This window comes from Triticum urartu, chromosome 4A, assembly GCF_056163025.1.
Source record: "Triticum urartu cultivar PI428250 chromosome 4A, HENAU_Tu73, whole genome shotgun sequence".
Classification (NCBI taxonomy): Eukaryota; Viridiplantae; Streptophyta; class Magnoliopsida; order Poales; family Poaceae; genus Triticum; species Triticum urartu.
The window spans coordinates 546427563-546569369 of record NC_141876.1 but is presented as its reverse complement, the minus strand read 5'-3'; the positions used below and the strand labels follow the sequence as shown (position 1 = coordinate 546569369).

The following is a 141807-nucleotide window of genomic DNA, read 5'->3' as shown; positions in this document are numbered from 1 at the left end:
TCCAACCACTCAAGGTCAAGGTTGCGCTCGACGGCCTCCAGCGTCAGCACCTCCTCGCGCTTCAGAAGCTCCACCCGGTCGACAGAGGCCGCCCCTATCGACTCAAGGGCCGCCTGGCGCAATTCCACTTGCTGCTCCAGGGAGTTGCTCCAGGCTTGGAGCTCCCGTGCACGCTCCTCCGCATCCTTGCGTCGCCGGTCTGCCTCCCGAGCCTCCTCAACGGCCAGGGAGCAGGCCTCCCGTGAAGCTGCCAGCGACGCCTCAGCCTTCGCGTTGTCAAGATCACGTTGATGACGCACGAGGGCTACGGCAACCTTTAGTTTGCACTTCTCCTCAACAAGGCACAAACCTTCGGCCTCAAGGCGTGCATCCTCGTCAGCAAGCTCTGCCCCGATTCGGCTCACCGCATCCGCCGCCCCCTGGAGGAACTCTTCACGAAGGGCACGACGCTCCCGAGCATGCCTGAGCACCTCTTCGCCGTCACCCTCTTCCGCTAGAGCATGCAGAGGGCCCCGGGATGGTAAGCCCCCTCCAGGCATGGGGCAGGGGGCTGCCGCCCCAGCCGTCGCCGGATGGACCGCCCTGAGAGTCCGGGCCGGCATCGATCCGCCCACGGAGGAGGAGCCAAGGACGGACCTCAGCCATTCGCCTTCTATGACTAGAGAAGGGGCACGGGGCAAGCCTGACGCGCCCCAAGAAGACAAGCGAAGAAAGGGCATCGGGCGAGCAAGCTCGAGGTGCCCTATGGAGCAGATCACTCCACCAACTGGTCCAGCGGCGAGGGCGCCACCTGAGCTCGGCGGACCCGGAGCCAGCAAAGGGGGCGAAGCTGCTGGGGCTGGCTCCTGGGTCGACTCGACGGACTCAGCAAGGCGGGACCTGAAGGGCCACGATCAGCCACAAGGATAACAGAGCAAGTGAGCAGGAAAAGAAGAAGGCTTACTTGTCCATGGCAAAGTACTTCCTGCGCTTCAACAAGTGCCAAGGGAGGTTGCTGCCGCCTGAGGCCTCCTTCCTCTTGCGAAGGGCCTCGAAGTCTACACGAAACCGACCCAAGCGCCTGGGGCGGGGGTCGGCCTGGGGCGCAGAAGCAGCCTCAGGATTGTCAGCGCCGAAGGAGTCAGCTTTGGGGGCACCATCGGGCGTCGCCTCGCGAAGAACGGCTGGGGGCTCGGGAGCCCCGGCCTCAGGAGCCGAAGGCCAAAACCCTGCATCAACCACCGCACCAGGGCGAGCCTCGGGGGATGCCGCCTTTGAGGCTTCACGCGGCGCCACCACCTCAACATCAGCCACCTCGGCCCCCGCCGGCTCTCTTCCCGCTCTGCCACCCGGGGAGGGACCGCTGTGGGCGGCGGGGGCAGCAACCACGACAACTGGGTTCTCGCGTGGCCCCGTGAGGCCAGCCGGGCGCAGCCCCCACTTGTCGAAGCTAGGCATCTGCTTCACGAAATCGGCCCTGCCGGAACAAAGGTACAGAAGGACGCCACCGCTCTGTAGGCTGCCTGGGGAAGGATCACCAGTCAAGACCCAAAGCACCGTCCGCAGCACTTCGGGCGCCAAATCCTCCTCCTAAAGCCGCATGCGGTCTCCGCGCCCCGCCAAGTCCCACATCCGGCGAGAGTGGCGCTGGAGAGGAGAAATGCGACAAAGAAGGAACTCCCTCACCACCTTGGGTGCTGTCACATTGTGCGCCCTCAAACTTTCGAAGCGGCGCCAGACGAAAGCGAGCCGGGGGCTCGCGAGCGGTTCATGACCCCAGCCTGGGTTGGGAACAACAGGCAAGGTCGGGTGCGAGAGCAAGGGGCTAGGCACCCCGACGTCCACGTACATCCACCGCTCTCTGAATCTGGCCTGAGAAGGCGGAAGGCCAAAGTCAATCCCTGAAGCAGCCGTCTCGGGCACAGCGAAGAAGTTTACACACCCCGAGCACTGAGTGGGATCGCTCAGGTGCAAAGAGAAGAAGTGTCGCAATAGAGCAGCAGAAGGAGGGATGCCTATCATTGCCTCGCACACGAAAGCAAAGACGGCCAAGAGGGTAATGGACAACGGCCCGAGGTGCATCATGTGGATCTGATAATGGGAGAGCACAACATTGAAGAAAGCAGAAAAGGGGGGAACCAGACCCGCCATAAGGCATCAACGAAGAATCGGACCTCCGTGACGGTCCTAGCCAGAAAGGCGCGGGATGCGGGCCAAACTGTGGTCCGGCCGCACTCGTTGAAGATGGAAGCGAGGGCGGAGTGGACCTTGTCCAAGGCTTCCGGATTGAGTATGATTGACCGATCGACGGCGGGGGCCGCCGCTGGAGGTGCGCAGGACGAAGGCGCGGGCTTCTTCCCCCTTCCTTTCTTTGTCGGCGCCATGGCGTTGGGGAAGGGGAAGAGCTCGGGCCGGATTGGCGGCGGAGGTTGGAGCTCGGAGAAGAGGAAAGGTAGGAGGCCAGTGGGCAGCCAAAGGAGGAACAACTGTGTGCAACTACGGGTCCGCTTAGCTTGGCGCGCAGCAAGGCGTCGTGGGAAGTGCAGACGCCCACGCCCAATCAACCGCCACGCGGCGCCCAAGGCCGCAGGCTGTTAGCGCCCGTGGCGCTTCGTGCTTGCCCCTTCGCTTCTCTGCTAAGCCAAGCCCGCGCGCGCCTTGGGCCCGGGGCTACTGTCGGCGTTCTGGGAATGGGGGTCCCCAGACTTGCCTGCCTACGGCCTGCGGCATGGCTCAAGCGGGGGCCCAGCGCGGCCCATCTTCATCAGCTCAAGCTCAAAGACCCTCGCGAGGGGCCAAGCCTCGCGGGGCGGACGACAGGAAGCTTCCTCAGAGGCAGCCTCATCAGGCAGGCTTGCGAGGAGGCGGAGAGATCAAGGCAGGGGTACCTCGCGAGGAACCCGTGATGCAAGCCATGACGATCGAGACCAGGCGGGCGCCAGGCGGGTGCCGGCCTGCGCAGTGTCCTTGTTTCCCCTTTGGTGCAAAGGGGGCAAGCACAGGCCAAGGCATCAGGCAAAGGTTACCATTCCGGTGCAACGAGACCAAGACTAGCCGGACGACAGGATGGAGGTCACAATGGAGCCCAAGACGGCGTCATCGCCAGTGCTTTTGGCAGCCGAAGACCACCTTTGGTCAGGATAACTTGTACTAGATGTTCCCCTTCGAAATGGCCAATTGTTGGCGCCCTTCCCGCTCATTATTTTGGGAGAGGCCCAGGGCCTCTATAAATATAGCTAGCCACCACAGAGTAGGGAGAGACCCCCCGGAGAGATCTGGTAGAACCCCAGCAGAGAGAGAGAGGCGACTGAACTCACCCTAGCAGTTCATCGCACCAACTCAAGAACACGTCTCGCGAGGCTGTTCTTCCCTTGTACTGTCCATCATCAACTCCAGAGGCAATCCACCACACCACACACTGGAGTAGGGTATTACACCACAACGGTGGCCCGAACCAGTATAAACATCGTGTCTCTTGTGTTGTTCATCATTTTCATCTTAGTTCGCACGAGAGGATGGGACGTAGATCGGTAGGGGAGAGATCTCCGCGCGCACCCAGTGTTCGAACCTCAAGGGTCTGCCGGAACCCAAAACCCGACAGCCGCCGAAGCTGAGCACGACGAAGGAGATGCAGGGGCGGAGGCCTCCTGCCCGCGCCCCCCACCATGTCTGGTCGCCAAGGGAGAGTCAGGGGAGGAGGCCTCTTGCCCTCGCCCCCACCTAGTCTGACTGCCCCGCTGGCCCGCGGCACGGCCTCCTCGGCAGCAGTCCTAACTGGGCTCCTCGCCCGCGGAGAAGCACCACCCAGGTCAGACGCTACTGGTGCTGTCGGTACAATCTCCACCAAGGGTAACACAGCAACAAACTCAGCATCCACAGGAGCATCAGCATAAACAAAATCCAAGGTAGGAAGCGATCGCTCAAACACGTCATCACGCCCCACCCGATCACTCCACAATCTCGAAGGAGCGGATGCAGGCTTGAACGAACCAAATCTCAAGGTGCTCATGGGTGCAGTCGTGGACTGGTGAAGTCCCTTTCCCGGATGCCATCGCGTCAGATCCCTGGATGTTAGACGCGTCGTGTCCACGGTCATCCTGTCGCACCTCCTTGTTACCCGAGCCATCATCCTTATCCAGCATGTCAACATCATTCGCTGCCAAAGCCTCAAAGAAAAGATCGGTGTCCTCGAAATCAATCTCGAGGTTATAAATCATGCCTCTATGGGTACACTTAACGACATCTGGCACGTACTCAATATCAAGGATGCTAACAAGCAATCTGCCCACCCCATGAGCATGGGTAAAGGCCATATCCACCCTCTCGGTTTTTCCAACCAACGCCCCCAAGCTAGCCGCAACTCGAACATCATTCAACGGCTTGGACGGTGCCCCTGAGAAACGAAGCCAAACTTGAGTGAGTGGTTTACCTTTGGGCTCAACCTTTTTCCACTCATGAAACTCGAGGATGCACTCAGTGCCTGGAACTTTGCACAACCCGAAACTCAGTTGTCGCTCCAAATCCTCAGTCGAGGGAAAGTCCACCTTGTACATATTATCCTCGAGTCTGATAAGTTCCCACTGATGGTTACCCGGTGCCAACTCATTCAGCCTGTGCAAGATCTGTGCATCGGTCAAATCACCCTTGGTAACTTTCACCACCCCTGTGGTTGCACTCTGAGGCACATCAGGTATCTCCGTAGCACTAGGAGACCCGAAAAACATCAACTCAGTGCAGCACACACCATAGATCATAACACCCGGCATGGGCTCACGCAAAAGCGGGCACTCTCCTGAAGCATGCATTGGTTTGGAACAAGTATCACAAAGCTCAGCGGTACATTCAGCAATGAAGTGCCCCTGTTCACCACAGCGATAGCAAAGCATTTTCTCTTTCTTGCGGGCCCATTTGCTAGCTTTCTCACCACCCGCCCTGTCAGGCACTCCAACAGAGCCTGCTACTATCGTCTCGTTCGCGGGCTCCGCCGCAGTAGCCAAATCTGACACCGCAGCTAGGACCTGGCTAAACAATGTGGGCGTCTGCTGAACAACCACCTCTGAAGACACCGTCGGCTCAGCAACGTCGGTGACGTAGTGGCAGGCGGTGGAGGCTGAGGGTAACGGTTCTTGCCACCGCGGCCATTCCGAGATCCTCTAAACCCACCTCTCTGTCTGTAGTCCGGGCCGGATGCCCCCTCAACAAAACCTCCCAAAGGGCCGAGAAACGGACGCTCCACCATCCCATCGCTCTGCCAGGCATAACCATGCCTTTCCGCCGGAGGATGACGAGCCGCGATGTTGACCTTCACCATACACATCATCACCGTCGTCCCCCATTAACCTCGGTGATGTCCGTGATCATCGAAGGCTCTGCCACGAAAAGCCGGAAAACAATGTCCCGAGCCACCGTCGCCGCCACCATGGCGCGTCGGCGGTCCATGATGATCCGCGGCATGCTGGTGCCCCCCGGCAGCCCCGTGCACCGGATCCATCCGAGTTGCTTGCGGATGCGCAACCACGTGGATGGCGGTGCTCGCGCAGGAGCCGACGCTGCTACCTCTTGAGCATGCGTTGGTTTTCCCTTGAAGAGGAAAGGGTGATGCAGCAAAGCAGCGTAAGTATTTCCCTCAGTTTTTGAGAACCAAGGTATCAATCTAGTAGGAGACCACGCGCGAGTCACCTCGTACCTACACAAACAAATAAGAACCTCGCAACCAACGCGACAAAGGGGTTGTTAATCCCTTCACGACCACTTGCAAGAGTGAGATCTGATAGAGATAATGATAATAAGATAATTATTTTTGGTATTTTTATGATACAGATTGAAAGTAAAGATTGCAAAATAAAATAGATTGGAAACTTGTATGATGGAAAATAGACCCGGGGGCCATAGGTTTCACTAGTGGCTTCTCTCAAGATAGCATAAGTATTACGGTGGGTGAACAAATTGATGTCGAGCAATTGATAGAAAAACGAATAATTATGAGAATATCTAGGCATGATCATGTATATAGGCATCACGTCCGTGACAAGTAGACCGACTCCTGCCTGCATCTACTACTATTACTCCACACATCGACCGCTATCCAGCATGCATCTAGAGTATTAAGTTCATAAGAACAGAGTAACACTTTAAGCAAGATGACATGATGTAGATGTTGGGTTTCGTAGTAATTTCAAAAAAATTCCTACGCACACGCAAGATCATGGTGATGCATAACAACGAGAGGGGAGAGTGTGATCTACGTACCCTTGTAGATCGACAACGGAAGCGTTTGGTTGATGTAGTCGTACGTCTCCACGGCCCGACCGATCAAGCACCGAAACTACGACACCTCCGAGTTCTAGCACACATTCAGCTCGATGACGATCCCAGGACTCCGATTCAGCAAAGTGTCGAGGAAGAGTTTTGTCAGCACGACGGCGTGGTGACGATCTTGATGCACTACCGTCGCAGGGCTTCGCCTAAGCACCGCTACAATATTGTCGAGGACTATGGTGGAAGGGGGCACCGCACACGGCTAAGAATATGATCACGTGGATCAACTTGTGTGTCTAGGGGTGCCCCCTGCCCCCGTATATAAAGGAGCAAGGGGAGGAGGCCGGCCGACCCTATAGGCGCGCCAAGGAGGAGTCCTCCTCCTAGTAGGAGTAGGACTCCTACTAGGAGAGGGAAAGAAGTGGGGAGGGAGAGGGAAAGGGGGGGGCGCCGCCCCCCTCTCCTAGTCCAATTCGAACCAGGGGGAGGAGGCACGCAACCCACCTTTGGCTGCCCCTCTCTCTCTCCACTAAGGCCCATATGGCCCATTACTTCTCCCGGGGGGGTTCCGGTAACCCTCCGGCTCTCCGGTTTTCTCCGAAATCACCCGGAACACTTTCGGTGTCTGAATATGGCCGTCCAATATATCAATCTTTATGTATCGACCATTTAGAGACTCCTTGTTATGTCCGTGATCACATCCGGGACTCCGAACTAACTTCGGTACATCAAAACTCATAAACTCATAATATAACTATCATCGAAACCTTAAGCGTGCGGACCCTACGGGTTCGAGAACAATGTAGACATGACCGAGACATGTCTCTGGTCAATAACCAATAGCGGAACCTGGATGCTCATATTGGCTCCTACATATTCTACGAAGATCTTTATCGGTCAGACCGCATAACAACATACGTTGTTCCCTTTGTCATCGGTATGTTACTTGCCCGAGATTCGATCGTCGGTATCCCATACCTAGTTCAATCTCGTTACCAGCAAGTCTCTTTACTCGTTCCGTAATACATCATCTCACAACTAACTCATTAGTTGCAATGCTTGCAAGGCTTATGTGATGTGTATTACCGAGAGGGCCCAGAGATACCTCTCCGACAATCGGAGTGACAAATCCTAATCTCGAAATACGCCAACCCAACATGTACCTTTGGAGACACCTGTAGAGCACCTTTATAATCACCCATTTACGTTGTGACGTTTGGTAGCACACAAAGTGTTCCTCCGGCAAACGGGAGTTGCATAATCTCATAGTCATAGGAACATGTATAAGTCATGAAGAAAGCAATAGCAACATACTAAACGATCGGGTGCTAAGCTAATGGAATGGGTCATGTCAATCAGATCATTCACCTAATGATGTGATCCCGTTAATCAAATAACAACTCTTTGTTCATGGTTAGGAAACATAACCATCTTTGATTAACGAGCTAGTCAAGTAGAGGCATACTAGTGACACTCTGTTTATCTATGTATTCACACATGTATTATGTTTTCGGTTAATACAATTCTAGCATGAATAATAAACATTTATCATGATATAAGGAAATAAATAATAACTTTATTATTGCCTCTAGGGCATATTTCCTTCAGTCTCCCACTTGCACTAGAGTCAATAATCCAGATTACACAGTAATGATTCTAACACCCATGGAGCTTTGGTGCTGATCATGTTTTGCTCGTGGAAGAGGCTTAGTCAATGGGTCTGCAACATTCAGATCCGTATGTATCTTGCAAATCTCTATGTCTCCCACCTGGACTAGATCCCGGATGGAATTGAAGCGTCTCTTAATGTGCTTGGTTCTCTTGTGAAATCTGGATTCCTTTGCCAAGGCAATTGCACCAGTATTGTCACAAAAGATTTTCATTGGACCCGATGCACTAGGTATGACACCTAGATCGGATATGAATTCCTTCATCCAGACTCCTTCATTTGCTGCTTCCGAAGCAGCTATGTACTCCGCTTCACATGTAGATCCCGCTACGACGCTTTGTTTAGAACTGCACCAACTGACAGCTCCACCGTTTAATGTAAACACGTATCCGCTTTGCGATTTAGAAACGTCCGGATCAGTGTCAAAGCTTGCATCAACGTAACCTTTTACGATGAGCTCTTTGTCACCTCCATATATGAGAAACATATCCTTAGTCCTTTTCAGGTATTTCAGGATGTTCTTGACCGCTGTCCAGTGATCCACTCCTAGATCACTTTGGTACCTCCCTGCTAGACTTATGGCAAGGCACACATCAGGTCTGGTACACAACATTGCATACATGATAGAGCCTATGGCTGAAGCATAGGGAACATCTTTCATTTTCTCTCTATCTTCTGTAGTGGTCGGGCATTGAGTCTTACTCAATTTCACACCTTGTAACACAGGCAAGAACCCTTTCTTTGCTTGATCCATTTTGAACTTCTTCAAAACTTTGTCAAGGTATGTGCTTTGTGAAAGTCCAATTAAGCATCTTGATCTATCTCTATAGATCTTAATGCCTAATATGTAAGCAGCTTCACCGAGGTCTTTCATTGAAAAACTCTTATTCAAGTATCCCTTTATGCTATCCAGAAATTCTTTATCATTTCCAATTAGTAATATGTCATCCACATATAATATCAGAAATGCTACAGAGCTCCCACTAACTTTCTTGTAAATATAGGCTTCTCCAAAAGTCTGTATAAAACCAAATGCTTTGATCACACTATCAAAGTGTTTATTCCAACTCCGAGAGGCTTGCACCAGTCCATAAATGGATCGCTGGAGCTTGCACACTTTGTTAGCTCCCTTTGGATCGACAAAACCTTCTGGTTGCATCATATACAACTCTTCTTCTAGAAATCCATTCAGGAATGCAGTTTTGACATCCATCTGCCAAATTTCATAATCATAAAATGCGGCAATTGCTAACATGATTCGGACAGACTTAAGCATCGCTACGGGTGAGAAGGTCTCATCGTAGTCAATCCCTTGAACTTGCCGAAAACCTTTTGCGACAAGTCGAGCTTTGTAGACAGTAATATTACCGTCAGCGTCAGTCTTCTTCTTGAAGATCCATTTATTCTCAATTGCTTGCCGATCATCGGGCAAGTCAACCAAAGTCCATACTTTGTTCTCATACATGGATCCCATCTCAGATTTCATGGCTTCAAGCCATTTTGCGGAATCTGGGCTCACCATCGCTTCTTCATAGTTCGTAGGTTCATCATGATCTAGTAGCATGACTTCCAGAACAGGATTACCGTACCACTCTGGCGCGGATCTCACTCTGGTTGATCTACGAGGTTCAGTAGTATCTTGTTCTGAAGTTTCATGATCATCATCATTAGCTTCCTCACTAACTGGTGTAGGTGTCACTGAAACAGTTTTCTGTGATGCACTACTTTCCAATAAGGGAGCAGGTACAGTTACCTCGTCAAGTTCTACTTTCCTCCCACTCACTTCTTTCGAGAGAAACTCCTTCTCCAGAAAGTTTCCGAATTTAGCAACAAAAGTCTTGCCTTCGGATCTGTGATAGAAGGTCTATCCAATAGTTTCCTTTGGATATCCTATGAAGACACATTTCTCCGATTTGGATTCGAGTTTATCAGGTTGAAGCTTTTTCACATAAGCATCGCAGCCCCAAACTTTCAGAAATGACAACTTTGGTTTCTTGCCAAACCACAGTTCATAAGGCGTCGTCTCAACGGATTTTGATGGTGCCCTATTTAATGTGAATGCGGCCGTCTCTAGAGCGTATCCCCAAAACGATAGCGGTAAATTAGTAAGAGACATCATAGATTGCACCATATCTAGTAAAGTACGATTACGACGTTCGGACACACAATTACGCTGTGGTGTTCCGGGTGGCGTGAGTTTCGAAACTATTCCACAATTTTTCAAATGTACACCAAACTCGTAATTCAAATATTCTCCTCCACGATCAGATCGTAGGAATTTTATTTTCTTGTTACGATGATTTTCTACTTCACTCTAAATTCTTTGAACTTTTCAAATGTTTCAAACTTGTGTTTCATTAAGTAGATATACCCATATCTGCTTAAGTCATCTGTGAAGGTGAGAAAATAACGATATCCGCCACGAGCCTCAATATTCATCGGACCACATACATCTGTATGTATGATTTCCAACAAATCTGTTGCTCTCTCCATAGTACCGGAGAACAGTGTTTTAGTCATCTTGCCCATGAGGCATGGTTCGCAAGTACCAAGTGATTCATAATCAAGTGGTTCCAAAAGTCCACCAGTATGGAGTTTCTTCATGCGCTTTACACCGATATGACCTAAACGGCAGTGCCACAAATAAGTTGCACTATCATTATCCACTCTGCATCTTTTGGCTTCAACACTATGAATATGTGTGTCACTACTATCGAGATTCAATAAAAATAGACCACTCTTTAAGGGTGCATGACCATAAAAGATATTACTCATATAAATAGAACAACCATTATTCTCAGATTTAAATGAATAACCGTCTCGCATCAAACAAGATCCAGATATAATGTTCATGCTGAACGCTGGCACCAAATAACAATTATTTAGGTCTAATATTAATCCCGAAGGTAGATGTAGAGGTAGCGTGCCGACTGCGATCACATCGACTTTGGAACCGTTTCCCACGCGCATCGTCACCTCGTCCTTAGCCAATCTTCGCTTAACCCGTAGTCCCTGTTTCGAGTTGCAAATATTAGCAACAGAACTAGTATCAAATACCCAGGTGCTACTGCGAGCATTAGTAAGGTACACATCAATAACATGTATATCACATATACCTTTGTTCACGTTGCCAGCCTTCTTATCCTTCAAATACTTGGGGCAGTTCCGCTTCCAGTGACCAGTCTGCTTGCAGTAGAAGCACTCAGTTTCAGGCTTAGGTCCAGGTTTGGGCTTCTTATCTTGAGTAGCAACTTGCTTGCCGTTCTTTTTGAAGTTCCCCTTCTTCTTCCCTTTGCCCTTTTTCTTGAAACTAGTGGTCTTGTTGACCATCAACACTTGATGCTCCTTCTTGATTTCTACCTCCGCAGCTTTCAGCATTGCGAAGAGCTCGGGAATAGTCTTATTCATCCCTTGCATATTATAGTTCATCACGAAGCTCTTGTAGCTTGGTGGCAGTGATTGGAGAATTCTGTCAATGACGCAATCATCTAGAAGATTAACTCCCAATTGAATCAAGTGATTATTATGCCCAGACATTTTGAGTATATGTTCACTGACAGAACTGTTCTCCTCCATCTTGCAGCTATAGAACTTATTGGAGACTTCATATCTCTCAATCCGGGCATTTGCTTGAAATATTAACTTCAACTCCTGGAACATCTCATATGCTCCATGACGTTCAAAACGTCGTTGAAGTCCCGATTCTAAGCCGTAAAGCATGGCACACTGAACTATCGAGTAGTCATCAGCTTTGCTCTACCAGACGTTCATAACATCTGGTGTTGCTCCAGCAGCAGGCCTGGCACCCAGCGGTGCTTCTAGGACGTAATTCTTCTGTGCAGCAATGAGGATAATCCTCAAGTTACGGACCCAGTCCATGTAATTGCTACCATCATCTTTCAACTTTGCTTTCTCAAGGAACGCATTAAAATTCAACGGAACAACAGCACGAGCCATCTATCTACAATCAAGCATAAACAAGCAAGATACTATCAGGTACTAAGTTTCATGATAAATTTAGGTTCAATTTACTTAAAGAACTCCCACTTAGATAGACATCCCTCTAATCCTCTAAGTGATTACGTGATCCAAATCAACTAAACCATGTCCGATCATCACGTGAGATGGAGTAGTTTCATTGGTGAACATCACTATGTTGATCATATCTACTATATGATTCACGCTCGACCTTTCGGTATCCGTGTTCCGAGGCCATATCTGTATATGGTTGGCTAGTCAAGTATAACCTGAGTATTCCGTGTGTGCAACTGTTTTGCACCCGTTGTATTTGAACGTAGAGCCTATCACACCCGATCATCACGTGGTGTCTCAGCACGAAGAACTTTCGCAACGGTGCATACTCAGGGAGAACACTTCTTGATAATTAGTGAGAGATCATCTTATAATGCTACCGTCAATCAAAGCAAGATAAGATGCATAAAAGATAAACATCACATGCAATCAATATAAGTGATATGATATGGCCATCATCATCTTGTGCTTGTGATCTCCATCTTCGAAGCACCGTCGTGATCACCATCGTCACCAGCGCGACACCTTGATCTCCATCGTAGCATCGTTGTCGTCTCGCCAATCTTATGCTTCCACGACTATCGCTACCGCTTAGTGATAAAGTAAAGCATTACAGCGCGATTGCATTGCATACAATAAAGCGACAACCATATGGCTCCTGCCAGTTGCCGATAACTCGGTTACAAAACATGATCATCTCATACAATAAAATTTAGCATCATGTCTTGACCATATCACATCACAACATGCCCTGCAAAAACAAGTTAGACGTCCTCTACTTTGTTGTTGCAAGTTTTACGTGGCTGCTACGGGCTTAAGCAAGAACCAATCTTACCTACGCATCAAAACCACAACGATAGTTTGTCAAGTTGGTGCTGTTTTAACCTTCGCAAGGACCGGGCGTAGCCACACTCGGTTCAACTAAAGTTGGAGAAACTGTCACCCGCAAGCCACCTATGTGCAAAGCATGTCGGGAGAACCGGTCTCGCGTAAGCGTACGCGTAATGTCGGTCCGGGCCGCTTCGTCCAACAATACCGCCAAACCAAAGTATGACATGCTGGTAAGCAGTATGACTTATATCGCCCACAACTCACTTGTGTTCTACTCGTGCATATAACATCAACATATAAAACCTAGGCTCGGATGCCACTGTTGGGTTTCGTAGTAATTTCAAAAAATTTCCTACGCACACGCAAGATCATGGTGATGCATAGCAACGAGAGGGGAGAGTGTGATCTACGTGCCCTTGTAGATCGACAAAGGAAGCGTTTGGTTGATGTAGTCGTACGTCTCCACGGCCCGACCGATCAAGCACTGAAACTACGGCACCTCCGAGTTCTAGCACACGTTCAGCTTGATGACGATCCCCGGACTCCGATCCAGCAAAGTGTCGGGGAAGAGTTCCGTCAGCACGACGGCGTGGTGACGATCTTGATGCACTACCGTCGCAGGGCTTCGCCTAAGCACCGCTACAATATTGTCGAGGACTATGGTGGAAGGGGGCACCGCACACGGCTAAGATTATGATCACGTGGATCAACTTGTGTGTCTAGGGGTGCCCCCTGCCCCCGTATATAAAGGAGCAAGGGGAGGAGGCCGGCCGGCCCTATAGGCGCGCCAAGGAGGAGTCCTCCTCCTAGTAGGAGTAGGACTCCTACTAGGAGGGGGAAAGAAGTGGGGAGGGAGAGGGAAAGGGGGGGCGCCGCCCCCCTCTCCTAGTCCAATTAGGACCAGGGGGGAGGAGGCGCGCGGCCCACCTTTGTATGCCCCTCTCTCTCTCTCCACTAAGGCCCATATGGCCCATTACGTCTCCCGGGGGGGTTCCGGCAACCCTCCGGCTCTCCGGTTTTCTCCGAAATCACCCAGAACACTTCCGGTGTCCGAATATAGCCGTCCAATATATCAATCTTTATGTCTCGACCATTTCGAGACTCCTCGTCATGTCCGTGATCACATCCGGGACTCCGAACTAACTTCGGTACATCAAAACTCATAAACTCATAATATAACTATCATCGAAACCTTAAGCGTGCGGACCCTACGGGTTCGAGAACAATGTAGACATGACCGAGACATGTCTCTGGTCAATAACCAATAGCGGAACCTGGATTCTCATATTGGCTCCTACATATTCTACGAAGATCTTTATCGGTCAGACCGCATAACAACATACGTTGTTCCCTTTGTCATCGGTATGTTACTTGCCCGAGATTCGATCGTCGGTATCCCATACCTAGTTCAATCTCGTTACCAGCAAGTCTCTTTACTCGTTCCGTAATACATCATCTCACAACTAACTCATTAGTTGCAATGCTTGCAAGGCTTATGTGATGTGTATTACCGAGAGGGCCCAGAGATACCTCTCCGACAATCGGAGTGACAAATCCTAATCTCGAAATACGCCAACCCAACATGTACCTTTGGAGACACCTGTAGAGCACCTTTATAATCACCCATTTACGTTGTGACGTTTGGTAGCACACAAAGAGTTTCCTCCGGCAAACGGGAGTTGCATAATCTCATAGTCATAGGAACATGTATAAGTCATGAAGAAAGCAATAGCAACATACTAAACGATCGGGTGCTAAGCTAATGGAATGGGTCATGTCAATCAGATCATTCACCTAATGATGTGATCCCGTTAATCAAATAACAACTCTTTGTTCATGGTTAGGAAACATAACCATCTTTGATTAACGAGCTAGTCAAGTAGAGGCATACTAGTGACACTCTGTTTGTCTATGTATTCACACATGTATTATGTTTCCGGTTAATACAATTCTAGCATGAATAATAAACATTTATCATGATATAAGGAAATAAATAATAACTTTATTATTGCCTCTAGGGCATATTTCCTTCAGTAGAGGGATAAACTCATGCAATATGATATAAACCCCATCTTTTTATCCTCGATGGCAACAATACAATACGTGTCGTTTCCCTTTCTGTCACTGGGATCGAGCACCGCAAGATTGAACCCAAAGCTAAGCACTTCTCCCATTGCAAGAAAGATCAATCTAGTAGGCCAAACCAAACTGATAATTCGAAGAGACTTGCAAAGATAACCAATCATACGTAAAAGAATTCAGAGAAGATTCAAATATTGTTCATAGATAGACTTGATCATAAACCCACAATTCATCGGATCTCGACAAACACACCGCAAAAGAATATTACATCGAATAGATCTCCAAGAGAATCGAGGAGAACTTTGTATTGAGATCCAAAGAGAGAGAAGAAGTCATCTAGCTACTAGCTATGGACCCGAAGGTCTGAGGTAAACTACTCACACATCATCGAACGGGCCATGGATTTGATGTAGAGGCCCTCCATGATCAATGCCCCCTCTGGCGGAGCTCCGAAAAAGGCCCCTAGATGGGATCTCTTGGGTACAGAAAGTTGCGGCGGTGGAAATAGGGTTTCATGGTCCTCCTGGATGTTTTCGGGGTATATGAATATATATAGGAGGAAGAAGTAGGTCGGTGGAGCAACGAGGGGCCCACGAGGGTGGAGGGTGCGCCCAGGGGGATAGGCGCGCCCCCTTGCCTCGTGGCCTCCTCGATTGTTTCTTGACGTCCACTCCAAGTCCTCTGGATCACGTTTGTTCCAAAAATCATGCTCCCAAAGGTTCCATTCCGTTTGGACTCCGTTTGATATTCTTTTTCTGCGAAACACTGAAATAGGCAAAAAAACAGCAATTTGGGTTGGGCCTCCGGTTAATAGGTTAGTCCCAAAAATAATATAAAAAGTGTAAAATAAAGCCCATTAACATCCAAAACAGACAATATAATAGTATGGAACAATAAAATATTATAGATACGTTGGAGACGTATCAGGCGCCAGCGGAGCTCCTCCCGCTCGGAGCTGCTGGGTTGAGGCCCCCGAACGAGGAGGGGGCTGCTGCTGTTGCTGGGCCGGCAGTCGAGGCGCTGCATCCACCGCCCCGGGCACCATCGGCTTAGGCCCCGGTGGCCGAGCCCCACCGCGACCCGCCATGCACACCGCAAGGGGGGATGCGCGCCGCTCGTCCTGTCATGCACGAGAGGAAGCCGGGGACAGCGTAGCGACGAGCCCTTGGCGGCGGCTGATGAACACGACGCAGGGTTTCGCTCGTGCATGCAGGTTATACGTCGCGAGGAATAGGAACCGGTTTTGCCTGGGCCACAAACCCAGCTAGTCCCGACCCATCCTCGAATAGCTCACACTAGACCGACAGCCCATGCGCATGCCCGCCCACACAGCGCTCAGCCGCGGCCAGTCCCTCGGGGCCCAACAGACGATTCAAACGCGCGATCCACGCCGCCCGGATCACGCCTGCTTGGTTGACCGCCGGCGGCAGCGCCTGCGCCGGAGGCGGCGGCCGTTTCTTCTTCCTTGTCACAACCTTCCACGTATCTTCCGTAATGAAATCTGACAAAATCGGTTTCGATATACTAACCTTGGGTAGTGGCCCCTTCCAAGGCCGGATCGTCGTGGCCGCCGTTCATAGATGAACAATGCGTCAGACGATCTCGATCTTGTCTTCCGCCCGCAGACCTAGCCTCGCCGGATTGTCGGAAGGAATCGCCTGATCCACAAGAAGAGCCACCTCATCCTCAGAATACCCCACCCTAAGGGCTTCGCAAATCGCGTCGGAGGGGGTGGTAGACGGCACACCCGCCGGCCTGTCGTCCGAGTCGCCATCATCGTCGTCAGAGTCGCCGGCGCCTTCATCGGCCAAGGCCCAGAACCGGCTGCCCACACGCCTCCTCCCGCCGGTAGGGGTGGCGGACGGCCCCAGTGCCGCCCCCCGAGTCGCCCCCCAAGTCGCCATTCCCCTCGTACTACAATCAGTCTCTTTGTTGCATCTTCTCTGAAAAGTCGAAAGTCCTTTTAAAAATGGGGTAGAATTTCACTTCCCCGGCCTCTGCACCAACTAGGGATGCATATGGCCATTTTAGTATGAGTACCAAGATAAACATGGTCCTCAGATTTTTTTAATGAGTATGAAGATATTTTTTGATGAGTGGTTTCACCACACACCAAACTTGATCCTCAATAAATGAGGGAAAACCCCTGTACATCACCTGTCAATTCTAGGAATTGAACTCGGGTTGTTAGGCTGCTCAACCACTGAGGCGAGGTCTCATGAAAAGTGGCATCATGCCATGCTCAAGGATATGGTGTGCATCGAGGAGAAACATGGACTGATATCCCCGCAGGGCACTATTTGATAGGACTCGACTAGATGTTCAAGGTAAAAAAGGACGATGTTGGCATCGTGATGAAGCATAAGCATGACTCGTCGCAAAAGGGCTACCCCAACGCAAGGGCACCAACTTCAACGAGGTCTTTGCTCCCAGGGCGAAGCTGGAATCGGTGCGTCTTCTCGTCACCGTTGCTGCAAAACTCGAGTGAAAGGTGCACCACTCTACATCAAATTCACTTTCCTCAATAGAGAGCTCACAAAGGAGGTGTATGTTGCATAGCCTCATGGGTTCACGTGTGAAGAGTATGGAGCACAAGGCCTTACGCATGAAGGAGTTGAACAGGCTATGTCAAGCTCCCGTGCATGGAACCTGAAGCTCGACACCACGCTCGCGTCACTTGGTTTCTCCTGCAACCTGTTAGAGCATTTTGTAGACATTCGTGGTGCGACAAGCGACTCCTACTATCTTCACAGGTGTAGACGCCGACAAGGTGGAGCGAGCCCTTCAAGTAGGAGAAGAATGAAAAGTTCTAGATGAGTGACCGCGGCCTTCTCAGATACTACCTCGGCATCGAGGTGAAGCAAATATAGTTTGGCACATCCTGTCCCAGAGCTCGTACACTGACAGGCTTCTCGCCAAGGCCAGCATGGAGGGGTGTAATTAGTATAGTTCATGTCTCGGTGGACCCTCCCATAAAATTGAGGAAGGCAAGCTCAAACCCACCGACAGACGCCACAATCTACTGTTGCATCGTCGGAAATCTCCGCTAGCTCGCCCACACCCAATCGAACATAGCGTACACCGCCAGGTATGTCAATCGCTTCATGGAGGTGCCAAGGACTGAGCACCTCACCTCTGTCAAGCATCTCCTCCACTGCATCGCCAGCACAAGGAACATTGGGTGTAGATGCACCGCGCGAGAAGATTTGCACCTGCTCAGGTATAGCAAATCAGACATGTCAAGCGACATCGACGGTGGGAAAGGAACCACCTACGTACTATCACTCTCGACGGCAACCCGATCACCTGGAAATCTCGGAACCAATAGGTGGTGGCCTTGTCATTGTTGGAGGCAGGGTACACATCACTGCCATGTCCGCGACGTTTTGGGGAGTGTGGTTGAATCGCCTGCTACTCGATCTTCTCGAGACTAGAGATAACATTGCCACCATTCATGTGGACAACAAGTTTGCAATTTAACTTTGCAAGAACCCGATTTTCCATGACCAGAGCAAGCACATTGAGGTGTGTTGCTTCATCCGCGAATGCATCGACGCCGGCAAGATCGATGTCAAGCATGTTAAGATCGACAAGCAGCCCATGAACGTCCTCACCAAGCCTCTCGGCTGCACCAAGTTCTAGGAGCTATGCGACTGCATCAACATGGTTGAGGTCGAGTTGAAGGGCACAACTTTCTTGGGGGAGTATTTTGAGAAGACTTCGAGAGTGTAATTGGGTGTTTTTTCCTACCATAGTAGTAATGGGGTGAAAACGATTGCCATGGCAACACTTCCTGTCTATTTTCCGTTAGCTGTTTTTGTGCTTTGACTAGAGCGAGAGGACGAGGTATGTGCGGTCCCTGGAGAGATTGTAGGTAGCCTGAGAAAAAGGATTTCCCCTCGCTTTAGATTATAAAGCAACCATCCGATACAACGAGCTTGCTGGGTCGTAGCACAAACAAGTCCAAAAGAAAAAAGAGAGAGAAAGAAAGAGAAATAAAAGCCAACAACGGCAGATCGACAAAACAAAGATGGCCGGCAACCGCTGCACCCTCCGGAGAAGTACCACTGCGCTTCTAGCACTCCGAGGCGTCGCGTGCCGGGCAGCACCTTCAGGAAGGAATGCGATGATGACGCCACTGCTGCCCGGACAAGTCCAAGGATTTTCCCTGGTACACAGAGGGCAGTGGGGAAGGGGTATATCTGATGCCCTTCAGGAAGGTATGGCGGCGCCCGCAGGCGTTACCGCGTCGATGACGGACGAGCCACCAGGGATTTCTCCCACCCAAACGACCACCACCACCCCGGACGATCAGAAGTGCACCACCAGAATTGCTGCCCACCAACATGTGCCACCACGACTACCGAACCATCAAAGCCGTCTCTCTGAGCCACCGACACGAGACCTGGGGAAGGGACGAAGAGCCAACGGGCTCAGGGGCATCCGCCACTCAGCCGACGGGTGGGGACTACCACCACCTTGCCGTGAAGCCGACCAGACGGGACGACAGGAGATTACCAGGCCCACACAGGCCCGGCCGGACCTCGAAGGATCTGGACAACCCCTGCCGCCACGCTACAGCACATCGGCCGACGAGGCCGCCACCGCCCGCAACCCCCGACGCCGCGCCATCTCCACCAGGAAGTCGCGCCACCGCGTGCCGGAGTGCCGGCCCGCCCCAACCTAGATGAGGCCCAGAGGGGCCCAGATATGGGCGGAGCAGAAGCCGACGGCCAGCCGCACCACCACGCGCCCCGCGGCCAACGTCCGCGCCGCCGCATCAGGAACGCCCGCGACCCGCGGGAACGCCGCCAAGCCGCACCATCGGAGGCCGAGGAGCACCGCCGCCAGCCACCGACGCCCGAGCAGGGATGGCCACACGCGGGGACAGGCAGACCCGCCGCCGCCGGCACCACGCGGGCAAGGCCCGGCGGCGCGCGCTGGCAGCTGCAGGAGGAGGAAGGAGCGGTGGGGGAACGCTGGGAGGAGCCAGGAAGGGGCCCCTGGTCGCCTCGCTCGAGGAGGCGACGCGGGGGTACGAGGGAGGGGGAAGGGGGAGGGGAGGGCCTAGGGGAGAGGAAGGGCTACCGGCGGCGGCACGGGTGGAACCCTAGGGAGGGGGAGCGCTCGGGGGGGGGGGGGGGAGGGGTTATCTCAATGGTAGGGCCACTCCGTGAGACACCCTCGCGTGGTGCACACTCGGATCATAGGATGGCACGATCGGTCATCGGGCAAGCTCCACGACATGATTTCCCTTTCATCGGTTAATAAAAGGAGAAGAGCAATGCGCAAAAACATTGTTTTCTATCTGTCTCCATTGGTCTTTAGTTCAAGTGTGTGTGTATGTGTGTGTGAGAGAGAGAGAGGTAGAGAGAGAAGGTTGTACTAACAAACTCTGGCTTGAAAGTCTTGTTCAGGTTCGATGATAGAAAAGCACTGAAGATGTTGCGTGGGAAGCGCCTGACGTTGGAGACTTGGAGGGGGACTCTATTGGAAGGAACTAGTGGGAATCCATCATGCGCTTGCTGAGAGGGGCGGTCTCGGATCCAACGAGGATTCATCAAGTAGGTGGCCATAGGTTTACCAAGAAGAGAGGACATTACAATTTCAGGTTTTTGGTTCGTATCACCTATCCCTCTATTTCTTATAAGAGGTGTTTTTTTAGAAAAGGAGGATGTACCCCTGGCCTCTGCATCTGGACGATGTATGTAGTCATATTATTAATTATTCACAAAGACCATACAAGGTGATACGTCAATAAGGCTGAAGCCACCATCTTGGCAACACCGTTGCTACTCCTATCCCCTTGATGAAGGCGTGCCGAATGTCCGGGCCTAATTTTTTTGGAAATGGAGGCATATCTCCAGCCTCTGCATCATAATGATGCATGCAACCATATTATTTAGAAGTCGCAAAGTATCACAAAGTCATCTTACAGCTCGCAAGTGGAGCGAAAAATAAAAAGTAAAGCAAAGTTCGTGCTAACAATCTCAACCGGAATGGCAATAAGAAGGATAAGCTCCCTAGACTCCTATCCTGTTATGCGACCGTCATCCGAACCGGTTGAATATAGCCCGTGCGACCATCTCCCACTGGTTGCACCCAGTAACCAAAGGCTCTCTGGATTTCATCGGAGTGAGTAAGGACCACGTACGGATCCAAGCGGTAGCTCTGAAGATAACCTGCAAGAAAGCTAAATTGTGTTGTCTATTAAAAATCAAATCATTCCTGGAATTCCATATAGCCCACAATAGCGCACAAATTCCAATCCGAATACGTGTCGCCGTAGTATGTTCGACCCCAGTTAACCACATTCCAAACAACGATGCAATGTCAACTGGAGGAGTAATGTTGAAGGCTATATGAATCGTTCTCCAAAGCAATTTCGCCAATGAGCATTCAAGAAATAAATGTTGTATTGTTTCATCATGATCACAAAAGCAACATCGTGGACAACCTACCCATCACCTCTTGATTAAGTTGTCCTTTGTAAGAATGACTTGTTTGTGGACAAACCACATAAAGATTTTAATGCGCAAAGGAACCTTAATCTTTCAAATATGCAATGATCTCGGGACTGGGTCAGAATTAATCAAATCCATATAGAAAGTTTTTACCGTAAAAATCCCATTCTTAGCTAGCTTCCATTGCATGGAGCCCGGTTGATCAGAGAGTTGAACATCCATCAATCTCCGAACCAGGTGCATCCATGCATTCCATCGCTCACCAACTAGTGCTCGTCTGAATTGAATATTTAAGGGGATCGTATGTCAAACTGTGCCTACGTAATCCTCCTTCCATTGCACAATGTTATACAGGGTAGGATATTGTACGGCCAGGGGCGTCTCTCCTAACCACGTATCCTCCCAAAACCTTGTTGACATCCCATTGCCAACCAGGAATTTGACCTTCTGAAAGAACAGGTCCTTTACCCGCATAAGACCTTTCCAGAATGGCGAGTCTGTTGGTCTCATGGTAACATGAGCGAGTGTTTTGGACTGGAGGTATTTATTACGCAAAATTTGTGCCCACATGCCCTCCGACACTGTCTCTAACCTGTAGAGCCATTTGCTCATGAGGCACTTGTTCTTGATTTCTAAGTTCTCAATACCGAGACCGCCCTGGTATTTTGGTCGACAAAGAATGTCCCAACGCGCAAGACGGTATTTCCTCTTGGCCTCATATGACTGCCAGAAGAACCGAGATCTAAAGAAATTAAGTCGTTTCCGTACCCCTTTCGGAATTTCGAAGAACGATAGTAGGAACATCGGCATACTAGTCAGTACTGAGTTAATCAACACTACCCGACCTCCATAAGACATTAGCTTACCCTTCCAGCAACTAAGCTTTTTTTTTCTATTCGATCTTCGATGCATTTCCATTCTTTATTGGATAACTTACGGTGATGAATCGGTATACCCAAATAAGTGAATGGTAAAGAACCCAATTCACACCCGAACAATTGTATATATGTGTTTTGTTCGTCTTTGGCCTTCCCAAAATAGAACAACTCACTTTTGTGAAAGTTTATCTTTAAACCAGACAATTGTTCGAAAAGACATAGAATAAGTTTCATATTACGTGCCATAGCGATGTCATGTTCCATGAATAGGATAGTGTCGTCAGCATATTGTAAGATGGATACTCCCCCATCAACCAGATGAGGGACTAACCCCTCCACTTGGCCATGCTGCTTGGCCCTGCCAATAAGAATGGCTAACATATCGGCCACTATATTAAACAAAAGAGGAGACGTGGAATCTCCATGTCTCAAACCCTTGTGTGTCTGAAAATAATGACCGATATCATCATTAACCTTGATTCTGACACTACCCTTCTGGACTTGAGAACCCACTTGGTTCCGTCAGACCTCACTAAAACCTTTCATGCGCATTGCCTGTTGTAGGAAAGGCCACTTAACATTATCATACGCCTTCTCAAAATCCACTTTGAAGATAACCCCATCTAGCTTCTTTGAATGAATTTCATGTAGCGTTTCATGCAAAATGACCACCCCCTCAAGTATATGTCGTCCTGGCATGAATGTTGTTTGGCTCGGTTGTACCACTGAATGGGCGATCTGTGTCGGTCTATTAGTACCCACTTTTGTGAAGATTTTGAAACTCACATTGAGAAGACAGATTGGCCTGAATTGTTCAATTCGAACTGCCTCTTATTTCTTTGGCAATAGCGTAATCATGCCAAAGTTAAGATGAAACGGCTCTAATTGACCACTAAAGAAATCATGAAACATAGGCATAAGATCACCCTTAATAATATGCCAACATTTCTTATAGAAATCAGCTGGAAACCCATCTGGTCCCGGTGCTTTATTCGATTTCATTTGTGAGATTTCATCTAGAACCTCTTTCTCAGTAAACGGTGCAGCCAAAATATTGTTCTCTTCTACCTGTAGCTGCGGAATATCACCAATTATAGACTCGTCTAGGGACACCGTACTTACTTCCGAATGTCCAAAGAGTTGTTTATAATAATTAGAGATATATGCCTTCAGGTTCTCATGCCCTATAATTGTCCCCTCGTCCTGTTCCGGCTGAATAATTTTCTTCTCCCTATGTTTGCCATTCGCAATCATATGGAAAAATTGTGTATTGTCATCCCCTTGGACAACCTTAAGCACTTTGGCGCGCAGTGCAATTTGGGCTCCTCTTCTCTAAGAAGCGCTCGAAGGCTTAGCTCAGCTTCGGACTTAGAACTTTGCTCATTCACCATAAGCAGGGTACTTTCTGCTTTTAAATCTAAAGCTTCAATTAAACTAGTAAGTCTATCTTTTTCTTGTTTGTAAATCCCACTTTCGTTTCTGGCCCAACCTCGCAAAAATTGTCTCAAATGATGTATCTTATTTTGCCATCTCTCAATACTAGTGTTTCCACTAACCGGAATGGCCCATTCACGTGTGATGATCTCCAAGAAGTTTTCTTTCTCGAACCAACTAAGTTCGAAAGAGAAAGCATTCTTATTCGCCACGTGAGTGGACTCACCCAAGTCTACAAGCAATGGTGTATGATCTGAGATCGCTCTTTGCATCGCATGAATCGACACCAAAGGATATTTTTGTTCCCATTCCACACTAGTAAGTACCCTATCGAACTTCTTTTTTTCTATACGTTGGAATGGGCAATGAATTGGCCCAAGTAAACTGTCTACCGGTGAGTTCAATTTCTATCAAATTCAGACTCTCGATAATCATATTAAACATCATAGCCCACCTACTAACAAAATTGTCATTGTTCTTTTCATCTCTCCTCCGAATTATATTGAATTCACCACCGACAAGGATCGGTAGAGTCTCATCTCCACAAATCCGCACCAAGTCGGCTAAGAAATCTGGTTTACGTTCAGGTTGTGCTGCACCATACACCGCTACAAGAGACCATCGGAACCCATCCAATTTTGATCTCACCCGAAACTTAACCGCAAAATCACCCCGAACCACGTTAAGGACCTCAAGAGTTTCACATTGAACACCTAGTAAGATCCCACCAGATCTTCCTCTAGGAGGTAAGATGTGCCTATCAAAATCAATTCCTCCGGCCAAAGTTGCAAGGAATTGTGAGGTAAAATTATCACGTCGTGTTTCTAAAAGTGCAATAAAATCTAAATGTTGCTCCACTGTTGTTTCTGCCAAGAACCTTCGTTTAGCCAAGTCAGTGATTCGTCTCCAACGTATCTATAATTTTTGATTGCTCCATGATGTATTATCTACTGTTTTGGGCAATACTGGGCTTTATATTCCACTTTTATATTATTTTTGGGACTAACCTATTAACCGGAGGCCCAGCCCAGATTTGCTGTTTTATGCCTATTTTAGTGTTTTGAAGAAAAGGAATATCAGACGGAGTCGAAACGGAACGAAATCAACTGGAGAAGTTATTTTTGGAAGGAAACACACCCGATGGACTTGGACCCTACGTCAAGGAAGGAACAAGGTGGTCACGAGGGTGGGGGGCGCCCCCCCTAGGGCGCGCCCCCCTGTCTCGTGGGACCCTTGTGGCTCCCCTGACGTACCTCCTGCACCCATATATACCCACGTGACCTAAAACTTCTAGAACACAACATAGATCGGGAGTTCCGCTGCCAGAAGCCTCCGTAGCCACCAAAAGTCAATCGGGACCCTGTTCCGGCACCCTGCCGGAGGGGGGAACCCTCACCGATGGCCATCTTCATCATCCCGGCGCTCTCCATGACGAGGAGGGAGTAGTTCTCCCTCGGGGCTGAGGGTCTGTACCAGTAGCTATGTGTTTGATCTCTCTCTCTCTCTCTCTCGTGTTCTTGATTTGGCACGATCTTGATGTATCGCGAGCTTTGCTATTATAGTTGGATCTTATATTTCTCCTCCCCCTCTTCTCTCTTGTAATGAATTGAGTTTCCCCTTTGAAGTAATCTTATCGGATTGAGTCTTTAAAGATTTGAGAACACTTGATGTATGTCTTGCCGTGGATATCTGTGGTGACAATGGGATACCACGTGCCACTTGATGTATGTTTTGGTGACCAACTTGTGGGTTCCGCCCATGAACCTATGCATAGGGGTTGGCACACGTTTTCGTCGTGATTCTCCGGTAGAACTTTGGGGCACTCTTTGAGGTCCTTTGTGTTGGTTGAATAGATGAATCTGAGATTGTGTGACGCATATCGTATAATAATACCCATGGATACTTGAGGTGACATTGGAGTATCTAGGTGACATTAGGGTTTTGATTGATTTGTGTCTTAAGGTGTTATTCTAGTACGAACTCTAGGGCTGTTTGTGACACTTATAGGAATAGCCCAACGGATTGATTGGAAAGAATAACTTTGAGGTGGTTTCGTACCCTACCATAATCTCTTCGTTCGTTCTCCGCTATTAGTGACTTTGGAGTGACTCTTTGTTGCATGTTGAGGGATAGTTATGTGATCCAATTATGTTAGTATTGTTGAGGGAACTTACACTAGCGAAAGTATGAACCCTAGGCCTTGTTTCCACACATTGCAATACCGTTTACGCTCACTTTTATCATTAGTTACCTTGCTGTTTTTATAATTTCAGATTACAAAAACTATTATCTACCATCCATATACCACTTGTATCACCATCTCTTCGCCGAACTAGTGCACCTATGCAATCTACCATTGTATTGGGTGTGTTGGGGACACAAGAGACTCTTTGTTATTTGGTTGCATGGTTGCTTGAGAGAGACCATCTTCATCTTACGCCTCCTACGGATTGATAAACCTTAGGTCATCCACTTGAGGGAAATTTGCTACTGTCCTACAAACGTCTGCACTTGGAGGCCCAACAACGTCTACAAGAAGAAGGTTGTGTAGTAGACATCAAGCTCTTTTCTGGCGTCGTTGCCGGGGAGGTGAGTGCTTGAAGGTATATCTTTAGATCTTGCAATCGAGTCTTTTAGTTTCTTGTTTTATCACTAGTTTAGTTTATAAAAGAAAACTACAAAAAATGGAATTGAGTTTATCTCATACGCTTCATCTTTTTAATATCTTTCGTGAGTATGATGGAAGGGATAATTGTGCTCAAGTGCTAGAAGAAGAAATCTATAAAATGTTTGGCACTAAATATTTGAATGATGAGCATGATTGCAATGTTGTTAGTATGAATTCCTTGAATATCCATGATGCTAATAATATGCAAAGCCACAAGCTTGGGGAAGCTATGTTTGATGAAGATGATATTTTTTGTTCCCCAAGTTTTGATGAGCAAATTTATTATGATGAGAGCATGCCTCCTATCTATGATGATTATTGTGATGACACATATGCTTTAAAGAATAATGATAACCATGAAACTTGTCATCTTGATCTTAATTTTCAATCACATGATAGTTATTTTGTTGAGTTTGCTCCCACTATTATTCATGAGAAGAATTTTGCTTGTGTGGAGAGTAGTAAATTTTCTATGCTTGTAGATCATGAAAATAATGCTTTAGGTGCTGGTTATATTGTTGAATTCATTCATCATGCTACTGAAAATTATTATGAGGGAGGAATATATGCTTGTAGGAATTGCAATAATATCAAGTTTCCTCTCTATGTGCTTAAAATTTTGAAGTTATGCTTGTTTTGTCTTCCTATGCTAGTTGATTATAGCTCCCATAAGTTGTTTGCTCACAAAATCCCTATGCATAGGAAGTGGGTTAGGCTTAAATGTTCTAGTCATATTCTTCATGATGCTCTCTTTATGTTTCAATTCTTATCCTTTATGTGAGCATCATTGAAATTATCATGCCTAGCTAGGGGCATTAAACGATAGCGCTTGTTGGGAGGCAACCCAATTTTATTTTTGTTCCTTGCTGTTTGTTCCTGTTTAGTAATAAATAATTCATCTAGCCTCTGTTTAGATGTGGTTTTGTGCTTTTAATTAGTGTTTGTGCCAAGTAGAACCTTTGGGAAGACTTGGGGAAAGTCTTGTTGATCATGCTGTAAAAAACAGAAACTTTAGCGCTCACGAGAATTGCTGCCATTTTTTTATTGGGAGAGTGCTATTTAGTTAATTCTTTTTGCAGATTATTAATAGATAAATTCCTTAGGTCCAGCAATTTATTTGAGAATTTTATGAGTTCCAGAAGTATACGTTTGATCCAGATTGCTACAGACTGTTCTGTTTTTGACAGATTCTGTTTTTCGTGTGTTGTTTGCTTATTTTGATGAATCTATGAGTAGTATCGGAGGGTATGAACCATAGAGAAGTTGGAATACAGTAGATATTACACCAATATAAATAAATAATGAGTTCATTACAGTACCTTGAAGTGGTGATTTATTTTCTTATACTAACGGAGCTTACGAGTTTTCTGTTAAATTTTGTGTTGTGAAGTTTTCAAGTTTTGGGTAAGGATTCGATGGACTATGGAATAAGGAGTGGCAAGAGCCTAATCTTGGGGATGCCCAAGGCACCCCAAGGTAATATTCAAGGATAGCCAAGAGCCTAAGCTTGGGGATGCCCCGGAAGGCATCCCCTCTTTCGTCTTCGTTCATCGGTAACTTTACTTGGAGCTATATTTTTATTCGCCACATGATATGTGTTTTGCTTGGAGCGTCAATTTATTTTGTTAGGATTTGCTTTCTGTTATTTATAACAATGTTTTGCATCTTTTATTTCAATAAAAGTGGCATTGATAGCCTTTACTATGCCTATGTTACAAGTATACATGTCGCTGTTTGAAAACAGAAAGTTTACCCATGTTGCAATAATTCCCTAGAAAAGTCAGAATGTGATAAAATGTTGAAACCTTTTGCATATTAAGCTCTGATAAATCTACTACAGTGGGAATTTTATTTCATAATTTTTGGAGCTAGGGAAGTATGGATGTTGCAGCATTCTTTACAGACTATCCTGTTTAGGCAGATTGCTGTTATGTTTGCATTGTTTGCATATGGTTGCTTCTTTAATGATTCTATTTGAGGATAGGAATATTAAATATGCAGAGGTATTTAGTATGAAATGTTGAATAATAATTTTAGTGATTTGCTACAGTAGAGTATGATAAGGTTTTTGCAATGGTTTATACTAACTTATCTCACGAGTCCTTGTTGAGTTTTGTGTGGATGAAGCTTTTGAGATTTAGGGAGACCGTGATATAAGAGGAATTAAGGAGACACAAAAGCTCAAGCTTGGGGATGCCCAAGGCACCCCAAGATAATATTTCAAGAAGTCTCAAGCATCTCAGCTTGGGGATGCCCCGGTTGGCATCCCACCTTTCTTCTTCAACAATTATCGGTTAGTATCGGTTGATCCTAAGTTTTTGCTTCTTCACATGATGCTTGCTATTCTTAGATGTCATTTTATTTTGCTTTGCTTTCTGTTTGAATAGAGTACCAAGATCTGAAATTATTAAATGTTAGAGAGTCTTCACATAGTTGCATAATTATTCGACTACTCATTGATCTTCACTTATATCTTTCGGAGTAGTTTGTCATTTGCTCTAGTGCTTCACTTATATCTTTTAGAGCATGGTGGTAGTTTTATTTTGAAGAAATAGATGAACTCTCATGCTTCAATTATATTATTTTGAGAGTCTTAAATAGCATGGTAATTTGCTTAAAATCCTAATATGCTAGGTATTCAAGAATAATAAAATTATCTTATGAGTGTGTTGAATACTAAGAGAAGTTTGATACTTGATGATTGTTTTGAGATATGAGGATGGTAATATTAGAGTCATGCTAGTTGAGTAGTTGTGAATTTGAGAAATACTTGTGTTGAAGTTTGTGATTCCTGTAGCATGCACGTATGGTGAACCGTTATGTGATGAAGTCGGAGCATGATTTATTTATTGATTGTCTTCCTTATGAGTGGCGGTCGGGGACGAGCAATGGTCTTTTCCTACCAATCTATCCCCCTTGGAGCATGCGCGTAATACTTTGCTTTGATAACTTCTAGATTTTTGCAATAAGTATGTGAGTTCTTTATTACTAATGTTGAGTCCATGGATTATACGCACTCTCACCCTTCCACCATTGCTAGCCTCTCTAGTACCGCGCAACTTTCGCCGGTACCATAAACCCACCATATACCTTCCTCAAAACAGCCACCATACCTACCTATTATGGCATTTCCATAAACATTCCGAGATATATTGCCATGCAACTTTCCACCGTTCCGTTTATTATGACACGCTTCATCATTGTCATATTGCTTAGCATGATCATGTAGTTGACATTGTATCTGTGGCAAAGCCACCGTTCACAATTCTTTCATACATGTCACTCATGCATCATTGCACATCCTGGTACACCGCCGGAGGCATTCATATAGAGTCATACTTTGTTCTAGTATTGAGTTGTATCATTGAGTTGTAAATAAATAGAAGTGTGATGATCATCATTCAATAGAGCATTGTCCCCCCCCCAAAAAAGAAAGGCCAAATAAAAAAAGAAAGGCCAAATAAAAAAAGAAAGGCCAAATAAATAAAATAAATAAATAAATAAAAAGGGGCAATGCTACTATCCTTTTTTCCACACTTGTGCTTCAAAGTAGCACCATGATATAGCGAGTCTCATATATTGGGCTTCAAAGTAGCACCATGTTCTTCATATAGAGAGTCTCATATGTTGTCACTTTCATATACTAGTGGGAATTTTACATTATAGAACTTGGCTTGTATATTCCAATGATGGGCTTCCTCAAAAATGTCCTAGGTCTTCATGAGCAAGCGAGTTGGATGCACACCCACTAGTTTCTTTTGTTGAGCTTTCATACATTTAAAGCTCTAGTGCATCCGTTGCATGGAAATCCCTACTCACTCACATTGATATCTATTGATGGGCATCTCCATAGCCCGTTGATACGCCTAGTTGATGTGATACTATCTTCTCCCTTTTTGTCTTCTCCACAACCACCATTCTATTCCACCAATAGTGCTATATCCATGGCTCACGCTCATGTATTGCGTGAAGATTGAAAAAGTTTGAGAACATCAAAAGTATGAAACAATTGCTTGGCTTGTCATCGGGGTTGTGCATGATTTAAATATTTTGTGTGGTGAAGATGGAGCATAGCCAGACTATATGATTTTGTAGGGATAACTTTCTTTGGCCATGTTATTTGGAGAAGACATGATTGCTTAGTTAGTATGTTTGAAGTATTATCATTCTTATGTCAATATTATGAAGGAAATATGCCCTAGAGGAAATAATAAAGTTATTATTTATTTCCTTATATCATGATAAATATTTATTATTCATGCTAGAATTGTATTAACTGGAAACATGATACATGTGTGAATACATAGACAAACAGAGTGTCACTAGTATGCCTCTACTTGACTAGCTCGTTAATCGAAGATGGTTGTGTTTCCTAACCATGAACAAAAGAGTTGTTATTTGATTAACGGGATCACATCATTAGAAGAATGATGTGATTGACATGACCCATTCCATTAGCTTAGCACCCGATCGTTTAGTATGTTGCTATTGCTTTCTTCATGACTTATACATGTTCCTATGACTATGAGATTATGCAACTCCCGTTTGCCGGAGGAACACTTTGTGTGCTACCAAATGTCACAATGTAACTGGGTGATTATAAAGGAGCTCTACAGGTGTCTCCAAAGGTACATGTTGGGTTGGCGTATTTCGAGATTAGGATTTGTCACTCCGATTGTCGAAGAGGTATCTCTGGGCCCTCTCGGTAATGCACATCACATAAGCCTTGCAAGCATTGCAACTAATGAGTTAGTTGTGAGATGATGTATTACGGAACGAGTAAAGAGACTTGCTGGTAACGAGATTGAACTAGGTATTAAGATACCGACGATCGAATCTCGGGCAAGTAACATACCGATGACAAAGGGAACACCGTATGTTGTTATGCGGTCAGACCGATAAAGATCTTCATAGAATATGTGGGAGCCAATATGAGCATCCAGGTTCCGCTATTGGTTATTGACCGGAGACATGTCTCGGTCCTGTCTACATTGTTCTCGAACCCGTAGGGTCCGCACGCTTAAGGTTTCGATGATAGTTATATTATGAGTTTATAAGTTTTGATGTACCGAAGGAGTTAGGAGTCCCGGATGAGATCGGGGACATGACGAGGAGTCTCGAAATGGTCGAGATGTAAAGATCGATATATTGGACGACTATATTCGGACATCGGAAAGGTTCTGAGTGATTCGGGTATTTTTGGAGGTACCGGGGAGTTACGGGAATACGAGGAAGAAGGAATGGGCCTTAATGGGCCTTAGTGGGAAGGACCAGGAGGTGGCGTGCGCCCCTCCCAAGCCCAGTCCAAATTGGACAAGGGGTTTGGGGCGCGGCCCCTCTCTCCCTTCCTTCCCCTCTTCCCCCCTTTCCCCCCTTCTCCTAGTTGGACTAGGAAAGGAGGAAACCTACTCCAACTAGGAGTAGAAATCCTACTCCCCTGGCGCGCCTCTCCTAGGGCCGGCCTCCTCCCCCCTTGCTCCTTTATATACGGGGGCAGGGGGCACCTCTAGACATACAAGTTGATCTTCATGATCGTTCTCTTAGCCGTGTGCAGTGCCCCCCTCCACCATAATCCTCGATAATATTGTAGCGGTGCTTAGGCGAAGCCCTGCGATAGTAGAACATCAAGATCGTCACCACACCGTCGTGCTGACGGAACTCTTCCCCGATACTTTGCTGGATCGGAGTCTGGGGATCGTCATCGAGCTGAACGTGTGCTAGAGCTCGGAGGTGCCGTAGTTTCGGTACTTGATCGGTCGGGCCGTGAAGACGTACGACTACATCAACCGCGTTGTCATAACGCTTCCGCTGTCAGTCTACAAGGGTATGTAGACAACACTCTCCCCTCTCGTTGCTATGCATCACCATGATCTTGCGTGTGCGTAGGAAATTTTTTGAAATTACTACGTTCCCCAACAGTGGTATCAGAGCCTAGGTTTTATGTGTTGATGTTATATGCACGAGTAGAACACAAGTGAGTTGTGGGCGATATAAGTCATACTGCTTACCAGCATGTCATACTTTGGTTCGGCGGTATTGTTGGATGAAGCGGCCCGGACCGACATTACGCGTACGCTTACGCGAGACTGGTTCTACCGGCGTGCTTTGCACACAGGTGGCTGGCGGGTGTCAGTTTCTCCAACTTTAGTTGAATTGAGTGTGGATACGCCCGGTCCTTGCGAAGGTTAAAACAGCACCAACTTGACAAACTATCGTTGTGGTTTTGATGCGTAGGTAAGATTGGTTCTTGCTTAAGCCCGTAGCAGCCACGTAAAACTTGCAACGAACAAAGTAGAGGACGTCTAACTTGTTTTTGCAGGGCATGTTGTGATGTGATATGGTCAAGACATGATGCTAAATTTTATTGTATGAGATGATCATGTTTTGTAACCGAGTTATCGGCAACTGGCAGGAGCCATATGGTTGTCGCTTTATTGTATGCAATGCAATTGCACTGTAATGCTTTACTTTATCACTAAGCGGTAGCGATAGTCGTGGAAGCATAACATTGGCGAGACGACAACGATGCTACGATGATGATCAAGGTATCGCGCCGGTAACGATGGTGATCATGACGGTGCTTCAAAGATGGAGATCACAAGCACAAGATGATGATGGCCATATCATATCACTTATATTGATTGCATGTGATGTTTATCTTTTATGCATCTTATCTTGCTTTGATTGACGGCAGCATTTTAAGATGATCTCTCACTAATTATCAAGAAGTGTTCTCCCTGAGTATGCACCGTTGCGAAAGTTCTTCATGCTGAGACACCACGTGATGATCGGGTGTGATAGGCTCTACGTTCAAATACAACGGGTGTAGAATAGTTGCACACACAGAATACTCAGGTTATACTTGACGAGCCAAGCATATATAGATATGGCCTCGGAACACGGAGACCGAAAGGTCGAGCGTGAATCATATAGTAGATATGATCAACATAGTGATGTTCACCAATGAAACTACTCCATCTCACATGATGATCGGACATGGTTTAGTTGATTTGGATCACGTGATCACTTAGAGGATTAGAGAGATGTCTGTCTAAGTGGGAGTTCTTAAGTAATATGATTAATTGAACTTTAATTTATCATGAACTTAGTCCTGGTAGTATTTTGCAAATCATGTTGTAGATCAATAGCTCGTGATGTTACTTCCCTGTGTTTATTTTGATATGTTCCTAGAGAAAATTGTGTTGAAAGATGTTAGTAGCAATGATGCGGATTGGATCCGTGATCTGAGGTTTATCCTCATTGCTGCACAGAAGAATTATGTCCTTGATGCACCGCTAGGTGACAGACCTATTGCAGGAGCAGATGCAGACGTTATGAACGTTTGGCTAGCTCAATATGATGACTACTTGATAGTTTAGTGCACCATGCTTAACGATTTGGAATCGGGACTTCAAAGACGTTTTGAACATCATGGACCATATGAGATGTTCCAGGAGTTGAAGTTAATATTTCAAGCAAATACCTGAGTTGAGAGATATGAAGTCTCCAACAAGTTCTATAGCTAAAAGATGGAGGAGAATCGCTCAACTAGTGAGCATGTGCTCAGATTGTCTGGGTACTACAATCGCTTGAATCAAGTGGGAGTTAATCTTCCAGATAACATAGTGATTGACAGAATTCTCTAGTCACCATCACCAAGTTAGTAGAACTTCGTGATGAACTATAGTAAGCAAGGGATGACGAAAACGACTCTCGAGCTTTTCATGATGATGAAATCGATGAAGGTAGAAATCGAGAAAAACATCAAGTGTTGATGGTTGACAAGATCACTAGTTTCAAGAAAAGGGCAAAGGGCAAAAGGGGAACTTCAAGAAAAACAGCAAGCAAGTTGCTACTCAAGTGAAGAAGCCCAAGTCTGGTCCTAAGCCTGAGACTAAGTGCTTCTACTGCAAAGGGACTGGTCACTGGAAGCGGAACTACCCCAAGTGATTGGCAGATAAGAAGGATGGCAAAGTGAACATGAGTATATTTGATATACATGTTATTGATGTGTACTTTACTAGTGTTTATAGCAACCCCTCAGTATTTGATACTAGTTCAGTTGCTAAGATTAGTAACTCGAAACGGGAGTTGCAGAATAAACAGAGACTAGTTAAGGGTGAAGTGATGATGTGTGTTGGAAGTGGTTCCAAGATTGATATGATTATCATCGCACACTCCCTATACTTTCGGTATTAGTGTTGAACCTAAATAAGTGGTATTTGGTGTTTGTGTTGAGCATGAATATGATTTGATCATGTTTATTGTAATACGGTTATTCATTTAAGTAAGAGAATAAATTGTTGTTCTGTTTACATGAATAAAACCTTATATGGTTACACACCCAATGAAAATAGTTCATTGGATCTCGATCGTAGTGATACACATATTCATAATATTGAAACCAAAAGATGCGAAGTTAATAATGATAGTGCAACTTATTTGTGGCACTGCCATTTAGGTCATATTGGTGTAAAGAACATGAAGAAACTCCATGCTAATGGAATTTTGGAATCACTTGATTATGAATCACTTGGTGCTTACGAAACATGCCTTATGGGCAAGATGACTAAAGACTCCGTTCTCCGGAACAATGGAGCGAGCAACTGACTTATTGGAAATAATACATACTGATGCATGCGATCCGATGAGTGTTGAAGCTCGCGGCGGGTTTCGTTATTTTCTGACCTTCACATATGATTTGAGCAGATATGGGTATATCTACTTGATGAAACATAAGTCTGAAACATTTGAAAAGTTCAAAGAATTTCAAAGTGAAGTGGAAAATCATCGTAAAAAGAAAAATATGGTTTCTACGATCTGATCGCAGAGACAAATATTTGAGTTATGAGTTTGGTCTTCAATTAAAACTATGTGGAATAGTTTCACAAATTCGTGCCACCTGGAACACCACAGCATAATGGTGTGTCCGAACGTCATAACCGTACTTTATTGAATATAGTGCGATCTATGATGTTTCTTACAGATTTACCAACATCGTTTTGGGGTTATGCATCAAAGACAGCTGCATTCACGTTTAAAAGGGCACCATCTAAGTCACCATCTAAGTCCATTGAGACGACACAATCTGAACTGTGGTTTGGCAAGAAACCAAAGTTGTCGTTTCTTAAAGTTTGGGGTTGTGATGCTTATATGAAAAAGTTTCATCCTGATAAGCTCAAACCCAAATCAGAGAAATATGTCTTCATAGGATACCCAAAGGAGACTGTTGGGTACACCTTCTATCACAGATTCGAAGGCAAGTTATTCATTGCTGAGAATGGATCCTTTCTAGAGAAGGAGTTTCTCTCGAAAGAAGTGAGTGGGAGGAAAGTAGAACTTGATGAGGTAACTGTACCTGCTCCCTTATTGGAAAGTAGTTCATCATAGAAATCTGTTCCTGTGACTACTAGACCGATTAGTGAGGAAGCTAATGATGATGATCATGTAACTTTAGATCAAGTTACTACCAAACCTCGTAGGTAAACCAGAGTGAGATCCGCACCAGAGTGGTACGGTAATCCAGTTCTGGAGGTCATGATACTTGACCATGACGAGCCTACGAACTATGAGGAAGCGATGATGAGCCCAGATTCCGCGAAATGGCTTGAGGCCATGAAATCTGAGATGAGATCCATGTATGAGAACAAAGTATGGACTTTGATTGACTTGCCCAATGATCGGCGAGCCATTGAGATTAAATGGATCTTCAAGAGGAAGACGGACGCTGATAGTAGTGTTACTATCTACAAAGCTAGAATTGTCGCAAAAAGGTTTTCGACAAGTTCAAGGTGTTGACTACGATGAGAGTTTCTCACTCGTATCTATGCTTAAGTCTGTCCGAATCATGTTAGCAATTGCCGCATTTTATGAAATCCGGCAAATGGATAAACAAAACTACATTCCTTAATGGATTTATTAAAGAAGAGTTGTATATGATGCAACCAGAAGGTTTTGTCAATCCTAAAGGTGCTAACAAAATGTGCAAGCTCCAGCGATCCATCTATGGACTGGTGCAAGCATCTCGGAGTTGGAATATGCGCTTTGATGAGATGATCAAAGCATATAGTTTTATACAGACTTGCGGTGAAGCCTGTATTTACAAGAAAGTGAGTGGGAGCACTACAACATTTCTGATAAGTATATGTGAATGACATATTGTTGATCAGAAATAATGTAGAATTATTCTGCAAAGCATAAAGGAGTGTTTTGAAAGAAGTTTTCAAAGAAAGACCTCGGTGAAGCTGCTTACATATTAAGCATCAAGATCTATAGAGATAGATCAAGACGCTTGATAAGTTTTTTCAATGAGTACATACCTTGACAATATTTTGAAGTAGTTCAAAAATGGAACAGTCAAAGAAAGAGTTCTCGGCTGTGTTACAAGGTGTGAAATTGAGTAAGACTCAAAGCCCGACCACGGCAGAAGATAGAAAGAGAATGAAAGTCATTCCCTATGCCTCAGCCATAGGTTCTATAAAGTATGCCATGCTGTGTACCAAATCTATTGTATACCCTACACTGTGTTAAGCAAGGGAGTACAATAGTGATCTAAGAGTAGATCACTGGACAGCGGTCAAAATTATCCTTAGTGGAATAAGGAAATATTTCTCAATTATGGAGGTGACAAAAGGTTCGTCGTAAAAAGTTACGTCGATGCAAGTTTTGACACAGATCTGGATAACTCTAAGTCTCGATCTAGATACATATTGAAAGTGGGAGCAATTAGCTAGAGTAGCTCCGTGCAGAGCATTGTAGACTTAGAATTCGCAAAATACTTACGGATCTGTATGTGACAGACCCATTGACTAAAATAATCTCACAAGCAAAACATGATCACACCTTAGTACTCTTTGGGTGTTAATCACATAAATGATGTGAACTAGATTACTGACTCTAGTAAACCCTTTGGGTTTAGGTCACATGACAATGTGAACTATGGGTGTTAATCACATGGTGATGTGAACTAGATTATTGACTCTAGTGCAAGTGGGAGACTGAAGGAAATATGCCCTAGAGGCAATAATAAAGTTATTATTTATTTCCTTATATCATGATAAATGTTTATTTTTCATGCTAGAATTGTATTAACTGGAAACATGATACATGTGTGAATACATAGACAAACAGAGTGTCACTAGTATGCCTCTACTTGACTAGCTCGTTAATCGAAGATGGTTGTGTTTCCTAACCATGAACAAAAGAGTTGTTATTTGATTAACGGGATCACATCATTAGAAGAATGATGTGATTGACATGACCCATTCCATTAGCTTAGCACTCGATCGTTTAGTATGTTGCTATTGCTTTCTTCATGACTTATACATGTTCCTATGACTATGAGATTATGCAACTCCCGTTTGCCGGAGGAACACTTTGTGTGCTACCAAACGTCACAACGTAACTGGGTGATTATAAAGGAGCTCTAGAGGTGTCTCCAAAGGTACATGTTGGGTTGGCATATTTCGAGATTAGGATTTGTCACTCCGATTGTCGGAGAGGTATCCCGGGCCCTCTCGGTAATGCACATCACATAAGCCTTGCAAGCATTGCAACTAATGAGTTAGTTGTGAGATGATGTATTACGGAACGAGTAAAGAGACTTGCCGGTAACGAGATTGAACTAGGTATTAAGATACCGACGATCGAATCTCGGGCAAGTAACATACTGTCGGTGTCGAAACTGGCGGATCTCGGGTAGGGGGTCCCGAACTGTGCGTCTAGGCCGGATGGTAACAGGAGGCAAGGGACACGAAGTTTTACCCAGGTTCGGGCCCTCTTGATGGAGGTAAAACCCTACGTCCTGCTTGATTAATATTGATGATATGGGTAGTACAAGAGTAGATCTACCACGAGATCAGAGAAGCTGAACCCTAAAAGCTAGCCTATGGTATGATTGTTGTTCTGTATGTTGTCCTGCGGACTAAAACCCTCCGGTTTATATAAACACCAGAGAGGGTTAGGGTTACACAAAGTCGGTTACAATGGTAGGAGATCTACATATCCGTATCGCCAAGCTTGCCTTCCACGCCAAGGAAAGTCCCTTCTGGACACGGGATGAAGTCTTCAATCTTGTATCTTCATAGTCCAGGAGTCCGGCTGAAGGTATAGTCTGGTCATCCGGACACCCCCTAATCCAGGACTCCCTCACATACCAATGACAAAGGGAACACCGTATGTTGTTATGCAGTCAGACCGATAAAGATCTTCATAGAATATGTGGGAGCCAATATGAGCATCCAGGTTCCGCTATTGGTTATTGACCGGAGACATGTCTCGGTCATGTCTACATTGTTCTCGAACCCATAGGGTCCGCACGCTTAAGGTTTCGATGATAGTTATATTATGAGTTTATAAGTTTTGATGTACCGAAGGAGTTCGGAGTCCCGGATGAGATCGGGGACATGACGAGGAGTCTCGACATGGTCGAGACGTAAAGATCGATATATTGGACGACTATATTCGGACATCGGAAAGGTTCCGAGTGATTCGGGTATTTTCGGAGGTACCGGGGAGTTACGGGAATACGAGGAAGAAGCAGTGGGCCTTAATGGGCCTTAGTGGGAAGGACCAGGAGGTGGCGCGCGCCCCTCCCAAGCCCAGTCCGAATTGGACAAGGGGTTTGGGGCGCGGCCCCTCTCTCCCTTCCTTCCCCTCTTCCCCCCTCTTCCCCCCTTCTCCTAGTTGGACTAGGAAAGGAGGAAACCTACTCCAACTAGGAGTAGAAATCCTACTCCCCTGGCGCGCCTCTCCTAGGGCCGGCCTCCTCCCCCTTGCTCCTTTATATACGGGGGCAGGGGGGCACCTCTAGACACACAAGTTGGTCTTCATGATCGTTCTCTTAGCCGTGTGCGGTGCCCCCCTCCACCATAATCCTTGATAATATTGTAGCAGTGCTTAGGCGAAGCCCTGCGACAGTAGAACATCAAGATCGTCACCACACCGTCGGTGCTGACGGAACTCTGCCCTGATACTTTGCTGGATCGGAGTCCGGGGATCGTCATCGAGCTAAACGTGTGCTAGAACTCGGAGGTGCCGTAGTTTTGGTACTTGATCGGTCGGGCCGTGAAGACGTACGACTACATCAACCGCGTTGTCATAACGCTTCCGCTGTCGGTCTACAAGGGTACGTAGACAACACGCTCCCCTCTCGTTGCTATGCATCACCATGATCTTGCGTGTGCGTAGGAAATTTTTTGAAATTACTATGTTCCCCAACATATTAAACTTTTGTCTTGAATCTTTTGGATCCGAATATTCATATCACAATTAAGAAGAATTACATTGAAATTATGCCAACTAGCATTCCACATCAAAAATTATATTTTTATCATTTACCTACTCGAGGACGAGCAGGAATTAAGCTTGGGGATGCTTGATACGTCTCCAACGTATCTATAATTTTTGATTGCTCCATGCTGTATTATACTGTTTTGGGCAATATTGGGCTTTATTTTCCACTTTTATATTATTTTTGGGACTAACCTATTAACCGGAGGCCCAACCCAGATTTGCAGTTTTATGCCTATTTCAGTGTTTTGAAGAAAAGGAATATCAGAAGGAGTCAAAACGGAACGAAATCAACTGGAGAAGTTATTTTTGGAAGGAAACACACCCGATGGGCTTGGACCCTACGTCAAGGAAGGAACGAGGTGCTCACGAGGGTGGGGGCGCCCCCCTAGGGCGCGCCCCCCTGTCTTGTGGGACCCTTGTGGCTCCCCTGGCGTACCTCCTACACCCATATATACCCACGTGACCTAAAACTTCCAGAACGCAACATAGATCGGGAGTTCCGCCGCCAGAAGCCTCCGTAGCCACCAAAAGTCAATCGGGACCCTGTTACGGCACCCTGCCGGAGGGGGGAACCCTCACCGGTGGCCATCTTCATCATCCCGGCGCTCTCCATGACGAGGAGGGAGTAGTTCTCCCTCGGGGCTGAGGGTCTGTACCAGTAGCTATGTGTTTGATCTCTCTCTCTCTCGTGTTCTTGATTTGGCACGATGTTGATGTATCGCGATCTTTGCTATTATAGTTGGATCTTATGTTTCTCCTCCCCCTCTTCTCTCTTGTAATGAATTGAGTTTCCCCTTTGAAGTAATCTTATCGGATTGAGTCTTCAAAGATTTGAGAACACTTGATGTATGTCTTGCCGTGGATACCTGTGGTGACAATGGGATACCACGTGCCACTTGATGTATGTTTTGGTGACCAACTTGCGGGTTCCGCCCATGAACCTATGCATAGGGGTTGGCACACGTTTTCGTCGTGATTCTCCAGTAGAACTTTGGGGCACTCTTTGAGGTCCTTTGTGTTGGTTGAATAGATGAATCTGAGATTGTGTGATGCATATCGTATAATCATACCCATGAATACTTGAGGTGACATTGGAGTATCTAGGTGACATTAGGGTTTTGATTGATTTGTGTCTTAAGGTGTTATTCTAGTACGAACTCTAGGGCTGTTTGTGACACTTATAGGAATAGCCCAACGGATTGATTGGAAAGAATAACTTTGAGGTGGTTTCGTACCCTACCATAATCTCTTCGTTCGTTCTCCGCTATTAGTGACTTTGGAGTGACTCTTTGTTGCATGTTGCGGGATAGTTATGTGATCCAATTATGTTAGTATTGTTGAGGGAACTTACACTAGCGAAAGTATGAACCCTAGGCCTTGTTTCCACACATTGCAATACCGTTTACGCTCACTTTTATCATTAGTTACCTTGCTGTTTTTATAATTTCAGATTACAAAAACTATTATCTACCATCCATATACCACTTGTATCACCATCTCTTCGCCGAACTAGTGCACCTATACAATTTACCATTGTATTGGGTGTGTTGGGGACACAAGAGACTCTTTGTTATTTGGTTGCAGGGTTGCTTGAGAGAGACCATCTTCATCCTACGCCTCCTACGGATTGATAAACCTTAGGTCATCCACTTGAGGGAAATTTGCTACTGTCCTACAAACCTCTGCACTTGGAGGCCCAATAACGTCTACAAGAAGAAGGTTGTGTAGTAGACATCAGTCAGCTAGACCTCTGCTATTCCAAAAGATTCCTTTCATATGTCATCATGGAATTTTTTTTCTTAAGCTTAACTCTAGCGCTTCTACGAACTGCGGAGGTAGGATAAATCTTTCGTTCCAGGGTCGCTTAGGCTTCTCCCCAGCACCCTCCGTACACGTATGTTCAACATAACACAAAACAGTGCCCTCCGTGACTAGAGGCTCTACCGTGTCCATACTCTCCGACCCCTCCTCATCCTCGGCATCATCACTTGGCAAAAGAATATTGCAAATGTTTTCTAGGGCTACAATTCCTAGATTATTCATGTCATCCTCATTCGTGGGTTTAACTGATGCAAGGTTCCTAATTATTTCAGAGGCCCGTTCTGCTTCTAAATCCAAAAGATCATTAACAGATTTCGCTACCTCTTTTTCATTGAACCCAAAGTAATTCCTAAGTTGTTTGCCTTATCCATAATTTCATGTTCAAAAAAATGCATAATTGAACAACTTCTATCAAAAGACATACATGTAGTTGCCTCGACATCTCGAAGCATGGCTGCCTTCTTGGCGTGCGCTAACTGCGGGTCATCAGCATCAGGTTGTTCCTGGATCCGGTTGCTGACACGCCTGCCAGACGTAACCGGATCCGGGATCCCACCGAAGGTGACGAGCTCCTCCATAGTCCTCTCCGGAGGTGAGTGCTCCCCACTCGGACGCCCATCCCTAAAGGCTGGTGAAGAAGGGATAGGCACGGCCGAGCGAGCAACCACAGCCGCAATGGTGGGAGCCGCAACCATGGAGCCACCTGCTCCACCGTCCCGCTCCCCCCAATCCGGCATCGTGGCGCGGAGACGACGACGACGAGTTGTGGGTCTCCTGCCTGCACCCCGCTCCAAGATGTCCAGGACTGCCCCGTGGTGAGAGAGCAGGGCGGGCCTCCTGCCCGCGCCCCTCCCCCAACTGGCCAGGTATAGTCGAAATTGGGCTGGGGATGCGAGCCTCCTGCCCATCATCCCCCCAATCGCTATCGGTATATCGGTTCCCTGCAAGTCCTGAACCTCGGAATCAACCCTCTGGGACAAAAGCACATTAGGAGAACCAACAGAAGGGAGCAACACCGGTGGTAACTCGAGCTCCTCAGGGTCGTCCGCCTCCACCCGGTTGCTCCATAACCGACTAGGTGCAGACCAAGCACCAAAAGAACCAAACCTAAGCGTGTTAATTGGTGTCGTGGAAGACGGTCCCTTGGTCGTAGCCGCCTTATCTGTCTGCGACTCTGGCCCCTTGGACGACTCTTGTGGATTACTCTCAGGACCCTTATTCCTGATTCCCGGGGCTCCATCTACCTCAGTCATATCCATGTCCTGAAGATCATCTCCCTCCTGTGGTACCGACGTATCCTCAATGTCAAGCTCGAGCACATATGTAGCCCCGCCATGTGTCCACTTGACCACATCTGGCATGTGCTGCAAACTGAGCACACTCACAAGAAGCCTCGCAGCTTCGTGAGCTCGAGTAAACGGCATGTCAACCTGCTTCGTCTTACCAATGAGTAAACGGCATGTCAACCCAAGCTCCAAGAAACCAGAAAATGATTAATATATTTGCGCGGTGCCCCAAAGAAACGAACCCACACCTTCTCTAATGGTGTACCCTCGGGCTCCTTCTCTGTCCACTCATCAAATGCAATGGCAATATTCATGCTCTGAACTCTACACAAGCCATATTTGAGAGCATGGAATTGATCCTCCTTAGTGGGGAAGTCCACCTTGTAAGTCTGATCCTCCAACTTGACAAGGTCCCACTGATAATCGCCTGGTACAAGATCCCTCAACTGCCGCACAATCTGTGCCTCTGTCAAAATCCCATTAGTAACCTTGACTACTGCAGGGAAGCTACTCTCAGGCCCGGACATTCCAGGGCCTAATACCAAACAGACATCGCACCAAAGCCTAACATCTAAAGCCGGGTGTCCCATCCAAGCCACTACCTGGATTGGGTCCCACACCGATCTGGCACACTCCCAGTGAGCACCGCACGCTGCAAGGGCCGTCACCTCCATTATCCCTCGGTCCATCCTCAGAGCAGAACTGAAGCACCGACCTTGCCAGGCCTCTCTGCCATCAACGCTACCATGACGCCAGACAGCTTCCTCCTCCTGCGCGAGTCCATCTTCGCGCATCAGACGCCGAATCTCCACAGCGCCACGCCGCCGAGATCCGCCACCATCGATGTGTAAGATGAAGCACCGCTCCGCCAAAGACGCCGTCCTCTGGTCCCTCGAGCCCATGTGCACCTCCAAAAATGACGCCCCCAAGGGGGAAACGACACCAGAGAGCCGCAATCATCCGATCTACTGATTTAGGGTTTCCCCCGGAGGTAGCAGAGAGTGGCCTTGAACTTCTCCTCGGCGATGCCTTCAGGAAGGGAACGACGTGGACATCGTCACCATCGTCGGCCTTGGCAATAGCCAATAGCAGGTTTTCACCCAGATTTGATCGAAGACCTCCATCTCTCGTGCACGGGCCGCTGCCATCCTTGCTGGGATCTGGATGATCCAGGCCGCCACCGCCAGATCTCAGCAAGGAGAAGTCCCCCCACCAAGACCCGCCGGCCGAGCAGGGGAGGCCGAGACCGCGCCCGCAGGACCAGATCCATGATGGATTCGTGACCGCGCCGTCGCCCCGAAGCCAACCCCTCGCGCAGCCGCCACGGCCTGGCCACCCGCTCGCGCCGCCGTCTGGCCACCGCGCCACACGACGCGCCCTCGCCGCATCAGTCAAGACTCCGCCGTGCCGCCGCATCTCGCGTTACAGCCGCACGCCAGAAGGAGAAGAAGGGCCCCGCCGCCGCCGACGCGCACCGGGCTTTGCCCGACGGCGCCTTCTGGCGGCGGCGAGGGGAGGGGATGGTGTAGGAGGCGGGTGCGGGGTGGGGGCTAGGGTTCCCCTGCCGCCGCCCGCGAGAGCGACGCGAGGGACGAGGGTTGGGGAGGTACGCCTCGTGAGATCCCCTTATAAGGGGTGTGCTTCACTACATCCCCTTTTACAAAAGTCATTAGGAGTTCACATGCAGATTAGTGGTTGAGATTAAGATGTTCTTTTGTTGCAAAGGGTATTATAGTCTAGTTTTTACGTGGGCCTCCTTAAGTCAGTCCTTTTAAAACAATATTAGTCATTCATTTCAATGTAAAATAAAATTTATTTGATTCATGCATGTAGGACTACAACTGTAGTGTCGAGTACCATATGGCTCATTTCCTGGTGAGCGAAGGCAACACAGAGACGTTGCAGATTGATACAATTGCTCGGAGCTCAACGAAATGGATAGGTGCCGATGTGCTTGTGTTCAACACTGGTCATTGGTGGTCTCATCGCAAAACCAAAGCTGGGTGAGATAATGTTTTTAACAAATGTTCGATAAGATATTTGATATTGCCAAGTTCACACACACACACACCAGTGGGAATGAACTTTATGCACCTGGGGTTCACGTGAACACAAAAGATTTAATAGAAAAACTAAGCTTTCAAGTATATGTTTCATAACTACCAAGATTAGAGAACTCGATTATTTTTCATGTCGCGAAGGGTGTTTTAGCACGCTGCAAATGCGTAAATTGTGTACACATTGATATTATCTTGCGGTGATCCTAGCTTCATGTGTGTATTTGAAGGGGATACTTTTCTCATATTACAAATGTGTTTTCGTGTTGTTGTGTACGCTTTGTCTAAACCTCGCTTACTACGCAACAACCCATTTTAACTAGTTGCTGCAATGGATGACTTTCTTTTGCATGCCTTGATTTTGTTGCTTCATGGACATGTTCAAAATGTTGCAACATCATTGCATGCTTTTCTACGGATCGTATGTGCAAGTGTTGCAACGATGTTGCTGAAGGAAATATGCCCTAGAGGCAATAATAAAGTTATTATTTATTTCCTTATATCATGATAAATGTTTATTATTCATGCTAGAATTGTATTAACCGGAAACATAATACATGTGTGAATACATAGACAAACAGAGTGTCACTAGTATGCCTCTACTTGACTAGCTCGTTAATCAAAGATGGTTATGTTTCCTAACCATGAACAAAGAGTTGTTATTTGATTAACGGGATCACATCATTAGGTGAATGATCTGATTGACATGACCCATTCCATTAGCTTAGCACCCGATCGTTTAGTATGTTGCTATTGCTTTCTTCATGACTTATACATGTTCCTATGACTATGAGATTATGCAACTCCCGTTTGCCGGAGGAACACTTTGTGTGCTACCAAACGTCACAACATAAATGGGTGATTATAAAGGTGCTCTACAGGTGTCTCCAAAGGTACATGTTGGGTTGGCGTATTTCGAGATTAGGATTTGTCACTCCGATTGTCGGAGAGGTATCTCTGGGCCCTCTCGGTAATACACATCACATAAGCCTTGCAAGCATTGCAACTAATGAGTTAGTTGTGAGATGATGTATTACGGAACGAGTAAAGAGACTTGCCGGTAACGAGATTGAACTAGGTATGGGATACCGACGATCGAATCTCGGGCAAGTAACATACCGATGACAAAGGGAACAACGTATGTTGTTATGCGGTCTGACCGATAAAGATCTTCGTAGAATATGTAGGAGCCAATATGAGCATCCAGGTTCCGCTATTGGTTATTGACCGAAGACGTGTCTCGGTCATGTCTACATTGTTCTCGAACCCGTAGGGTCCGCACGCTTAAGGTTTCGATGACAATTATATTATGAGTTTATGAGTTTTGATGTACCGAAGTTAGTTCGGAGTCCCGGATGTGATCACGGACATGACGAGGAGTCTCGAAATGGTTGAGACATAAAGATTGATATATTGGACGGCTATATTCAGACACCGGAAGTGTTCCGGATGATTTCGGAGAAAACCAAAGAGCCGGAGGGTTACCCGGAACCCCCCCCCCCCGGGAGAAGTAATGGGCCATATGGGCCTTAGTGGAGAGAGAGAGGGGCAGCCAAAGGTGGGCCGCGCGCCTCCTCCCCCCTGGTCCGAATTGGACTAGGAGAGGGGGGGCTTTCCCTCTCCCTCTCCACTTCTTTCCCCCTCCTAGTAGGAGTCCTACTCCTATTAGGAGGAGGACTCCTCCTTGGCGCGCCTATAGGGCCGGCCGGCCTCCTCCCCTTGCTCCTTTATATACGGGGGCAGGGGGCACCCCTAGACACACAAGTTGATCCACGTGATCATATTCATAGCCGTGTGCGGTGCCCCCTTCCACCATAGTCCTCAAAAATATTGTAGTGGTGCTTAGGCGAAGCCCTGCGACGGTAGTGCATCAAGATCGTCACCACGCCGTCGAGCTGACGGAACTCTTCCCCGACACTTTGCTGGATCGGAGTCCGGGGATCGTCATCGAGCTGAACGTGTGCTAGAACTCGGATGTGCCGTAGTTTCGGTGCTTGATCGGTCGGGTTGTGGAGACGTACGACTACATCAACCAAACGCTTCCATTGTCGATCTACAAGGGTACGTAGATCACACTCTCCCCTCTCGTTGCTATGCATCACCATGATCTTGCGTGTGCGTAGGAAATTTTCTGAAATTACTACGAAACCCAACAGTTGCGTGGATGTTGCGCGGGGGGATTTAGTGTTGGAATGATTGGATGTTCCAACTCTCACATTTTAGTTAGATTTTCTTTGGCCCTGCCCACTAATTAACGATTGCATTTGCTTTGCTTGCAGGGTGAACTATTACCAAGAAGGAGATGTCGTCCATCCGTACCTGGAAACGAACACTGCTTATCACAGGGCCCTAACCACATGGGCGTCGTGGATTGGCCACCACATCGATCCACTGCGAACGCAAGTTTTCTTCCGGACATCAGCCCCAACACATTACAGGTTAGCAAGCTTGCCACCTCAGATCACAATCTATCAACCGTGGCATGTGTCAGAGCAAAACTAACACAATATGTTGTTGGTTCTAGAGGCGGAGAGTGGAATTCAGGGGGAACTGTAGAGAAAGCACGATATGTCGTGGTTCTAACTCTGACAGTGATGTAGGGGGGTGAGTATGGAGAGGCTAGATCCTAGCTATTGGGAAGTTGTTACACGCGAGGTTTACGAGTTCAGGCCCTTCTCGGAGGAAGTAATAGCCCTACGTCTCGGAGCCCGGAGGCGGTCGACTGGATTATGCGTGTATAGATTACAGGGGTGCGAACCCTGCTTACTGAGGAGGGGGGTGGCTTATATAGAGTTCGCCGGCTCCCTCCTGCCCCCAGTAATGCAGGGTTTAAGGTACATTTAAGGTCGGGCATTACTGGTAACGCCCCTAATAAAGAGCTATAATGACCATAAAGACTACTTAACAGCTGACCGTTTGCCTTCGGGGTGACTATAGATCTCCCAGCGGTCGAGTGGTTGGCTTCATGGTCGAGTGGTAGCTTCTTGGTCGAGTGTCTTGAACCTGTCGAGTGGGATGCCTTCAAGTCGATTGAAAGGTGATTTCTCCCAGGGGTGTCCTAGAGTAGGACTCTTCGGTCAGGTCCGTGTCCCTACCCTAGGTACATGTCTTCATCATTAGCCCCCGAATGGATCGAGGTTAGAGTGGGGAAAGAGTTGGAGATCTTTCCGACTGGTTCTTCGGGCTATGTGAGCGCCTCGTTTCGGGACAATCGTCACGGATGACGTTGCCAACCTTTTTCAGTCGCCTTGATCCATTCCAGGCCTTCCGTCGAGTGAATTTCTTTGTTTGTGCCATACCGAGTGCCGGCGCGATCGGGGTCTTCTGTTTTTTAGCAAGTTGTTCTGTGGCCCGCGGATGTCGCGGGATTTGGATTTTGGGAAGCGCGCGGGACGGGAGCAGCCGCAGTAATCAGAAGCGATAAAGCGGAAGTTCCTCGATCTCCGCGTCACCTTTTTCGCCACGTACTGCGCGCGCGTCTGTTGCGGGATTTGACTGGATGGCCTGGGCCTACCGGTCAGCCACTCGGGAGCGGCCCCTTATAAGTTGCCGGCTCGGGGTTTCCAAGCCGTGCGCTCTCTTCTCCTTCCTTCTTCCTCTCTCCCTTTGCCAGTCTCTCTGCTACCTCCGCTCTCACCCTAACGCCGCGAGCCCGTGCAAGATCTCTCCGGCGATGATGGTGAAGGGCAAGACCACCGCTTTGGAGCACGCGAAGAAGGCGGTGGCGGCGGGGAAAGGGAAGAGATCTGCTCGGGGCGGATCCTCCTCCAGGACCGCTCTGCCCAAAGGTTGGATCCAGGGCGACTGGATGCCCTCGGTGCTCCGGCAAGAGGATCTTGACGACATGGTCGAGGGGGGAGCCATTCCCCACGAAGCTGCGCGTCTTCCGGAGGGAGAGATCGAACCTCAACCCCGTGACGGTGAGTGCGTGCTCCTAGCCACCCACATCGACCGAGGGTTTTCTCTGCCGCCCCATCCTTTCTTCCGGAGTTTCTTGAATTTCTTCAGAGCGCAGCTCCATCACTTTACCCCCAACTCCATAGTCTATCTTGCCGCGTTCATTTCCATGTGCGAGGCCTTCCTGGGTTGCCGTCCGCATTGGGGGCTTTTCAAGCATATTTTCACTTGCCACTCTCAGTCGGTTAAAAAGGCCAAGTCGAGTGATGAAAAGACGCAGGTGATCCAGCTGTGCGGGGGCCTGGCGATCCAGACGAGGGGGAAGAGCTGTTTTCCCTCTATCACCTTCCCGGAGTCGGTCCGCGGCTGGCAGTCGACCTGGTTCTACTGCCAGGACCAGGCGACCCCCGGACAGTCGACTGGTCTTCCTCCTTTTTCCCTCGACCGAGCCGAGAAGCCTGTCTCTCTGAAAGTCACGCCGGAGGAAAGGGCCCAGGTCAAGGTGTTGGCGGGTCGAGTGGTTGAGCTTGTCCGTGAGGGGGTGACTGGGATGGACCTGTTAGAGGTCTTTCTCCAGAGGCGCATTCAACCGCTCCAGGCACGAGACCACCCGATGTGGCTGTATTCTGGCCTTGACGACACCACTCGGATCCACCCGGAGGAGGTCACCGATGAGATGCTGGAGGGGTGGCTGTCAAGCATCACGGGGAACAAAGACAACCCCCGAGGAGCCAGAAGGGTGATTCCACTCGACAACTCATATGAAGTGGATCAGGTATGTCTTTGTGTCGGATATCTGGCCTTCTGTATTAGTCTTCTTTGTGTAAGTCGACTGACTTTCGTCCTGTCCGTTGTCCTCCAGGCTACCACTGAGATGTACTCGACGCCCAGCGGGGCACAAGGGCCGACCGAGGAAGGTGAGGGGAGCGGAGGCGAGAGCGGGGACGACCAGGTCGAGTGGGAGTCCGACGGTGAGGGAGAGGAGGGCGACGACATCTTCTCCAGTGAGGAGGAGGAGGAGGAGGCTGAACCCTCCCGCCCGGAGGATGGTCCAAGCTCGCCCACGATCCAGCGCGGGAACGTGGCAAGGCGCCGCTCCTATTGGGCAGTCGTCGAAACGCCCTCGGACTTCTTCTCCTCCGCTGACCGGGAAGGGTCCTAAGCACCCACGAGTGACGCCATCCAAGCCGCCCAAGGCCTTGCCCAAGATGAAGATAGCTGTTCCCACCATTTCTGGGTAACAACAACACTTGCTTTCCTTTGTCGACTGTGGACGGATCCTTGGTCGATTCACTGAGCCAATTGACCAACTTTCGAGATTTGCAGTGGTGCAACTTCTGAGGTCTCCGCCAGGAATGACGACCACGAGATGGAGGACGCTGTCACCTCCAACCCTGGTACGATCACTGACGTTCCTGCTTTTGAGTCGACTGAAACTTTATTGCGATTGAATGTTTTCCTTGCAGCTCCTCCTCATGTTATTGACCTCCCGGACGACGACGACGATGGACCACTGAGGGTGAAGAGGAAGAAGAAGGCGTTGGCTGGCAAGACTCCGCAATCCACTCCGGCGCCTGAGGCCGCAGTTCGAGACGATGGCGAACCCACTCGGGCTTCCGTGACTTTCGCTGTTCCTCTGACGAGTGTGCGGCCTTCAGCGTCGACTGCGGATCCGTCTTCGCTTTTTGCTGCGTACCCCGTCCCTGAGGACCAAGCGGCTGCTGCGAAGGAGGCTGTACGCCAGGCTGGAGTCATGATGGAACAGGTGAGAGTGGCTCGGGAGGCTTGCCAGGCGGCATATGACGCGAGCTCGGCTCTTCAAAGTAATGTCCAGGTCAGTCGACTTCAACACTTGGTCTGTTTCGATATGTCCTTTGAAGATTCTCTTTTCCGAAGGTCTTTAAGTTTGTACACCCACTGGGTGTGTTTGCCAATTCTTGGACGAGTGGGGGCATGCTAAGTGCACCCACTGGGTGTAGTCCCCGAGATTACGGTGGACTGCTGGCGGTCGACTGTAGTTTTTAAATTGAGTTGTTGTAGTTGAATTTCTTCGCTCTGTCTGATCGGGTCATGTCGAATGGAACGGAATCCTGTCGACTGCAGGCAGTCGACGTCTTTCTCTTTCTCCTTTTTTTTTACTGTGGGGGCACGCTGAGTGCACCCACTGGGTGTAGCCCCCGAGACTACTGTCAAATGTTTTGCTTCGGCTGTAGTCTTAGAAACTCTGTTATTGTCTCTTAACTGCTCGGAAGCAGCTTGTCTTGGACTCGACTTCAGGGATCGGTCGAGTGGGATAGGAACCGGTGGGGGCACGCTGAGTGCACCCACTGGGTGTAGTCCCCGAGACTACGGTGGACTGCTGGCAGTCGACCGTAGTCTTAGTATTTACTGCCTTTGTTGCTTTTTCCTTTTTACTGAAATTGTAACTCCTCCTCTTTGACTTCAGAAATCTTGTGATCTTGGAACCCGCTTGGCTGACTTGGAGAAGCAGCAAATTCAAATGAACCTTGATCTGGAGCTGGCCAGGACAGAACTGCAGACGGTCAGAGACGGCGCCGCAGGTAAGACGTCTTTGTCGACTGGTTAGTTTTTAGGCTTGAGTATCTTTTCGCTTTCTCCGACTCAATCATCATTTTTTGCAGAAAAACTGAAAGAAGCTCTGGCGAAGAAGGATCAGGACTTGGCTGCTGCCCGTAAAGAGGCTGATGACAAGACCGCTCTGGCCGCACAGAAGCTAGCTTTGGTCGACCACTTAGAACAAGAGAATACCAAGCTCAAGACCGCTCTGAATGAAGCCAACAGGGAGTGTTCACGTTGGAAGAAGGAGAACCTCACCCTGAGCGAGAAGCTGGAAGGCCTTGCTCGCGGGAGAAACGACCTGGAGAGCTACTTGGGAAGCCTCACCAAGAAGTTGTACCTTAAGCTTGAAGGTGCGCATTCGGTTCCGACTGGTTTTTGAGTCGACTCATTCTGTGAAAATTGTCTTATCCTTGGATCTTGTATGCAGAGCTTTGCCAGAATTTTGAAGAGGAGACCAGTCGAGTGGAGCCGAGCTTGGACCCTGTTAACTCTCTTGTGAAGGACGAGGCCGCAATGAACGTGCTCCGTCTGGAATCTCGTGTTGACGGCGTCGTGGATTACTTGGCTCAACTGAAGGTTGCCATGACGCGGATCGACCCGACACTTTGGCCAGAATCTACGCTCCAGAATGATCTCGAGTCTCTGATGACTCGACTCAATGGAATCTCTGACCGAGTGCAGGAGTGGAAGAAGTCTTCAGCTCGGTGTGGCGCTGACGTGGCTCTGTCCCTGGTCCACGTCCATTGTAAGGAGGTGCGGGAGGAGAAGCTGGCCGCCATCCAAGTCGCCAACACGAGGAAGCACAACTTCCAGGACTTCATGGAGACATTTATTGCTGCTGCTACCCGCATCGCAGATGGGATCGACTTGGATGAGTTCGTGGCCCCTGCCAGTCCTCCTCCTCCTGAGGAATGAAAAAACTTGCCTCGGAATGCCGAGTGTATTTTGTAAACCGTTAAAATCTGCCTTAAATTTGCCTCGGAATGCCGAGTGGAAGTGTAACAGTTAAACTCTACCGAGCTGTGGGCTCGAGTACTTCGATCTGAGGTCTCTCGGATATTTTAGGCTTTATTTGAACTTGATTTGTCGTTGAATCTCTTTGTGGATGACCCGTCGAGTGGGATTTGATCTTCACTCGAAATAACTTTGTGTCTGTGGTGCAGCTCCGAAGGAGAAGGTGGCGGTCGACCTGCCCCTCGTAGTCCTTGGGAAATGAGAAGTGTTTCATACTTAGGTGAGTGCGGGACTGCAGCTAAGCCCCCGAGTGGGAGGTTTGCTCTCCACTCGGTAGGATTTTTCAAACTTAGGCGAGTGCTGACCGCAGCTAAGTCTCTTCGTAAGAGAACTTAGGCGAGTGCTGGACTGCAGCTAAGCCCCCGAGTGGGAGGTTTGCTCTCCGCTCGGTAGGATTTTTCAAACTTAGGCGAGTGCTGACCGCAGCTAAGTCTCTTCGTAGGAGAACTTAGGCAAGTGCTGGACTGCAGCTAAGCCCCCGAGTGGGAGGTTTGCTCTCCACTCGGTAGGATTTTTCAAACTTAGGCGAGTGCTGACCGCAGCTAAGTCTCTTCGTAAGAGAACTTAGGCGAGTGCTGGACTGCAGCTAAGCCCCCGAGTGGGAGGTTTGCTCTCCACTCGGTAGGATTTTCAAACTTAGGCGAGTGCTGACCGCAGCTAAGTCTCTTCGTAAGAGAACTTAGGCGAGTGCTGGACTGCAGCTAAGCCTCCGAGTGGGAGGTTTGCTCTCCGCTCGGTAGGATTTTTCAAACTTAGGCGAGTGCTGACCGCAGCTAAGTCTCTTCGTAAGAGAACTTAGGCGAGTGCTGGACTGCAGCTAAGCCCCCGAGTGGGAGTTTTGCTCTCCACTCGGTAGGATTTTTCAAACTTAGGCGAGTGCTGACCGCAGCTAAGTCTCTTCGTAGGAGAACTTAGGCGAGTGCTGGACTGCAGCTAAGCCTCCGAGTGGAAGTTTTGCTCTCCACTCGGTAGGATTTTTCAAACTTAGGTGAGTGCTGACCGCAGCTAAGTCTCTTCGTAGGAGAACTTAGGCGAGTGCTGGACTGCAGCTAAGCCTCCGAGTGGGAGGTTTGCTCTCCACTCGGTAGGATTTTTCAAACTTAGGCGAGTGCTGACTGCAGCTAAGTCTCTGCGTAGGAGAACTTAGGCGAGTGCTGGACTGCAGCTAAGCCTCCGAGTGGGAGGTTTGCTCTCCACTCGGTAGGATTTTTCAAACTTAGGCGAGTGCTGACTGCAGCTAAGTCTCTACGTAGGAGAACTTAGGCGAGTGCTGGACTGCAGCTAAGCCTCCGAGTGGGAGGTTTGCTCTCCACTCGGTAGGATTTTTCAAACTTAGGCGAGTGCTGACTGCAGCTAAGTCTCTGCGTAGGAGAACTTAGGCGAGTGCTGGACTGCAGCTAAGCCTCCGAGTGGGAGGTTTGCTCTCCACTCGGTAGGATTTTTCAAACTTAGGCGAAACGGGTTCGCGGCTAAGTCACCCACTGGGGGTTCTCGTATGTAAACAGAAGTGACAGCAATCATTGGAACACTCTTGACTTTGATAAAAATGAACTGCGGAAGTTTCTCTTATTACATCTTTATGGGAAGGAACTTAAGTGTAAAAGGGGCGGAGTAGTTCCGCATTCCAAGCTCGCGGCTCGTCAATCTGGCGATCAACATTGTAGAGGTGATACGCTCCGTTGTGGAGGACTCTGGTGATGATGAAGGGGCCTTCCCAAGTAGGAGCAAGCTTGTGTGGTTTCTGTTGATCCACTCGGAGGACCAAATCTCCTTCTTGGAAGGCTCGACTCTTCACATGTCGGGCATGGAATCAACGCAAGTCTTGCTGATAAATGGTCGATCTGATCATGGCCATCTCTCTTTCTTCCTCCAGGAGGTCTACTGCATCTTGCCGAGCCTGTTCTGCTTCATCTTCGGTGTAAAGCTCGACTCGGGGAGCGTTGTGAAGGAGATCACTTGGCAGAACGGCTTCGGCTCCATAAACAAGAAAGAATGGGGTTCTTCCAGTCGACCGGTTAGGGGTGATCCTTAATCCCCACAGAACTGACGGAAGCTCGTCGACCCAGGCACCTGCTGCGTGCTTGAGATCACGCATTAGCCGAGGCTTTAGTCCTTTGAGGATCAGACCATTTGCTCTTTCAGCTTGTCCATTCGACTGGGGATGGGCAACTGACGCATAGTCGACACGAGTGCCTTGAGAGGTGCAAAAGGCTCTGAACTAGTCTGAATCGAAGTTTGACCCATTGTCAGTGATGATGCTGTGAGGGACTCCATATCTGAATGTTAGTCCTCTGACGAAACTAATAGCAGTGCCAGCATCGAGGTTCTTGATGGGTTTAGCTTCAATCCACTTGGTAAACTTGTCGACTGCCACAAGCACATGGGTGAAACCGCTCCTGCCTGTTCTCAGAGGACCGACCATGTCCAGTCCCCAAACAGCGAAGGGCCAGACGAGTGGAATGGTCTTCAGGGCTGATGCGGGCTTGTGTGACATGTTGGAGTAGAACTGACACCCCTCACACTTGTCAACTATCTCCTTTGCCATCTCATTTGCTCTTGGCCAGTAAAATCCCGCCCGGTATGCTTTGGCCACAATGGTTCGGGAGGACGCATGGTGACCGCAGGTCCCCGAATGGATCTCATCAAGGATCATCTGACCTTCTTCCGGAGTTATGCACTTCTGACCGATTCCAGTCACGCTTTCTCTGTACAACTGCCCCTTTATGACTGTGAAGGCCTTGGATCGGCGGACGATCTGTCGAGCCTCTTCCTCGTCCTCTGGGAGCTCTTTCCTTAGGATATACGCGATGTATGGTATCGTCCAGTCGGGAGTGATGGCCAAGACTTCCATGATCAGGTCGACCACAGCAGGAACTTCGACTTCAGTCGGATCTGTGGCACTTTTCGGTTGTGGGGCTTCTTCCGTGAAAGGATCCTCCTGAACTGACGGCGAGCGGATGTGCTCCAAAAACACATTGCTGGGAATGGCTTCTCTCTTGGAGCCTATCTTTGCCAGATCATCGGCTGCTTGATTTTTGAGTCGGGGGATGTGATGAAGCTCTAACCCCTCGAATTTCTTTTCTAGCTTTCTCACTGCGTTGCAATAACCGGTCATAGCCGGACTTCTGACGTCCCACTCCTTCATCACCTGATTAACCACCAAATCTGAGTCGCCGTAGACCATGAGGCGACGGGCGCCGAGTGAAATGGCCATGCGCAACCCATACAGAAGTGCTTCATACTCTGCTTCATTGTTGGAGGAATCGAAGTGAATCTGGAGGACGTATCTGAGCTTTTCTCCTCGGGGGGAGACTAGAACTACCCCAGCACCGGAACCATTCAGCATCTTAGATCCATCGAAGAACATGATCCAGTGCTCCGAGTGAACTTGAGTCGGAAGCTGCTGTTCAATCCACTCGGCGACGAAATCTGCGATTGCTTGGGACTTAATAGCCTTCTTTGCTTCAAACCTGATATCTAAGGGAAGGAGTTCAATCGCCCACTTGGCCACTCGACCAGTTGCATCTCTATTATGCAGTATCTCTGACAATGGGGCGTCGCTGACGACTGTAATGGAGTGGTCAGAGAAGTAATGTGCAACCTTCTTCGTGGTCATGTAAATCCCATATACAAGCTTCTGGTAGTGAGGGTATCTTTGTTTTGAAGGGGTCAAAACTTCAGACAGATAATAGATTGGGCGCTGAATTCTGAAGGCCTTTCCTTCTTCTTCTCGCTCGACCGTGAGTACTGTACTGACAACTTGTCCCGTGGCCGCAATGTACAGCAGCAGAGGCTCTTTGCTGATTGGGGCAGCAAGCACCGGCTGGGTGGAGAGCAGAGCTTTGAGTTCTGCAAACGCTGCGTCAGCTTCTGGAGTCCACTCGAACTTGTCAGACTTCTTCATCAGTCGGTAGAGAGGCAACGCCTTTTCACCGAGGCGAGAAATGAATCGACTTAAAGCGGCCAAGCAGCCTGTAAGCTTTTGGACATCGTGCACGCGTACAGGACGCTTCATCCGAAGTATGGTGCCAATTTTCTTAGGATTGGCGTCGATCCCTCATTCGGAAATGAGAAAACCGAGTAACTTTCCGCCTGGAACTCCGAATGTGCATTTTGATGGATTGAGCTTGATATCATACCTCCTGAGGTTGGCAAAGGTTTCGGCAAGGTCAGCTCGCAGGTCGGAACCTTTGCGTGACTTGACCACGATATCATCCATGTATGCCTCCACATTCCGACTGATTTGAGTGAGTAAACACTTCTGAATCATTCTCATGAACGTGGCTCCAGCATTCTTGAGGCCGAACGGCATAGTGACATAACAGAAGCATCCAAATGGGGTGATGAAAGCTGTTTTGATTTCGTCAGGTCCATACAGACGGATCTGATGGTACCCGGAATAAGCATCTAGAAAAGACAATCTCTCGCACCCCGCAGTCGAGTCGACTATTTGGTCGATGCGAGGGAGAGGAAAATGATCTTTCGGGCAGGCCCGATTGATATGTTTGAAATCAATGCACATGCGAAGTGACTTGTCCTTCTTGGGGACCATGACGACATTGGCGAGCCACTCGGAGTGGTAAATTTCTCGGATGAACTCTGCTGCTAAGAGCCGAGCCACCTCCTCTCCAATGGCTTGCTTCTTCTGGACGGCGGACCGTCGGAGATGTTCCTTCACAGGCTTGAATTTTGGATCGACCCGTAGACGGTGCTCAGCCAGCCCCCTGGGAACTCCAGGCATGTCGGAGGGTTTCCATGCGAAGATGTCCCAGTTCTCACGGAGGAGCTGGATGAGCGCTTCTTCCTATTTGGAGTCAAGCGTCGTTGAGATGTGAGTCGGGGCAGCATCGGGGTCGGTCGGGTGAATGTCGACTGTTTTTGTTTCACCGGACGACTGAAAAGCTGATTCTGAAGCAGGCTTCTTGGCTCATAGCAACTCGCTTGGGTCGGCAGTCTTTTGGTACTCTTGCAGCTCGACCACTGCCATCTGAGCATCTGCAATCTTTGAGCCCTTCTGAAAGCACTCTTCCGCCTTCTTCCGATTGCCTGTGACAGTGATCACACCTTTGGGGCCAGGCATCTTCAGTTTGAGGTACACGTAACATGGCCGGGCCATGAAGCGTGCGTAAGCTGGCCTGCCCAAAATGGCGTGATAAGCACTTTGGAAGTCCACGACCTCGAATGTCAACTTTTCCTTGCGGTAATTCTTTGAATCACCGAAAACCACATCAAGAGCGATCTGGCCGAGTGATTGGGCTTTCTTCCCAGGAATGACTCCATGGAAACTCATGTTACTGGTGCTGAGTCTGGACATCGGAATGCCTATTCCTTTCAATGTTTCAGCATACAGTATGTTCAGGCCACTGCCTCCATCCATCAGGACTTTAGTCAGTCGAGTGCCTTCAACAATTGGATCGACCACCAAAGCTTGCCTCCCAGGGGTGGCAATGTGCGTCGGGTGATCAGACTGGTCGAACGTGATGGCAGTCTGAGACCACTTCAGGTAACTTGGTGTTGCCGGGGCAACCATGTTCACCTCTCGGTTAATGACTTTCAGTCGACTTTTGCTTTCGACATCGGCAAAAATCATCAGGGTGGAATTGACTTGGGGGTATCCATCGTCACTGTCTTCCTTGTCCTCGACTCTGTCCGACTCTTTTTCCTTATCCTTGAACTGTTTTCCTTGGAACTGCTGGATCAGGAGCCAGCACCGTCGAGTGGTATGCTTTGGGTAAATAAAATTACCCTCTTCATCCTTCTTGGTGTGGATGTGACACGGCAGATCCAAAACATCATTTCCGTCTTGATCCTTGACTTTTTTGGGCTTCCAGGTGCCCTTGGGTTTTCCCTTGAAGTTTCCCTGGGCTACGGCCAGGGCCTCTCCAGGAGCGGCTGGCTCGGCCTTCCGCTTCTGCTTTCGACTGGAATTGCCTCCAGTTTCCTGGGCGATTGCTTTCTGCTTGCCACTCCGGAGTCGATCTTCGTCTTCTCCGTTAGCATACTTGGTGCCAATCTCCATCATCCGATTCATAGACATCTCTCCAGTTCGACCGAACTTCAGATTCAACTCTCTGTATTTAACACCTTCCTTGAAGGCACAAACTGCTTGATGGTCTGGCACGTTCTCAACCGAGTGATGCAGCGTGATCCACCTCTGGATGTATTCCCTCAGAGTTTCATTCGGCTTCTGCACGCAAGACCGCAGCTCGGTTAGGCCTGCAGGTCGCTTGCATGTTCCTTCAAAGGTTGTGATAAACACTTGGGAGAGGTCCTCCCAAGTGTAAATGTTGCTGGGTGCCAACTGATTTAGCCATGCTCTGGCCGAGCCCTCTAACATGAGAGGCAAATGCTTCATGGCCACCTCGTCATTGCCACCGCCAATCTGTACAGCCACTCGGTAATCTTCGAGCCAGGTGTCAGGCTTAGATTCACCGATGAACTTGCCGATTCCAGTCGCCAACCTGAAATTGGGAGGTATCACTGCGGCTCTGATGGATCGACTGAAACACTCTGGCCCTGAAGCACGTACTCTGCTGCTGGCAGGCGCATCTCTGTTGTGGCCTTCTCGATGAGCTCTGTTCCTGTCAACCAAACCTTGGACGAGGATGGATCTCGCATCAAAGCCTGGGTCTCTGGGGTCGACTGGAATCCTCTGCCCAACACTATGAGGGCGTCTGTCATCTTGCCGTCGAGGCGCATACGACCCACTCCTCGGGGGAGGGTTTGGCACTCGACGTCGATCATCACGGTCGAATCGGTGATCATACTGTTCATTCCTCCTGTACTGATCATGCTGGCCACCACGTCCCTCACGCCTCGGAGGCGATCTCGGGCTGTGAGCTGACTCGACTGCATCTGTTGCGACAGACCGACTGTGGATCCTATTCCACGACTGTGAGACAGCGGAATTCTGGTCTCCCGCCGCCCGGAGCAATGCTCTGATCTGTAACAAGCCCCTGCCAGCCTCCGACTGGGAGGGCTGAATCGATTCTGCTATACGGGTCGCGGCGGCCAGATTCTGAACTGGGGTTCGATATACCTGTGTCGGCGGGAAGAGCCGGCGTCGACTAGACTCGGGAGCCCGCTGACGCGCTTGCTCGTCGAGTGCTCGCTGGAGATTCTCCAGTCGAGTGCGCTCGGCCAAGTTGGCCAAACGCGCGTCCTCCAAGGCCCGGGCCTCGGGGGTCTCTCCGACGATAGGAGTGCGGAGCGCGTCCATGTTCCGGCGGTGAAGCTCCTCTCGCTGCAATGACGTGAGAGGTTCGGGGAGATACTCGTCGTGGGGATGCGACGGATCGCCCCCACCCGCGCCTCCATCAGTGCGAGGGAAACCAGGGGGACTGTGTGTTCCATCGACCGCCAGAACTTCAGCCACTGGATCGCTGCTGTCGCACTCGGATGCGGTCTCCACGGAGCCAGTCGACAGGTCGAACAGGCCGTAGAGGGATTCGACGGGCTCGATGGCCGCGACTTGCGGGGCTGCCGATTGGCGGGCCACGGCGTGCCTCACCCACCGCTGAAGTCTTGACCGACCGGAGCGCTTGCGCTGGTGGGAGACAAGGCGCGGAGACGATACGGGGGCCGACCCATATTGGGTCGACGGTTGCCGCAGGAGGACGCCACGAACGCATGCGCGGAAATGTGTCGCACCGCGGGCGGGTAGCGCGTCGATGTCGAGCGGTGCCTCCTGAAGCCAGGCGGAGTCGTCGACGATGAAGGTGAGCGCGCCGAGACGGATCTCGCGGTCCTCCACCAAAACTCCGCAAGAAAACATGATCGAAGGGATCGAGAAAAATCACAACTTCTCCAACTAAGCGCTAAGATTCCTGCCCCACGGTGGGCGCCAACTGTCGTGGTTCTAACTCTGACAGTGATGTAGGGGGGTGAGTATGGAGAGGCTAGATCCTAGCTATTGGGAAGTTGTTACACGCGAGGTTTACGAGTTCAGGCCCTTCTCGAAGGAAGTAATAGCCCTACGTCTCGGAGCCCGGAGGCGGTCGACTGGATTATGCGTGTATAGATTACAGGGGTGCGAACCCTGCTTACTGAGGAGGGGGGTAGCTTATATAGAGTTTGCCGGCTCCCTCCTGCCCCCAGTAATGCAGGGTTTAAGGTACATTTAAGGTCGGGCGTTACTGGTAACGCCCCTAATAAAGAGCTATAATGACCATAAAGACTACTTAACAGCTGACCGTTTGCCTTCGGGGTGACTATAGATCTCCCGACGGTCGAGTGGTTGGCTTCATGGTCGAGTGGTAGCTTCTTGGTCGAGTGTCTTGAACCTGTCGAGTGGGATGCCTTCAAGTCGATTGAAAGGTGATTTCTCCCAGGGATGTCCTAGAGTAGGACTCTTCGGTCAGGTCCGTATCCCTACCCTAGGTACATGTCTTCATCACGATACCCATAGATGGCGTCGCTCATGCGAGGCGGCAACCGTCAGTGCCCAAGGAAAATGCCATCTTGGAGCAAGTGGTGAAGCATATGAAGACCCCCGTGACGATCATGGACATCTTGTTTCTCTCTGGGCTTAGGGTAGATGGCCATCCGTCTATATACGGGAGGAAGAGGAAGAAGATGGGAGGAGTTGAGTCGAGCATCCAGGATTGCAGCCACTGGTGCCTTCCTGGAGTGCCTGATACGTGGAATGAGCTATTGTTCTACCATCTAGCAGCACCCTCGCAAAAGCACTAACGATGATATGCCTTTTACATGAATAATATAATTTGTGCATAAAAAGAGCATGTGTCGTACTCATTTTCTTGTACCCCTCATTTTCTTTTTCTTGTGACACAAAATGCATGATGGAGCTTGTATCCAAAGGATATATGAAGATCTCATAATCTTCAAATCAAACACCCTCTTTGTTGTCTCAATAAATAGGCGAAACACTTGGTAGGCATGGACGATAATCATGATTAAGCTTTATCATAAAGCAATAGAACAGCAAGGTGACTCGGTTTCCAAAAAAAGAAAAGCACGAGGAGGAGACAAATCCTTTGGAAAATAAGAGTACCGTGCATTCTAGTAATACTCTTTCCGTTTCAAAATAAGTGTCTCAACTTAAATTCAATTTTGTTCCTCAACTTTTGTTTGTCAGAAACCCTCTGCGTCACAATGGGTGGACACGGATGGAGGGTGGCCTGTGCGGGGCCAGCTTTTGCCCGTTTTAGACAGTGGGACGGGGGATGACCTGTTCTATTTCAGGAAAGGGAGCACTCTGTAAGCAAAAGACGCCCCTTTATGCAAAAGGAACAGTATATAATTGTCAATAATGCACTACTGTATGTATAATCTTCTGCAACCACCATCTGAATGATGCATACAATTATTCATCGCAGTGGAGGTGGGTGGAGCACTGCTCGCCCCGGCCGGACTCGAACATGGTTAAAGAAGGATGTGAATGTGTCACACAAAACTCGTGGACAAATCAGACGCTTCCCCGTGACTTCTTGCCGATCCACATGCCGCCGCAGTCGAAGAAGGTGTGCGTCATCGGGGCCGGCATGGCCGGGCTGGCCGCGGCGCGCGAGCTGCGCCGGGAGGGCCACGAGGTGGCGGTGCTGGAGCAGAGCGGCGACGTCGGCGGGCAGTGGCTGTACGACCCCAGGACCGACGCCGCCGACCCGCTCGGCGCGGCGGCGCCGGCGAAGGTGCACAGCAGCATGTACGCCTCGCTCCGGCTCATCAGCCCCCGGCAGACCACGGGCTTCACCGACTTCCCCTTCTGCCCCAAGAGCGGCCGCGACGACCGCCGCTTCCCGGGCCACCGCGAGGTGCACCTGTACCTCAAGGACTTCTGCGCCGCGTTCGGGCTCATGGACGCCGTGAGGCTCAACACCAGGGTCCTGCGCGCCGTCATGACGCCGGCGCGTCGGTGGGCGGTGAGGTCCGTGGACCTCGGCGTCGGGGAGTGCGATGATCCCGACGGGAAGGAGTTGGACGCGTGCGTGGACGAGGTGTTCGACGCCGTCGTCGTCGCCACCGGCCACTACTCGCAGCCAAGATTGCCATGCATCAAAGGTAAGCAAAGCAATGCAAGCTCCACCCGTACTCCCATAGTCGTTTATGAAGAAGAAGATGTGCAGGCATGGAGACGTGGAGGGGGAGGCAGATGCACAGCCACTCGTACAGGGTGCCGGAGCCGTTCCGCGGCGAGGTGGTGGTGGTGGTCGGGTGCGGGGAGAGCGGCAAAGACATCGCCATGGAGATCCGCGGCGTGGCCAAGGAGGTGTACCTCGTCGCCGGGTCCACGGAGGCGGTCACCCCAGGCCTGTCCAAGGTGCTGGCCAAGCACAGCGCCGACCTCCATCTCCGACTTGAGGTACGTACACAAGCGATCTCTCTCCACCCATAGAAGAGAACGAAGGGAGCCGATCAACTAATATAATGCACCGTTCATCCCGGCCGGCCGGCAGGTGGAGCGTCTGTGCGAGGACGGGCGGGTGGCGTTCACGGACGGCGGCGGCGCCGGCTCCAGCTCCAGCGTCGCCGCCGACACCGTCATCTACTGCACGGGGTACAGCTACTCGTTCCCGTTCCTGGACACGGGCGGAGCCGTCGCCGTGGACGACAACCGCGTGGGCCCGCTGTTCGAGCACGTGTTCCCGCCGTCGCTGGCGCCGTCGCTCTCCTTCGTCGGCGTGCCGAGGAAGATCTTCGCGCCCCGGTTCTTCGAAGCCCAGGCCCGGTGGGTGGCGCAGGTGCTGTCCGGCAGGCGGGCGCTGCCGGCGGAGGAGGAGATGCTCCGGTCCGTGGAGGAGTTCTACCGCGCCAGGGAGGCCGCCGGCGTGCCCCGCAAGTACACCCACGAGATCGGCAGGCGGGAGATCACGGTACGTACCACGTAACCACGAGTGCATGGACCAAGCTGCCCGTGCTGGATCGATTCGCTGATCATCGTTGCTTTGATTGGCGGCGTGCATGCAGTACATGGACGATTTCGGGGAGAAGTACTGCGACTTCCCTCGCGTGGAGGGGTGGAAGTACGAGCTGCTGGGGTCGTCCGTGCGCGGCATGATTGAGAACCTCGAGACCTTCCGCGACGACTTCCAGGACAGCGACTCCGTCCGCGGGGCTATGGAGGAGTGGCATCTCTCTTGTGTGCAAAGCTCGCCGCCTAGTTGCTGCAGCTACACAGACGGCCGTCCCTGCCCAACTGGTCTCCATCAACAAGCACAATAATTACAAAATCACTATTCAAAAAGTATTCTTTGTAAAGACCACTCCTACATCCAGGATGGGACAAGTGTCGCACTGCATGTGCGAAGGGAGTTTTTCCTTTTTCCGGAGATGTGTTTTATTCAAAATGTTTTATCTCTCAAATTGTACGTCCAAATATCAAACATTTTTCACCGTTGGATATTCGCGTCGAGATCTCCAAAACAAGATTCGTGTTGATAGGTTTCGATTAATTTTTTTATGAAAAAAAATGGATGAAAAAACCTGAATCGGGGCATTTTTTTCCTTTCCGTGCCTCTCACGGAAGCAAATCCGTGCATTCCACAAGAAGTAAATATGTTCCTCCCACGGAAGGATAAAAAGGAAAACAGGTTTTTTCACGCAAAAAAAAAATTGAACTTTTTTTGGGTCCAAATCCAAAAAAATCGGGGGAAGACCAAAAAGGCAAAAAACATAAAAATAATCATCTAAAATCCGAAAACACGTACAGAAAAATACGAAGAAAGCGCCTAGAGCGCGACACGTGGCGGCAGCTAAGAGCACGCCAAGTGACGCGCTCCAAGCCCACCCCAAATAACCCTTGCGGGGGCTCCAGAAGGAGTACTCTTTAATTAGTTTCTCTCCAAGCCCATGGGAAGCCCGACAGGATGACTTGGGCCCGAAAGCCCAAAATCTAGGCCAGGCTTGGGCTCAGCTTATCTGCTCGAGGCCTTAACCGAAAGCCCAAACAAAGGCCGAATAGGGTTGAAATAGTTATTTTAATTGAATAAAAAGGTCATGGCATATTTCACATGCCTGAAAACTAAGCTTCTAGTGTCCCCTGGGTCTTTTGGATGATTCTAGGGACAAAACAGTCAAGAAACTAATGTGTTTGTGAGTTTACGCTGGTCATGAGGCTTCAACGTTGTAGGTTTTGCATCTTTGTTCGTACTAGTATGTTAGCTTCTCGCACCCGCAAAAAAAAGAGTATGTTTGCTTCCCTTCCGCACTTTGTATTTGCCGTGTAGGGCTGTATATGTCCGGATTTTTTTTTCTGGTTGTAAGTTGTGGTTAGACTAGTCACAATAGAGAGTAACATGTACTAGTAACATACACATATTTCTAGACTATATTACTACCTTCATAGTGGGTAGTGCGAAGGTTCATTTATTAGGTTATAGACTCATATTGCATTAGGACATGTGATGTTACAGTAGCTAAGTTACTGTAACTACCTATCTCCTCATTAACTCATTGCCACATAAGCAAATTTCCTGAGTTGGACTTGATGTTCCTGCTCAAGTTACTCCCATTATGGCTAGTCTGTAGCTAGTGGATGACTTCGATAATTCAAAGCCGACCTCAAGCCACCGTTCTAAAAATAATGATCACTTAATAATTATGGTCGGTAGCTATCAAGTTGCTTCGACGACGGATGACCTAAGGATTGCGACTCCGACGGTAGGCCAGGCATTCCGGACAAGCAAGTTCTTTTATCGCAGAAGTGCTTAAACTATTGCTTAACATAAGCTAATCTGTGGCCAATAAACAGATAGCATCTCAAGAAAATTCAAGATAAACGCTGGTTCCTGAGGAAAAAATTCAGCATTGGCTCTCATGCTAAACTGGAATCGTATAGAGCTCATTGTGATATCCACGACGGTACAGAAGGTTAACTGAAACAATGGCCCATGTGAGTCTTGTTCAAATCATAATAAACAACGGCTTATGATTCACGAGACGGCCGCGGCGACGGCGTCGTAGCCGCGACAGTGCGGGCTGCTGGCGAAGGAGCTCAGCGGGAAGGACGTGGAGACGGGGCCGACGTAGAAGCTGAGGCGGTCGCCGGCGCGGTCGACCTCGGCGACGGGGAGCCACAGGAAGAGCACCTTGACGTGGACGCCCTCCAGCGCCGCCAGCCTGCCCGCGGTGACGGCGCCGGCGATGCGGGCGTCGTACCTGACCAGCCACTGCTTCGCCAGCAGGAACTCGCACTCCCGCGGGAAGTAGACCTCGAAGCCGCCGTCCGGGCCGAGCTCGTACCCCTCCACCCCCTCCGGCAGGATGCCCCGCGGGAAGTCGTACCGCTCCAGCATCTCGTACGCCGTTGGGGTGTCCTCCGCGGACGCCGACGACGCAGCTACGGCGACGGCGCCGAGGAGGAGGAGGAGGAGTAGGAGTAGGGGGTAGGTGGCCATGGACGGCCGGGGAAGTTCTCGCTTTCTTTGGGTTTGATTGGGTCCGAGCTGGCGGCTTTGCTTACTTGACAAATGACAAATGGAGGTGTTGGCTTTTGTAGCTTACCGTTGGATGGATGCTCACTCGCTTGTATTTTTTTACCTTCATAAGAATATTCTTCAATGATGTAGTAGTAGTAATTTGATATTCTTAAGTTTATGTTGATCCGCGGACGGATGAAGCATCTCAAGAAAAGCATATTTTCGTTGGGAGGGTTTCAATAATGGTTAGGTTAGCATGTTTGACCAATCATTGAAGAAGTTGTATGAGTAGTTGTAATGCGTGGTGCATATTTTAGCTGTATCTTCTTCGCACAATTACAAATGCACGCATCTCTGCCTTCTTTTTTGATTATGCTTATTTATTACTCTTATATACATGTAGGAAATGGCCAAACATGAAAGTGAAGTGGCGTACCACGATACTTCTACATAAAAATCTCAGCTCGAGCTAATATGAGCTCAAGTAAACAGTAAAATTCAAACAAAAAAAGATTAATTTCTTTTGTGGGAACATAGACAAATATTTTGATTGTTTGCAAAGTTTTTGCCATGGAATGACATTCGTGTAAGTCATGGCAAAAAAAACAAATCTATGCTAAAAAAATGCTATTTTTAAAAGCATTTTTGAGTGCTAATTTTTTTCCACGAATGTCATTTCAAGATGAAATTCTGCAAGCACTCAAAACATCTGCCAATTTTGCCACACAAAAACCAGAATTTATTTATTTATTGTTTTTTTAGATTTTACTGTTCATGCCTCATATGAGCTCGAGCTGAGTTGGGGTCTTTCGCATAAAAAGGCTACTCCTACAAAGTGTTGCTTTGAATATGATGTGTTCATCTACTCCTGAATCTACTGACTTGTTTGCTATGAATTCCATTCAAATGATGCAGGCAAATTTATTATTTTCTGTGGCATTAATATATTAATCCGGATTTGAGTGGATCAGTGACATGATGACATGTCGACATTTGAACAATTAAAAACAATTAACCTCTTGCAAGTGGAGCGTTTGGTACGGCGACTTGCACATTTCTTTAGGAGGCGGAATCTTAGGAACACGATGCTAAAAGACAATTACCAACTTCTAGTGTGCATCGATTATACATACTAAAACTAATAAACACGATAATCGGAAAAAAAAAAGCTATACCTAGAAAATCCTACAAAATATTAGAAAACATCTTACCTTCTGTCAGGTAGGCATTACAGTGACAAGTCATGGTTAGTGAATGAGATTCATGAGACATAAATAGTTTTATCTGTAAACTTGGTCAAAGTTTATGAAGTTCGACTTTTTAGAAAATCTATATGCACTACATTATGGAACCGAGGAAGTATATTATTAATCAACAGTAATTGGAAATGCTTGTATTTGTTTAGGTCCCTTTTTAGTTCTTGTGCTGATAAAAATAAATGTGTCATGTGTCATGGCAATTTTTGCCATATTTCTTGTGTGCACATAGGATGTTGTGGATTGCATGCTTGTTGTTTTCACCGAGTTACCTGTAGTTTGTTTTAACCTTGTAAGACTCCATGTAGAATATCAGCAAAAGGTATCCAACAATGTTCATGTGGTCTACACTTATATTAGTCGGATGATGTGAAGTTCAGCAGGACTGTATAACAAGCATATATGATAACCACTAAAAGGAAAAGATGAAACTGATGATGCGTAAATTTCTCATTTTTCCGACAGTACATCACATGATACATACTCCCGCCAACTAAGACAAGGCCAAGCGCCAGGTTTACATGTAACCAAAAAGAATGGAAAACCACAAAAATGATATCAAAACTATGAAACACAACATTACAGTTTTTTCCAAGCCTGCCCAATCACTCAGAGCTCCACGTATAAATGCATATATGCAAACAGGGATAACACAATTGGCTGGTCTCAGCTTATCCAGTTGATGTGGAGATCATCGCCTTCGGCAGAAACAGCGGTATCTGGCTGCCTCGGCTCCTGGATCCTGCTGTATGAGCTGCCATGTCCAACATTCCAATTCAGATGAGCAGCTGCACAGTTGGACTTGCACTCCACGCAGAGGGGTTCAACCACAGAAGACATAGAGTAATTAATACTCTGCTAATTCCTACTATGACCTTCCTGCTGAGATGGCAGACGATGCGTGTATCTCCAAGGAGTGCTCCGGTATGTACGTAAGACCTGTGGTGCAAAGATACATGTCGTGAATCAGCAGCCAAAGACAGGGAGGTCTGGTCGCACCATAGAAACACTATCTTAAAATTTATTCTGCAAATGCAAAATTTAATCTGATGAATCTGGTGGATTCAGACTATGACAGGTATTGCCTCCATCCCAAATTACTTGTCTTAGATTTGTCTAGATACGGATGTATCTAACAGTAAAACGAGTCTAGATACACATCCATATCTAGACAAATCTAAGACAAGTAATTCGGAACGGAGGGAGTAGTAAACAGTAGCAATAACAAGTTCTGCTCCCTGTGTAGGCACTATATCTAACTGATAAGTTAATGATCTCTACTTTGCATTTTTCATGTAATTTTACCTTTCTCCTTTATGGTTATTTGCAATGTATCTAGTGTAATGATCCCGTCTGTTAACGGGAGTAGCTCGAGCTTGACAGTGGTGCTTGACCGTGCAGGAACACACCTGTTAACCACAACAAATGTAATTCTTCAGCATACTGACATGCCGTGCTGTAACTCTCAACAGATGGAAAAAGGTGAGAATGGATAGCCATACCCTAGGGGAACTGCACTCTGCAACCACAAATGAGTACAGCCTGCTGAAGTGCTCATTCTATTTCCTCCATTGTCACTTTCTTTTGGAGATCCGACAACAACTGAATTCAGTCTCCGAAAACCAGTTCCATGTTTTCCCAAGCCAGACCTTCTCATAGGCTCATTAAGATTATCATAAGAACCATCTGGTGTGGTTGGAGCTGAGTTCAATGATACAACTGAAGAAGAACCAGATGCTTCTGGAGCAAGAACAGTTAATGTGAGGTTTTCTGAAGTCATATTAGTAGCTTCAAGGGTTAAGACCTGAAAACCAACAATTAACACTATCAGTGCGAGGCATGGAAAATGCAACAAGACCTAAAGAAGCACCGAAATAACCTGCACGGGGAGTTGAGGAACTCGAGCACTCGGGCTAGGATTTCGTAATGACAGTTCAGAAGACACAGAGATCATAAGATCACTAGCTGCACAGGGTTGCCAGCTTGTGGCTTGCTTGAAGAAAAGTTTTGATTCTACAGAGGATAAAAAGGGCTGGAAGTCAGAATTATCAACCTACACTCGTTCTCAAGCACATGTTCTATTTTTCCAACAGTTCACCTGTATAATTGCAGCGATATGATATAAGTACAGCATACTGATCAGTAAGACCAGCGCTGAGCTCGCTAACCCTAGGCGTGGAAGTATTTGTGGCAGCTCCACTCATCTTTGGGAGTGACAAAGTCAGAGGTACATCACTGTTGATCCTCCGATCCCTGGAGGACATAATTGCTGGCTTCAAAATAAACGAGTGTTCTTCACCCCGCCTGGAAGGAAACAAGTAATACTTAAGATATATGGAAACTGTTGGTCTTTGGCAGAAACTTCAAACCAAGGTATAGTGTATGTAATGCGATACATCTTCCCGTGTTTATTGCTTGCATAAATAACTAGAAAGAATCATGTGAAACTAAGGTTTGGCCCAATCCAGCATTAAGGTGACCAGACAGTACTGCATGTTATACAAAACCAACTTGTTCAAACCAAAACTAAAAACTAAGAGAAAGATGGATAACAACGATAACATTGCAACATGTTGCAAGAATTTCTTTGCTAAGAAAAAGGCAAGGTCAAAGTACTGCAGTCTGCAAATCCAAAGGGGAATCAATTTATGGCAGAAACCACGTCATACTTAAACTTTAAGCTGCAATTGTGGGTCTTTGGAAGCATCCATGAGAAACTTTGCATGTACCTGAGTGACAGATTTGGTAAACTGTGACCATGTCCGACCTCAATACTGGCAATTGGTAGAGATAAAGGAGAACCTCCTTTGGATGCCTCCTCAAAGACAACAGTAATTGCATCTATGAATACAACTATGTCTTGCACATGCCGTGGAGCAATGTTCTGAGAATTGAAGATATAAGCATTAGTTTTGAAAGTTTCTTCAGAAACTATGAGAAAAATGAAGGATTTGGATGTTCATAGTAACCTTTATTAAGACACAAAGAAGATTTTCTGCAGTACATTTGGCAGAAAAAGAATGAACTTCAATTGGTTGAATTATTTCAACTTTTCTTGACCATCTTTTCCCTGGTAGATATACACCTTCTAGACCACAGCGTACAGAATACCGTTCAGGCTCCAAAGGAACTCCTCTAAAGGAAAGCTGCCCATCATTTATAACATCAGGTGTTTTTGCAGGCTTTTCAGGCACAAATTCTTGATTTTCAGATATTGGGGGTGATCTTATGTTGGGAAGCTGGGCAAGGGCAAAGGAGGATGAAGGCATTGAATAGCTTCTGAAATGACTTAACGAAAATATTTGAGACCCAGAAGCAGAAAAAGATTGCTTGTGTGATATACTGGGATTGAGAGTAGGAGGTGATAAAGAACGAGGAGGAGGTAGTGTGCGATCTAAAGGGAGCAACCAGCTAAGCAGCTCCTGACAAGGATCCTCATAACCATTAGGAAGCCCGTTTACAAGATTCTCACGCATATAATTGCTTGATGTACACTTCTCAAATTGAAGAACTTCAAGCACTGGATATACCATATTGCTAACACCAACATTCACTTGCAAAACAACCTGCATCCTTCCAACAGAGAATATGAGTGATTAATCAGCACAAACATAAGCAACCCAGAATCACACAAAAGTACATGAATGAAACCTAACTGCATGGTAGCACCATCAACTTCTTTGTGAAGTTGCTTTCTTTAAAATAAAACAAAATAAGCATGTGCGTCTAATAAACTAATACTCCCTCCGTCCCAAAATAAGTGTCTTAACTTTGTATTAATTTTAGTACAAAATTGCACTCCCTCCGTAAAGAAATATAAGAGCGTTTACAACACTAAAATAGTGTTCTAAACGCTCTTATTTTTGTTTACGGAGGGAGTACTAAGCTTGAGACACTTATTTTGGAGCGGAGGGAGTAACAAACATGATTAGTATATAGACAACTGCAGTAGTTGTGCAAAGGATTTTTACATAAATTTGCTTAAAGCGTATTAGCTGATTTCACCGAAGATGGTGAGACATAACTCTAAACTTTGCAGGACCCTACTTACCACCATGACGGATATAAAGGTGCATTAAATCAAGAGAAGCAATGTATTCAAGGCAGTTGTCAATTTGCCAAAAGTGATGCAGTAAGGTAGTAGATTTCAGACCAGTCTCCAGGCATCAAGTAGATGGCTGTGGAACTAAAATTATAGTGCTCCCTCCATCTGGATATATAGGGTCTAATACGTATTTCGAGATTTACTTTGACTACCGATAAAATCAATAATATCTGCGAGAGACATGCTATAAAAATTATACCATTGGAAACCCCTTTCAAATACAAATTCGATGGTATACTTTTTTAACACACATCTCATATATGATTGGTCAACTATTTATGCATAGTCCATAAACTTCCCAAAGTTAATCATTGCAAAAAAGAATCTAGTGTATAATGCCACCCAGCAAGTAAACAGACGGATCGTTCAAAACATACCACGATGTCTCCATTCTGCAGAGCATAGCACCTTACAGTATCCCGAGCGACTCCTCCGGATGTGCTACCATCAAAAACTCCTTTATCAGAAATGGTATTGTAAGCAGTACTCCTTGAAACTGTGTTATTTCCCTGGCTATCCGAATATAATTGTTCATCTGCCGTCTTAGTTGCAGCTACTCTTTTCTTGGACCAGAGAGGTTCATCTGACTCCGCGATTCGGACAAAAAAGTTAGATCTTTTGAATTTTTGCAGCACGGTTTCTATTTGCTGTTTGCGATCTTCCATCCGAAGGAGGGATTCAGTCTCCAGGATATCTTGTTTTGAAGGAGAAGATACTTTGTCATTGAGTTCAACACTCTCCATGTTATCCTCGACACCGTGAGAACTATTTTCTCCGGCTGTTCCATTGGCATCCCCATTCTCACTGACAGAGCTAGATTTATTTGTGGGGTGCCGCGGCGAATTTCCGCTCTTAGACATCACGGCAGCAATTCTAAACGGAGATATGCAGGTCATATCTTGCTTAGAGGCTGATAGGCACGCCAGTATATGGACCTGCTCGCCTGATAACCGAACTAATTCAGATACCAAAACAAAAACAGGTACAGGCAGCAAGTTGCAGTCAAGTAACTTTACCAGGAAAAAGGAAGGGGCGATCCAAAGGCCGCAGCTGCAGCATGTCCGAAACCTCACTCCAATCCCCAGGAAGCTCCTCTGCGGAAGTAAAATTGTGAATCAGTAAGCTACCGGGCCGGCATTTCCAAGGAGAAATGTGGCAGTGGTGAATCTGCGACGCGACGAGGAGAAAGGCCAAGCAAGGGGAAAGGGGCACCAACTGTTGGGAATCGTGATCCACCCTTCGTCCTGGGAAACGTCGCTGTGCTTCCCGGCCGGAGCTGTACTTTTCGAATCTGAAGAAGCGGAGGGAGAGGTAGCAGCGGTGTCGCCGCCGATCTCCCCGGCTCCGTTGCTGGCAGCTTCGTCGTCTTCCGCCACGGCGGAGATGCGGAGCGGATCGTCGGCGATGAGGCCCTCCAGGGTCTTGAGGACCCCCTGCTGCTCGGGGATCCGCGGCAGCTCGGGCTGCGCGGCCCGGTAGAGGAAATTCATGGCCGCTCGCCGTCAGCCGCGCGAGCAGGGGGGGCGCGGAATGGCCCTGGCGGGCGTCCTCCTGGGTCGACTCCGCGCGGCAGAGCGAGGGCGGTCCGAGCCCACCGGGCCCCCGCGCGGCGGCGCGGGTCGGGTGGGGGGATCTCGGGGTGGGATCGCCGGAGATGCTGGGAGGGGAGGGAGAGGAAGAGCTGCCGTGTCCTGCTGGTGGAGTCGTGGGTGGTGGTGGTGGTGGTGGGTGGTCCCTCGGCGTCGAGCGGGGCAGGCAGATCTGACTGAGCCGGAGACGACGATGATCCATGGCTTAAACTAATCTTGCTCCCCACCTCGTTGCCAACTAGCACAGGGCCCAGCCCAACTCGCGGCCCAAACGGCCGGGCCCAGCCACCTCTGTCTGCGTACGGCGGATTCTTTTATGCTCGATCAAGAAAAGAAATGGTTACTCTATTCAAACTTCCTAAAGGCTTGTGTGAACATTCGAACATGTTAATTCGAAAGTTTTAGCGAGGAAACAAGGAAGGTAGATGGAAGCCACACGAGATATCATGGAAGGCAATGACGCAACCTAAAGGTATGGTGATTTACGCTTTAAAGATTTTGAGCTATTTAACTTGTCAATGCTGGCTCGACAAGCTTGGTGGCTCCTGCAAAATCCAGAGAATCTGTGTGCTCGGCTTCTTAAGAGAATATGCTACCCAAATTCAACTATTCTGAATGCGGAGTTAGGAGGCCATCCTAGCCAGATACGGAGAGCTATTGTGGAGGGAAGAGACACTTTGAAGCGGGGTCTGATCAGGCGTACATGCAATAGAGCTACAACAGATATATGGGCTGACAATTGGCACCCCTGAGAGGAGATGATGCGACCCTATGGTTGCATAATACCAAACCCATCAGATACAATGTCAGAATTGATTGATGCTACCTCGGCATCTTGAAACAGACAGAAAGTGGCAGAGGTTTTTATGCCTATGGATGTGCGTGTCATTCTTGGCATATCGTTATGTACAAGAAATATGGATGATTTCTGGAGCTGGAAATTTGAGCGACATGATAATTTCTCTATGAAGTTAGCATACAAGATGCGCATTACCATTAGAGAGAGGCGAGAGGCATGGCTCAAAGGTTCGGCCGGCTCCTCTAGCTCAGCGAAGGAGGAGGGTATCTCGAAGGGTATGTGGAAGACACAAGTACCGGCAAAGATCTGGATGTTCCTATGCAGACTTGCCCGGCAATCAATCCCGAAAAATGACATTAGAGCATGCGGAAACATGACTGATACGAGTGCATGCGGTTTCTGCGGGATGGAGGACTCTTGAAAACATTCACCGGGCGAATGCACGGTCTCAAGATGTACATGGGCATTGATAGACGACGAGTTGGCTGAAACGTTGGCAACGACCACTGAACTGAACGCAAAGCATTAGCTGTTTACGCTCGGGGATTCATTATCAAATAAACTGCTTGTGAAACTATCAGTCACCCTTTGGGCGATTTGGTCGGCTAGACGCAGGGCGATTCACGAAGGTATCTTCTAGAGCCCTAAGGAACTCATTCCTTTATCACGAGATTTATTGCGGAGCTTAATATACTCAAAGATAAACAACCATCATTAGATGGTGGGGGACCCATGGTTCTAGGAACCGCCAACCAGCGATCACGAGCTCCCCCTCATGGCTTTGCAAAGATCCATGTGGATGCTGGTGTCCGATAAGGAAGAGGAAGCTCAGCAGCTGCGGTGTGTATATGTAGAGATGGCAATTTCCACGAAAGTTTAGCTGTAGTCATTCAAGGAGTTGACGACCCTGCCACATTAGTGGCTATCACATGCAGAGAAGCAATATCTTTGGCGGAGGATCTCCATATTCGTCAATTCATTGTTGTTTCAGATTCGAAACAAAGTGGTGGAAGATATCAAGAATTTTAGCCGTGGCACCTACGGGGACATTACTAGCGAGATTAATGTAGAGCGTCGTTGTTTCGGTGTAATTTTACTTTCAAAGATCATGCGTCAATTTTGAGGCACATAGTTTAGCCATGTTTGCTTTGTTGTTAGGTTTGATGATCCCCACAACCTAAACTGTATCCCATACGATGTGGCTTATGAGTTGTGATGAATAAAAACTTGGTTTTTCCTAAAAAAAAGTTACCCCTCAAAATAAAATAAAATTAAAAATGGCTCATTTTTCCTGAAGTACATTATTTTAACACAGTACTAACGCAAAATGCTCACATACACACACGCACACACACACTATCACTCTTATGAACGCACGCACGTACACTCTGTCTCTATGAGCACCTTTGAGGTATTGAGCCTGCACAATTTGCCCCCCATGAGCACCTTTAAAATACTGAGCTGCACATCTTGATGTTGACAAAGTCACCACATGCGCCTCATAGTCAATAAAAAGTTGAAATGTCTGAAATAAATTCAGAAAAATACGAGCACAAATGCCAAGTCTAGGATTTAAACCTGATGGGCTAAGTTCCATCACCAGGAACCTAACCTTCTGAGAATGCAATGTGTTTTTTACAACTAGGAAAAAAAAAAGAATTATCAGGAATTTCTCAACAACAAAATCAGGTATACAGATCTTTTTTCTTCTGCAGGGCAGGCATAGAAGTTACAAGTTGCAAAAACTGTTGGAGGTAATGCCAGTTCATGACTCGACTAAGTTAAAGAAAAGTTCATGACTCGACTGGCAGCATTTACATTTCCACAGATAATAAATCAGTAGGTCTGCATAAGAGTAGACGCTATCAACAACTCTACTACAGTACTAGCAAGCCTAGCTGAACATATCCCAAAACTCCAGCGAACACTGCTGGCACGTAGGATCTTGGAGATTCTTCAGCGAAGCAGTTCATGTGTTCTTGAAAACAAAGGCATGCCTATCGAACCTGACCATCAGTTTCCTATTTGACATCTATGATAGCAGAATCGCAGGCCTCTCAGGCGCAGAGTAGTCGTGCCTTACGCCACAGGAGGGAGGTACGGCATATATGTTATCCACCCGTCCACACCGCTTTCGGAAACGAAGCCCATGAACTCAGGCGCGCACTCTACTAGCTGTTGCCATCTAGTGCCTTGATGTCAGCTTCTTTAAGTTCAACCATCTTCCCAATTCTGTACATGTAACATCCAACAATGGGTTAATATACGGTGTTATATCGCCAGCCTCATTGTGAACATGAAGAGTTTATCAAACACAAAAAAAGAGTTGACTGTCAAATTAGTTTTACTTGTTGGGCACAATAAAAACTGATGCCCCTAGACGATGATTTATCAGTTGAACCAATTAACTCCACTGAACTGATTTTGGTGGTATGTACTGCTGGCATGCCAGATTTGACACATATGATCCCTTTTGATACACGAGCCTTTCCAAGTTGATCTTTCTAAAATATGTATTTCCTGGAGTATTTGATTTTACCATTTGCACCAGCTGCCATGCTGTTTCAGATGTTTTGAAAGGTACAAAAAAAAGGAAGACTTGAAAAAACCTTATGAAACTCTGCAAAAAGGAAGTAATGCTGAACATGTACTGATGTGCTAAATAACATTACCCCAGGTCTGATGGGAGGCGGAACCTGCCTATCCGAACACGTTTCAAAGCGTAGACCTGTCAAATACAGGGATAAAAAATCAGCTGCTTTCACAACAGTTATATACCACAAATAAGCATAACTGCGGGGCTTCTACACGCTTTTCCTCTAATTAACTGACTCCTGTATGGTTTTCCGGCCTGTTTTCCATTACAAACAGGGTCAACTGTCTTCTATAGCAGTGCATCAAAATAGAAATGATAAAACAAGATCTGGCTGTCAAGGTGTGTGCTACTATAACACAGCCGTCTGTGCTACTATAACACAGCCGTCTGTTATCTTTTGTTGCTATGTGATAGATCCCATACTTCTATGCTTGCATAATACCCATAAAGGGAACACGGCCTATTGGATTTGAGTCGAATGAAGCAAAGACGAATTAAGAAAAGTCTCCTAGACCCTAAAGTCCTGCTGTGGACAACAACTCGTTCCTTTGACTAGCTATTCTAGATTTATTCCTGGCACAGTATGTGCCCTCCTTCACTCAAGCTGTTCAACCTCAAGGCCTTGCCATCCTAGCGCAAGCTGAGAGATGTTACTCTCCCGGAGGTCGCATTTATTGTAGAACAAGAAATACTAAGATATGTACCAACAAAATACAAAGAAAACTTTGATAAGGATATATTCATCACGCAAAACAACCTTTAGTCCTGCATTCTGCACAAGTTCACGAACTTCGTGGTTTCTTCCTTCATGAACCTGCCAGAAATAGAACTTGACAATATCAATGCCAGTGAGTAGATTAACTAAGTATGATGCCTTTGAATTTATGTAAAATTACTTTAGTCAAGCATATGTGCAAGTGACAAGCTAATTGATAGAATGCACTGGATTTGCACAATCAAGCTGGCACAAACATACAAGGACTGAACAATATTGCTAGGATATATCCTTTGCTGTACTGAACAAATCAGAATGCCTATATTATACTACATAGTTTTGTACCATATGCAGAAGTAGAAAACAGGCATCAAATACAATAGAATGGACCATGTATAAAGGACAATTACCACTATTTTAAGTCGCGTCCTTTTTGTATCAGCTTGGGCATCCAGTGGCTCTACTAAATCAGGAACAACCTTAACACCATCAATTACTGTTCCTCCGCTGATAGCTACAAGGTGTTTCTTGTGCACTGCTCCATCTATAGTTACTACATATCTGCAATATTGAACAAATGCAAATTATATTTTGTTTTTCGTGTATTTTTCATTATCCATTTACCATGTTTGAGCACATTTATACGAGCAGTTTCCTAGAGAAGAATATTTTTAGTTTAAAACTAGTGTCATTTGGAACTTCTCCACATTTACTGCACATGAATAATGATGGCGACCTGAGGGTAGTACCAAAACAACATCCTAATTTTCTGCTAGGAAATTTTGAATGGCACCTACAGTATTTCAAGTATAGATTACAATTTAGTCTGCATTGCAGTACTACAGTCTACAAACGATACAGAGGAGGCCAAACTTACTCCTTTGTTATGTTTGAAGAAGGGTGTGAGACTTTCTGGGCAAATTCACCTGAAAGGAGAGCAGCTAACTTTAGGCCTTGGATGGCTAAACTGCTGATTCCTAAGTATTGTCTAGCAAGTATGACAAAATTACCATCATTTGTAACTATTATCAAACCAGTTGTGGCAACATCAAGACGACCCACAGTAAACAAGCGGGGTTTTGGTACTCCTGGCTGAAGTTTGTTCTGCACATGTTGATAGATTGTTATATTTAGACAGAAGGTGAAGCATGCCAAGAATATGATGAAATTTCATTAGGAACAGTGTAATGTCTATTTTATGAAAAGCCCTATTATAGAACATACCCATCCTTTCAAATAGTCATCCAATAAGGAGATAACAGACTTCTCTTCACCAGACGAGCAAATATACCTATGGGACATCAGAAATAACATTTAGGGATATCACACAGCTGGACGAATGGCAGCTTTTCTATTGTATTAAAAAATACACTGCTAGAATACAAAAGGAAACTTTTTACAGACGTGCAGACTCCAACAATATGGAAGAAAAGATACAGACCCTTTTGGCTTGTTCACAGCAAAATAGAGCTTTGGAGGCAGCTTCTTGGAAATGCGATTCCCGTTAACGTAGATAGAATCCTTTGAGATGTCTACTTTGGTCTACAAAAGAAAAACTGATTATGAACAAGATGCAGCCAAAATGAAAACATTTCAAATTTCATAGTGGTACAATGCCGGAATCTATCTAGCTAAAGTAAACCAGCTATTTTTTCGCCGCAACTAGACAACTGAAGTGAGATTGACATTACGTAAATGTGGACATGAGCTAAAATATTTGCGACATGAACTGCTCCTCCTCACTCTTAGAGCTTCAGGCTGAAATTTCATACCTGGGGAGCAGTGCAGACAGAACCATTGACAGTCACCTTCCCTTGGAAGATGAGCTCCTCGCTGGTCCTTCTTGAGGCCACTAGGAAGAGCCACGAGTCAGCATCAAGACAGACATATAATGCTGCTCCGATTTCAATTCAGTCAAGCGAGCTTATCTAAAACCCTGCAGGATAGGACAACTACCTCCTGCGGCGGCGAGGACCTTGGCGAGGCGCTGCGGCTCGTGCTCCTTGATATTCTCGTTGTAGAACCTTCTGGCCGCCTTGGAGAACTTGGGCGGCGCGGTCGGGGAGGCCTTCTTCTCCTTGACCCTGACGCTGGCGACGGGGGCGTCGGCGGCGGGGCCCTGCCTCTGGCCCCTCTTGGCGGCCCTCTTGGCCTCCGCCTCCGCGGCGGCGACGGCCTGGAGGACGTCCGGCGGCGGCGAGGTGTGGAGGGATGGCTTGCCGTCGGCCCCGCGCGCGATCCACGGGACCAGCGGCTGCGCGGACGGGCCGCCGGGCGAGCGCTTGGACGGGGCGGGCGCGGGCTCCGCGAAGGTGATGTTGAAGTCCGAGGCGGAGGAGGCCGAGGAGGTAGCGCGGAGGAGGAGGAGCGGCGGGACGCGGCGGCCGCACCGGAGCACGCTGGCCGGGCGGCTGAGGAATGGGTGGATGGAGATGGCCGCGGCGGCCGCGGCGGTGGCGAGGGCCATGGGGAGCGAGCGTGGGGAAGGGGAGAGGGGTTATCGGATATCCCCCGCGCTCGCGCTGCTGGGCCGGGAAAGCGGGACGGCGAGACGGTGCTGCGTTTTTAGAGCATAATTGCTGCCAAAAATTGGCATGCCAATGTTTGGCATTATGTCAAATATTGGCAACTACTTCCTTCGGTCCTTTTTACTCTGCACATTGGTTTTGCGGAAAGTCAAACTTTGCTAAGTTTGATCAAATATATATTAAAAATTATTAGTATCTATAATATCTAATAAATATAATATGAAAATATATTTCAAGATGAATCTAATGATATTGGTGTTGTTATGTGAATGTCTATAATTTTTTATATAAACTTGGTCAAAGTTGGATGAGATTGACTTCGGACAAACCTAATATGCAGAGTAAAAATGACCGGAGAGAGTACTGGGTTGGCTACGAGTTGTTTTGCCTCTCTCATATAAAGTTGCCAATAGTTGGCAAGTTTCGGTATTGCCAATAGTTGGCAGTGCCAACATTTGGCAAGACAAAAATTGGTAGCAAACCAATTATGCTCTTATTTTTAAAATTTTGTCAAAAGGCAAACTGTATATTGTTTTTTTACACAGCGTATAAACGCAAATGCTTAAATATATGCACATAATGCAGACATGATCTTTATAAGCACCTTCGAGATACTAAGCCGGCATAATGTCTTGAGATTGACGAAATCACCATGGATAATTTTATAATCAACGAAAACGTCTTCTGCTGAACGAACATCGTCGGAAATGCTGAAATAAATTTAGAAAAATGCGAACGCCGGTGCCAAGTCTAGGACTTCAACGCCAGTGGGCTGGTTTCACCATAACAAACCTAATCATTTGAGCTATGCTCAGTTCACGACACACTATATATTTTGACGGTGGATTCTAAGGACATGCAAAATACAGTTGCATGTTTGGAGGATGATGTATCGGAAAACTACAAATATTCAAGCTACAACTCATTCATTTCGGGGAACTAAAAAACAAATTTAGCAACCGCAGTGTGTTGCGTTATGTAATTGTCCGGAAACCCCGCGGGCAATGTATCAGGAAATGATGTCCGAGACAACTATTATCACGCTATTGCATTTTAAGAAAACCAAAGTAGTATAAGCCTTGGAACTTGTAAGAAAATTACTTTGTGTCCAGGTTTTTCATGTGTAAACATGATTATCATGATTTAGAGCTCATGTAGATGAAGTCATCCCTGCCACCACATCACAAAGAGGTGATCCTCCGATTTTATTATCTAAAATAAAAATCAAATGTTTTCTTGGTGACTCTTCAACCAGAAGGGGTGGTTTTGCGATTGAATGTAATTTTTTTGAAAGAAATACAAATATGTGTTATTGTGTTTGTGTTTTCAGGAATATTACATTAATGTAGTCTTTTGCAAAAAAAATGGTGCTAAAGGTAGAGCCAGATTTTCTTCTGAGTGGAGGCAAATTATGTGATCGGAGGCACTTATCGTACAAATGGATAGGACTTGTTTTTTTTCTATTTAAAACTATGAGCATATTTTATTGAATTTTCAAAATTTGAGTGGAGCCCTACCTCTCGCCCAGTTGCACTTGTTTCTGTTCATGCAACAACTCACGTTATTATGCCTTCTCGAGAAACTATGTAATCAGTGAGAAAATGTTATTTTTGTGAAGAACAAAAACTAGCATGTTTTAGATACCCACATTTTTCAAAAAAGTTTTTATGAAACTTATCCCAGTTATTTCTTCTAGTTGAGTCGGCTCATGCATATGCGGCTAGGGTGAAGTTATCCTCCCCTCCAAGCTCCACCGCTCATCCCAAGGATTTGCTACCCCTCTGTTTGCCGCTCCGACAGTTGGTGGCATGGAGGGGAATCCCGGTGCCTTGCCTCCAGTTAGTTTCGGTATGTTTTTTTTTTCAGTTCTCGCAGAGGCGGTGTTCAGGTAGATGGTGCCACTTCATTTGAACTGGTCTTTCAGGTTTCGGTCCTCTCCAAATTCGTCCATGACTTATATGGCAATGGTCAACATTTTTATAAAACTTTTGAAGTGCTTATTTTGGGGAATAAATAAGTAAATAAACAAATAAAGGGTGCAGTGCAAACGAGCGCAGAATCCGCTCTCTCTCGTTGTGCAAGCAATCCCTTATCCATTTTCCGAGCAGCACTGAATATCCACCCCTCGAGATCCCCGGCCCATCTTGGTCTCGACAGCCGAACCTTGTTTTGTCTGTAGCACATCAGCAGCGGATAAACCACGCCCACCGGCTCCCGGCCAATCCGGACCGTCCATCGCCACAGAACCGGCACAGCCGACGGCCACGATCCGTCCTCCCCCTCCTGTGGCCACGGAAAAGAGCCCGCAAGAAAGGCACCACGGCCGAGCCAAGTCCACCGCCGGGAGAATCCACGCCCACCACACCTCGCCCCCGCCGCCCCCCGATAAAAATCCGCCGATCCTCCCTTCCCCCCTCCGCCCGCGATCGCTCCTCCTCCCCCCCCCTGCCGCATTCCGAGCGATGGCCGACTCCGCCGCCCTCTCCTCCTCCCTCCCGCGCTCGCTGGCGTCCAGGAGGCCCCTCTCCTCCCCGCTCCGCGGCGGCGGGAGGCCCCGGTCCCCGCGCCGCTGCCGCCCCGGGTCGCGGCTGCGCGCCCGGGCGAGGAAGGGCGAGCCCGAGGACCTCTACGGGCCCTACCCGTGGGAGCAGCCCCTGGATCTCTCCACCGGGTTCGGTAAACTCCCGCCCCCGGATCGCTGCCCTGATGTTGCCCGAGCGCTTTGACCAGCGATGCCTTTTTTATTATTATTAAATGTTGAGAGATGAGTGATATTGATGCCGCGGTTGCTGTTTCGTGCTCCGTGAGATGGTAGTTGGTAATGGGGTAGGCTGCTGTGCTCATCGTTGGGCAGAATGTCGATTTGTTTCGTATGGGGGTTGTCTGTCCCTGTACTGATCTGTGTGTGTACCATGCCGTGCGCGCTGACGGGTTCGATCTGCGTGTGCTTCTCCTGGCAGATATCGAGTGGGTGCAAGAGGATAAAATCACGCTCTTCACTTCCGATGGGCTGGTTCAGATAGGCGGTAACATGGTGCCTCGTCGAGTCACCGCCTCCGAGGTACTGAATCTTGTTGAGCTGGAACTACTAAGCTCCCTCGCGCGTCATACTAAACAGCAACATGTTGGTCCTTGTTAATAAAACTGAAATGGAGCTTCATTTCGGGACTGAGATGTTGTTATGCATATTGTGAACACTGTTATTCAGTGCGCATGAAGATGTTAATGATATATGCCGTCCTTCTAGTTTCCATGGAAATAACTTTGTGCTATTTCTATTTGTTCACTGTACCACAAAGCCAGGTTTTATTTAGTTTGATCAGACATGAATGGGTAGCTGGAATGTGTATAACACCGGGAAATATATGTAACTGGAAATTATATAACACCGAGAAATGTATATTAAACAGTCATGCTTACACTGTTGGTTACTGCATTCGGGGCAATAACAATTTTATTGTGTACGTTAAAAAGATTCAGCTCTTTTCACATTTTACTTACGTTATCATGTAATAATAAAACATATTTAATGGGAATCTAGACTATAAAACCTTGAAAAGCAGCACCGTATAGGAGTATATTTGAGCACCATATTCATTTGTACCACTGTACTCACCAAAAGCTAGTTGCCTGAAAGCTTACAATTATTTTTTGTATCCTGGGAATATCGACCCAACCACTTGTTGCGGATTCAAGTTTATTCATGTATATTTGCTGAAGTTGCTTTATCCTGGCGTCATCAATATTTTGCATGCCATCCTCATGTGTGTTAAATTTGGACAGAAGAGGCAACAAAAGGGAAAAGGCAAACCCCGCCGGTTTCAGGAGAGCTCTTACATGGATCCAAATCAAAGTCTTTGCCTTGGAGCACTGTTTAACATAGCAGCTACAAATGTAAATGTTTCTTATCACTTATGTGTGTTTGATGTTTATGTTTTCATATAGTAATACCATGCGGTATTATCTATCAGGGCCTGGACATGGGTAGAAGATTATGCATCTTTGGCTTTTGTCGGTCTATTGAAATGCTAAGCGATGTGGTGGAAGATACTGTCTTGGAGCATGGTGGCGAGGTACTTATGTTACCCCTGGAACTATATGTGCCGCTATAATCTTAACAAAGTGCAGTCATTGAATTCCTCAAACTGCAAAATCAAAGCTTTATCTCCAATTGAACATCCTTTCAAACTTAAAAGGGTGCCATTTTTGCTCAGATTGTCACTGCAGAGAAGGCGAGCAGTGACGGCCTTCAGGAGAAGCTGACCATGTCGGTGGCTGTTCCGTTGCTGTGGGGTGTCCCTCCGGCATCGGAGACCCTCCATGTGGCCGTGCGGAGCGGCGGAGGCATCGTGGACAAGATCTACTGGCAGTGGGACCTGTTCTAAGAGCCCAGAGCCTGCAGACATTGGTTGACAAATAATCCACCCCACCCACACTGTATATATGATCCTTAACTGGCCTGGCTGCACGCATTGTGTCAGCTTGCAACTGTGTTCGTGTCCTTGTGCGCAACCAGCAACAAACTTGGTGTATACCTGTACAGACCTGATTCCTCTGGTGCATATAAATAAATAAAAAGGGTTCCGGATTCACAGCTCATGTTCAATCTATTCCTGTTTTCGATAGCATTGCTGATGCATTGGCATCTGGAGTTGTGTTGGAGGAAAGCACTTGCACCCAATGGTAGGTGCTTTGAGTTTTATATCTGTTGACCTGGAGATTTGAGGTAACCATGAGCACATAGCTTGTGGAAGTGCTTGGTCAGTTGGTCTTGAAGACTATGGTGACAACTCAGATGCAGTATTATGTCGTGCAGATGGCATCATGTAGAAGTTTTCATGATTGGGAAACTACGCACTACTCATTCTTATCTTTGTATAAACTGTTCGGCGGTTCTTTTGCCAGCCTGACAAGAAGCTGATTAAAATGGGCATTTTTTTAGTGGGCATCTGACCTAGTTCCATTAGAGTCATCAAAATACATGTTTTTACACATATTTGAGATTGCATGAACATTAGCACATTTTTTCACAAACTTGGTCAAATCTCAAATATAATAACTTCATAGAATAAGAACTGCAAGTAATTTGGAACGGAAGAAGTAGTAACGTTTGATGTGGCGGCTGCGACAATCAAACATAAAGTGGAAGTAAAACTGGCAAGAGGATGGCGTTTTGGCACCCAAACTCATCTACACCTGCCATGAGCAATAAATTTGAAAAAAAAAAGGATGCTCGATTGTGCTAGGAGTGTGTATAATTTGAATGTATGATATTTGAGGAGCTCTAAAAACTAATCGGTTGTCAAAAAAACTTCGAAAGAAGGGACGTGGAGTATCGGCTCCCTCATGAACAGTAAAAAAGTACTGATTTTTTTGTGGTAAAATTTGACAAATGTTTTGTATGCTTACAAACTTTCAGCATGAAATGACATTTGTGGAAGTCATGTAGAAAAACCAAAAAATGCTAGTTTTGAAAACATTTTGGACTGCTGATTTTTTTTTTCGCCATGACTTTCACGAATGTCATTTCGTGCTGAATTTTGGTATGCATGCAAAACATTTGTCAAAGTTCAAAAAAATCAGAATTTTTTTCCTACATTTTTTTATTTTACTATTCATAATTAAGATAGCATTTGAGCTCGGGAGTAGACTATGACTTTCGCGGAAGAAGACATTTTATAGACACGGATTCATTAAAAACAATGCACGTCAAAATCATTTGTTTGACTCGACTCTCTCTCGATCGCTACGACGTGGGCAGCCCTGGGCCAGCCGCAACACGTGAAGGCGTGGAGCAGCGCCCGGCGGCCACGATGCACGTTACTCATGGATAAGCGCGGTGTCATCGTCGGTCAAGGAGAGTTTAATTGAGTTCATCAGCAGTTCACCCTTTCTTTTCTTTTTGCGATGGAACAGTTCACCCCTATCAAGAAAAAAAGTTCATCAACAGTTCAACACCATGACACCCCTCTAAAAAAATTTAACACCATGACAAGTGTGCCAGTAAAACTCAACGTGTAGGAGAAGAACTATATATATGCTCTCGCAAAAAAAACACTCTATATATGCAATCTTGTGCCAAAAAATAAATAAAAAAGGCATATACGCATATGAAGCAATGGCAAATACTAACAGCGAGATGATAAGTACGTAAAGCGTTGGATGCAGAGCGGGCGGGTTTGCGGGCTAGAGCGTAGAACTAATTCAGTGTTAATCTTTCGGCCAGAAGTGAACTAATTTGATGGTTTTGCGGGGTATACAGGACGCCGCTTGCATCCCTAGACTGCCAAGGGAAGCTTCCTCGTCGTTCATGCTCACGGTGGTGAAGTGGTTCTCAGAGCAATGATCATATCAGTGGTCTGGTCGAAAAAAGTCGGTGTTGAGGTTGTAAACATTTTAAGAGTCGACCGGTGGAGTCATACCTGTTGTAGTTTTTCAACCTATATACTTCCTTTGTTTGGAAATAGTATATCTTTTTTTATCCATTTTGATGACAAGTATTTTCGGACGGTGTATCCCTTAGAAACGGACAGTGGTATCCATTTTAATACCACTAGAGATTTCAACAAGCGCCTTAGTAACGGAGGAGTACTTGTTATAATGCGCTTTGAATATTTTAATACAAATCATATATGAACTGTACATACATTCTATTCAGAATAAGTTAGAGAATTCGGTCGATCCAAGATGGATGAACACGAAGCACGATCTAGGCTGAGCGGGGGGGATTATAGACACAGAAAGTCAGCCAACGTGGGAGGTTGTGAACGGAGCGGAGCGCGGAGGGCGGTGTGTGCGCTCAAAGTCAAAGCGTAGGCGTCTCTGACATGATCCAGAGTTCCACACGAGGAGAGGATGTGATCGTCGTCCCCGCGTAACCGCCACACGTCTCCGTGGACAGACAGATAGACGATTCGTCTCTCTCGAATATCGATCATCAGACGACTTCCCCATGCGTTCCTCGCCGTCGGAAAACCAGGACAAAGCGGTTGCATTCAGCTAGGTACGTACACATCCTATTGCCTGTTGCCTTTTGCCCGTCGACGCAGCGACACGCCAGCGATCGACGCGCCCCCATGCCAGCCACGTGCATGGATCCACATGATCCTATTAAAAAAATCGTACTGATTGAACGCCACATGTTGTTGTTGTTGTTGTTGTTGTTGTTTGGCTACAAACTCCCACATGTTTTTAGCGATAGTGAGTGATAGTGATAGATATAGAGCCCGCATGCTAATATGCAAATACCAAATGGTTCTCGTTCCTAAAATACACATATTTTAGCCTCCAGATTTTTTCCTACAAGTAATTGTCCATCTATGTACTTTTAATTTCGCTAGGTGGTCTACGCACATGGATGTAGTTTTTGTCACTTCTCGTATTCTTTATACCGCTATGATGTTTGATGAATAGATTGAAAGATTTTCCTACATTTTTTTTGTAACTTTAGTCATTTTGAGAAAATCCATCATAGTTAGTTTTATTATAATTTAAAATAGTAGTAGTTACATCATTCCAAAAAATTAGAAGCTTATTTTATTTTCTTCACGAATACGCATGTTGCGTATCGTTTCATTAATAATGGGTTAGAAAGTATAAAGGTGCAATTCTTAAACTGTGTACCCAGGGAGAATGCACGGCTATGATCAGAGAGATGGGTTGCTCAACCCTTAGTTACATACTTACATGAGGTTAGGATGTAGTATAATCATGCCTAGCCCTTTGACGCCCGCCTTGGTCCAGGCACGCGTCTTCCTTGATCTGATCAGAGATGCTAGAGTGAGATGGATGGGTGTTCTCGAAAACACACGCATTGCGGTGCTTTTCAGATTGTCCATGCCGAAAGGGCAATGAGGAAAGCTGCGCTGTTCCCTAGGCATACCGACAATGCAAGGGTGGCTATGCTGATCTCACTCGCGTCCCCCGCGTCGCCCCCTGCTAGGGCGGCTCCGGGAGGAGATCCTCAACCGCGCTCTCAGGTCATCTCCACCGTGTCCTCCCCTCCGTCAATGCTGGAGGAAGCTACCGAGCGAAGCCCCGACTGGCCGACAGGGGCGGCGGACGACCCACCAACCCCCCCCCCCCTCCCCGCGCGCGTCTAGATCGGGTGAGGCAGGTCACCCATCGGCGTTGAGGCGCCTCTCCCTGATCCGGGTCGCGGCAGCTCGCCTCCGGTGACAGCGTGGTGGTGGGCGGAGGCGGCGGGTCGACGTGAAAGTTCGGGTGGTGCGGGTCGTTGGGTGCATCTGCATGGTCACGACGGCCATGGTTGTGGTGGCCAATGGCTCGGCGATTCGGTGCCGATGGAACATGGCCGGTGGCAGCGGCGGCGGTCGGCCTGGATCCCGGGGCGGCGGTCCTGGAAGGAGGCGACAGGTGAAGCTCGGCCGCCCGCGACAACATGGCATGGTGTTGTCCCTGTCCAAGGCGGATCTGCACAGGCGATCTGGTGGCTGTGGCTCCGGATTAGTTCGGATCAGAGACGGTGAGAAGCGCGCGGGATCCCTCTCGGCGGCTCTCACGGTTTGGCGAGGTGGGGCGGCGGCCCTCCTCTCAGGCTCCAGTGGTGGCTCTCACAAAACAATGGCCGGTGTGCTAGGGCTTCCATGGTGGCAATGCTATTGTGGGTGGTTGCTGGATCTAGGCAGCTAGATCCGGGGCTTTGAAGGCGGTCAGGATGGTGCACGGGTTGTCGGTTGGATTTCTTGAGATAGATCCGGGTGAAAACCTGGTCTTAGGCCGGTGGCCGGAGCCGGTGATGGCGACGTCCTTGCGTTGTTTGCTTCTTGAAGGCATCATCGAGGTGAAGCTCCCAACTCATCTCACTACCTCCGGGGGAAACCCTTAATCAGTTGATCGTATGATGGCGGCACTCTTGTGCCGTATCCTCCTTGGGGCGTCATTCTTGGAGGTGTGCATTTGATTGAGGGACCAGCGGACGGTTTTAGCGGTGGAGTGGCGTTTCATGTCATGCATCGACGACATGGAGTCTCCGCGGCGTGGTGCAGCAAGGTCTCGGGGGCGGATGTGTGATGATGGGCGCGCGTAGGGTGATGGCGTTGTCTAGCTCCGTGGTGGCGTCGACCGCAGGGCTGGCAATTGATGCGTCAGTATCTGCTCTGAATATGGATCGATGGAAGGCGGCGGCGGCCTCTGAAAGGGCACCAAACTGGTGTGCGCCCCAGACTCGGTAGTGTGGCTTGGTTGGGGCAATCAGGTTTTAGATGTTAGGCTTTGATGTGAGGTTTGTTTGGTATTCAACTCGGACTATCGGCACCCCTTCATCAGTTAGATAGGAGTAGCGACAGATATTGTGAAGATGATAACTTCAGACGTACTAATGTATTTTTTTATAAGATTTTTATGAATAATTAATAAAAATGATTACATGCATCATTCAGATGCAGAGATTGACAGTCATCCCCTTTTCTAAATAAAAGGGTGGTTGTGCTACATAAATCAAAGAAGCTGGTGGTGTCATCACATGCCTTGCTGATAAGAAAAAAGGATTTAACATAGAAAAGAATTGCAAGTCAACATCAACATGTTACTCATGCTCCTTTCATTTATTTATTAATATTTTTTTGTAAGAGAACCTTTCAATTTATTTATCAATCATGGTAGTACAGAGAACACTAGAAGTATTAAAATTACAATCAAGTCCATGAATCATCTAGCGATGACTATAAACACTGAAGCAAGTTGAAGGCGCGCCGTCGTCATCGCCCCTCCCTCACCGGAGCTGCGCAAACCTTGCTGTAGTAGACAGTCGGGAAGTCGTCGTGCTAAGGCCCCAAAGGACCAGCACACCAAAGCAGCAACCATCGCCGATGAAGAGAGTTGTAGATCGGAAAGATTAAACCTGTAACCACACGAACGAAGACGAACAAAAACTGGATCCAAATAGATCCACTGAAGACCAGCACCGATCGAATCCCGCGAGTTCCGATGGAGATACACCTCCACACATCCCCTGACGACACTATTCGCACCATTGAAACGGGGATATGATGCGGAAGACATCATTCTTACTGAGGGACATCGCCACGGATACACATCCCTAACCAAGACGTTGAACCTAACAAAAATAAGAACGGGGTCCCTCCCGCCAGCGAGGGGCTGAGATCCTCCACACCTCCATGGGCCAAAGGCCATTGGAGATGGGGCGGACCGGCGGCGGTGCTGGTGGCGGAGGAAGGAAGGACACAAGACTGCTGCTAGTAGAACTAACCCGGATCTTTTTATTTATTTATATTCAACTCTGTTTTTCAGAGTATATTTATGCTCAACTATAAAACATAGTACTCCCTCCGATCTGTATGAAGTTGTACTAAAACTGCGACAATTAATATGAATTAGAGGAAGTGATATTTTTTCTCTCTTTAGTTCAAGCGACAAGTGTCGGGCAGTAGTTCATATGCCCCGTGAAGACGAAGATGTATACCACATCTTGTTCCACCTTGCGTCAATTTATCTTTTTTGTGGCAGGATCAATTTTATCTAAATATGTGTGCGAGATTTTTTGGTCTGCGACTCCTTTTACATCAGGAATTACAAAAAAGGACAACCTGAGTCTCTTATTTTTTGCTCGACCTTAAAACATCAATGATTTTTCTGAAAACTTGTTAAAGGTTGACCAACATTTGTATGCCCTACGCGGTCATTCGGAGTACGTGGACCACATTTTCTTCTCATGCACCTTTGCTTACAGAAGCACAATTATTATTATTTTTTGAGGAAATTACCGAAGCACAACTGTTGCCCCCATCATATCTGTCGTTAAACCAATGTGTGGCAAGACTCCGCAATTTCAACTCGTTTGCATCAAGAATAACATAAGAAAAGGTTACGATCAGGGACCTTTATTTTGTATGCTCAACCTTAAACACCAAGGTTTTTGTTTGGCAACTTATTAGAGGCTGGCTCCCCTCCAGCGACCGTATTCTCAAGTGCTGACAGGGGTCGAGCGACACCTCCTATGCCATATGTGATCATTCCGAGCATCCAGACTACACACTGTCTCCCTCTCTCATGCACCTTTGGCTCAATTTACGTAGAGCTGTGTCTGGTAGCTTTTGGGCTGTGACTACTTCCTCAACCAGAAGGTTAAAAAAAAATGTACAACTCGTTAACATCAAAGATCAAAAAGACGAAAGGAAATCACAGTCAGGTCGGTAAGAGACGTGGAGAGTGAAACCAACATATGGAACCGAACTATGATTTTCCTTTCAACACGACAACAACGATTATTGTTATTGGGACATCTGCAAGGAACATTTGCCACCCCGAGAAAGGGCATAGTTGGCGACGAAATGCTTCAGAAGTTCAAAATAAGTATAGCAGTGAAGATACCCAAATGGGTTAATTATCCTTTTGCCCTAAGTGGTGTCCATGTGCTCACTTTTGTCCTCGGATGCGAATTATCATCAGTTTTGCCCCTAGTCCGAGCACAACAACTATGACGAGGCCAAACGGCCATATTTGAGTCCATTCCGTCCGCCGGCGTTAGTGGTTGTGGGTCCGGAGCTTACACGTGGGACCGCGTGGACGTAGGTCCGGAGCTGACATGTAGGCCCGTGCAACTAAATCCTCAAATCATTGGCAACCCATCCGCCCGGTCGGCTGTCCTGCGCCGCCGCCGCCGCCACCTGCGCCGCGGCCAACACCTGCCCCGCCACCAGCTGCACGGCCTGCTCCGCCGCTACCTCCCTGCGCCTATGCTCCACGGCTACCTGTGACGCCCACCACCTTCCTGCGACGCCACGGGTGGGGCGCCCGCCACCTGCTCGATCCGCGGCGCGGCCTCCTTCCGTGCGCCCGGTCGGAGCGCTCAAAGGTGGGGGGCTGGTGGAGCTATTTAAACTAGGAGGAAGAACCCTAGGGCGAAATGGTGAGTAGCGGCGACCCCGGAGTATTTGGCGAGGCAGGCATCGGGCCGGAGATCCGCCGCATCCACGACTGGGTTCCCGAGGGGTAAGTCTCGCCTCTTGTTTAGATTGAGCTTAGTTGTGCACTTGAACACTCGATTCGAGTAGGTTTGCCCAATTAGTGTGCTGATTGCGTCTCTGTTTTTCGCCGGTTAGGATAGAGTTGCGGTTTGCTTTCATGGTGCACATTAGAAGGGACCGGTACATGTTTGATGCAAAGGATAAGAAGAAATACCAAGGAGGTTTTGATTATCGGTTGCCAATGGCTAGTAATTGGAGTTTCAGACAATTTGGGAAGATAATTTGTAGCCAATATCCTTGGGGTTTGCTTGATGAAGTGGTATACAAATACTATGATGGGGAAAAGAATTGGGTGACAGTTAGTAATGATGAAGAGCTAGCTACCATGTTTGTTAGGCATAAAGAGAAAGATAATTTTCATGTGAGGCTGCAAGTTGATGTGCTTGAGCAGGCATTTGGACCTAGGATGGCGGGTGCAACATCTCGGGGAGAACCAAGTCGTCGTAATGGCATCTCTAGCCAGAACAGTTCAGTTGGTGCACGGCAACGTGGTGGCTCGACAAGTGTGGGCAACAGCAGTAGGGTCCCCCTTGAAGTGGAGCCTGATGGCTACAATTCTGGGGTTGATGAAGAGAAGCTATATTCTGATGTTATTCAAAATTTACGACGGGCACCTCGGACTGAAAATCAAGATGAGGCTCACAATGCAGTCCATGTGGATGATGACGCGATGGGTGAGGACGAAGACCTTGCAGCTGTTGAATGTGACCCTTTGAACCCTCATATGGAAGAAGGTACAGTTTTTGCATCCATGAATGAGTGTAGAAATGCACTTGTGACATACTGCATCAAGGTAGAACGTACTTTCAAAGTTGACAAGAGTGATCAAGTACGTTACAGAGTGCACTGTCCGACTGAAGGTTGTCCATGGAGGCTGCTTGCATCTAAAATGCGGAATAGCACTAATGTTCAGGTCAAAGTGAACCCTTTTAAGCACACATGCCAGGAATCAACCCTTAGGAAGTATACAATTAGTAGAGCCAAGTCAAGATGGGTGGCAGAAGAAGTAAATAAATGGGTGAAAGAAAACCAGCAAGTGGGTCCAAAGAAATTGCAGAAGAACATCAAAGATAAGTTCAAGATAGATTTACCATACATGAGGTTGTTCAATGGTAAACAACATGCTATGGATTCTATTTATGGTAACTGGCAGGAAAGTATTCAATTGTTGTATTCATTCAAAGGTGAAGTGGAGAGGACAAGCCCAGGTAGTATTGTAGATATTGATCACCACACCGTGGAGTACGCATTCAGGGGAGTGAAAAAGATCAAGGAATGCTTTAGGAGGGTTTTTGTCTGCTTTGAGGCTTGTCGCCGGGGTTTTTTGGCAGGCTGCAGGCCTTATTTGGCTATTGATGCCACTTTTCTCACAGGGAGGTTTAAAGGACAGTTAGTAGCAGCTTGTGCAGTTGATGCACATAGTTTTGTATTTCCAGTTGCCTATGGTGTGCTGGAGACAGAGTCTGTGGAGAGCTGGACTTGATTTTTGCATAATCTTCGTCGGGCTATTGCACATCCCAATGGGTTGGTCATTCATATAGATGACTGCAAAGGTTTAGAAGTGGCCGTGGATAATGTGTTCCCTAGAGTAGAGCATAGGGAATGCATGCGTCACCTTGCTGCAAATTTCATGAAGAAATTCAAAGGAAAAGTGTATACCGACAATTTATGGCCAACATCTTTGACATGCAGTGTGAAGAAGCACAACTACCACTTGAGGCAGTTATACATGAATCCCAAAGTGAAAGAATACTTGGAAACACACCACTCCAAGTTATGGGCCAGAAGCCAATTCAGTGAAGTGAGCAAAGTTGACTATGTGCACAATAATCCAGCAGAGTCTTTCAACTCAACGATCCGGAAACTAAAGGGTCATTATGTGGTGGATTTGCTTGTCAGGATAAGGATAGAATACATGCAGAAATTTCATTATCGTGCAGGAATAGCCGAGGCAAAATTCATGGGCCACATTATCATCCCTGCCGTGATGAATGAACTGAAGCATAAGACAACAGGCTTGGAAATGAACATGACGCTTTGCTCGGGTACCACAGCAGAGATATCATATTTGGATAAAGAGAAGAGGGAATGGAGATATCCAGTGGATTTAGAAGCTAGAACTTGCAGTTGTAGGCAATGGCAGATAACTGGGTTGCCATGCATTCATGCCTTGTTTTTCATCACTTCTCTCCCAGGTCCAGCAGGGAACATACATCAGTATGTGCATGATTACTACTCTGTTGCAAGGTTCAAAGCCACATATGCTTATGCCTTGCCTGCTATGGAGGGAAAACAACAATGGGACATGTTGGACCCTGGATTCAAGCTTTGCGCTCCAATTCTGAAGAGAGCAGCAGGTAGACCAAGAAAGAGTCGAATCAGACCTTGCAGCGAAGGAGCTGGACTTGGAGCGAGGAAGCGTAAGTGCACAAGGTGTGGTGGGTCTGGTCATTTTGGTAAGTATTGTGATAACACAGTAGATCCAGCATTCGGAGAGAGTATCGATGAAGGCTTCGATGAAAATGTTGGTCAGCAGCCGGTTGCCTCAACAGATGATGAAAATGATGGTCAACAACCGGTTGCATCAGATGAGGATTTTGACGAGGTTCCAAATGATGATGGTCAACAACCGCATGATTTTGACGATGATCCAAAATATCCTCCAAATAATGATTCAAGTGAGGCTCCAAATGGTGATCCAAATGAGGCTCTAAATGGTGATCATGGTGATCCAAGTGAGGCTCCAAATGATGATCCAAGTGAGGCTCCAAATGGTGACCAACCTTCTGTTGTTGTGAGTTCTGCTAGGTATGTAAATCTTGCAAGGGTCAAATACTACTGTACATCTATCACTTGACATGATCTCATTATCGTTTATGTTTTGCACAGCTCTATGATAGGTTTGAAGAAAACGCGCAACGTACCGACAACCAAGAAAAGAAGAGAAGAAACAATGAGCACAAGGTGCACGAGGAGCAAAGTAATGGCAAGAAGCTCAAGGAACAGACAGAAGCCCCAACGTTATCTATGAATAATTATGAAACATTATGAATAATAAAGGATGATGTTGTATTATGAAACATTTATCACTTGACATGTTGTATTTCTGTTGGATGATGATGGACCTATGTTAGAAGTATGTTTGACATGATGTTTAAATATCTGTTGGATGATGTTTGAATGAGCACATGGTTTTTCCTTTTTTGATTTTTTTGAATTTTGTTTTGCTCATTTAAATTTTGGTCAAACCTAATTTTGACCAAGATTTAAACAAGTCTAAAACATCAAAATGAAAAACTAAGCCCGGATACTTCTTAGTCAATTCAAAATGAAGTTGTGGTGAGCTTTTTGAAATTTTCATGAAAAGTGTGCTAAAAAGAGGGGTCCAAAGGTAAGGTAAACGGCCTCATTTCTAAGCAAAAGATATTTCAACCTTGTCTAAATCAGCCAAATAACTTTCCTACACATATATTCTATATGTACAGACTATGTGCGCTGGTTTTTCCATTTTTTGATTTTTTTTAAATTTGTTTTGCTCATTTGAATTCTGGTTAAACTTAACTTTAACCAAGATTTAAACAAGTGTAAAACATCAAAATAAAAAACTAAGCCTGGATCCTTCTTAGTCACTCCAAAATGAAGCTGTGGTTAGTTTTTAAAAATTTTTATGTTCATTTCCCCAAAACACTTCTCTCCACTTCATACAAGAGAGTTTGAGATACTCGAGATATCATACAATACACATGAACTTATCATTTAAATATATATAAAGCTTGTTTATCAACTTAAATCGTTAGTATATGACATAAGAAGACTATGTGCGCAGGTTTTTTATTTTTCTGATTTTTATTTAATTTATTATGCTCATTTGAAATCTGGTCAAACATAGCTTTGACTGCTCCAAACCCCTCCCAAACCCCGCTAACCCTAGCGCTGAACAAGGACCGTTCATCTAACCCTAGCGGCGATCAAGGGCCGTCGATCTAACCCTTCTAGAAGGAATCTGCGGGGAGGAGGGGGCGATCCGCGAGATGCAATCTGATTGGCTGGGAGACCCATTGTTTTTTTAACAAATACCGGGCGCGTTGGATGGACCGTTGGGCCGTCTCGTGCTCTGGGCCTGAGACCGCAGTAAATAGCCCGTCTCAGCCTTTCCAGGCCTTGCATGCATGGAGGCGGCGACGTGGGTTTGCATGCGCGGGAGGCGGCGACGTGCATGCATGCGAGCGAGGCGAGCGAGGCGCGCTAGGTGAGCTAGGCTAGCGAGGCGAGCTAGGTGGTTCAGTGCAGTGGTTCAGGGCAGCGATTCACATGCACCGCCCGGTCAAAGAGCTATGCAGTGATTCAGATGCATGCACGCGCCCCATGCATCGTTTTGTGCAAAAATTTAAGTGTGCAAAACGTAACGGATACACACACGCGTTCGGATTCACACACGCACCGTTCTCATCCTTTCTCTCTTCCTCTCCCACGCACAGGCCTATAAATGGGGTGCCTCTCTTCCTCTCCCACCCACAAGCCAGATCCGATCCTCTCCAACTTCAAACACCCAAGCGGTCGAGCCCTCCCCAAGCGAGACCAAGTGAAGATGCAGTTCAACGGGCCGTCCTTCAACCGTCCGCCTGTCGTGCCGGAGTTGCGCTACCCACCGGGCGTGCTCGTGGAGAGGGAGCTCCGTGTGTGGGCTATTTCAAGGTGGAGGGGTTCCGTCGAACTCACCCACGCCTTCCTCAGAGCCGGCTATGCCCACCTCCCACGGGGCTCGCCGAGGATGTTCACCCTCAACGAGGTTCGTGACCGCGGCGGCATCCTCCTACTGCTCACGGTCACCTTCACCAACCTGTTTGACGCGCGCGAGCTCCTCGGCCAAGTCTTTTGGTGCGGCTGCGAGGCCATCTTCTTCACCGTCTACAACATCTACACCAACTACGAGCGCATCTTCCCCGCTTCAGGCCAGATGCACTCCCTTCCCTACGACGAGGAGGAGGAGGTGTGAAGATGAAGACGGTGTTGAAGGGGCGCGTGCGGCCAAGGTGGAAGAAGAAGGTCAAGATGAAGATGTTCAAGACCGGAGTCAAGCTCGTCATGTTTTGTTTTTTATTTTGTTGCTTTTCTATGTCGTGTCGTGTCGTGTCATGTTTCGTCATGTGTCTGTGAACTGTCTGTGAACTTATCATAGTTATTGCAATGGTATGGTGTGTTCCATCTTATCTAAGTTATTAGGGTTTATTATATTTGTTAAAAAATGTCCGTGCCCAAACATATCATTTCTTCCCTAAACAAGTCATGAAGTTCGAGAACTTGTGGTTTTCATTAATGAAAATCGGAGGGGGTGAGAAGCCCTCTGTTTCATTCAAACAAAAAGTCATGAACTAACATGCAAATTTATTCCCTTTAAATCCTAAACCAAGTGCCACTCTAACCCTAAACCAGGTGCCACTCTGACCAAAATCATGTGGTAGTGCAACATACATTTTCAACCTTCCAACCCTCCAAAATTTAAGTGCAAAACAATGGAAAACCACTCTCACGCGTGTGCAAACATTCACGGTCTCACTATTTTTTTTTAAAAAAAATCACAATCTCACTATGTATACCTTCCTTCCCTATCCATGTCAAAGTCTTGCCATTTGTCCTAGCGGTTACCAGCATAGCCCTAAACACCATAAACCCACGCGGTCCTGGGTTCGAGTCCCCAGCCGCACCAATTTTTTGTGCATTTTTCACCCTTCATTTTTTTAGACAAATTATGTTTTTCTCAATGTAATGCCCTTAAAAATTGTTCATTTATTTTGGCACCTGGTGTAAACCTCTACTAGAGCTGAGGCACATTTTCCATGACATTTTGGTCTTTGATTTAAATCACGGCGTATTTGAATTGGATTAATTGAAAAAAAATTCTAACCTTAATTGTTTGGCTCTGAAATAATTCAATTAGCTTCCACAAAAAGTTCCAGCATTATGATTTACTGCCTAAATTAAATCAGAATAGAGAACAGAAAAATACACAAGAGAACCCCTGAATGGGCCTAATTGGATGCAGTTGGCCCATTAGTCTACCTGCACTTGGCTCTACGCTCTGAATTTGGCCCAAGAGCAACCTTTTTTTTTGGACAGAAAGGTAGAGCAGAGAGCTGCATTTCATTGATCAAAAGTTTCTGAATTCCTAATTTCTTCACTTTTTTTCCAACATATTTAAATGTTGGTCACTTCTTCTCTTTTCGTTTCAACATTTAAACAACTTTAACCAACATTTAAACTAGGTGGATTTCTCAAACAATCTCAAGATTACAAATTCCTCCATAATTCATGCCTTTCCATACATTTTCAACATTACAACCAGTGCGATTACCATACCTACAAATGTCCAAAAGTATTTGCAAATGGGTATTGGTAGTGCTTGATCTTCAAGCTTCCTAACCTTCTTCTTCAACATCCTAAGCTCAACAGCTAGCTCTCTGTCAGTGCGTGCTTCGCCCTCCATCCCTTCTTCCGGAGCTCGTGGTGCGGCCACTGCTGTTCGTGGCAGCATGCGCAACCATTCTTCATACTCTTCTTGCAGTTCATTCATCAGAGTCTTGGCCAGAGCATTGACCCAAAGAAAAGAAGCATGTCACCTGCATGAACACCAAACAGATCAACCCATTGCTCAAAGATCCCGACCAAGAAAATGGTGCAATTGCCCTGATTCTTACCCCATTCTCGCTGCACACGTAGAACGGACGATTCTGGTTCCTCGGTGTCTGAGAAACCCTCCGATCAACGCCCGCCCGGCACCGCGGACAGACGAAGACATGCATGTCCACACGCGCCCGGCTCTGCATCCGCAAGGTGGCGCGGGAGCTTGAGGAAGACATGGAGCTCGGAGCCGAAGGGATCTCAACGCCGCCGCGCCCTCCACTGCTAGCTTCCCACCGCCGCGCCCTCCACAACTAGCTTCCCGCTGCCGTGCTCTCTGTCTCTCTCGCCGTGGTTACTGTCGTGCTCTCTGTCGCCGTGGTCACCACCGCTGTCGCCCGCTTATATAGCACACCCGCCAACAGCTCTCTGCTCAACGGCTCTCTGCTGGGTCCCACAAGCCACACGTGCAACGGTCTGAATAAAATTGGCCGTTTCTGTCGCCTGGTCCCACTTGTAAGGGCCGAGTCAAAAGGTTGACCTGACGGAGACGGCAGAGTTCACGGAACGAGTCGGTGCGCACGGACTAGGGGTAAAACTGAGCACAATTTGCATCTGAGGGCAAAACTGAGCACAATTTGCATCTGAGGGCAAAACTGAGTACATGGACACCACTGAGAGCAAAAGAATAATTAACCCTACCCAAATAGGTTAGCCTTTAAAACTGTATGATGAATCCATGAGTAGGCAAGAGATAACCTGGCAAGCTGAAACATCTTAGTAGCTAGAGAAAAAGATCAACCAACGCCGAGCTCTCCTGCATTAGTCATGGCCACCACCGACCCGAGACGCAAACCAGTAGCATTGAAACCTCTAGATCGAAGACACTTGATGGAGGAAATTGTCATGTTCAAAACTCAGATGACAAATGGAGATAAACTGCACAGATAGAGCATGAGGTAAAGCTGAATGTCATCTCCACACAGACTGTTCTATCAAAAGAAAAAAAAACAAGAATGTCCTTATTTTAACGTAAAAATATGTTAATACTCCTTGAGTTCAAAGGAAATGATTTTTTTATATTGACACAATTCTGAAACATATCTTTGATCCTTTATTAACATGGTACTCTCTCTGCCCCATAATAATGTGCATAGTGATTTTCATGAAAGTCAAGGTTCACATTTTATGTGAAATTTACTGAGAAAACTGTTTTATATCTACAATATCAAACATATATCATATGAAAATGTATTTCATGATTTATTAATAGTATTATCAATTTGCTAATCTATTGCAAACCAATCTGTGGTTGGATAGTTAGAGGGACAGCGGTATTCCCAGCCCACCAGGATTCAAATCCTTATACTCGCATTATTCCTAAATTTATTTCAAGATTTCTGACGATGCACTTTTAGTGGGACGAGAGGAAGATGCTCATAGGGATGAGTGTATGTGCATATGCAGTGGCGAATCTACTAGGGGGGCTTTAACAGGCTTAAGCCCCCCTCCAGCTTTGCAAAATTAGTTTTTACTACTAGTTTAAAGGCCCAATCCAGCTATTTGTGAGCCCAACACAACATATATTCGCATGAAATAGGCACCCAGCCCACACTCCATTTTCTCTATTCAGACATGAATTATTCCTTGAACTACAAAGAGAGAATATGCTGACACAGATAGTCTTGCATGTATTGCCTAAAAAAAATGATAGCCTTGCATGTGTGATTGTCAACGGAGCGTGCCCAAATCAGATCGATCAAATCACGCGTACCACAGAGACAAATAAGTAGAGAGCACGCAGCAGGACAAGAGTACAGCAAACGCGATAGCGTCAGGACTCCGCGGAGCAAAGCTCGCCACAGCGCTCCTCTCCACGCCTCGCCCATCATCACATCCCATCCCAGCGGCCCGGATTTGGACTCGACGCCGCGGCCAAATCTTTCGCGGCCGCGATCGCACACGCCAGGCAAGGAGTCCAACCCCAACCCCGAGATGGCGACGACAACCGCGGCGGCGCCGGCGGCCGGGTACGGCGCGGACGGCGTGTACCGCTCGCTGCGCCCGCCGGCGCGCATCCCGTCCGACCCGGGCCTCTCCGTCGCCGACCTCCTCCTGCGCCGCGCCGACGCGTGCCCGGACGCGCCCGCGCTGATCGACGCCGCCACGGGCCGCGCGCTCACCTTCGCCGGCCTCCGCTCCGCGGTGCTGACGACGGCCGTCGCGCTCGCCTCCCGCGCGGGCGTCCGCCCCGGCGACGCCGTGCTCCTCCTCGCGCCCAACTGCGTCCTCTACCCGGTCTGCTTCTTCGCGGTCACCGCCGCCGGCGCCGTCGCCAGCACCGCCAACCCGCTCTACACCCCGCGGGAGATCGCCAAGCAGGCGTCCGACGCCCGCGCCAAGCTCGTCGTCACCGTGGCCGAGCTGCTTCCCAAGGTCGCCGCCCTCCGCCTGCCCGTCATCCTCCTCGACGACGCCGCCCCTCCGGCGACGGCCGACGTGACAGTGACGCTCTACTCCGACCTCGTGTCCGGCGCGGACGAGTCGGCCTACCGCCGCCCGCCGACGAAGCAGGGCGACACGGCGGGGCTGCTCTACTCCTCCGGCACGACGGGGGAGAGCAAGGGCGTGGTCCTGACGCACCGCAACTTCATCGCGGCGGCGACGATGGTGACGTCGGACCAGGACGAGCGCGGGGAGCCGCCCAACGTGTTCCTCTGCTTCCTGCCCATGTTCCACATCTTCGGCCTCTCCGTCCTCACCTTCGCGCAGCTGCAGCGGGGCAACGCCGTGGTGGTCATGTCGGGGTTCGCCATGGACTCCGTGATGAGGGCCGTGCAGCAGCACCGGGTGACGCACGTCTTCTGCGTGCCGCCGGTGATGATCGCGCTGGCCAAACACGGGCGGGCCGGCAAGCACGACCTCAGCTCGCTCAGGTTCATCGGCTCCGGCGCCGCGCCGCTCGGCAGGGACGTCATGGAGGCGGTGGCCAGGAACTTCCCCGACGCCGAGATCGTTCAGGTAACCAAACCTAACCAATCAGCCAGCCAGCTGCTCTGCACTTTTCATCTGCTGTTGTAGTGACAGAGAGTAGTCTTTTTGTTGTGCTTTTGTGGGGACTCAATCTCTCTGCTCTTGTCGCTTCCTTAGAAAGGCTATCTAATCAGGTGATTAAGACAGGGTTTCTGCTGACATGATTCCCTCCTTTTTATGGTGATTAGAGCTTGCGAGTACACAGCAGTATGCAAACAGCTAGATTTCCTATGCTTGATTTTGACGGTGGATTCCAATATTTTGTGAAGTAATGCACCATACAGTGCATAATGAATCGAATCTACAGAATACAGAAAACTGCATTGAACAAGTATCGGCATCAAAATCCCCTTATCGTGTTACAGCTTTTTTTTGTCTCAGATTACTGTTCGTTGATTTGTAACAATTCTGTACTGTTGCAACAGTGATGCCCAAAGTCAACTATGTGTTTTTAGAGCGAAATGACAAAGTCAACTATTCCTGTATCACTTACACGTCAGTACCACTCTTACCTTCCGAATCACGTTATTCTATAGATATAATACTATATTTTTGTTTATTTATTTATCTAAACTAGTATTACTTTTATCAGATACTCCCTCCATTCACAAATATAAGATGTTCTAACTTTTCTCTGAATCAGATGTATACAAACACATTTTAGTGTGTTTGTTTACTCATTTCAGTTTGTATGTAATTCATTTTGAAATATTCAAAAAATCTTATATTTGTGAACGTAGAAAGTACCTGATCACAGTTGTTTGCCTTTCGTATCATGCATTATGTAATATACCTATCTATCTATCTACAAATCTACAGGAAGATGTTTATTTTCAGATAACTGCGTAGAATCTCATGCTAGCAAATTCTGTAGGCAATTTCGAAACTATGCTGCTATGGTTCAGCGGTTTGCTACACGGCCCTCCTTATATGTAGTAATATGGCTTTATTCTCTCATGGTGATACCTGATTGATACCTGTAAACAGGCTTAAGTATTTCATATCTCAAGTTGTATTGCGCGTTGTGATTTTATGGTTCGCAGGGCTATGGTATGACTGAGACGTGTGGGATCATATCGCTTGAATACCCAGAAAAGGGACAAGCTCGTCAGTTCGGGTCAACTGGAACACTTGTCGTTGGAGTTGAAGCAAAAGTGGTTGACGTAGAGACGCAAAAACATCTACCACCAAGTCAACTAGGAGAAATCTGTATCCGGGGACCACAAATAATGGAAGGTAAAAATTCGAACATGTGCGTTAGGTTTTTGTTCTTCTTCCCTGCCTTTTGATACCAAACAAGCCATTATTCCATAGAACATACATATTTTGCTTGATCAAACATTACATACTTACCAAGCTCAATGTAAATGATATTAGTTATTACTAGATTGGAATTGTAGCCATTGGTAATGTCGTTGTGTTACAAAATGTGGTAAAAATTGATATTACCATTTCTTTCACGCATTATTAACATTGCATGGTTTATCAAGGCTAGTGATTTTTTCTTAATTGGAAACCCTAGTGACTATCAGGCATCCAGTACTATTTTATTTCTATATAATATTTTTTACTGGCAAGAAATCAACTAAATTTCCATGTATCCTGTCCTGAAGGGATTAGAAGGCCAGAAATTCTCCTTATATGAGTTGATTATTTGTAGGGTATTTCAACAATGTGGAGGCCACTGATTTTACAATCAAGCAAGGATGGTTGCATACTGGTGATCTTGGATACTTTGATGATGAAGGCCAGCTTTTTGTCGTTGATAGACTAAAAGAGCTGATTAAGTACAAAGGTTTCCAGGTAATTTTTTTTGCAAAGTATTATTTAGTTTTCTAATGGTTGCTAGAGTCTTCGACTTGTGAACGGAGAGCGCTTTCTCAAGGACAGTTCTAGCAAGCCTCTGCAGGGCCCTTGCTTCTCCTTATGTTTGTTTCATATGTAGCCAACCATTACACTGATAGGGTGTGTGTAATATTGTCGAATGAATGACATATCGGAGTTATCCAGAGTTCACCACAAGCATATTCCTCAAAGTTTAAAAATAGCGGGCTATGCCATTTAGTGGCGGGTCTGACAGAAGCTATGAAACGCTAAAACAGAGCTGCAGCGAAGCTTGTCGTTTGTCTTAAATCATGAAATTTTTGTCACATATATTTGGCATACACATGTTCAGGCATAAAAAAACAGGCATTGATCAAGCATCCTAATTCAATAATAACTAAGTTTTGCATCAATGTATCATATATATCAGAAAACAATTGGGTAGATGGATGGCTTTGTGGAACTCACTTACGTCCCTCCTCTGGCTGCAGTGGCGCTAAATGACTCCAAATTTACTGCTATAGCGGGAAAAAGCGAGCTATTAACATCATTTTCAATTTAACGCTAAAAGTGCATAGCTTTAGCGGGAGGGTTCTCTAAAAGCTCTAGAGACACTATAGCAGGCTAATAAACTTTGATATTCGTACCTCTAGATAGGATAACACCACACCTGATCCAATGGGAGGAGTAATGTGTGACATTATTCATCATATACCTTAACACTATTTGTGTTGCAAATCTTAGCCTCCCATTTATTTATTTTTTGGAAATCCTTCTTCTTCGCCTACCGAGCTTAAAGTTCACTAAAAGCCTTTATTATTATTATTATCATCTTACCAAAAGCCAATTCATGTTAACTTAAGCAGTTGGGTTCTTGTTTACTGTCTGAATAGAAGCCTTGCTTTGCTCGTATCCAATCTAAGAATCATGATGGAAACCCGTCCTTTTGCGCTTTTTTTCTTGCTCGAACATACGTCATACTTTGTCCTCTGTACATAAACCCCTCTGATCTTTTGTTTGTTTAACTGGTAGATTGCACCTGCTGAGCTTGAAGGATTACTTCTTTCTCATCCAGAGATTCTGGATGCCGTCGTTATCCCGTAAGTTGCCTCCTAAATGTTAAGTGATTCTAGCGGCTTTTGAGTATAAAATAATTCTTGCAGCCTTCTTGGTTTGGACTTCTTTTGTCTTCTGTTTCTTATCTCTTGATTGACTGGGAGCTCTGCTTGTTTCCAAGGTTCCCTGATGATGAAGCTGGGGAAGTTCCTATTGCCTATGTGGTGAGGTCACCTGCCAGTTCATTAACCGAAGTGGACGTCCAGAAATTTATCGCCAAGCAGGTGAGGCTGACTTCAAACCTTGCTAAATCGCGACATCAGATCAGAGTACCTCTACCTTATAAATTCCAAAACTCAAATAGCAGCAGAACTTGTGGACGAGTCACCATCACTAGGATGAAAATACACACTTGAACAAGCAATGTTTTTTTTTGTTCTTTCACAACTGCATTCTAATCCAGCTTTAACTCTGATCTACATTTCAGGTCACGCACTACAAAAGACTGAGGCGGGTCACCTTCGTGGAGAGCGTGCCAAAGTCAGCCGCAGGCAAGATCTTGAGAAGAGAGCTCATTGCCCAGGTCAGATCGTCCAAGTTGTAGGAAAATCCGCTTCGAGATCGTGCTACATTTCCAAAAATCTACTACCATTGGGCGATGCCGAGGCTTAAAAATTCCTTTTGCCGGGGCATCGTTTTCGTTTATATGGCGCAACATAAATGTCAATCTCAACATTGTACAAAAGATTGTATGTGACAAGACCATTGTTCGAATGTACCGTGCATGACATCTATACAACGAATGAAGAACATGAATATCAATGAATAACGGCTATCTGTACAAGGAACGGATATGTGCCGAGTCCTGGAACTGGGTGCCCCAGTACTCATGATACGCCGCGGGATCGGCGGCCCCTGCAAAACGTAGAAAAAACCGTGCGTTGTGTTCAGGTTCAGCTGAAGAAGGGCAGGAGCAAAACTGCGGCGAGGCAGTCTCCGACCACTTGGGAGTCTTGGAGAATGACCAGAATTTTAGCCGTTTACCTGTGTTTGCCGAGCCTGTCATCATCATCACCGTGCTCGGCGTCGCGCCTCCGAGGAATGGCGGGGACGGGGCTTCTTCCTCCTCCTCCTCCTCTCCTTGTCCCGGAGGTGGCGGCGGCAGTAGAAGCAGCGAAGGGTCGGCGTACATCATCTTGCCGTAGCCCCTCTCCAGCGTCCCCTTGTCAAACCAGAGCAAAAAGGTCCTGGAGATTGAACAACAATGGTTCAGGTGAAGCGTTGGTAGCAGCCAGTCAGTCACCTTCTAGCTAGAGATCGAAACCTAAGATGGAGAAATCAAGATCAACCATGGCTTACCTTGGAATAACATCGCCGCAGCGCTGCCATCGGAGATGCATTCTGCTTGCTGCTGGAGGTTGTGTAGCACTGAACCGCTCGGACGCGCATTTGACCTGCACGCACGAACATTGTTAGTCACATCACCATGATCATGATGATCCTCTCTGTTTGAAAGGGAGAGCAGAGACGGACTCCTGTTGCAGAGTGCATCATTGCATCATACCTGGATCCTGAGCGTGTCGAATCTCGCGTCGTCGAAGCGCGCCGACATGGCCAGGATGTTGGACCAGAGGATGTCGATCTTGACCAAGGCGTCGGCCCGGTGCAGCTGGAGCACGATCTTCTTGGGCTTCTTGTACTGGAACTTGGCCGCTATGTCGGCCTCGTCCGTTCGATCGATCTAGAAGATATGGCCATGAGCGAGTACATAGAAGGTAGTAACAATCAACAAAACAAGATAGCCAAGAAAGAAAGGAACGCAAAGAAACCAAGAGCATGCGATTCTATCGGTGTGCAGCCGGAGTATAGTTGAGTAATGAGTAGGAAGTAGTATGAACCTTGCTGTCGCCGATTTGGAGCGCCCGCAGTCCCACCCGCGTCAGCCGTCGCTGGCCCTGATTCTTCCCCGCTGGCGCCCCCTCCTCCTCTGGGCCGGCGCCTCCGTCGTCGGGGGCGGGGTCGAGCGCGGCTCGCATGGACGTGATCAGACGCAGGAAGGGCTCCCGGATCTCGAGCCCCAGCCGCGGCGCCCTGGCCGGGCCGCCGTGCTGGTACTGGCACAGCCCGCCTGCTCCGTCGCCGTTCGTGCCGCCGGCGTGCTCCGACGGCGAGTCGGTGGAGTCCGTCATCTCGTCTGGCCGCCGGGGGGCGGTGCGGCGCCCGCGCATGGGGGGAGGAGGAGCGGGCGGGGGGAGGGGAGAAAAGCGGAAGCCTGCGTCGGCACGCGGGCGTAGACGTACGACGCGTTTGTAGCGCGGCCGGTGTCCGGCGGGCGCACGAGTCGCCGACTTGCCGTGCTGCCGGCCGCGCGCGCGCCCGTGCGTGTGTCTGTTGGGGCCGTTGCGAATTGGGATTGCGGTTGGTGCGGCTGCACTTTAGTGGGGCCGGGGTATATATAGGTACCGTGTGACGGGACGACACGTCCTGTGAAGCTTTCAGAATCTGATATTTACGTGCAAGTCCAAAAGGATGGCTGCCACCCTTAGATCTCTGATCCAATGGCTCACGAAAACCCGTATCATGGTAGCACCTAAACTCTTGTATCACCTGATATTTTCTCCGCGTCCTGTGAAGCTAAACTCGATCGGACGAAGAGCTGGAGGTTGGTAAGCTCGTCTGGTCGTGGCGATCACCAACCGAACTGATCTTGAGCTCTAAGACTTGAAGCTAGCTTCTTCACCTAGACCGTGTCCAGGCCAATGCAGGTCACCTCCACCACACAACCACGACTCCAAAACCGAGCGGATCAATGTACACTCTTAACGTCTAGAGGAGTCGGCAAGTGGGTTGTAGGACCTGACCACGCCCAGGAAAGAAGTCATGGAAGAATCGTCGACGATGTTGCATATTGCGCCCCGAATGCCCACGTCCTAAGAAACGCCCCATACCAAACACAACGTTCAACATCCCCATTCTAAACCGCGGACACCACGAGCAACTAAGACAATGGATTCATCAAGGGAACACCGCCGCCATCGTCAACCAGTACCCTCTTTCATGTACGGCTGGGTTATCGAATAAAAAATGAGTTTGGACATAACCTTCCTTTCGGGATACTGGATTTATATTCTTATTAATTTTCTGGTGGGGCGCTAATAGCCGACACCAATGGAATATTTTTGGACCCTAAGGCTCACATTGATTCCATCCTTTATTGAATAGACAGGTCCTCATGAGTTGGGTAAGCCTGTGCTCGGGAAAGAAAGGAGTAGGGAGGGATTGAGAGAACATTCATGGTGAAAAATGGAGGGGGGGAAACGCATACTGTTCTTTGAAATTGTGGAATTTGACTCAATTAGAGCTATGGTTTGGCAAGTGAGAAGGATAAGTAGGAGTAGTAGGGGGAGCTGGACCGACCCTAGGTGAGTAAGCAAGTTGCTTCTACTTGCTCATCATAGACAACCAAATCCATTTGAGAGTTGTCTGATGTTAGTGTCCGTTTCATCTTCCTCGGTTTCTGTTTTCTTATTCAAGATCTTGCTTTTCATGGTTCTCATCCCTGCAAACTCGCGACACCGCCCGTCACACCTTGGGAATTGGTTTCGCCCGAAGCTCGTCAGAGTGAACAGAAGATCCCATGTAAAAGTATCAGAACAAATGCTTCTAGAAATTAGTACATCTGAAATTTCTCGCACCACCTCATCAGGGAGAAAAAAAAAGATGCCAATCCAAATTAGGAATGCGATAGTGGGAGAAAGAGAGATCCGCGGAACCGGACCTCGGGTATTCTTAGTGTTTGAAGAGGGGCACCATCGTCCTATCCGATGAAACCTGACCGTTGCTATTGGTGAAAAAAAACTTGTGGTATTATGTATAGCATCACTCTAGAAAATTTTCTTGTTACTTTAGCCGATCTTAGGATATACTGTATGACATATCCAGGTGCTACCACAAGTAATCGGAAGCAGAGCCTTTAGTACGTGCAATTAATATGTGCTGCTGTGTTCCGTGGCCATTAGAGAGCAGTTTTGGATCTTTGATAGTGTGCTTGAGCGGATACCACACTGCTGTCTTGGATAGCTGGGAAACGTATAGTTGGCTCAGGTTGCAGCAACTGGATGTGCGCCGTGAAACCAAGACAATGGTTTTTCTAAAACACCCGGTTAATTTGTGCTATCCTTTTTGTCCTGACAGAAATTTAGGAGCACAGAAGAATTCAATAAGATGACGCAAATGTTCCTCATGATGGAAAAAATTGATCGGCCTTCGCCCAGTTTCGAGTATCACGGTTTCATAAGGGTATTTCTTTCACCAGGCTATGCATATTGCATACTGCATATTAAAAAAAAATACAGCATCAAGTTAAGTTGCAACCATACAAAAGGAAAAATAGTATAATTATGTGTGATGTCAGATTTTTGAATAGGCCATGCCAAAATCTGAGACTGAATTAGCACTAATAAAATCATTCAGAAGTTGCTCCAATGGCAAGATCAAAATTGGCGAAAACTGGTGGCAAAAGAAAAACAAAAAACTGAGTGCAAGATGGTCTTTTCCCTACTCCGTTTGGTCAAAACGGAGCATTGACTATACAGAGTGGCAGATTGTGAAGCATTGTTAAAAGCTAGAGTGGCAACGGTGGAATGTCAAATTTAAGAGTGGTATAGGGAAAACGGACAAGAGCTAGAGTGGCAACAACAAAATTTTCTGACCTTCAGTAAGTGATGCTAGCACACGCAGTGGCACAAGTGTCTAAAACCCTGAATTATTAATCAACATGTATATGCGTACGGTAATAAGAAGCAAGGTTGGTTGGTTGATGCAAAGCATCAACAGTAAGAAATTCATGATATTACATTTTAAACATCATCCAATGTTGCATAACATAATAAATAAACAAACTAGTACATTGAAGACAACAAAAACCCTACTTCTGAAAACATTCATCCATCACCTTAGGCTCGGTTTAGTGTTGCTACATTACATTGTGTTGACCTTGTATATTATAACTAAATAAATAGCCTCGAAAGCAGGACAGTGGCTTATTCATACGGTAAGTAGACAAATGCTTGTTGAAAACACCAGATTATGATAATTTACACCAGTATCAAATTCAGCCTTAGTGAGAAAGGCTTTAGCAATTCTAAGCCAACATACACGGATAATACATTAGCGTACATGGCTAAACTATATAAACACTTGACTAGAGAGTTTTCACAGTTAAATACATAAGCAACTTGCAGGGGGCAAGCAGTTCATTAAAAAACAATGCCAAATGAGTTTCATACATTTCGACCACAAGTTTATCTATAATTTTACATGTCTACCTTTCTATCAGCTTCTCAAAGTAAAACACGTGAAAAGTCTAGCAGCGCAAATGCATGGGCCACCCTTACTCATACAAAGGAGAAATAAAGCAATGCATGATCCTGATGAGGATGCTGCCTAAATGCAATGAACAATTGACTAAGCTCAAACACATTTACTTTTCACTTGAAAGAATAATCATAGACTAGCAACATAACACCCATCGTGAAATTTCATCGCCAGTGCCCTTTTCACAATCTATGGATCATGGCACACAAGCAGCAACACTGCAAGGCATATCCCTGCATCTACCATTCCATCAGCATAATTCGATCAGAAAACAGTAGAACAATGCAACTCAATGAGACAGGCACCATTCATCACGCTATGATTTCGTCTGATCTCTTAATTATCACCACAACCTTAGCCTTACTCTGTGCACACAACTACGAAGGAACATGCATTTGGTCGAACACCTACCGTACAGACCGAAAACACCAAACAGGCCCGTACCACAATCGAGATACCAGCTTCCTTTCTCAGCTGAAGAGAAACAGAGTCAACTTACGGAGCCCGGAAGGGGGGAATTAACACGGAGGGTTTGGGTTCAGTCGCCGCATCATCTCATGACGTCGTCGGCAAGCGGGTCAAGCCACCCCTTCCGCGGCAGCCTCCGCCAGCGCCGCCGCTAGAAGCGCGACGAAGAGGATGAGGAGGGGGGCCAGAGCAACGACGAAGAGAATCTCAGCGGCGGATGTCCGCGCGCTTCTGGCAGCCGCGCGCCGCGCCGCCGCGAGCTCGGCGTCGAGGAGGCGCGCGTTCCGGAGGTCGAACTCCTGCGACGAGAGAAAGCGCGACGGTAAGACAGACGCGTCGGAGCTAAGCGTCGCGCATGCCACGGGGAAGCGGAGGAGGCGCGGCGTTCCGGGTTACCACGGAGGATGAGGTCCGGCGGGTCGTCGCCGTCGAGGGGGGTGGCTGGCGGAGGGAGGAGAGGACGAGAGACGCCCTGGAGCAGCGCAGAGCGAGGAGGAGGGCGCCGTCGGCCCCCTGCTTCTGCTTCTCCTTCTCCATGGGGGCTCCGCGCGGGCGGCTTCTAGAAGCTTCCTGAGGGTTCCGATGTTCTCTGCGGCGGATTGCGGAGGAAGGACGATAACGGCGTTGGCTTTTTCGAATGGAGAATTTGGGGGAGACGGATTGGTTTCTAGAGGCCTTCTTTAGGGGGGCGTAGAGGGGGAGCTGCTATGTGGCGCCCGCTGCGAGCGGTACACTCGGGCTGCTAACGCGCGCACTCATGGGCCGGCACAAGTAGGGCAGTTTTTTTTCTTGTTTAATTCTTTCTTTCCTTTTATTTATCGGGCGACGGGCGGATAATGAGAAAAGATCCGCTGCCTGCTAATGGACGTTGGATCTACCCACGTAAGCAGCCACTCTTTTGCAACAAAAGTGATGTTGCAGAAGGCCCTCTGCAACAGGATCGTTGTTGCAATCACCTTAAAGCGTTTAATTTTGTTGATCATTTACTACAGTAATTTTTGCAACATAGCTCATGTTATAGAAAACCTTTTGCAGCACCGGACATGTTGCGGAGAGCATTCTAATGGTAGTTGTGTGCAGCTCATCGGAGAAGCTCGCTGGAGAAGTTCTCCAGAGAAGCTTGCCGGCGTGCTTGCCGACGCCAAAGTGCCAGTGGCTTGCACACCTTCCAACAGAGCGCTCTCGCTAGAGAAGCTCATCGGCGTGCTAGTCAGCGGCGAGAGCTAGTGGTGGCAAGCAGCGCAGAGAGGCGGTGACTCGATGGAAGCTCGGGGCAGTCGGAGCAGCGCGGGAAGGCGGTGACTCGACAGGAGCTCGGGGCAGTCGGAGCAGCGCAGGGAGACGGTGACTCGACAGGAGCTCGGGAGGAGCGCCGCTGGCTTGCATGCGTTGTAACAACGTGTAGCTCGCCAGGGAAGCTTGTTGCGCGTGCTAGCTGGTGGCGACGGTCGAAGCAACGCAGGGAGGCGGCAACTCGACAGGAGCTCACAGTCGAAACAACGCGAGGAGGTGGCTACTCGACGGAAGCTCATGAAGAGCACGAGAGGCGACTTCTCTTAAGGATCCAGATCCCGCAACAGACCCATTGTTGCGATGAGAAAGATTGCAAGAACGAGCCAAATGCAAAAACTAGTGGTGGCGAACATGGGGCACGTCGTATGCAGAGAGGGCGGCGGCCACGGATCTACGACCCCCCCCCCCCCCCCCGCCCCGATGATTTAAAGCATTTTCATCTTTTTTTTCTATTTCTCTTTTTTTCTGTGAAAATAACTAATAAGTTTAGAGATTGGTGAATTTTTTACAATCTAGTTATACAGAATCAACTTATCTTAATAATTTATTGATAATCAATTAAAGTGTTAAAATATGCAAGAAGGAGCCAAATGCAAAAAACTAGTGGTGACGGACATGGGGCACGTGGCATGCATAGAAGGGCAGCGGACACGGATCTGCGACCCCCCCTGATTTTAAGCATTTTCCTTTTTATTTCACCTTTTTTATTTCTCTATTTTTGCGTGTGAAAATAAATAATAAGTTTAGAGATCAATTAAACTTTTTCAATCTAGTTACACATAATCAACTTATCTTGTAATTTATATACAATCAATTAAAGTGTTAAAATATTCATGTGTTGTTAAAAAATTAATGAATAAAGAAACTAAAAAATATCCATGTATTTTTTAAATGTTCGTCCATTTAAAAAAATTCATGGTGTATTATAAAAGTGTCCATTGTGTATTACAAAATGTTTAACAACATTTGAAAAATGTTTATGACGTATTTAAAAAAACATTCCCGCTATAAAATCATTTCTCTTGTATTACCTTGCTGCTTCATTTTGAGCCAATAAAATTCATCATTTGTCTGAAAAAATAATTGTCTCCGGATTACTACTTTTTCAAGATTTATCTATAGCTGGTAGTACATGCATATACATGCGGCATGCCGATGGTGATGGAGAAGAGAGGAGCAAACGGAGGGAAGACACGGCCCCTTGCTATTATTAGACAGACCAGGAAGTCGAAAGTGACTGACAGCCACCCACTGATGCGCGCCCTGGCCGCGGCGCGCGGGGCTCCTCGTTGACCGCCAGGGTATTAAACGCGGGCCGGCCGTGTGCTCCAGCACGGCAAGGCCTTGCTACACACCCGCGCACCTTGCTTGCATTGGATCCACAACCATGGACGCCTGTCGCCTGGTCCTCGCCCTCGGCCTCCTCGCGGCCGCCGCCGCGCCGCTGGCCTCCGCCGATCTCGCCCCCGACTTCTACAAGGAGTCCTGCCCGGACGCCGAGAAGATCGTCGCCGCCGTCATCGAGAAGAAAATGAAGGACGACCCCAGCACCGCCGCCGGCCTCCTCCGCCTCCTCTTCCACGACTGCTTCGCCAATGTACGCACGCCGCCCTCGTTTGGTTCTTTGATTAGTTAGGGTAGAGATTTGATTGGAATCCGTCCTTGATGGAGAGAAAATGTGGGTTGATCTGCCGCCTCTGCGTGCATGCATGCATGGGTGTTTTTATGTTATGTCAGGGGTGCGACGCGTCCATCCTCATCGACCCGCTGTCCAACCAAAGCTCCGAGAAGGAGGCCGGGCCCAACATCTCGGTGCGCGGCTACGAGATCATCGACGAGGCCAAGAAGGAGCTGGAGGCCAAGTGCCCCAACACGGTGTCCTGCGCCGACATCATCTCCCTCGCCACCCGCGACTCCGTGAAACTCTCCGGCGGCCCGGACTACGCGGTCCCCACGGGCCGCCGCGACTCGCTCGTCTCCAACCGCGAGGATTCCGACGACAACCTGCCCGGCCCGGACATCCCCGTGCCCCAGGTCACAGCCGACTTCGTGAAGGCCGGCTTCACCGCCGAGGAGATGGTGCTGCTGCTCGCCGGCGGCCACAGCATCGGCAAGGTCAGGTGCATCTTCATCGAGCCCGACGCCTCGCCCATGGAGCCGGGCTATCGCGCCAGCATCAGCAAGCTCTGCGACGGGCCCAACCGGGAACCGGGCTTCGTCAACATGGACCAGTCCAACCCCAACACCGTTGACAACTCCTTCTTCGCCAACGCCATCGCCGAGAAGATGCCGCTCACCATCGACCGCCTCCTCGCCATCGACGAGAAGACGGGGCCCATACTCAAGGACATGCTCAACAAGCCCAAAGAGGACTTCGCGTCGGCATTCGGCAAGGCCATGGAGAAGCTCACCGTGCTCAAGGCCATCACCGGCAAGGACGGCGAGGTCAGGAAGGCATGCAACGAGTTCAACAACCCCATGTCCAGCGACGGCCCCTCGGTCATACGGATCAGCTCCGTCGACCCTGAGGACCTGGACGGCTTGGCGGCCGGCAACAAGCAGGAGCAGGTGTCAAGCATCGTCTCGCAGGGGCACGAGGACGGACAGCCGGATGCCGCCGCCGGCAACGCGGACGCTAAGGCCGAGAAGCCCCACAAGAAGGCGTCCGGCAAGCACAAGCTCCGCAGCGACTAGAAGCAGTGCGCGTGAGCGCGTCACTGCCACACCGCGTACGTACGTAACTACGAGCTGTCGCCCCGCCCACCTCTCCGGCGACGCACGTAGGCCTCCATCCAGCAGCGTCTCCATCAAATTGATTAATTGCGCTTTGAATTACTCTTCTTCTTCCTCGCGGTACTCTCTTCCTTGATTGTAGAAGGAACGAGTGACGTACTACCATACTTCGGCTAGTTACTTAATGCTTGGTTGATTTTTTTCTTTCGAAACTAATATCGCGTCGAGTTTTTAACAGCGACCGTAGGGCTCCAGTTTGTCTTAATTTTTTGTTGTATTTGTTCTTGTAACCAAGTTTTTTTGGCTGGGTGCGGAATAATATTGTACCAGTTTTGTTTTTGGCTTCCTTTTATGCATAGTCATACATTGTGCAGTGTTCTTGTTTCGATGGATACACTTACTTTGTGTATTATTATGTTTTTTTTCTTTAAAGATCCAGCTTTGGCTGGCTTCATTGACGATAAGCAGGAGGAGACATCTTGTTGGCTTGGGATGCAACTTCTTTTTTTAATGAAAAAACACAGATCTTTATTCATTTTCAATAACAATTACATCTTTTATGAAGAGTGGTACAATTTCACTCAAAGACTCTTCAAACCAGTCAAAAGTTGTAGAAAATTTAGCTAACTTAGCAAGTTCATGGGTTACCTTATTTGCTTCCCTATTACAGTGCTCGAATCTAGTAATGAGAAATTCATAAGCCAAAACGTAACAATCGTCAAACACTGCCGCCAATGTACTCGCCGTCTGTCCTCCGTTGCTCATGGTTTCAATGACCTCCAGGCTATCTGAGTTTATAGCAATACGGTTGCAACCCGTCCTTTGAGCAATGGATAGACCATATCTAAGCGCCAAAGTTTACACCGTCAGGACATCCGTGCACTAATCAATTCTCTAATTCACCCCTGCAATGAGCTTTCCTTTATCGTCCCTTAAAACAATGTCGGTCGTGCCACAAAGTAGGTTATGATTAAAAGAGGCATCCATATTAAGTTTTAGAGTATCTCCAGCCGCGCCTCAGGAAGGTCTCCCCAGGCGATTTTCTCGCGCCGACGCCAAAAAAACGGCTCAGTCGCGCCCCCAGGAGCCCGATTTTCGCCTCCCCTCCCTCGCACGCGTTCACACGGGCGCGGCGCGGCTATATAGCTGGTGGCCTCACTCGCCTGTGCCCACACCAGCCCCGCCCCTCGCCGTCGCCCAGCTCCTCCCTCTACCTCTCCCGAGCGCTGCCGCCCAGCCCCTCCCTCTCCCTCTCTACCTCTCCCGAGTCCGTCGCCATGGCAGAGCGTTTCCCCGGAGACGAGGCGGCGGCCAACGGCTTCGGCCGCCGTTCGCTGCGCGAACAGGAGTCCTGGCTCCTGTTCCAGGCGAACATCCCGGCGCCGCCAGACATGCGCGCCGGGCCGACGGGGTGGAGACTCAGCGACGGGGGAGTGCCCATTCCCCCGTTGCCCGACGCCATGGCCAAGCCTAAATACTTCGCCGAGGAGGTCGAGGTCGTACGCGCCTCCCTCACCGACGCCCAGCTCTCCCTCCCCCAGTACGCCACCGACAACCACGCGGCTTGGGCGGCGTACTTCGAGCGCCGCCAGCAGCAGCGGTTGGCGTCCACCAACGACGCGCCGGTGGTCGGCGGCCAGAAGAACAGCGAGGGGCGCCACCTGTGGTGGGGCGTCCCCGGCCGCACACTCGAGGGCGTGCTGACGTACCTTGAGGGCGGCAACGACCCGCCGTTGGCGTACCCGGCGAGGATGGTCGCCCCGGCGCACCACCGACACGCCGGGCCATGGGCGCCAAGGAGGTTCGGGTCCTCCTCCTCTTCTTCCTCCTCGCGATCTTCCTCGCACTCCTCCGGTACTCCGGTTCTGCTCGGCATCAAGGCCGAGCCCGCGGCGGAGACGCCGCTCGGCCGGCGCACTCGCAGCGCCGGCATCGTCATCAACAAGGGCGGTCGGCGCGCCTCCTCGTCGGCTCCTCCTCCGCGCTTCGTCAAGCCAAAGACGGAGCCGGGGCTCACGCCGGTGAAGAAGGAGCCGGCCGCGCCGGTGAAGACGGAGCTCGACGACGACGACGCGGCCCTGGAATGGGCGCGCATTGTAAGTGCATCTAGTGCCACCCCTAGTTGGTTTTGGAGTATTGACGACAAACCTAGTTGAGGGACTAACGTGTTTGTGAGAATTGCAGGAAAACACAGGTAGAAGTCCCTCATTGATTCGGTTTTATTACCAGAGATGACCCCTAAAAAGTACGAAGACATTGAAGACAATGGTGGTTTATGAAGATATTCATATTGAAGACAATGACATGAGAAGACTCCCTATGAAGCTTATGGAACTCGAAGACTTAGATCCTTCGTAGTTTTATTTCATTTATGTTGTGTCATAGGAATCACCGTACTGTTAAGTGGGGTCCAAGAGAACCAGTCAGAATGACTGAAGTGATGCCTAATTCAAATCCTATGTCTTCGAGCGAAGACTTTGAGAGAAAATCTTGTCCAGAGTCAGACAAGTCAGCTTTACTTGTAGCCCAAGTAAAGTTGCCGTGTGAGTTCAAAATTCGACCGTTGGTACACGTGTCAGTTCCTTAGTGACCCAGGGTCATTTCGGACAGATCAGGTCGGGTTGCCAAGTGGCTATAAATAGTCCACCCCCCACAACCATAAACGGTTGGCTGCTCAGATTTTAGTGCACGGCTTTTGTCGTTTGAGAGCAACCCACCTCGAAGCCTTTGAGAGAAAAATTCCTAGTGAGGAGAAAAGCCCTAACCACCCAGAGCCAGAGTAAATTGGGCATCACTTAAGTCTTCGTGTCTGTGTGATCTGAAGACTTATTACACTTGAGGACTGTGCATCCTCCAGACGGTTAGGCGTCGCGTTCAGAGCATCCAAGAGAAATTGTGGATTGCCAGTGAACGAAGTCTGTGAAGGTTTGGGAGTCTACCTTGAAGACTTACCAGAGTGATTAGGCGAGGTCTGTGTGACCTTAGCTCAAGGAGAAAACGGTGAGGACTGGGTGTCTTGGACTAAGTGTCCTTGACTGGGTGTCCGGGACTGTGTGTCCTTTGGTTTAAATACCTAGCCGCTCCAACCAGACGTACAGTTGTCACAGCAACTGGAACTGGTCCAACAAATCATTGTCTTCAACGTGTCACTGGTTTCATCTTCACTTCCTTTTACTTACAGTTATTCATTGTGAAGCCATTGCATGCTTGCTTTATCTTTTGTCTTCACAACGTGAATGTATGATCTGTTTGGCTTCATAACTTCTTCCTACCTGATCCTTATTACACTGAAGCTGTTGTCTCTGTGCTTTCACTATACTGAATACTTGACCATGGCTTGCCTTGTGTAATCTAACTTCCGCTGCATAGCAATAGGCATAATCTTCACTGTTTGTCTTCATAACTCCCAAGCTTTGAAGACTTTCATAAAAATCGCCTATTCACCCCCCCTCTAGTCGATATAACGCTGAAGTCCATCTTCAACACTGAAGACAATGACTGCATCACCGACACCGACGCAAACGACAAGAACGACTCCACTCCTACCTACTGCTTCATGGCACGCGGTGCCAAGGTAAACACACGCACTACTCGCTATGAAACATCTAGTGACGATGACTCTGAATGTGATTCAAAACCTAGCTACAAAACACTTGCTAAAATTGCAACTGAACAACAGAAAGCTATGGAACATATTCAAAAACTGTTAGACAGAAGCGATGATCTGTTGGGTGCTGAAATGACTCGATCTGAATCCTTAATTGAAGACATAAAAAACCTTCACGTTAAGTATCAGGAACTTGAAGATCGTCATGATACTCTCTCAACAACTCATGAAAAGCTTTCCTATGACTATCTTCAAAGGAAGCAAGAACTTGAGAAATTGAGGGTGGCTCATGAAGATCTTCAAAAGGAAAACGAGTCACTTCGCGCCGAACAGATCAGTCCCGCTCAGGAAGGATTTGAACCACCATGTCTTAAATGCATTGAGCGTGATAATGCTACTTCTGTTGCTGAATGTTCCACTGCTACTACTGTTCCAATATCTTCGACTGTTGATGTGGTAACTAACCCCTCTGCTGAGGATACCACTGTTATTGCTGATGAGAATGCTAGGTTGAAGACATTGCTTGAAACAGGGATGTACAAAAGTCTGAAAGGGCATCAGACATTATGTGATGTCCTTAAGAAGCAGATTCTGAACCGAAACCCTAGGAAAGAGGGTGTTGGATTTGTGAGGAAAATCAATGCAGATGGCTCTTACTGGAAACCTGAGCAGTACCCCAAAACTACATGGGTTGCTGCAAAGGAACTATCAGCAGATCCATCCAATTTATCTGGCTTCACTTGTGCTAACCCTATTATCATTGATGAATCCTTTGATGCAAACTATAAACTGTTTAAGAATCAGAATGGTGAAGTGTTTGCCAGGTACATTGGTACTAACTGCAGGAATGGACCGCCTATGAAAAAGATCTGGGTTCCGAAAAAGTGTTTGGAAAATCTTCCTGTGAATGTCTTCATGACACCTCACTTGAAGAAGACAAACCTCAGACCAAAGGCTTCATACGGTCCAAAGGCTTCATATGAACAGAGGAATCACCTGAGTCGCACTAACGCTAATGTTTTGCAGGGAAACCATACTCAGGCATACGAATATGAGAGCGGTTCTTCAAACCGTCATGTTCATATGACCAAAAATTATTCTGCTTATTCTTATGAGTATTATTGTCCACCTGCTAGACTGTTTGCTAAGGCCTCAAAGCCAAAATTCTCAGATGCTGCACTTAGACTTATTGCTTCTAAGCCACCCTTGAAGATGTGGGTGGTTAAGAAAGCTTAACTCTCTTTTGCAGGGAAAGGTCTCCAGCAGAAAAACAAAATCTTCTGATGCTATTGCTGGGGACCTTAAAAATCTTGTAGGGCGCAAGATAAAATGCCCTAATGGCATCATTATGTACTTCGTTCCTGAATCGCTTGCTACTCTCCCTATTAGTCCTAATCTGGATTTAAGTTTTCATAATCCACTGGTTCGTCAAATGTTTATGCTTCACAATACCCTTCGTGAAGCCTATCCCCCTAACTGCACTGTAGGGTACGACACCAGTGACTTCAGAGTCTTCAGAATGGATTATTGACAGTGGGTGTACAAATCACATGACTGGCAAAAGAAGCCTTCTCATGGACTCAACTTTACGTCCATCCGACAAGAGCCACATTACATTTGCTGACACTAGTAAAAGTAAGGTATTGGGTCTAGGTAGAGTTGCAATCTCAAGGGATCAACACATGGATAAAGTCATGCTTGTTGAATCCCTTGGCTTCAACTTAATGTTTGTCTCAATGCTTTGCGATTTGAGTATGATTGTAATGTTTGGCAAATATCGCTGCCTGGTGCTTATGGAATCTGACAAATCTCTAGTGTTTGAAGGGTATCGGAAAGATGATTTGTACGTGGTAGATTTCTCAGCAGGACCACAACTTGTAGTATGTCTTCTTGCAAAAGCTTCAGAATGCTGGCTTTGGCATGGAAGGCTTGGGCATGCTGGCATGAGGAACCTCTACACCCTTGCAAAGAAGAAGCATGTCATAGGCATAGAAGGCGTCAAGTTCAAGAAAGATCATTTATGCGGTGCCTGTGAAGTAGGGAAGATGACAAGGGCAAAACATCCTTCGAAGACAATCATGACTACTACACAACCCTTCGAACTGCTTCACATGGATCTTTTCGGTCCCACTCACTACTCGACTTTTACTACTTCTGCATGCCTCTATGGCTTCGTAATTGTTGATGATTAATCTGGATACCTTGGGGATCACACATGAATTCTCAGCTCCATACACGCCACAGCAGAATGGCGTCGTCGAACGCAAGAACAGAACACTCATTGAGATGGCCAGAACAATGCTAGATGAATACAAGACTCCAAGAAAATTCTGGACTGAAGCCATTGACACTGCATGCCATACAATCAATCGTGTTTATCTTCACAAGCTTCTGAACAAGACATCTTATGAACTCCTAACTGGCAAGAAGCCAAATGTCAGTTACTTCAGAGTATTTGGCGCAAAATGCTGGATCAAGGACCCACACCACACCTCAAAGTTTGCACCAAAAGCACATGAAGGCTTCATGCTTGGATATGGAAAGGATTCACACTCCTACAGAGTCTTCAATCTCTTCCACTACAAAGTGGTTGAAACAGTGGATGTGCGATTTGATGAAACCAATGGATCACAAAGAGAGCAATTGCCAAATGTGCTAGATGAAGTTCCAGCTAATGAATCAATCAAGCTTATGGGAACTGGAGAGATTGTACCTTCTGAAGCTCATCCTGAAGAAGAACTTATCATCTCAGCACCTGATCCACATGAAGACAATGCTCAGCCTGAAGATATACCTTCAAATGACCACATAGATCAGCAAGAGCAAAGTCTTCGCCCCACACACCCTCGTGTTGCAAATGAAGTACAAATTGACAAAATACTTGACAGCATCAATGCACCTGGTCCACTCACTCGTTCAAGGGCAACTCAGCTAACAAACTTCTGTGGGCATTTCGCATTCGTCTCAATATCAGAACCCAAGAAAGTTGAAGAAGCCTTCATGGAACCTGAATGGATTCAAACTATGTAAGAAGAGCTTCAACAGTTTGAGCTGAATAATGTATGAGAACTGGTTAAGCGTCCTGATCCACGGAAGCACAACATAATAGGCACCAAATGGATATACCGCAACAAGCAAGATGAGCATGGTCAAGTTGTCAGAAACAAAGCTCGTCTCGTTGCTCAAGGATATACTCAAGTGGAGGGCATTGACTTCGATGAAACATTTGCTCCTGTGGCTAGGCTTGAAGCCATACGCATACTGCTGGCCTATGCAAATCATCATAACATACTTCTCTATCAGATGGATGTGAAAAGTGCCTTTCTCAATGGCAAGATTGAAGAAGAAGTGTATGTTGCACAACCACCTGGCTTTGAAAATCCAAAACATCCTGATATGGTATACAAGCTCAACAAGGCACTGTATGGCCTCAAACAAGCCCCTAGGGCCTGGTATGATACACTCAAGTACTTTCTGAAAAGCAAAGGCTTCATACCTGGTTCCCTGGATCCCACTCTTTTCACGAATACATATGATGGTGAACTGTTTGTGTGCCAAATATATGTGGATGACATTATCTTCGGCTGCACCAATCAGAAGTATAGTGAAGAGTTTGGATATATGATGCAAGAGCAATATCAGATGTCCATTGTGACGCCCGGGTAGTTAAGCTACAGTAAACCTCTATTAATGATGCCATGTCACGATGGTTACTGTTGCTAATCTCGCGTTAGTTCAAAACGAATCAAATTCAAATTTGAGATTAATGGCAAACATCAAAAGTTTTCAAACGTAAAACTAAAATGTTCGGTTTGCGGAAAATAATCCATAAATTATTTTGGTGAAGTAACCACACTTTTAGAAATTGTTTAAATATTTTGAGATAAATAAAACGGTAGCAGGAACAGATAATTCAATGCCCTATTCAATTAATGAAATATTAAACTAATTTATTTAATTGCCCGAACTAATGGGGCAGTGACATATTTATGAAACTAAATTAGGAACTAGTTTGGTATTTTATCTAAACTATAGCAATGTGAAACTAAAATAAAACAGAGAGAAAATAAACAAAGGAACATAAAAACAAAAATAAAAGAAACCACCCACCTCCCTGGGCCAACTGGACCACCGGCCCAGGCGCACCCCTCCTCTCCTCCCCTGTTCACGAACCACCCCGTGGCCATGGCCGATGCCTGCCACGGCACCGGTCGTTGCCGTGGCGGCCATCCGCCGGCACCCCCACTCCTATAAGGCCTCGCCCCGGGCCAAACCCTAGCTCTCTTCCCTCACTCCCCCCCCTCCTCAATGGATCTGGGCACCCCTCGCCCCTCTGCGTTCCGCTCGTTGCCCCCGAGGCCACCTCGTCGCCATTACCGCGGTCAACCGCCTCTTCTCGCCGTCTCTGCCCGCCCAGGAGCTCCGCCGGACTCCTCCACGTCATCCCCGCCCTCAACTTCAAGCCGGGGCACTGCCAAGCTTGACATCATCTTCAAGCTCTGCCCCGAGCTCGCCGCCTTCGATTCGGTCGTCTCCGACAGCCGCCGGCCTCCCCGACCCCTCGAGCTCGCACGCGTCCTCCACTGTGAGGCCCTCCTCCCGTTCCCCTTGTTTCTCCCCTTGGAATCGGCGCCGTAGACCCGCCCCCACCTGAGTTCGCCATGGCCAGACCCTGCCGTAGCCACACCGGGCGCGCTCCCAGCGCCTCTGCCCGCCTGAGGCCGGCGCCCTCGCGCGTGCGCGTACGCCCGAGGCCGCACCCCCCTGCATACTGCTGCTCTGCTTCTTGCTGCTGCTGCTCTACTTGTGCCCGCTGCTACTGCTCTGTTGCTGACGCTACTATGGCGCTGCCATTGCTATTTGCTGCGCCCGCCTGGCCGCGCCGACCGGCCGCGCCCTGCTTCCTTCGCCGCACGCCCTCCAGGTCGTGCGTCACCGCGCCCGGCGTTGGCCGCCAGCCCACGCCGCCCGCTCGCCGGTAGCACCCTCGCCCCGACTGGCCGCTGCTTGCTACTGATGCATGCTGCTGCGCTGCTTTTTTTTACTGCTCCTGCTATTTCTAGCCGCCGCTGCTCTTGCCTAGTGCTTGCTACTGTAGATGCTACTAGCTGGCTTTCTTATTTTTACAATGACTAACCCTCTATACTGTCTCTAAATGGTGGTTAACCAACTACTAACATGAGCAAAAATAGTATGAGTAGAAAGTTTGCATGACGAACTCCATTTTATCCCATTGGACCAAATCTCTTCGATGCCTGGATTAAATCATATAAAAATCGCAAAATGCTATGTTCAGATAATAGAATCAACTTCTAGCTACGTGATGTGTGTGTGCGGGAGTGTGTGTGGCCAGCTGTGCCATAGCCGTGTGTGGCCGGTCATGCTAGTTAGGAGTAGTTTAATTAGTAGGAGTACTAGTTAATTAGTCTAATAGTAGATGACATGTGGATCCCCGCTTCTAAATTAACTAGTTAAATAAACCTATTAAAATACTAGTCAATGACAGGTGGACCCCCTCTAATTATCCACTTAAAAGAAAATGTTGAATATGTGTCAATGACGCCTGGGCCCGATCTGTAGTTTTGACCAGTCAACAGTCAAACAATTGACTGTTGACTAGACTGTTGACTAAGTCGACTGGACCCCTTGGTCCCACCTGTCATCCACTATGGCTCCCACGATGGGTATAGAAAGTATATCCTGTTTTTATTTTCGAATTATAATAAATTCAGAATTAAAAAAATCATTTAAAGCTTTAAAAATTAAAATAAAATAAATCGTACCTTGGATGAAAATACTTTATACATGAAAGTTGCTCAGAACAACAAGACGAATCCGGATACGCAGCCCTTTCGTCCGCCACACATCCCTAGCATAGCAAACATGCAACTTTTCCTCTCCGATTCATCTGTCCGAAAACGCGAAACACCGGGGATATTTTCCCGGGTGTTTTCCCCCTTCACCGGTATCGCCTCATACCGCGTTAGAACATGTTTAGCTCTGCCTATTGTCCTGATATGCACTTGCTTGCTATGTATTTACTGTTTCTCCCCCCTCTTCTCTTCGGTAGACCCCGTGACGATGCTGATGTCCCTGTGGTCGACTACGTCACAGACGACCCCTCTCTCTTGCCAGAGCAACCAGGCAAGCCCCCCCTTTGATCACCAGATATCGCCTACTCTTCTCTATACTGCTTGCATTAGAGTAGTGTAGCATGTTACTGCTTTCCGTTATTCCTATCCTGATGCATAGCCTGTCCTTGCTATTACTGTTGTTACCATTACCTGCTATCCTACTGCTTAGTATAGGATGCTAGTGTTCCATCAGTGGCCCTACACTCTTGTCCGTCTGCCATGCTATACTACTGGGCCGTGATCACTTCGGGAGGTGATCACGGGCATATACGATTTACTTCACACAGTTACATGACCTGTGATACTGTTCGGAGATGGGGGCTGAAGGGGCAGGTGGCTCCATCCCGGTAGAGGTGGGCCTGGGTTCCCGACGGCCCCCGACGGTTACTTTGAGGCGGAGCGACAGGGCAGGTTCAGACCACCTAGGAGAGAGGTGGGCCTGGCCCTGGCCCTGGTCGGCGTTCGCGGATACTTAACACGTTTAACGAGATCTGGGTATTTGATCTGAGTCTGGCCATTTGGTCTATACGCACTAACCATCTACGTGGGAGTAGTTATGGGTATCCCGGCGTCGTGGTATCAGCCGAAGCCTTCGTGACGTCAGCAACAGAGCGGCGCGCGCCGGATTGGACTGGAACGCCACTAGGCTAGGTCTGCTTCCGGCCGCCCACGCAACGTGCAGGTGTGCTAAGGGCGATGGGCCCAGACCCCTGGGCGCTTAGGTTTAGACCGGCGTGCTGACCTCTCTGTTGGTCTAGGTGGGGCTGCGACGTGTTGATCTTCCGAGGCCGGGCATGACCCAGGAAAGTGTGTCCGGCCAAATGGGATCGAGCGTGTTGGGGAATGTGGTGCACCCCTGCAGGGAAGTTAATCTATTCGAATAGCCGTGATCTTCGGTAACAGGACGACTTGGAGTTGTACCGTGACCTTATGACAACTAGAACCGGATACTTAATAAAACATACCCTTCCAAGTGCCAGATACAACCGGTGGTCGCTCTCTCACAGGGCGACGAGGGGAGGATCATCGGTTAGGATTATGCTATGCGATGCTACTTGGAGGACTTTAGTCTACTCTCTTCTACATGCTGCAAGACGGAGGCTGCCAGAAGCGTAGTCTTCGACAGGACTAGCTATCCCCCTCTTATTCCGGCATTCTGCAGTTCAGTCCACATATGATACCCTTATTCCATTTGATACCCATGCATATGTAGTGTAGCTCCTTGCTTGCGAGTACTTTGGATGAGTACTCACGGTTGCTTTCTCCCTCTTTTCCCCCTATCCCTTCTACCTGGTTGTCGCAACCAGATGTTGGAGCCCAGGAGCCAGACGCCACCTTCGACGACGACTCCTACTACACCGGAGGTGCCTACTACTACGTGATGCCCGCTGACGACGACCAGGAGTAGTTAGGAGGATCCCAGGCAGGAGGCCTGCGTCTCTTTCGATCTGTATCCCAGTTTGTGCTAGCCTTCTTAAGGCAAACTTGTTTAACTTATGTCGGTACTCAGATATTGTTGCTTCCGCTGACTCGTCTATGATCAAGCTCTTGTATTCGAGCCCTCGAGGCCCCTGGCTTGTAATATGATGCTTGTATGACTTTTTATTTGTAGAGTTGTGTTGTGATATCTTCCCGTGAGTCCCTGATCTTGATCGTACACGTTTGCGTGTATGATTAGTGTACGATTAAATCGGGGGCGTCACATCCATGATGGGGGAGCTGAAGTTCTTTCTCGGTCTTCAAATACGGCAACAACGCAACGGCATCTTCATATCTCAAGAGAAATATCTTAAAGAGTGCCTGAAGAAGTTCGGTATGCAAGACTGCAAAGGCTTCACAACACCAATGCCAGCCAAGCATCATCTGGGTCCCGACGACAATGGTAAAGAGTTCGATCAAAAGGTATACCGCTCCATGATTGGGTCTTTGCTTTATTTATGTGCATCTAGGCCAGATATCATGCTTAGTGTTTGCATGTGTGCTCGATTTCAAGCGACACCAAAGGAGTCGCATCACTTAGCTGTGAAGCGAATTCTTCGATATTTGGCTCACACCCCAACTCTAGGATTATGGTATCCAAAGGGCTCAGAGTTTGATTTGGTTGGATTTTCGGATGCTGATTATGCTGGTGACAAAGTTGATCGCAAGTCTACATCAGGCACATGTCACTTTCTGGGACGATCACTTGTATGTTGGTCTTCAAAGAAGCAGAACTGTGTATCACTCTCCACTGCTGAATCTGAATACATTGCTGCTGGATCTTGCTGCGCTCAGCTTCTATGGATGAAGCAAACACTCAAGGATTATGGCATTCATCTGAAGCAAGTGCCACTTTACTGCGACAACGAAAGCGCCATCAAGATTGCCAACAACCCAGTTCAGCACTCGAAGACAAAGCACATTGAAATTCGTCATCACTTTCTCAGAGATCATGTTGTGAAGGAAGACATTGATATCATACACGTCAACACTGAAGAGCAATTGGAAGATATCTTCACCAAGCCCTTGGATGAGAAGAGATTTTGCAAGTTACGGTGTGAGCTAAATATCTTGGAATCCTCAAATGTCCTGTGATCAGGCACACATCCTAACACTTAAGCATATTGATGACTTAGATGTGCAACACACGAAGTAGCGTATATCTTCAAACAATGAAGACATACATTCCAAGTGTGAATACATTAATGTGGAATTTGACTTCGGAGCGCCACGATAATTGTGCGCCGTGTCTGGGTCTAATACTTCCTATACGGTGGGTAACGCCACCACCAAACGTTCCATTTTGAAGTATTTCTCTCATGGCGTTACCTCTCAATGTCTTCACATTTGGTTTGACTTCATTCTCAATATGTCTTCATGATTATCTTCACTGCGTTGGTTATATGGATATATATGTACTGATGTTCTGTCCTCTACAGCATTCACTTATAGTTATGTCTTCTTGGTTGAATCTTTTGAACTAAGTGAATGTGATCGGACCCTAACCTCTCTATGCTTTCTATCTCAAACTCTATCTCTCCAAGTCATATGCATTCTGTTGAAACTGTCAAATGTCTTCACTGTGTCCTTGTCAGTTGAAGACATAGTCACAACCATAAAAGTCCGTTTTTAATGCTCATTCCTCCACATAAGATCCGGAGAAGCAGGAACGACCGCCCGAAAATTTAGGCGTGCGTGGGACGTGGAACAAATCCCAATCTTCCTCTAACCGGCCACGCGTGCCTCAAATGCGAACCGCCAGGGGTACCTGCGTAATAGCGCAGTGCCGCCTCTATCCCTATAAATACACGATTCACTGCGGTCATTATCTCCTTCTTCCACCCTCGCACGAACCCTAGCGCCACCGCTAGCACTCGACGATGCCGGCGACGAAGCGCTTCACTGCCGCAACCTCTCCGACGCCGTTTTCACGCCGACAGCGGACATCGCTCTCTCCGCCGTCGCCGTAGGTGTCTTCCGTCGCCAAGTTAGGGCACGGAGGATCGAACTGCTCGACCTCAACTCTCACTTCGTCTAGCAGTTCCAAGTGTGGTAAATAAAACCTCTTTTTACAGCCTCTTTTGATCCCATAGTTCAGTCACTTTCTGCCATAAGGAGTTTCTCTTCACATCAGTTAGTTATCTCGCTACATCTCATAACATGCCTAGTATATTCACTTGTGCTTCATAAGGTAGTTAGATTCCTCAGCAAAATGTCTTCGCACAATGAGGTCTATGTCTTCTAAACCGATTTATCTTCAAAATCTTCTGAGAATGCATATGACCTCTTCCCCTTCCCTCGCACCTTAATGCTGTCACAGATACATGTCCGTGGGAGAATCCTTTGGTTCTCATAGTCTGCATTCATTTGCAGAGTACTTGCAGCATCACATCAACTCTCCTGAAGCCAGTTCTTGCAAAAGGAAGCCTTTGAAGCCTTTGAACATCTTGAAGCCTTCCAAGTTATTCATGGCTTCAGAAACAGCAGCAAGGAAGGGAGGCAGACAGCGACGTGGTGAAACGTCCAAAGATCTTCCTGATGAATTGGCAGAGATGTACAAAACTGACCCTGAAGAAAGCTATGGTCAGCGCAAGACACGAATCCAATGGATTCGAAGATATTGGGCAGAGCAATGGTTCCACTACCGCTTCGTCACTCAGGAATATGCGGAGAAGTGCACCATCAAGAGACCGTGGGGAGACGTACTATACAAAAATCTCGTACCCAGGTCCAGAGTCGAAGCCATTGCTTAAGGCTTCTATCCATGCATGGTGAGAGGACCACAGCCAGCTGAAGCACATCCGTCATCACTTCTCTGGTGCCGCGATGATAATCTCTTCAAGCGCAACTTTCAGTTTGCACAACAATCAGCGAAGATAAATAAGAAGAAATTTGGGCTTGACTTCAACCCTGGTCCCTCCTCACCAAGGGCAGATGGCACACGCGACGCCGATCCCAATATCATCGGGCCGTATGCCAATCTTGCAGGCCTCATCACTCGCATCCTAGTCCAAGGGACTGCTGTGAATGACCCTCCAGCAGATACTGAGTCAGATGACGCCCCTGCTGCGCCGAAGCCGAAGCAGAAGAAGCCAAAAGCTTCAAAGCCAGCCGCTTCTCCCAAGATCGCAAGAGTGAAGCCTTTAGCAACTGCACCTCCTGAAGCCAGTGTGCAGTCAGAAGGCTTATCACGAGTGTCCAAGCCCCAAGAAGCCAAGAAGCCTCAGCCACACACAGGCAAAGAGCTCACAGCTGCCGACATTCTGCGCTGCGAAGCCATTGATCTCTCAAGCGATGAAGATCTTGGAGATGATGCTCTTGAGCAGCTCATCAAGAGCAAGGAGCAGGCTGAAATCTTCAACAATCTGCCTCTGTTTGATGTCGCCATCATCCACAACTTCATCGATGAATGGTTTGCCTCACCGGACATCAGCTTCAACGATCTGCAGCTGCCCATAGGCCTCAGCGTTGCCTTTCAAGGTGCAATTGCTTCAGAACTTGCAATAGCCCAGAGAATTGTAGAACTGAAGCAGAAAATTGATTTTGAAAAGGCTCAGTTCAAGAAGCACGTGGCCAAGCTCAGCGTGCAAGAAGTGAAAAACTTCAAGATCATGTTGCACGATCTGAAAGAGAACTTTCTGAAGACGCGGGCCGAAGCTCAAGGCTCGCGAGAACGCATGAAGACTTTGGCTGATCGCTGCGTGCAGGCCTACAATGAGGCAGAAAAGCGCAAGGCACTTGGGCGTCCCGGCATTGACCCCGGGATGGCCGCAAAGAAGAAAAAGAAGGCTGTTGTGCCTGAACCTGAAGCGCCAAGGTCAGAAACTGCTCCGATTGTCTTCCCCACTGCACCGACTGGCTCGAAGCCAAAGAGTCGATCAACCGCCTCACAGCTCGAGAAGACATGGACTGCAGAGGCTGAAGCTAAGAAGAGAAAACACTCTGAAGCTTCTCCTTCTGAACCCATCATCAAAAAGCGCAAGACCAAGAAATCTCGGGCTGCTCCCACAGAGCCCTTGACAGTTGAACCCCTCTCCGTCCGCTATCCTAACGCAGATCGTCAGTTGACTGTGCATGAACCCAACGCTGAAGACATTCCAGCAGACGAACCCAACGCTGCTGAAGACATTGGTCTCCAAGACAATGTGCAAGGTGATGCAGCCCTTCCTCAGCTTGAGACAAGCGAACTGATCAGTATTGGTCGTCCATTGACGCCAATCACACAAGATGCATCGTGGGCAGATCGCCCACAGGAGGAAGATGAGCCCCAACCCACTACAACTCCACCGGCGCCTACATTCCGTAGGCTTCGCAAAGGGCCAAGGGCTCAGGCTGCTGATGACATTCCGGCTGCATCAGCCGAAGAGCATGCAGAGATACCACAAGCTCCAACTCCCCCACACCAACAAGAAGCAGTTCTTCAGGAGAACGTGCCTGAGTCTGCAAATGTTGAGGCTACCACAAACAACGCCGAAGCAAATGTGGAGCCCAACCCAACAACAGCTTCAGAAGACAATGAAGCTACTGCTCCTGAACATTCTGTGCCTGAGTCTGCTGCCGGACCAAAATTCAATTATCATATTGCGTACAGACCCCAGGTCCAGAAGCCGATCCCACGACTGCCAAGGTTCTCAGGTCCTGCATCAGCTCCTGGTTCCTTCAACATCAACGGCTTCAGGGCAGATAACACGTTTTTCGACCGCTCCAAGAACCCTTATTCAAGGGAGCGGATTGTATCAGATAGGTTCTGGAGCCATCAACAGCGCAGCTATTATTCATGCATCCTATACAACCAAGGCCGCATCTTTCCTCACAAGCGCCTTGAGGTTGAAGCTGTTGCTGGTCTGCCTGGTCTGGAAGAAGCACTGGATTGCTTCAAGCAAGTGGGTTTGCTGCCATTTATCACTGATGAAGAGCACTGGAACGAAGAGCTTCTGCTCCAGTTCTATACCACTTTGCATACCAAAGGCTATAACAGAGATCCAAAGACATGGATTCTGGAGTGGATGACAGGCAATATCCATCATGAAGCCAATGCTTTCGACCTAATTGAGCTTACCGGCCTTCCTACTCCTGGCGAATTCTTTGAAGAAGGGTGCCAACTCCATGCTGAAGCGATTGAGAGCATATTTCAGCGTCCTGAGCCAGATATGAGTCAGATGCTCTCAATAATGAAGCCACTGCCTCCTAATGCACCCTATCCAACTAGATTCTTCGTTGAAGACTTAGAGTACCTGCCCAGAACAATATATCACATCATAAGGCGGACTCTATGGCCTGTAAAGGGACACTCTCGATATGCAACAATTGATGGTGCAATGAAGACTCTCATCTTCTGCATTCTTCATGGCAAATGCTTCAATGCACAGGATCTCTTCATCCGTCACTTTGCAGCGTCTGCCTCAGAACTGTTTGGATTAAAGTTCTATGCTCCTTGGGTTATGAGGCTGATCAAGCTTCACTCTGCAATCTCCTATCAACCCTCAGCCCGCAACCATAGGATATTTTTGCCAGATGTGGACACATCTGCTGAAGCAATATATCCAGAGCCTGGCAAGCAACCATTAAGTCTTCAAAATGCAGAACACCAGAGCTTCACTCAAAATATTGAAGGTGTTGAAGCTCTCTCCCGAGTGTATCCCATGGCTGGCACCACACGTGCCCCTGCATCAACTGAAGCCACTGACAGCACAGCTGCCAAGAGACCCAAGAAGCGCACTCGAGCACTCAATGACCGAGAGCTTCTTGTGGCTCTTCACCAAAAGCAAGATAGGCATCACGACTGGCTCAAACGGCAGATGAGAAGCATCATGTAAGACGTCAATCGCATCAGAAATCTGGCAACCAAGAATGCGTTTGTCGCACACGAGACCTGTCGCCACACTTGGAAAGGCCTCACCATGATGAGCAATGAAGCTGAATTGCACGAGGATGGCTTCAGAGAGAGATTCCAATTTGACTCCACGCCTCCAAGAAGAGCTGTGATGCGAAGCACACCATCACTTGAAGAGTCAGAATTCTCTTCTTCTGCTGCCACCGTGTCTGCCCGGATTATTGAAGAAGACAACGACGCGACATCATCTCCACCTACTTCAACACACGTCGAATCTGCACCAAGCTCATCTGCACCGCCACCAAACAACTCCACCGACCCTGCTGCGCCTGGGAACGCGTAGAAAACTCTATGTCTTCAAACCTTTTTGGTCATCACTGACAAAAGGGGGAGAAGCATGATGTTTATAGTCTTCAAGTGGGTCACTTGGGCGGGTGCCTTTATATTTTGCTACATTTTGCTTCGTGCTTACAACTCCCGTTTTTGCTACATTTGCTTCTTTGAGTTGTAACACTTAGCCTTGATGGCCGTCTGCTACCTGTTTGTCACTCCGTTATGCGAAGATAAATTCCGCACGTGCGACGATAAATTCCGCACTCATCTCTTACTGCAGACGTCCATTTTCCATTATGCATGTCATTATCTTCATATATACTTTCACATGCATAGTGGATTGTCATCATAAGTTGAAGTGGATCTCCACAAGTACAACCTGCCATGTGCATTTGCATTCAAAAGGCAAATTACTTATATGCACATCTTCAGGGGGAGCCCTTGCAACTTATGAAGACAAATTCCTTTACTATTTCACAAATTATGTTCCCCGTTGAAAACTTCAACCAGTTTGTCATCAATCACCAAAAAGGGGGACATTGTAAGTGCATCTAGTGCCACCCCTAGTTGGTTTTGGAGTATTGACGACAAACCTAGTTGAGGGACTAACGTGTTTGTGAGAATTGCAGGAAAACACAGGTAGAAGTCCCTCATTGATTCGGTTTTATTACCAGAGATGACCCCTAAAAAGTACGAAGACATTGAAGACAATGGTGGTTTATGAAGATATTCATATTGAAGACAATGACATGAGAAGACTCCCTATGAAGCTTATGGAACTCGAAGACTTAGATCCTTCGTAGTTTTATTTCATTTATGTTGTGTCATAGGAAACACCGTACTGTTAAGTGGGGTCCAAGAGAACCAGTCAGAATGACTGAAGTGATGCCTAATTCAAATCCTATGTCTTCGAGCGAAGACTTTGAGAGAAAATCTTGTCCAGAGTCAGACAAGTCAGCTTTACTTGTAGCCCAAGTAAAGTTGCCGTGTGAGTTCAAAATCCGACCGTTGGTACACGTGTCAGTTCCTTAGTGACCCAGGGTCATTTCGGACAGATCAGGTCGGGTTGCCAAGTGGCTATAAATAGTCCACCCCCCACAACCATAAACGGTTGGCTGCTCAGATTTCAGTGCACGGCTTTTGTCGTTTGAGAGCAACCCACCTCGAAGCCTTTGAGAGAAAAATTCCTAGTGAGGAGAAAAGCCCTAACCACCCAGAGCCAGAGTAAATTGGGCATCACTTAAGTCTTCGTGTCTGTGTGATCTGAAGACTTATTACACTTGAGGACTGTGCATCCTCCAGACGGTTAGGCGTCGCGTTCAGAGCATCCAAGAGAAATTGTGGATTGCCAGTGAACGAAGTCTGTGAAGGTTTGGGAGTCTACCTTGAAGACTTACCAGAGTGATTGGGCGAGGTCTGTGTGACCTTAGCTCAAGGAGAAAACGGTGAGGACTGGGTGTCTTGGACTAAGTGTCCTTGACTGGGTGTCCGGGACTGTGTGTCCTTTGGTTTAAATACCTAGCCGCTCCAACCAGACGTACAGTTGTCACAGCAACTGGAACTGGTCCAACAAATCATTGTCTTCAACGTGTCACTGGTTTCATCTTCACTTCCTTTTACTTACAGTTATTCATTGTGAAGCCATTGCATGCTTGCTTTATCTTTTGTCTTCACAACGTGAATGTATGATCTGTTTGGCTTCATAACTTCTTCCTACCTGATCCTTATTACACTGAAGCTGTTGTCTCTGTGCTTTCACTATACTGAATACTTGACCATGGCTTGCCTTGTGTAATCTAACTTCCGCTGCATAGCAATAGGCATAATCTTCACTGTTTGTCTTCATAACTCCCAAGCTTTGAAGACTTTCATAAAAATCGCCTATTCACCCCCCCTCTAGTCGATATAACGCACTTTCACGCATGGACTCCATAGCGATGGAGAAGGAGCGCCTGGAGAAGGCGAAGGAGCGCTGATACGTCTCCAACGTATCTATAATTTTTGATTGCTCCATACTATATTATCTACTGTTTTGGACTATATTGGGCTTTATTTTCCACTTTTATATTATTTTTGGGACTAACCTATTAACCGGAGGCCTAGCCCAGAATTGCTGTCTTTTGCCTATTTCAGTGTTTTGAAAAAACGGAATATCAAACGGAGTCCAAACGGAATAAACCTTTCTGGAACGTAATTTTCTTCCCGAATATGACCCAGGAGACTTGGACCCTACGCCAAGGAAGCTTCGAGGTGGGCACGAGGTAGGGGGGCACGCCCTATACCCCAAGGCACACCCCCCGCCCTCGTGGGCCCACCGAAACTCCACCGACGTACTTCTTCCTCCTATATATACCTACGTACCCCCAAACGAACGGGGACGGAGCCAAAAACCTAATTCCACCGCCGCAACTTTCTGTATCCACGAGATCCCATCTTGGGGCCTATTCCGGAGCTCCGCCGGAGAGGGCCGTCATCGCGGAGGGCTTCTACATCATCATAGCCTCTCCGATGAAGTGTGAGTAGTTTACCTCAGACCTTCGGGTCCATAGTTATTAGCTAGATGGCTTCTTCTCTCTTTTTGGATCTCAATACAAAGTTCTCCCCCTCTCTTGTGGAGATCTATTCGATTCAATCTTCTTCTTTTTGCGGTGTGTTTGTTGAGATCGATGAATTATGGGTTTATGATCAAGTCTATCTATGAATAATATTTGAATCTTCTCTGAATTCTTTTATGTATGATTGGTTATCTTTGCAAGTCTCTTCGAATTATCCGTTTGGTTTGGCTAACTAGATTGGTAGTTCTTGCCATGGGAGAAGTGCTTAGCTTTGGATTCGATCTTGCGGTGTCCTTTCCCAGTGACAGAAAGGGCAACAAGGCACGTATTGCATCGTTGCCATCGAGGATAACAAGATGGGGTTTATTTCATATTGCATGAATTTATCTCTCTACATGATGTCATCTTGCTTAAGGCATTACTCTATTTTTAACTTAAGACTCTAGATGCATGCTGGATAGCGGTCGATGAGTGGAGTAATAGTAGTAGATGCAGAATCGTTTCGGTCTACTTGTCACGGACGTGATGCCTATATACATGATCATGCCTAGATATTCTTATAACTATGCTCAATTCTGTCAATTGCTCAACAGTAATTTGTTCACCCACCGTAGAATACTTATGCTCTTGGGAGAAGCCACTAGTGAAACCTATGGCCCCCGGGTCTATTCTCATCATATCAATCTCCATCACTTTAATCTTGCTTTGTCTTTTACTTTTCACTTTGCATCTCTATACCAAAAATACCAAAAATATTATATCTATTAGATCTCACTTTCGTAAGTGACCGTGAAGGGATTGACAACCCCTAATCGCGTTGGTTGCGAGTAGCTATCGTTTTGTGCAGGTACAAGGGAATTGAGCGTGGCCTCCTACTGGATTGATACCTTGGTTCTCAAAAACTGAGGGAAATACTTACGCTACTCTGCTGCATCATCCTTTCCTGTTCGGGGAAATCCAACGCAAGCTCAAGAGGTAGCAAGAAGAATTTCTGGCGCCTTTGCCGGGGAGTCTATGCAAAAAGTCAACATACCAAGTACCCATCACAATCCCTATCTCTTGCATTACATTAGTTGCCATTTGCCTCTCGTTTTCCTCTCCCCCCAATTCACCCTTGCCGTTTTATTTGCCCTCTCTTTCTCCTTCTCCTTCTCCTCCTCCTTTCTCCATTTACCTTTTTCTCGCTTGCCTTTTTGTTTGCCCGTGTGTTGGATTGCTTGTTTGTCGCGATGGCTCAAGATACTACCAAATTGTGTGACTTCACCAATACCAATAATAATGATTTCCTTAGCACTCTGATTGCTCCTCTTGCCAATACTGAATCTTGTGAAATCAATACTGCTTTGTTGAATCTTGTTATGAAAGATCAATTCGCCGGCCTTCCTAGTGAAGATGTCGCTACTCATCTGAATAGCTTCGTTGATTTATGTGATATGCAAAAGAAAAAAGATGCTGATAATGATGTCGTTAAATTGAAGCTATTTCCTTTTTCTCTTAGAGATCGTGCTAAAGCTTGGTTTTCGTCTTTGCCTAAAAATAGTATTGATTCTTCAAACAAGTGCAAAGATGCTTTTATCTCTAAGTATTTTCCTCCCGCTAAGATCATCTCTCTTAAAAATGATATTATGAACTTTAAGCAACTTGATCATGAACATGTTGCACAAGCTCGGGAGAGAATGAAATTAATGATACGTAATTGCCTACTCATGGTTTGAATTTGTGGATGATTATACAAAAATTTTATGCCGGATTGAATTTTGCTTCTAGAAATCTTTTAGATTCGGCCGCGGGAGGCACTTTTATGGATATCACTTTAGGAGATGCTACTAAACTCTTAGATAATATTATGGTTAATTATTCTCAATGGCATACTGAAAGATCTTCTAATAAAAAAGTGCATCCGATAGAAGAAATCAATGTTTTGAGTGGAAAGATGGACGAACTTATGAAATTATTTGCTACTAAGAGTGTTTCTTCTGATCCTAATGATATGCCTTTGTCTACTTTTATTGAGAATAACAATGAATCTATGGATGTGAATTTTGTTGGTAGGAATAATTTTGGTAACAACGCGTACAGAGGGAATTTTAATCCTAGGCCATATCCTAGTAATCCTTCTAATAATTATGGAAACTCCTATAACAACTCTTATGGAAATTATAATAAGATGCCCTATGAATTTGAGAATAGTGTTAAAGAGTTTATGAATTCACAAAAGAATTTTAATGCTTTGCTTGAAGAGAAATTATTTAAAGTTGATGATTTGGCTAGGAACGTTGATATAATTTCTCTTGAGGTTGATTCTTTAAAGCTTAGATCTATTCCTCCTAAGCATGATATCAATGAGTCTCTTAAAGCCATGAGAATTTCCATTGATGGGTGCAAGGAAAGAACCGCTAGGATGCGTTCTTCCAAAGATGCCTTTATTAAAGCGTGTTCTTCCAATTCCTATGAAAATCAAGATGAAGATCTAAAAGTTATTGATGTGTCTCCTATCAAATCTTTGTTTTACAATATGAATCTTGATGAAACTGAATATGATCTTCCTTTACCTAGAAGGCGTTCTAAAAATTCCGAGTATTTAGATCTTTATGATGAAATTGATGAAAGTGGGATTGAAAGAAATAAAAATCTAGATGTTGCTAAACCCACTATATTGGATTTCAAGGAATTTAATTATGAAAGTTGCTCTTTAATTGGCTGTATTTCCTTGTTGCAATCCGTGCTAAATTCTCCACATGCTTATAGCCAAAAGAAAACCTTCACCGAACGTATTGTTGATGCCTTGATGCAATCTTATGAAGAAAAACTTGAGTTGAAAGTTTCTATCCCTAGAAAACTCTATGATGAGTGGGAACCAACTATTAATATTAAAATTAAAGATCATGAGTTTTATGCTTTGTGTGATTTGGGTGCTAGTGTCTCCACTATCCCCAAAACTTTGTGTGATTTGTTAGATTTCCGCGATTTTGATGATTGCTCTCTAAACTTGCATCTTGCGGATTCTACTATTAAGAAACCTATGGGAAGGATTAATGATGTTCTTATTGTTGCAAATAGGAATTATGTGCCCGTAGATTTCATTGTTCTTCATATAGATTGCAATCCTTGTTGCCCTATTATTCTTGGTAGACCTTTCCTTAGAACAGTTGGTGCGATTATTGATATAAAGGAAGGGAATATTAGATTTCATTTCCATTGAAAAAGGGCATGGAACACTTTCCAAGAAAGAAAATAAAATTGCCATATGAAACTATCATGAGAGCCACTTATGGATTGCCTACCAAAGATGGCAATACCTAGATCTATCCTCGCTTTTATGCCTAGCTAGGGGCGTTAAACGATAGCGCTTGTTGGGAGGCAACCCAATTTTATTTTTATTCCTTGATTTTTGCTCCTGTTTAGTAATAAATAAATTATTTAACCTCTGTTTTGGTTGTGTTTTTTGTGTTTAATTAGTGTTTGTGCCAAGTAGAACCGTTGGGAAGACTTGGGGAAAGTCTTGTTGAACTTGCTGTAAAAAACAGAAACTTTAGCGCTCACGAGAACTGCTGTCATTTTTATTTGGAGAGTGATATTTAGTTAATTATTTTTGAAGAAGATTAATAGATAAATTCCTCACGTCCAGAAATTTATTTTAGAATTTTTGGGGTTCCAGAAGTTTGCGTTAGTTACAGATTACTACAGACTATTCTGTTTTTGACAGATTCTGTTTTTCGTGTGTTGTTTGCTTATTTTGATGAATCTATGGTTAGTAAAATAGTTTATAATCCATAGAGAAGTTGTAATACAGTAGGTTTAACACCAATATAAATAAAGAAATGAGTTCATTACAGTACCTTGAAGTGGTCTTTCGTTTTCTTTCTCTAACGGAGCTCACGAGATTTCTATTGAGTTTTGTGTTGTGAAGTTTTCAAGTTTTGGGTGAATTCTTTTGATGGATTATGGAATAAGGAGTGGCAAGAGCCTAAGCTTGGGGATGCCCATGGAACCCCCAAGATAATCCAAGGACACCAAAAAGTCAAAGCTTGGGGATGCCCCGGAAGGCATCCCCTCTTTCGTCCACTTTCATCGGTAATTTACTTGGAGCTATATTTTTATTCACCAACATGATATGTGTTTTGCTTGGAGCATCTTGTATTATTTGTGTCTTTGGTTATTAGTGTGCCACAATCATCCTTGTTTTACACACCTTTTGAGAGAGCCATTCATGAATTAGAATTTGATAGAATACTCTATGTGCTTCACTTATATCTTTTTGAGCTAAGTAGTTTTGCTCTATGTGATTCACTTATATCTTTTGAGCGCTATAATTTTGCTCTATGTGCTTCACTTAGATCTTTTAGAGCATGTTGGTGGATTTGTTTTAAATAAACTATTGATCTCTCATGCTTCACTTAAATTATTTTGAGAGTCTCTTAATAGCATAGTAATTTGCTTAATAATAACATGCTTGGTATTCAAGATTTGTGAAACTTTCTTTTGAGTGTGTTGAATACTAAGAAAAGATTGAAGCATGATAATTGTTTTGAGATATGGAGGTGATAATATTAGAGTCATGCTAGTTGAGTAGTTGTGAATTTAAAGAATACTTGTGTTAAAGTTTGTGATTCCCGTAGCATGCACGTATAGTGAACCGTTATGTGATGAAGTCGGAGCATGATTTATTTATTGATTGTCTTCCTTATGAGTGGCGGCCGGGGACGAGCGATGGTATTTTCCTACCAATCTATCCCCCTAGGAGCATGCGCTTAATACTTTGCTTTGATAACTTCTAGATTTTTGCAATAAGTATATGAGTTCTTTATGACTATATAATGTTGAGTCCATGGATTATATGCACTTTTTCCTATCCTTCCACCATTGCTAGCCTCTCTAATACCGCGCACTTTTCACCGGTATCATACACCCACCATATACCTTCCTCAAAACAGCCACCATACCTACCTATCATGGCATTTCCATAGCCATTCCGAGATATATTGCCATGCAACTTTCCACCGTTCCGTTTATTATGACACGCTCCATCATTGTCATATTGCTAGCATCATCATGTAGTTGACATCATATTGTGGCAAAGCCACCGTTCATAATTCTTTCATACATGTCACTCTTGATTCATTGCATATCCCGGTACACCGCCGGAGGCATTCATATAGAGTCATATTTTGTTCTGAAGGAAATATGCCCTAGAGGCAATAATAGTTATTATTTATTTCCTTATTTCATGATAAATGTTTATTATTCATGCTAGAATTGTATTAATCGGAAACGTAATACATGTGTGAATACATAGACAAACAGAGTGTCACTAGTATGCCTCTACTTGACTAGCTCGTTAATCAAAGATGGTTATGTTTCCTAAACCATGAACAAAGTGTTGTTATTTGATTAACGAGGTCACATCATTAGTTGAATGATCTGATTGACATGACCCATTCCATTAGCTTAGCACACGATCGTTTAGTATGTTGCTATTGCTTTCTTCATGACTTATACATGTTCCTATGACTATGAGATTATGCAACTCCCGTTTGCCGGAGGAACACTTTGGGTGCTACCAAACGTCACAACGTAACTGGGTGATTATAAAGGAGCATTACAGGTGTCTCCAAAGGTAGATGTTGGGTTGGCGTATTTCAAGATTAGGATTTGTCACTCCGATTGTCGGAGAGGTATCTCTGGGCCCTCTCGGTAATGCACATCACATAAGCCTTGCAAGCATTGCAACTAAGATGTTAGTTGTGAGATGATGTATTACGGAACGAGTAAAGAGACTTGCCGGTAACGAGATTGAACTAGGTATTGGATACCGACGATCGAATCTCGGGCAAGTAACATACCGATGACAAAGGGAACAACGTATGTTGTTATGCGGTCTGACCGATAAAGATCTTCGTAGAATATGTAGGAGCCAATATGGGCATCCAGGTCCCGCTATTGGTTATTGACCGGAGACATGTCTCGGTCATGTCTACATTGTTCTCGAACCATAGGTCCGCATGCTTAAGGTTTCGATGACAGTTATATTATGAGTTTATGAGTTTTGATGTACCGAAGGAGTTCGGAGTCCCGGATGAGATCGGGGACATGACGAGGAGTCTCGAAATGGTCGAGACGTAAAGATCGATATATTGGACGACTATATTCGGACATCGGAAAGGTTCCGAGTGATTCGGGTATTTTTCGGAGTACCGGGTAGTTACGGGAGAAGTAATGGGCCTTGATGAGCTTTAGTGGGAAGAGGAAAAAGGCTGCTGCGCCCCCCCTCCCCTCTAGTCCGAATTGGACTAGGGAAAAGGGGGCCGGCCACCTTTCCTACTCCTCCACTTCCTTCTCCCTTCCTCCCCTCTTGATGGACTCCTACTAGGACTTGGAATCCTAGTAGGACTCCCATCCTGGCCGCACCAATAACCTTGGCCGGCCTCCTCCTCCTCCATCCTTTATATACTGGGGCAGGGGGCACCCCATGGACACACAAGTTGATCCACGTGATCGTTCCTTAGCCGTGTGCGGTGCCCCCTGCCACCATATTCCACCTCGGTCATATTGTAGCGGTGCTTAGGCGAAGCCCTGCGACAGTAGAACATCAAGATCGTCACCACGCCGTCGTGCTGGCGGAACTCCTCCCCAAAGCTTTGCTGGATCGGAGCCCGGGGATCGTCATCGAGCTGTACGTGTGCTAAGAACTCGGAGGTGCCGGAGTAACGGTGCTTGGATCGGTCGGATCGGGAAGACGTACGACTACTTCCTCTACGTTGTGTGATCGCTTCCGCAGTCGGTCTGCGTGGGTACGTAGACAACACTCTCCCCTCTCGTTGCTATGCATCACCATGATCTTGCATGTGCGTAGGAAATTTTTTGAAATTACTACGTTCCCCAACAGTGGCATCCGAGCCTAGGTTTTATGGTTTGATGTTATATGCACGAGTAGAACACAAGTGAGTTGTGGGCGATATAAGTCATACTGCCTACCAGCATGTCATACTTTGGTTCGGCGGTATTGTTGGATGAAGCGGCCTGGACCGACATTACGCGTACGCTTACGCGAGACCGGTTTCCCCGACGTGCTTTGCACAAAGGTGACTTGCGGGTGACTGTTTCTCCAACTTTAGTTGAACCAAGTGTGGCTACGCCCGGTCCTTGCGAAGGTTAAAACGGAGTCTATTTGACAAACTATCATTGTGGTTTTGATGCGTAGGTGAGATTGGTTCTTGCTTAAGCCCGTAGCAGCCACGTAAAACTTGCAACAACAAAGTAGAGGACGTCTAACTTGTTTTTGCAGGGCATGTTGTGATGTGATATGGTCAAAACGTGATGAGATGTAAGTTGTTGTCTGAGATGATCATGTTTTGTTAAAGTTATCGGCAACTGGCAAAAGCCTTATGGTTGTCTCTTTATTGCATAAGATGCAAGCGCCAAATAACTGCTTTACTTTATCGCTATGCGATAGCAATAGTTGCAAGAGCAATTTTTGGCGAGACGACCACGTGACGACACATTGATATAGATCAAGATGATGGAGATCATGGTGTCATGCCGGTGACGATATAGATCATGACAGTACTTTGGAGATGGAGATCAAAGAAGCAAGATGATGATGGCCATATCATGTCACATATTTTGATTGCATATGATGTTTATCTTTTATACATCTTATTTTTGCTTAGTTTGACGGTAGCATTTTAAGATGATCTCTCACTAATTATCAAGTAGTGTTCTCCCTGAGTATGCACCGTTGCGAAAGTTCTTCGTGCTGAGACACCATGTGATGATCGGGTGTGATAGGCTCTACGTTCAAATACAACGGGTGCAAAACAGTTGCACACGCGGAATACTCAGGTTATACTTGACGAGCCAAGCATATACAGATATGGCCTCGGAACACGGAGACCGAAAGGTCGAGCGTGAATCATATAGCAGATATGATCAACATAGCGATGTTCACCAATGAAACTACTCCATCTCACGTGATGATCGGACATGGTTTAGTTGATTTGGATCACGTAATCACTTAGAGGATTAGAGGGATGTCTATCTAAGTGGGAGTTCTTAAGTAATATGATTAATTGAACTTAAATTTATCATGAACTTAGTCCTGGTAGTATTTTGCAAATTATGTTGTTGATCAATAGCTCGCGTTGTTGCTTCCCTGTGTTTATTTTGATATGTTCCTAGAGAAAATTGTGTTGAAAGATGTTAGTAGCAATGATGCGGATTGGATCCGTGATCTGAGGTTTATCCTCATTG

The 141807-nt window shown here is 47.2% G+C and overlaps 9 protein-coding genes and 1 pseudogene across 12 annotated transcripts; 4 read left to right on the top strand and 6 right to left on the bottom strand.

Moving 5' to 3' along the window:
* Positions 1 to 61570: 61570 nt before the first annotated feature.
* On the top strand, positions 61571 to 63602 carry LOC125554126 (flavin-containing monooxygenase FMO GS-OX-like 8). The gene is made up of 4 exons (XM_048717731.2): positions 61571 to 62263; positions 62329 to 62564; positions 62659 to 63075; positions 63170 to 63602. Exons 1-4 carry the CDS (start codon positions 61624 to 61626, stop codon positions 63422 to 63424), a joined length of 1548 nt encoding a protein of 515 aa, XP_048573688.1. The 5' UTR covers positions 61571 to 61623; the 3' UTR covers positions 63425 to 63602.
* A 1351-nt stretch (positions 63603 to 64953) lies between these two features.
* On the bottom strand, positions 64954 to 65732 carry LOC125554125 (uncharacterized protein At5g01610). Its single transcript, XM_048717730.2, has one exon. It carries the CDS (start codon positions 65596 to 65598, stop codon positions 65134 to 65136), a length of 465 nt encoding a protein of 154 aa, XP_048573687.2. The 5' UTR covers positions 65599 to 65732; the 3' UTR covers positions 64954 to 65133.
* Positions 65733 to 67307: 1575 nt separating this feature from the next.
* On the bottom strand, positions 67308 to 72759 carry LOC125552644 (heat-inducible transcription repressor). The gene is made up of 10 exons (XM_048716269.2): positions 72197 to 72759; positions 71997 to 72074; positions 71358 to 71923; positions 69845 to 70441; positions 69605 to 69759; positions 68974 to 69179; positions 68755 to 68888; positions 68378 to 68679; positions 68181 to 68284; positions 67308 to 67814 (listed from the first exon to the last, which is right to left on the bottom strand). Exons 1-10 carry the CDS (start codon positions 72468 to 72470, stop codon positions 67744 to 67746), a joined length of 2487 nt encoding a protein of 828 aa, XP_048572226.2. The 5' UTR covers positions 72471 to 72759; the 3' UTR covers positions 67308 to 67743.
* A 2278-nt stretch (positions 72760 to 75037) lies between these two features.
* On the bottom strand, positions 75038 to 79227 carry SVR1 (pseudouridine synthase family protein). 2 transcript variants are annotated; one of them, XM_048716268.2, is made up of 10 exons: positions 78636 to 79226; positions 78452 to 78531; positions 78121 to 78221; positions 77904 to 77970; positions 77690 to 77783; positions 77557 to 77605; positions 77090 to 77240; positions 76722 to 76778; positions 76041 to 76096; positions 75038 to 75600 (listed from the first exon to the last, which is right to left on the bottom strand). In XM_048716268.2, exons 1-10 carry the CDS (start codon positions 79144 to 79146, stop codon positions 75540 to 75542), a joined length of 1227 nt encoding a protein of 408 aa, XP_048572225.2. In that variant the 5' UTR covers positions 79147 to 79226; the 3' UTR covers positions 75038 to 75539. The 2 variants fall into 2 exon arrangements, with proteins under 2 accessions (XP_048572225.2, XP_048572223.2); XM_048716266.2 differs by having other exon boundaries at positions 77557 to 77783; positions 78636 to 79227.
* A 2382-nt stretch (positions 79228 to 81609) lies between these two features.
* On the top strand, positions 81610 to 83799 carry LOC125552642 (D-tagatose-1,6-bisphosphate aldolase subunit). 2 transcript variants are annotated; one of them, XM_048716265.2, is made up of 5 exons: positions 81610 to 81883; positions 82168 to 82268; positions 82994 to 83101; positions 83179 to 83280; positions 83422 to 83799. In XM_048716265.2, exons 1-5 carry the CDS (start codon positions 81670 to 81672, stop codon positions 83590 to 83592), a joined length of 696 nt encoding a protein of 231 aa, XP_048572222.1. In that variant the 5' UTR covers positions 81610 to 81669; the 3' UTR covers positions 83593 to 83799. The 2 variants fall into 2 exon arrangements, with proteins under 2 accessions (XP_048572222.1, XP_048572221.1); XM_048716264.2 differs by having other exon boundaries at positions 81614 to 81883; positions 82991 to 83101.
* Positions 83800 to 97522: 13723 nt separating this feature from the next.
* Positions 97523 to 98072, bottom strand: LOC147976525 (uncharacterized; annotated as a pseudogene).
* A 1561-nt stretch (positions 98073 to 99633) lies between these two features.
* On the top strand, positions 99634 to 104594 carry LOC125552649 (AMP-dependent synthetase and ligase family protein). The gene is made up of 6 exons (XM_048716280.2): positions 99634 to 100854; positions 101910 to 102102; positions 102527 to 102669; positions 103723 to 103790; positions 103928 to 104030; positions 104234 to 104594. Exons 1-6 carry the CDS (start codon positions 99829 to 99831, stop codon positions 104348 to 104350), a joined length of 1650 nt encoding a protein of 549 aa, XP_048572237.2. The 5' UTR covers positions 99634 to 99828; the 3' UTR covers positions 104351 to 104594.
* LOC125552650 (uncharacterized) lies at positions 104532 to 109277 on the bottom strand. Of its 2 annotated transcripts, XM_048716282.2 has the most exons (5): positions 105645 to 109277; positions 105311 to 105487; positions 105106 to 105200; positions 104791 to 104993; positions 104532 to 104661 (listed from the first exon to the last, which is right to left on the bottom strand). In XM_048716282.2, exons 1-5 carry the CDS (start codon positions 105972 to 105974, stop codon positions 104579 to 104581), a joined length of 888 nt encoding a protein of 295 aa, XP_048572239.2. In that variant the 5' UTR covers positions 105975 to 109277; the 3' UTR covers positions 104532 to 104578. The 2 variants fall into 2 exon arrangements, with proteins under 2 accessions (XP_048572239.2, XP_048572238.2); XM_048716281.2 differs by having other exon boundaries at positions 104573 to 104993.
* A 138-nt stretch (positions 109278 to 109415) lies between these two features.
* Positions 109416 to 110260, bottom strand: LOC147976524 (uncharacterized). Its single transcript, XM_087518843.1, has 2 exons — positions 109987 to 110260; positions 109416 to 109889 (listed from the first exon to the last, which is right to left on the bottom strand). The coding sequence occupies exons 1-2, from the start codon at positions 110125 to 110127 to the stop codon at positions 109701 to 109703; spliced, it is 330 nt and encodes a 109-aa protein (XP_087374969.1). The 5' UTR covers positions 110128 to 110260; the 3' UTR covers positions 109416 to 109700.
* A 1949-nt stretch (positions 110261 to 112209) lies between these two features.
* On the top strand, positions 112210 to 113968 carry LOC125554130 (peroxidase 44-like). Its single transcript, XM_048717734.2, has 2 exons — positions 112210 to 112480; positions 112621 to 113968. Exons 1-2 carry the CDS (start codon positions 112271 to 112273, stop codon positions 113575 to 113577), a joined length of 1167 nt encoding a protein of 388 aa, XP_048573691.1. The 5' UTR covers positions 112210 to 112270; the 3' UTR covers positions 113578 to 113968.
* The last annotated feature ends 27839 nt before the right edge of the window (positions 113969 to 141807 follow it).

Coding starts and splice junctions, on each gene's coding strand:
- LOC125554126 (XM_048717731.2), top strand. CDS start 61,624: ATGGTTAAAGAAGGATGTGAATGTGTCACACAAAACTCGTGGACAAAT. Junction 62,565..62,658: donor ACCTCCATCTCCGACTTGAG/GTACGTACACAA, acceptor GCCGGCCGGCAG/GTGGAGCGTCTGTGCGAGGA. Junction 63,076..63,169: donor TCGGCAGGCGGGAGATCACG/GTACGTACCACG, acceptor GCGTGCATGCAG/TACATGGACGATTTCGGGGA.
- LOC125554125 (XM_048717730.2), bottom strand. CDS start 65,598: ATGGCCACCTACCCCCTACTCCTACTCCTCCTCCTCCTCCTCGGCGCC.
- LOC125552644 (XM_048716269.2), bottom strand. CDS start 72,470: ATGAATTTCCTCTACCGGGCCGCGCAGCCCGAGCTGCCGCGGATCCCC. Junction 70,442..71,357: donor TGCAGAATGGAGACATCGTG/GTATGTTTTGAA, acceptor GGAAGGATGCAG/GTTGTTTTGCAAGTGAATGT. Junction 68,285..68,377: donor CAGAGTGCAGTTCCCCTAGG/GTATGGCTATCC, acceptor TGTGGTTAACAG/GTGTGTTCCTGCACGGTCAA.
- SVR1 (XM_048716266.2), bottom strand. CDS start 79,146: ATGGCCCTCGCCACCGCCGCGGCCGCCGCGGCCATCTCCATCCACCCA. Junction 77,784..77,903: donor ATGACTATTTGAAAGGATGG/GTATGTTCTATA, acceptor CAACATGTGCAG/AACAAACTTCAGCCAGGAGT. Junction 76,779..77,089: donor GGACGCGACTTAAAATAGTG/GTAATTGTCCTT, acceptor TATTTCTGGCAG/GTTCATGAAGGAAGAAACCA.
- LOC125552642 (XM_048716264.2), top strand. CDS start 81,670: ATGGCCGACTCCGCCGCCCTCTCCTCCTCCCTCCCGCGCTCGCTGGCG. Junction 82,269..82,990: donor GTCGAGTCACCGCCTCCGAG/GTACTGAATCTT, acceptor AAATTTGGACAG/AAGAGGCAACAAAAGGGAAA. Junction 83,102..83,178: donor TTAACATAGCAGCTACAAAT/GTAAATGTTTCT, acceptor ATTATCTATCAG/GGCCTGGACATGGGTAGAAG.
- LOC125552649 (XM_048716280.2), top strand. CDS start 99,829: ATGGCGACGACAACCGCGGCGGCGCCGGCGGCCGGGTACGGCGCGGAC. Junction 103,791..103,927: donor CTGGATGCCGTCGTTATCCC/GTAAGTTGCCTC, acceptor CTTGTTTCCAAG/GTTCCCTGATGATGAAGCTG. Junction 104,031..104,233: donor AGAAATTTATCGCCAAGCAG/GTGAGGCTGACT, acceptor TCTACATTTCAG/GTCACGCACTACAAAAGACT.
- LOC125552650 (XM_048716281.2), bottom strand. CDS start 105,974: ATGCGCGGGCGCCGCACCGCCCCCCGGCGGCCAGACGAGATGACGGAC. Junction 105,201..105,310: donor TCGACACGCTCAGGATCCAG/GTATGATGCAAT, acceptor TCGTGCGTGCAG/GTCAAATGCGCGTCCGAGCG. Junction 104,994..105,105: donor TGCGGCGATGTTATTCCAAG/GTAAGCCATGGT, acceptor TTCAATCTCCAG/GACCTTTTTGCTCTGGTTTG.
- LOC147976524 (XM_087518843.1), bottom strand. CDS start 110,127: ATGGAGAAGGAGAAGCAGAAGCAGGGGGCCGACGGCGCCCTCCTCCTC. Junction 109,890..109,986: donor GCCGGACCTCATCCTCCGTG/GTAACCCGGAAC, acceptor CTCTCGTCGCAG/GAGTTCGACCTCCGGAACGC.
- LOC125554130 (XM_048717734.2), top strand. CDS start 112,271: ATGGACGCCTGTCGCCTGGTCCTCGCCCTCGGCCTCCTCGCGGCCGCC. Junction 112,481..112,620: donor TCCACGACTGCTTCGCCAAT/GTACGCACGCCG, acceptor ATGTTATGTCAG/GGGTGCGACGCGTCCATCCT.